The sequence below is a fragment of the Pinus tabuliformis genome, chromosome Q, assembly GCF_031772625.1.
Source record: "Pinus tabuliformis cultivar Carrire ecotype Pingquan chromosome Q, CPIR1, whole genome shotgun sequence".
NCBI classification, from domain to species: domain Eukaryota; kingdom Viridiplantae; phylum Streptophyta; class Pinopsida; order Pinales; family Pinaceae; genus Pinus; species Pinus tabuliformis.
This window is the reverse complement of record NC_142296.1, coordinates 798,797,786-798,941,964: the sequence shown is the minus strand read 5'-3', so window position 1 is coordinate 798,941,964 and position 144,179 is coordinate 798,797,786. Positions and strand designations below refer to the sequence as shown.

At 38.7% G+C, this 144,179-nt stretch overlaps 1 protein-coding gene across 1 annotated transcript; it reads left to right on the top strand.

Moving 5' to 3' along the window:
• Nucleotides 1-53,332: 53,332 nt before the first annotated feature.
• Nucleotides 53,333-110,826, top strand: LOC149221888 (root phototropism protein 2-like; the record flags this gene model as incomplete). Its single annotated transcript, XM_089387509.1, has 3 exons — nt 53,333-54,920; nt 55,342-55,463; nt 110,557-110,826. Coding segments are annotated over 3 exons (1,980 nt in total), but the record flags the coding sequence as incomplete, so codon positions are not given.
• Nucleotides 110,827-144,179: the final 33,353 nt, after the last annotated feature.

Here is a 144,179-nt window from a genome sequence, read left to right as displayed (position 1 = left end):
TCACGATCTTGAGTTGGCAGCTATCGTTTATGCAATGAATACGTGGAGACACTATCATCTTGGCAGGAGTTTTATTATTATGAGTGATCATAGTGGGCTGAGGTACTTGTTTGACCAACCTAATATGAATGCTAGTAAATCTAGATGGTTGGCTACTCTCAGTTAGTTTGACTTTGATATCAGGTACATTAAGAGAAAGGAGAATAGGGTTGCAGATGTTCTTAGTAGGAGAGTGCAGATGAATCACATTACAACAATGAGTTCTTATGGGATGGACTTGTAGGAGCGGATCTTGCAGGCAGGACAACATGATGAAAGGTATCAGTGGTTGAGGCACAAGTTACAACAACAAGGTGCAGGTAATAAGGATGAGGAGTATCATCTCACGATAAATGGCTTGGTCAAATTCAGGAACAAGATTAATGTACCAGATGACAGTGAGCTAAAGAATTTTAGCTTGAGGGAGTTTCATATCAAGACATATTCAGGTCACCCAGGATATCAGAATACATTGAAAATAATTAAGAAGTTCTGTCATTGGCTAAAATTGAAGAAAAATGTGGTTGATTTTGTTGCGAAATGTTTGGATTGTCAGCAGGTAAAAGCAGAGTGTAATCATCGAGGTGGTTTATTGCAGCCAATTTCGATTCTAGAGTGGAAATAGGAGGTCATTTCCATGGACTTTGTTATCCTCTACAATTTCCTAGGCTGACGAGGAGATCGAAAGAGGTAACCTCAAACCACTTTCAGCTCAATAGCTAGCCCTACTGAACCAGAGAGGGATCTCTCACAGTATTTATCAATGAATAGCTTTAAAGAACAAAGTTTTTAGGCTAGATATGCATGTTTGTTTGTGTATTTGTGAATTTAGGATTTTAAGGTTTGTTGGACTAGGGTTTAGAGCAAGTGATTAGGTCTAGGCTCCAGGAATGCAGAGACAAGTATAGAAAGGAGCTAGGTATCAGTGGGCTATGGTATACTTGAAATGTTGTCAATGTAGCATAGATTAGAGAGTTTTGAAGAGACTAATGAGCATATGAAAGTATGAATTCATTAGCTTTAGAAGAAAATAAACACAACTATGAATTCCACATAAACAGAGCTTGAAATCAAGAATCTTGTCTATATAACTGCAAGGAAATTCATAGAAAGAAGACAAATCATGTGAAGAAATATGATTTATCCATTAGAAACTGATAGAAAGAGTAAACAAACACCATAGACTCACTGAACTAGAGTTCCTGAAAAATAGCTGCAACTGCTCCTGTATTAGCTGAAGAGAACATAAGCATACAAGCCTCCTCCACAAAAGTCCAACCCCTCTCTCTGAATCATAAATGATACATTTAGACTCAATTGAACCATTCCCCACCTTCGAATTCCTAGGTAGTGGAACTGTTTCCAAGATTCTCTCAACCAACAGGTGAGAGTGAGAAGGTCAAATACAAACACTTCTTGTAGACTTTGTTTTGGATTTTGCTTCCTTAATGAGGCCTAATAAACCATAAAAACAACATATCATGTCTATTTATTCATGCTTACAACATGTAACCTCGAGCTAACTTCAATTACATCATGAATTTTGACTTTGACCAAGTCAAACTGAAAACTAGGAAATTACACAGTGAAATTTAAAATGTAAAACACAGAAATTTGCAGAAGTGCAACACTGAATTTGATCCCACTTTAAGGCGCCTTCCTGAGGTCCAAATGAAGATCTGAAAGGACAGTCAACTAGATTTTCAAGTCTAGTTTCCAGAGAATCTTGATTTTTTGAAAATTACCCATGGGAAGGTCTTCAAAAACGCATTCTCCCAAGGTGTCTCTAGAAGCGCAACACCTGTCAAAAAGAGAGACAGAATGTTGATTTTTGACACCTTTTTCCCCTTTTTCTCAAAATTTAGGCCCTCTCTGAGAAATATGATGAAATGGGTTTTGAGAGGATGCCATGATATTTCCAAAACTGCAAACCATTTGTCATTTGGATTCCTGAGGAAAAAGCGCAGTGCTTTGTGACTGGCCAATTTTCTGAATTAGGCACCAAAATAGCCAAAAAGCAAAAAATGCTCAGAATTCCTTCAAAATTGATGAGCTGAAAAATGATGCATGTCAAGCCCTCATGGATGCTTCAGCAAGCATATCTAAGTTATCCCTCTCATTTTTGTCCTTTAGGGTTTCCTTGAGCTTGTTTTCCAACTGTTTGAGCTTGACGTTGCATATCATGTTTCTGGTTTGATAGTGATGTGCCATGTGATTAAGTAGTTGTTTATCTATTTTGGCTTTGTCGAGAATCTTTTCCAATTGGTCATTGACCTTATCTAGCCAATAATATTTGTCCTCATTGATCTCCAAGGCAATTTTGTCCTCCATGTCTAGGTCTTCATCTAGCATATTGTGTTCTTTCTCCTCCTTCAATGCCTTCTTGAGTCCCTTGGTCCTTGGCCTCTTTTTCCTAACTTGTTTTTCAGTTTCCTCATGTTCATTAGGCTCCAACATTGCTTTACCTTTGCCTTCTTGCTGCAACACCTTGGATTGCTCTTTCTCCATGATGAGTTGTTTAGCCTTAAGTTGACTATTCTCTTGTTCAAGGAAGGAAATGACGAACCTTGCTCTTGCCATATTGTCCATGAGCTCTTTGATTTGAGAATCCTTCTCTTTGATAATCTGTTGCATGTTTGAAGGTTCATTTGTTGCTTCCAAGTCCACCAATTCAAAATCATGCTCAATTAGGTCTTCATCATGTACGTGTGATCCCTGTTTTGCTGATGTAGAAGGTTTGGCCCCTTTCTCACCATGAGAAGTAAACACAAGCCTTTTTCCTCTTTTGCAAATCCTAGTCACCTCAGGTCTAGGTGCTATAGGAATTTTCACTGATCTGCTTGAGGACCCAACCTCCATTTGTTGTGTTGGCATGTTTGAATGTTGGCCTGAAACATTGGATTCATTCCATTTCAAAGTTGTCTCCAAGAAAGAATCCCATGTCATGTTCTTCTCCGCAAGTTGATGGAGCACTATAGTCTTGATCAGACTATGATGAAAGAGACTAGGATAGTGTTCTTTGTTCTTCACCTGTACCTTCTCAGACATCTTGGCAAGGCTTCTTGATCCAGGTGGCTCTAGAGACACATAGGACAAAGAGGGCTTTTGAATGCTCGAAAATCAAATTGTTCAAAATGATTTTGACTCAGGACCAAAGCGTAGATCTCATCATCCTGGTCGCGGAGGTGTGAACAGTTTGTCAATCCGAGCTTGTATGAGGGAGAACGAGCCAATCAAAGTTTTGGTCAAAGTTGGGTTGTGGGCTAGGTTTAAGTGTCCTACAATTTGACCGACCCCGAGGTATGAAATCTAGCTCCCAAAATTAGTCGAAATTGCAGCCTCGTTAATTTGCCCAATACCCTTATTTTCTAAAGATTCGAAAAAAATGCCATATGTTAAATAAAAATTAAAAATATATATATATATATATAGATATATATAATGTGGTGGTGGGCCACCACCCCCAAAACCCACATAACAAAAAAGAAATCAATTTTTGGGCTAACGAGCCATCACCCTCGCCGGCCCTCCCGCAACCTTACACCATGTAACAACTATATGGCAGAAGCCCTCCATTTATCACGCAACAAATATAACACTATTATGGGGGTGGGCATGGGCCATCTCCAGTGGACCCGACCCACACCCCGAAGCCCTTAACATGACATATCACATATAATATGGGGTCGGCGAAGGTTGAACCCGCTCAGCCCAAGTGGGTGGTCCCAAAACTGAACAAGCCCCATTAATGCGGTACCATAGACCGGTACCACCAACCATGAACATAAACCAACGCAGCCATATGTTAATGCGTCGGCGTATGTTAGTGCGAGGGTTAAGGGGTGAGCGGCCCAATGCAGACCTGACCCCACTTAAAATTGCATTCCATTTAATCCAAAACAATAACATGCAAAAAAATGGAGGGGCGGGGTTTGACCACCGGACCCCTCATTAACCATTTTCCTAACTTACCAACCTGCCAAATGAACTTCTTGGAAAATCCACCCGAGAGTTTTTATATAAACCTCATTTTTCAATACACCAGGGGGCATGGAGGAACCAGGAGCGGGCACAGATTTTGAGACAAGAGGACGCTGTGCATGCAGTTCGAGGCAACATTTTGCAGGAGGGCCGAATTTTCACTTTGTCAGATTCTGACAAATTTTATATGGTTTCAGCACTTCTCGAAGCCATGAACGCAATGGCGCTATCTGTTTCTCCATCAAGGTTCTGCATTTTTCGGCCATTTTCAGTATGCAGATGGAACCATGATTGTTGCAGAAACAGGTAGTGGAACCATGATCCTTGAAATTTTCCTGAGGAGGTAATTTTTCTCCATGTCGGAATATAGTCAAGTTTATAGTCCTTTTTTACGGTTTTATGCAAGGATTGCAATGGCAAGTTCAGGTTCGCCTTTGGAGTTGCAAATTTCTAGTTCACCTATGGAGTAGAATCTTTAAGGAATCTAGGGGGAATCTAAAGATTCCTTGAGCCCCAGATTTCCAATTTCTCAAAATTCAGAATTTTGACAGTCGATTTTGCACTATTCGATGCCACAAATATGATGGTGCATTTAGATTTCTCATTTTCTCATTTCATTTTCCAACCACTTTTCTAAGTGCTAATGCAGGTGTCAACATTCATGTGCGAGTAGTCATTTTCATGCGATTGATGTCGTGAGATCGATGGTTCGAACAACTTCAGCAGTTTGACATCCGATTCTTCTGATGACCCTTGGTTGTGAGGTATATGTTGTGTTCATGTACTTCTTCTTTATGCATTGTGCTGCACAGATCCTTGTTGATGTTGATGAGGGATCTTGTTGATTACTTGCTTTCATGATTCCTACTTGATGTGACGTGGAATCGTCTATGTGATGTACTTGTTGTCATGATTCATCATGTTATGTTTTGAGATCCCTTTGTTGTATGTTGAGGGTGTTAGTGCCTAGATTTACCTTAGGCTGAAAAGGTAAGATACAGGGCCAACATCAAACCACGCTCAGCCTGGTAGCTAGCCCTACCAGGTCAGGAGAGGGCTCTCTCCGGGTCAATCTCAGCAAATTATGATTGATGAGGGTTTGAGATGACTGATAGAAATACTGATCTTAGGCTAGGTATATGTGTGAAATAATTTGATTGAATAAAATAATGTTTTTGTTGGCTCTAATGGAAAGGTAGATTTTGGGTGCGGGGAATGAGGCTCAGTCCTACAGAGATCTCAATGGGGCAAGGTAGGCAATTGTCTTTGGCACTTAAAATTGAATGAGATGGAAGGAATAGATAGGTGAGGTGTTGAAGAGGGCAAGAGAAATCATGGATCCTCCCCAAACAGTTGAAAACATCAAGAAACTAAAGCAAACTTCAAGTAGAGCACCGCAATTTCAATGGATTCTACTTACACTCTTGTTTGTTTAGTTCAGAAGAAACAAGATAGAGAATGGCATACATGACATATAATCAAATTCACAATTACAAAGAAAATCACTATACCAAGACAAATTGCCACATGATCCCAAAGAGTGCTACAAATGTTGGTCTCAATTCCTTAGCCAAAATGCTGATATGAGTGTACAATGAAGCTCAAGGGTTTCTCAAAAGTCCAACCATCTACCAAAATCCAACCCCTACACTATGAAATTCATAAAATATATACATTTTCTCATCCTTGTACTAAGGGATTGAGCTCAACCATTTTCTTCAAAATAGAATTAGTTACATTAAACTTGGGTCGAATTTTTGAAAATAGGTGTTGAAGATGAACTCGTATCTCCTAAACCATAGCACCTATTACAAAACTGAAAGAGGTTTTTGTATATAAGGTCATGCTGGAAAAAAAATCTCTCAAATTTGTGAAATTCGTTTCCAGTAGCTCGCAATCTGTTCCACAAAATCATCTCTAAAACAGAAAATCATTAAAAATTTAAATATGTGAAAATGAGCTGTAAATATCTCGTCACATATCCCAATCCATGACACCTGTGAATAAACCGAAAGATTTTTTTGTTATATGGCTTATGCATAACAAAAACCTCCTTGGGTTTTGAAAAATTACTTTCCATCTGTTGTAAAATGGCCCCGCACTAAAATGACTAAAACAGTAAAAAATATGAAAATTTTGCTTTGTTTTAATTTAGGCTCCAAATATCACTATATATCTCCCACATAGTAGCACCTGTGCATAAAATGAAGGAGGATTTTGTTATCTAGTATGTGATGAACAAAAACCTCTTTCAATTTTGAAAAATTCCTTACCATTATTTCAGAAACTGATTTTGTACTAAACTTGTCATTGTGTGCAGCAACTGACCCCAAAACATGCATAACCAAGAATCACTCATTCATTTCTTCTAATCCAGGAACCGGTTACGGGAGTGTGATATACCGTTGGAAAGATTTTTCCGAGCTTCTTCTTATGGACACACTTTTGACATGTTTTGTGTTGAACATCATGTGCAAAACATCTAACAAAACCAGACATAGTAAGAGCTCATGTTGATCCCTGGTGACAGGCTGCGAAGACTAGAACTAACAGAGGGGATACTCATGTTGTCATCATGCATGTTTGCATTGAGATCCCTTTTATGCCATTTTGGCGGGATGCTCATCATGCATGGGTTTGTGTCATACTGATAGGAGTCTTTTGACTGAGAGTTCCTGTAGTGGAACATCTCTTGGAGCCACTCCTGCATGAGGGCATTTTCCTTGTATGATAACGACATCACCTCTATGTACAACATCACTATTGATAGCACTTAATGCAGCGGCCTACACCATCTTGACACCAGGGCCTAGAGATGTAGTCCCTCCTGGACGAACTCCATTATCAATTTTACGTTGCTGATGAATGTCTTGTTCCTCTTCTTTACAACATGCAGATGTATTCAATTATGTTCTTTTAAAAATGAAATTTAACACATCACGAAAGTAAAAGGTCTTGGAAGGGTCCTTTGTCACACTCGGACCTGGATCAAGTGGTATCGGAGCAGTCTTTGCGTTGATGTGAATTGCAGCGTGAATAATGGAATATGCAGCAATAGAGGATGAAAAAACGATGTACGAGACCATGCTCAAAATTTCCAAAAGAGTGGAAATAATGTATGAAACTCTACAGAAAGAGACAGAGGAAAAGGAGTGATTGCAGCTTCAGTTGCAAGCCATGGAAGAGGCCCTGGAAGAACTGAAGCACAACAAACATAATCTTCAAACCGAGAACGTTGAATTGAAGATGTGTCTACATGAAGAGAAAGAGGAGAAACATTGTTTTCTACGACAGCTGCAAGCAAAGGACAAGGCCTTGGAAAAGCTGCAGCGTGACCCATGTGAGGTAAAAAGTAGTTCCCTGAGTTCATGTATGTGTCCTGATGATGATTTTGCTGTTTTTGAAAATCATACCACCAGAATTGGCTCTAAACTGTTGAAGAAAATGGGGTATGAGGGAAAAGGCTAGGGCATTAGTGGCCAAGGCATTGTCAACCCCATCAAAGTAGAATAATTACCCCATCAGGCAGGACTTGGGTATGTTAGAAAGGAAGTTGGGAAATGTGCCGAGACAACTAGCTAACCACCAACAACAGATGATGAGAAACACTCATCAGTTCTTTCCAAATCGACAGAGGAGGTAAAAGATGTTGATTTCCTTTCGGTTTCATCGTCACATAGTATGATTTTTATTGGAGATGTGGAGATCCCAATTACAGGGACAAACATGAGGCTTCTTACCAAGATGTGGCATGAGGAGGAAAAAGAACTTGATGTTAATAACCAAGGCATAACTCAACCATTGGAGGTTATGCGGATACCTCAATTTGTAGGTTCAAGATACACCAAAGGAGAATTCTCGAAGGCGTCAGATTCTTCTGAGACATCATCGAAATTGTCAAGGAAAGAGAATGATGGGAACACATCCCCATCATGCCATGGTAGCACCCATTGCAGGGAAAGAGTTGAGGCAAGCTCTCATCGCCATAATTACTCTAGAAGCAACAAGGAAAGGTATAACCACTTTCGACATGTGAATGTTCATTTCGATTATGATCATGTTGTTAAAGATGAACGTAAAACATGGGATCAAAAAACATGTACCTTTTGTGGATTACATAACCATACATTTTCTAAGTGTTGGAAAAGAATGGCAACACACACAAGGATGACGCGTGAAAGACCCCCTTAACAACAGGTAAAGAAACATGTTAAGCATATCTAGGGGAAGAAGATGTATTGCAGTCATTCTGATAGAAGTGGCCATCAAAGAGCCACTTGTTGGAGGCTCCATCCATAGCAACACCTTAAAGACAAAGCGTCAGTGCATGCACCAAGTGAAGTATTCGTTTGACAATCGAATGCGCCACAAGGAGACAACCCATTCACATTGATAAGTGAAAAATGGTTCCTAGATATGTTAGCGTTTCATGGTCGTTCTTTTGTAAATCATTTGTTGCATTTTAAAATGTAAAAGTGATGATGTGTTTCCATCACTTGTTCAACAACAATGATATTTGATATTATTTTGGGTTGCATGTTAAACTTTGAAAGTGATGTCATGTTTCCATCACTTGTCGAAAGCAAAAATAGTGTTGGACTTATCTTTCTAAATCATGTGTTGCAGTGATGATGTGTTTTCCATCACTTGTTGAAGCAACAATGATAGGTTGGCCTTGTTTTCGTTGTTGGGGTCTTACGTCCATCTTGATGTAAACTTGACCACTGAGTATGTGTTATAAACTTGTGGCAAGTGTGGGATGTTTGGGTCATTAGTTGGTCATGAAAGTCGAGCATGTAATTTGCAAAACAATGTACTATAGGTTGCAAAGGTAGCAAGTGTCGGCTTGTCGCTTAAGGCTCTGAAGAACAAAGGTCAAGGAGATGGAAGCGAGACTTTTTTAGGAGGCTTATGATGCAGACAAGGTAAAAAGAAGTTGCAGATTATTTTTCATGCTTTTGGAGGACCAAAAGCTCCTCATTGGGGAGGATTAATCTAGGTGGCTCCAGAGACACACAGGACAAAGAGGGCTTATGAACACTCGAAAATTAAAGTGTTCAGAATGATGTAAACCCAGGACAAGAGCGTAGATCTCATCGTCCTAATCACAAAGGTGCGAACGGTTTATCAATCCGAGCTCGTATGAGGAAGAACGAGCTAGTCAAAGTTTTAGTCAAAGTTGAGTTGTGGGCCAGGTTTAAGTGTCCTAAAATTTGACCAACCCTAAGGCATGATACCTAGCTCCCAAAATCAGTCAAAATTGTGGCCTCGTTAATTTGCCCAATATCCCTTATTTTCTAAAGATTCGAAAAAAAAATGCCATATGTTAAATAAAAATTTAAAATATATATATAATGTGGTGGCGGGCCACCACCCCCAAAAACCCACATAACAAAAAAGAAATCAATTTTTGGGATGAAAGGCCATCACCCTGGCTGGCCCTCCTGCAACATTACACCATGTAACAACTCTATGGCTGAAGCTCTCCATTTATCATGCACCAAATATAACACTATTATGGGGTGGGCACGCGCCACCTCCAGTGGACTTGACCCCCACCCCGAAACCCTTAACATGAAATAACACATATAATACGAGACCGACAGGGGTCAAACCCACCTGGCCCACTTGGCCGGCCCCCAAGCGGGTGTTCCCAAAACTGAACAAACCCCATTAATGTGGTACCATAGAATGGTACCACCAACCATGAACATAAACCAACGCAGCCATATGTTAATGTGTCGATGTATGTTAGCGTGGGGGTTAAGGGGAGGGCCACCCAATGCGGACCCGACCCCACTTAAAATTGTATTCTGTTTAATCCAAAACAATAACATGCAAAAAAATGGAGGGGCGGGGTTTGACCACCCGGCCCCTCCTCAACCATTTTCCTAACTTACCAACCTGTCAAACGAACTTCTTGGAAAATCCGCACAAGATTTTTTTATATAAACCTCATTTTTTAGTGCACCAGGGGGCATGGAGGAACCAGGACTAGGCACGGATTTCGAGACAAGAGGAGGCTGTGCACGCAGTTCGAGGCATCATTTTGTAGGAGGGCCGAATTTTCACTTTGTCAGATTTTGACAAATTTTATATGGTTTCAGCACTTCTCAATGCCACGAACGCAATGGAGCTATCTGTTTCTCCATCAGGGTTCTGCATTTTTTTTTACCATTTTCAGTATGCATGTGGAACCATGATAGCTGCAAAAATAGGGAGCGGAACCATGATCCTTGAAATTTTCCCGAGGAGGTAATTTTTCTCCATGTCGGAATATAGTCAAGTTTATAATCATTTTTCATGGTTTTCCACAGGGATCGCAATGGTGGGGTCATATTCTCCTTTGGAGTTACAGATTTCCAGTGCACCTATGGAATAGAATCTTTGAGGAATCTAGGGGGAATCTAAAGATTCCTTTAGCCCCAGATTTCCAATTTCTCAGAATTCAAAAATTTGACAGTCGATTTTGCACTATTCGACGCCACAAATTTGATAGTGCATTCAGATTTCTCATTTTCTCATTTCATTTTCCAGCCACTTTTCTAAGTGCTAGTGCAGGGGTCAACATTCATGTGTGAGCAGTCATTTTCATGCGATTGATGCCATGAGATCGATGGTATGAACAGCTTCAGCAGTTTGACATCCGCTTCTTCAAATGGCCCTTGGTTGTGAGGTAGATTTTGTGTTCATGTACTTCTTCTTTATGCATTGTGCTGCACAAATCCTTATTGATGTTGATGAGGGATCTTGTTGATTACTTGCTTTCATGATTCTTGCTTGATGTGACGCGGAATCGTCTATGTGATGTACTTGTTGTCATGATTCATCATGTTATGTTTTAAGATCCCTTTGTTGTATGTTGAGGGGATACTCATGTTTTCGTCATGCATGTTTGCATTGATATCCCTTTTATGCCATGTTGGCGGGATGCTCATCATGCATGAGTTTGTGTCATACTGATAGGAATCTTTTGACTGAGAGTTCCTATAGTGGAACATCTCTTGAAGCCACTCTTGTGTCATTTTCCTTATATGATAACGACATCACCTCTATGTACATCATCACTATTGACGACACTTAATGCAGTGGCCTACAACATCTTGACACTGGGGCCCAGAGACATAGTCCCTCCTGGTTGAACTCCGTTATCAATGACTTATGTTTTTATGTTGCTGATGAATGTCTTGTTCCTATTATTTATAGCATGCAGATGTATGCATTTATGTTCTTTTAAAAATGCAATTTAACACATCACGAAAGTAAAAGGTCTTGGAAGGGTCCTTTGTCACACCTGGACCTGGATCACTTCTACACAGATAGTTGCACATGTTGAGAGGTTTTTGAGCTGTAAAGTGCATTAGAAGCCAGATGTGATAGACATATAATCTAGAAAATCTTCCTTCACATATGAAAAATTTCATGACAACTTCCATCAATGGAGCATAATTCTCCAACAGATACCTAAAAGGTATGATATGTGTATGGGTTTCCCTGTATGGTGTTTTCAAGAACGACCTATAATGCATAAGATCTAAGTTCATGCCCTTAAACCAATATTCTCCATGGTCCGATATCCCTGTAGCAAATGAAATAGAAGCCACTGAAAATGTGAACTGAACCCCAGCAATAATGACACTTTCTCCTTTCAAATGAGTAGCAACCCAATCTGTCAACTATTCATGGAAACCTACTTCACATACCCTTTTACAAAAATCTAAACAATTCACATCTTCAAAATATTGCTTGATGAAGGGTGATGTATTAATTTCATTATAGTTAGTAGGTTCATATCTGAGAATTTTGTCTCCTTTATGATGTTTCTTCCTTTCTGTTGAAGAATCTCCTTCGATGATGACAAAAGCCCTAGCAGTAGGAAAATGAGAAAAAATAGTGAGGGATGAGTGAAAAATGAAATGGTGTATAGGTGGAGTGGAAATAATGGTAAGGGAAATTCTAGGAGGTGGATAGGGACTGTGAACAACTCATGAAACTGAAATGAGGTAAAATGAATGAAAGGAGTGCTTGTGAGAAATGAAAAACAGAGTTTCTAGGAAAACTTTCCAAATTGCTTAGGAATGAGCTAGGGTTTAGTTTTTGGTGAAGTAATTTGATGGTTTGTAGTTGTTTCAATGGTTCATAATGTATTTTAAACATGTGTAGAGGTGTAGGATGAAAGTTTTGCATGTTTAACATATGAAAACTAGACTAGCCATCATCAACCCTAGCTCATTTCACGATAATTTCACTAAAAATCCTAGATGAAGAAATCTTGTGCTTGAATCCATCTTGCTAAATGAAAAGGGTAAGTGAAGTGATGTACTTACATGTAGAGAAGTCTGGATTAGCAAGAAAGCAAATTGCAAGCTTCAATTTGAATTTGGGTAAGTTTTAGATGGTTTCGCGTTGCTCTGGCACAAGCGCAGCACAGTGTTTGGAAGCGTAGTGCCAAAGCTCAACGCAGTGTCCAAAAGTGCAGCGTCAGCCTCAAAAGCGCAATGCCTGCAATTGTTTGCTAAATTTTCCTAAAAACCTAAGTTTTTCTTGCCAATGGAGGAGAGATCTCGATGCACAAAGAGGAATAAAAGGCAAATGAAGTGAGTTTGGATATTTTTGGGTTTATATAGGTAAGTTAGTTTCCCTTTTGAAAAGAAAGGGGCCCCACAAACCTTTTAAAAAAAAATTGACTTTTCACCTTTAAGACTGAGTCACCTTAGAGAGCTGACACATGAGCTGCATTTTTACTTTTTGAACATTGAAACTTATTCTCCTGGAACCTTTGAAACTAAAATCATGAAGAACTTATGAAAATTCATCAGATTAATGTCAAAGAGTTGCTTGACATGATTTATTTAATGTTGTATTTACACATGATGATGATGGACCTTGAAACCCTAATGAATTAATGAAGACCTGAAACTGAATGGTTTGATGATGATGACTGATATAATGAAAATCTTCTTTTTATTATGACACCTTCATCTGAATGAGGTAGGTGACCAGCATGTGTGACTTTCCCAAAAGAATAAAATCATTCCTAGACCAACTACCTAGTGACCAATACTTTGTAAACCTAGTGACATGGTAAAATTTGACCTTGAGACTCCTGCTAGACTTGGTAAAAGTATATTTGATCACTGATGATAGGCAAACAAGACTGACACTAACAGACTTCATTACAAGTTTTTCGAGGACCTCAAGACAACATGATTTCGTCATGGTAGTGGTCAATAGGTTAAGTAAGGTAGCTCACTTCATTGCAATTAAGTCTACAAATTAAGTTAGTGAGGTAGCTCAGATTTTCATCAAGGAGATAGTAATGTTACATGGTGTTCCTAAGAAGATTGTATCTGACAGAGATGCCAATTTCACTTCCAGGTTTTGGAAGGAGTTGTTTGCAAGTTTGGGGAGAGATTGGATTTCATTACAACTTATCAATTGCAGACAGATGGACAGACAAAGAGGGTTAACTAGATTCTTTAGGACATGTTAAGGATGCATGTCATGCATCAACAAAGGAAGTAGGAAGAATATATTCTACCGGTTAAGTTTGCTTATAATAACGAGTATCAGGAGTCCTTGAAGATGAGTCCATTTGAGGCACTTTATGGGTGGATTGTAATACTCCTATCAACTGGAGTGATCCATTGAACTAGGTATTCATTGGACTGAATATGTTGGCAGAGATGGAACACAAAATGAAGGTTATCAAAAGGAATATAAGGCAACATAGGATAGATAAAAGGGTTATGCAGATCAACACAAAGAACTCAAGGAGTTTCAGGTTGGGGAGCATGTGTACTTGCACATCAAGCCCAAGAGGATCTCCTTGAGGATTAGGTCATGTGCCAAGTTAGCACCTCGATATTGCGTGCATTTTTAGATCTTTGAAAGGATTTGACCAATGGCCTACAAAATTGCACTACCTCTGACAATGAAATTCCATGATGTTTTCCATGTTTCATTTCTTAAGAAGTATGTATAGGATGTTGATCATGTGATTAACTGGTCTGTATTGTAGGTCGAACCAAAGGGAGAATTCTAGCCATAATAATAATGCACAATGCAACGAAAACAACTCATGCTTCAGAATAGAGCAATCGAGCAGGTTAAAGTGAAGTGGAAGCACTTTGGGCCCGATGAAGCTACATGTGAGATGATTGATCAGATGTGTGCTTTATATCCTTCATTATTTTTCGGTTCAAGCAAATGAGTTTTTGGTATTTGTATATGTATATATGGATGTTTTTGTAGATACCACAACGAGTTGTGTTATAAAGCTCCAATAGGTAGTATGATTGTCACGTTTGTTACGCTGGTCATGGTTTGCAATAGTTGTCATTACAAATATTACATTGAGCTATGTTATAAATCTCCATGGGTAGTATGTTTTGTTTTCAGCAGTTTGCTGGTCATAGGTGTCATAAAACACCGAGGACGGTGTTCCTCCAAGGGGGAGGGGTTTGTAATAGCCCCTGGTTGATTTTCCATGTAAATAAAATAAGACCAAGGTTATGGGACACGTATTCCATGCTAAATGTTGGTAAAAACATAGTGATGGGTATCGCCTGTGATTAATTTATGGCTATGGAAATTGGCAAAGGAAAAGTGGCAATAGTTGGAATTTTATTTATGAAAATAAAGGAAAATAGGAGAAAAGGAAGGTGAAGAGACATAGATTTGCATGAGAGGGAAATTGAAGGAAAAATGAAGGAAAGTGAAGAAAATAGAGGCCTCAATGATAAAAAGGCTTCTGAGGATCAATTGCTAGTTTTTTTTACAGTTTTTAGGTTGAGCTCGTATTTCATTTTCTCATTCTCTCATACTCTTGCACACTTGGATAATTCTTGGAGCATGCTTAGATCAATCTAGCATTCACTTGGATTGGAGAAAGAACGTAAAGAAAAGCATGCTCCAAGAATGCTCCCTCTCAAATAGGGAGAATTCCACCTGCCTCAATCACATGTACCCTATCATCAAATCATATCCAATCACAAGTATCTCATCATCATGTATTATTACTGTTCATCTCGATTCATCTCTTGCTTATTCCTGCTTATCTCTTGATTGTCCCTGCTCATATGATGAACCTTATCCAATCTAAAAGAAGAAGAATTTTACATTGGAGGGGAACTCAATCTACCATCCTCTATCCATCAGAGAGCCACTACTACCACCCGTAATCTCTACCAGGAGGGAGCCCAATGCTACCACCTAAGGAACATTAGCAGGGAGTTAAATATACGACCCACATCATCATCGGAGAGCATATCATTAGGGAGCACATCTCAACCTGGAACCACATCGAGGAGCACATATCAACCCATAATCTCATGGGGGATATAAACATCTATGACCCCATATCAATCGATATGTGATATAGAGGAACTACTACCCAAACCATCCTATTGCCTACCGATCTTCCCAAAAATGACCCTCAAGAGTCATGTGGTAGAACACCTGCATCATATCAGCTTGGGTTGTACACCCCAAGTACACTCTCAACCCATTGACTAGACAGGGAGTTGTATTCCCAACAAGCCCAACTTGTGGTATGATGCCAACTGGGGTATACTCTGCAAAGACCAAGATAGGGGAGAAACATCTCTATCCCTATGTGTGATAGATAGGGGTTATATTGTATTATACAAAGACCCCTCAACCCCAGGAACCCTTTATCTCAATTCCACACCTTGGGAGGTCAGACAGGGGGAAGCGTTGCCTTAGTGTTCTTGATCAGTGATGACCTCCATAGATAATGAACATATCATCGTGATCATATTCGGTAATCATCATGTCTCAATAAAAATTGTCTCATGTTCATACAGGACATCAAATAAAATATCATATTAGAACAAAAATATACATATCATAAAAAGGATACCATAGTCATCCTCCCTCTCAAGGAGGTGCCAACCAAAAGCCTAAGCTTGTCTTGTACAACAATATTGTCTTAATGAAGGTTTCTCAGACTCGGCTACAAGCAGGATTTTTTGAAAATTGGTTCCCACTCCTTATCATCGCAATGTATCCATGTCATATCCAAAACTTTCTCAAACGATTTTCCAAAGAACTTTTTCATCTTGCCTCATAGCTATCCATGCTAGTAACATCGTACTCAACCTCGGTCGTGCTACAAACCTCTCATCCAAAAAAATCATAGAAGATCTCATACTAAGGCATCACTCAAATGTGCTCATGTCACCAATAATGATCCTAATCATCATCAATACATCCAAGTAGTCACACATCACAAGAAGAATGTCTCAGACCAAAAATAGATCATCCCATGCAAATATCTCGAAGGGTGCTTGACAGAAACTCAATGTGTATGAAGCGGCTCAATCATGAATTCATTTAGGTTCAATGCACATAATATATATATATATATATATACAAACGGGTGATATATATAGATGGGTGTTCAAAACAAAACATCAATGCTTCAATCAACTCTCAGGTGCCAAGTCAATTTCAATAATATCTCTTCACAACTTCTTGAAATTTAATCGAAGTGTCCAAGGATTTGAATTTCCACTTTCCAAAAACTCTTCGATAGATTCGCAATATATATTTTCTTTTCCACACTTCAGAAATTGATTCATCATGTCATGATTCATTATTTCAAGCTTCAAAAGCTAACCACCTCTTATTTTGATTATCAGAGGCTCATTACCTGTCAAGAGTAGACCATCAGTATATAAAATCAAAATCAAAGTCATATCTTGGACCCTTTTGAAGTAGATGTTTGGATCGACACATCATCCTAGCTTCACTAGATAATTGTCAATGCGAACATATTAGGATTGGGGAACTCGCTTCATATAATGCTTTTTGCATTCATAACACTTTACCAAACCAACATGCTCAACCTTACATAAATCAATATTGTGTATTCAAATCAACTAAGTCATCTTTTAGATGCCAGATCAAAATCAATATTAAACTCATCAATATCACTGTAACAAATTCTTTCGACCAAGTTAAAAATAGAGCTGACATCCAATTATCAAGTGATGACTTTATCTATTATCATGCAAACAAGTTGTCATATACCAAGCAATATCAATCCAAACTTCATAAATTCATCCTCATGATCATAATATAAGTCACTAGATGCAAATACATACACCAAGAATAAGTCATGTAGGTTCCATCCATTTATTGTGAGATTACTTCATACTGAATCACAACTGTCAATACTTCAACCATTGAATCAAAGCTAATGATGTCAACACAAAATACCAATATAAGTCATTGAAAGTCACCATTCCCACATAGCATTATTTTTAATTCAAATCAAATCATTAGTCATCAAGTCAAATCCCAAATTTTATATCACAATGAGATCTATAGCCCAAACATATCTCAATCATCAAGTCGAACTTCTAAATCATTATCAAGCATCATGTCAGAATTCCAAATACTGCTTATCTATATCAATCAGCCAAATCTAGTCAAACCCTTGCAATTGTTATCAAATACCATCATACACAAGCCTCAATGGTTAAATCATAATGACATATTGATATGCATATCCCAGTCACCTGCAAACACAATTTTAGTCAACATATTCACATTATAGTAAGTCAAACATTCAAACTTCCCTGCTCATATAACTTTTTGTTGTCTGCTCCATGTCTGTAGGATTGACATCCTCCAGGGGTACTTTTAATTTTATGCACAAAACTTCACTCTTGTGTCCTATAGGTGTAATTGAACCCATATGCCTTCCTCCGAGTGGTTGGGAGGTTACAATCGCACCCTTGAGCTTCCGTCTGTGCGACTGAGGCTTAAAGTAAGGGAAAACTCTCTCTTCTTAGGTCAGAACTTTACTGTAGATCAACAATATCATATTTTTGTTTATTCATGCCCATAAATCGTACTTCAACAGTAAAGAATATAATAGGGGTAAGGATCTTATGGAGGGATTCTCCCTCTGAATGGGAAGCCACTTCAGTCATATTCATTCAAGTCATCAATATGTCTATAATATTGTTATGCATCAACAGAACTATTAGATCATAAAATCAGACTATATCACATATTCATCATGGTCATATATGTTAGCATCAAATACTTCACCATTACATCATGAAATTAATCTTTCATCAAGGGTTAGTGTAAAATAGCCAATAGGAGTATAATTCAAGAATCCTAATCACAACATTACTTCTTTCTCAATCAAGTCAGGGCATTCAATTTTACAATATGCCATAGTTACTAAGCACATCAAAACATGACCATGGTCAAAACAAATCCTAAATATCAGTCCCATTGTTATACTTCTATCATTATCGCTACCATGCTTTTCATAACATTATTAATAGTATCAAGTTACCATCTACTAGAATCAAGGTGCTAGCTTTTTTTATGGAATCAAGATATCCAAAATGATAGGTGTTAGCCAAACATAAAATATATCAAAGATCAATATTAAGCAGCTTCATAGAATCAAGAAATTCATCACATTTATGAAGTAAGATACTTGTTCAATACCAAGTGCACGATTTCATCATAAGAATCATGAATCCAAATCATTTTCATATGCATGAGACATTTGTGAAGGAGACATTCCCATCATACCTTAGGGCTTACCTTTCCATTCAATATTATAGCTTAAACATAACATTGAAACAATATACCATGCATACCTTGTAGTATTCCAATACCTCTGCACCTTATTTTACATAGGCAACTTGTAGTACTTTGTCACCTTTTCATCAGGTGGATCTTTACCTTTTCCAACAATAGTTTTTCTCTTCCTGCACTAGCCATCTTTCCTGCATTTCAGATGATCCTCAAGAAGGATCCACTTATCATATCTCATCAAGAAGTTAGAAGCATCCAAATACTCAAATATACATGCAGGAAGTATAAGTAATACAATAATCAAATCAATAAGTCTAAACAAAAGTAAAGACATAAAGGAGCATCATAAATTGAAAAGTACTTATCTTCAATGAGAGGTGATCATGTCCCTCTTGAACCAACCTTCAATATCTATCACTATCCATAGTCCACTTGGTGCCTTCAATATATATTCATCAACTTCATTAGAAACCAAGCCTAATAGAAACTAGCTTCATCAAATTTGTCATAAGTACTTGAGCATCTTCACATTGACCATGTTAGAATTTCTAGATTTCATATCTCATATCTTTTTCATAAACCAGGCTTTATCCATAATCCTAACCTCATAACATCCATCAAACCTTGATACACAAATTGCATAGGGTTTCCTTCAAACCCTAGAATTCTTTTAGGTCTCCTCCATCCTCTCTTGCTTCCATCAATGGTGTCATCATAGGGGTGATCTCGATGACTTTTCTTTAGCCCAACTCTGATACCATGGTAATTTTTCTTAGGGATATATTGTTCTTTGGTTTGATAATTGCATTTCTTTATTTACATATTAAATTCACCCCATAACATCATTACATTATTTATATTTACATCATTATTCAACAACATATGCAACTATGTAGAAATAATAATATCATCATCATTAATGCAACGAAACATAAATGAACAATAGAAGAAAAACATTCACACATAGAGACACCAGGATTGGTCGGAGACCAGGGAAAAACCCACTATGGGGAAAACCATTTCAAATTCTTCTTCTTATTAGATTGTCATTGAATCAAGGAAAATTTTATGGGCTAATATTCGCAAGTGGGTTAATTTTCCATGTTTTTTTTTCCAAAAACAAGATTCGCCAGTTTCTAGTATTTTCAAAAAGTTATTCACCCAAATTTTATGGTATACAATAATTTTATCTAAAAAATCACCAAAAGTTTATATAAAATATTACAAAATTACTATAGATCTAATTATTTAAAAAAAATATCCCCAAACATTTTGCAATTTGCATATAGGGACTAGTAACATTGGCCAATGCTTCTAAACTTTAAGATAAATTTCCATCCTTAAAATTTTCCCTGCATTGAATGATTCAGAAAAAGAGAGTATAGTGATCCATATCTTCATCCATACAACTATCCATCAAAAACAACTACACAATATCCATGAAATAAACCCAATAATGTTTATGCTCAAAATTCTGATTCTAATTCCTGTAATGAACTGTCCTTGTCTGCGGTCAACTGCCAAACACTGTGGTTACTGAACGAAGCATCATTAAAAGCTTAACTGAGGAAGGTTGAAGCATTGGTGCATCTCTTGATTTTTCAACAGAAATATTGAACCGTCCCTTGATGGCATCTTGGAGGAAATATTTTGATACCTCTCTAAAGTAATCTTAGATCTAACTTGAGAAGTTTTTCTCAAGAGATTTGAAGTCTACATTAGGGTTGCTCTACTTGTTGAATAAGGTCTTATCAAGAAGAAAATTTAGGTATGAAGTAAAGTCTATTGTAGTTTGGTATAATGCATTTTTAACTACAACAATATAGCTATTGGACATATCAATACTCGAGTAGATTTAAAATTGTTAATGGCTTGAAGAATCGTAGTGTTTGGAAGTCATTGTCCTTGGTACGGGAGCCTAAGAGTTTTGTTTTATTTTTATTATTAAGGGTCACAGGGTGGTACTAGGAAAGGAAGTTGTAGCTTCCTTCAGGAGGTTGTCGCCTCCTTCTAGTGGGAGCTAGTAAATCTTGGAGTTATAGCCCTTTCAGTTGTAGCTGGTAAACTGGAAGTTATAGCTTCCCTTGTAATATAAATATAATTGTTCATATAATTCATGTGTCCATTTGATGTGATGTTATTGGTTAATGTTTTGATATTGAAATACTGAGTCACCCCCCCTCAGTATTTCCAACAAAATTTATTCTCATTTGAAGTTTAAGAAATTAGATAATGCCACATAAGTAGGGGACTCCCATGTGGCATCCACATGTAATACTCAATGACACTAGGGCCCCTACATGTCACCCACATGACCATTACCAAGTCCTTGTGGCACTTTCCACATTAGTTCCGACAAGTGGATTTGACTGGGACCAACCCTTTATGTTATTACATGAATTTATGTTATATTTAGTTTTGAGTTTCCAAACATCAAAGTGGGTTTAACATGGGTGGACTACTGTTTTGGACCCTCGCCCATTAAGTCACGACGAACCAAGTGGGGCCTTGAGGTGAACATAGGCCATTGATTAGGCCCTTACAATGATCGTGTCGCGATGAGGAGGCACCTTTTTAATGTGGGACCCTCGATGGGAATCCCCACGTAAGACCCCCCTTCCACCCTTATCTCTCAGTGGACCATGGGTCCCCGAAGTGAACGAGGGTCATTAATCTAGCCATGCCCTGATCATGCTATACAAAGAAGGCCTCTCATTAACGAGGGCCTAGAGAGGTTGATCTGACATGTGGTGGTCGGTATCGTCAAGTAAAAACCCTGACAGACGAGAATATTTCAAGTAATTTACACTCCATCTACCACCACTAGTCCATCACTATTACCTTTAGAGGGATTCTAGGAGTTAAAAGAAGTGTCGATGAGTAGTGGGTGGTTGTTCGTTAATAGGTCTAACATAAGGAGTTTTTGTACAATAGATGCTACCACCACCCCACTGCCATTGTTTGTACCATGGTGTGATGCATATGTATTACATCAGCGAGTGCTGGGTGTTGGTAAGATTCTGCCTCACCTCACCTCTTCCATGTGGCATCCACATGGAACTACGATGTCATATTCGCATGTGGGCCCCCACTAGTCCAACTTCATGTTTTTGCAAGGATTTCATGTTACATCAGTTTATAGGGGAAATATGGTGTTTAAACATTGCATTAGATCTAACCATCCCCTTATCTTTGAATCCAATACTGAGAAGGAAGTTCGCCTAAATGTGAAATGGTATTAGGAAATAACCCCATGGCATATTCGTGTCAAGATCATGGGAACTTTTAGCTTGACCTCCCATATGCCCTGATGCAATAGATAAATATAGTCTGTATTAAATCCAACCCATTTATTAGGATCTACTAGCTTGATTGCCTAGATGCCCAGACACCAAATTTCTAAATACCAAGGCAAGTGTCTGAGAAAATACTTTCAGAGGCACTATGCTATATTAAGACAATGAAAATCTAGGATATTACATCTAATCATAGTTCTCATTTAAAACAATACGTATAAGTGTGAATAAACCCACAAGTTCATCACATCATTCATAAATTGAATATTGTCAGCATTAGGCAGAGATTCCTTGAAAAGATAACATATAACGTAGTCTACAATTCTTGGTTTGACAACATAATTTGACAATAGATAACATTCCATATAACTAAAGACATAACAAGTATTTGTATACTATGAACATACAGTGACTTCAGGTATTCTTTCATGAATCATACAAAACCATATATCAACCATTAACATAACATGCATAGTCATCATTCATAATTCACATATGCATAAATTGTTATACTTATTTGAGTTTTTTTAAGATGGATGACAACTAAAGGAGGGGCTTCCACTCTCCACCCAACCATAGGCCAACTACACTACAATCTCTCTTGTAGTTGGCCACCCCCAAGTAAGATCCATAGTCAAAGGGAATGCTTACATAGGTGCAATTCACACTAATGGCTTGGTCAAATGCTCGGAAAATGGATTCCACTATCTAGGTGGTTCATCAACTACTCCTTTGGAAGTAAGCATTAGAGTGACTCACTTACTCTTTGAGTTTCACATCATAGGGCTTCACCAAAATTTCATAGGGGTATATTGCTCAGTTCCAAAGGATTGAATCCATTGTGAAGGTGGTTCATCAACTAGTTAGCATGCACTTAGAAAACACTAAGTGGTTCATCAACTTAATTGCAAGCACGTAATGGTTCAATTAATCATTCCACAAGCACTTAGTGGTTCATAAACTAAGTAGCAAGAATTGAGTGGTTCGTCAACAACACAGTAACCATCAAAATTAGTATGATGTGACATCACAAGGATTGATTCCACGGTGACGATGGTTCATCGGCTAATTAGAAATCACTTAGTAATCACTAAGTGGTTCATTGGTCTAACTGCAAGCACCCAATGGTTGAATCTAGAGCTTGATTCCATGATGAGGGTGGATCATTAGCTAATTAGCAAGTTGTTAGTGAGCATTACATGGTTCATCAGTCTAACTACAAGAACCCATTGGTTGAATCTAGGGATTGATTCCATGATGAGGGTGGTTCATCAGCTACTTAGCAAGCACTCAGCAGGCACTAATTGGTTCATCAGTCTAACTGAAAGCAACTAGTGGTGTTATTTAGAGATTGATTCCACTATGAGGGTGCTTCATTAGCTAGTTAGCAAGCACTTAGTAGGAACCAAGTGGTTCATCAGTGTAACTGCAAGCACCCATTGGTGTTATCCAGGGATTGATTCCACGATGAGGGTGCTTCATCAACCACATGGCAAGCACTAAGTATTCAATATGCTTCATAGCTCCACATAGTCTTTAAGAAGCCTTGAAGTCTTCAACCCTCTAAGAGATATGAATTCCCATGCTCCAAATGTTTTAAACAATGAATTGTTGATAAAATAAATTCCAATTGATTAGTTAAACCCCAATTTCCCTCCTACTATGTGTATACATAATATTTACTATACATCCCATGGCTCAGTTGAGAGAGTACCACCTCCATTGTTTGGTGTGTTTCTGATCCAGGTGGATCTCCAAACACTAGTGGCATGGAAAAGGCTCAAAATTCAAAGTGGTGGAAATATGATTTACTTGACATCAAATCGAAGTGCTCGTCGCCCTGATTCCAACGATGTGAACGACACTCCAATCCGAGTCCGGATGAAGGAGATAGAAGCAATCAAAGTTGGGTTGGCTTTTGTTGACTGGGTAGGATTAACAAAGACACAATTTAGACTTTTTCGGTAGATAGAATCCAGCCAACTCCGTTCAAATTCCGGGCAAAATTGTCGCCTGGTTAAAATGACTCCTTTGGTCAAAATCTGAATTTTCAAAAAGGGTTGGGTTGTTTTATTTAACAAAAAAAAAATTATAAAAAAAGGGTGGCGGACCACCAACCCCGCCACCCCAAACTGTATTAAGCAATGATTAGTGGAGGGGCAGGCCACTACCCCTGTCCCCTCCCACGGAACCAACAACTTAAATAAGAGGGGTGGGCAACCATGACTTGGCCACCCCACAACCCACATAACAGATCATATTAATATAGTGGGGGGCGTGGGCTCTCAACCCCGTCATCTCTCCACATCACCCTATCATCAAAGGAGGTAGCAAAAATGTGGGGAGCGGGCCACCAAGTACGGTGGACCTGTCCCCCAAACATAAACTATTTTATATTTCATGGATAAAAGGGGAGGGACGGGATTTGATCCCCCGACCCCTCCTCAACAACTCTCCAAATTTACCACTGTGCCACAACTGATTGTTGTGTAATCTGCCCACCGTTTATTATTTAAACGCAGTTTATCAGTGCACCCAGGTAGAGGAGGCAGTGCACTTAGTTCGAGGCAGATTTTTGCAGGAGGGCCAAATTTTCACTTTGTCAGATTTTAACAATTTTTATATGGTTTCAGCATTTCTCGACGCCACGAACGCAATGGCATTGTCTGTTTCTCCATTAGAGTTCTGCATTTTCAGCCATTTTTCAGTATGGAGGTATAAAACTCCTTTTTTGTAACTGATTCTTGTACTCTTCTTTCTCATGCCACTTAATGAATGAAGGCCTCCCCATTGATCGAGTAGAGCCCGGAGATGTAGTCAAGTCGGACGAACTCTATTATCAAGTCTTGTTGTCTTCTTTCATGCTTTATGCGTTTCTCCTCTTCTCTCATGTGCACATTAAATTTCTATGTTTAAGCTACAATTTATGCATGTAATTCTTTAATAAATCTACAAGCAAAAGATCTTGGATCAAGTGGTATCAGAGCAGGTCTTTTTAGATGTGAATTGCATGTTTATATGCTAACAAGAAATAAGCTTCGAAGAGGCGAAGGGAAACTAAAGTCTTTCGATCCCGAAGTGGGGCGTGCACATCGAAAGAGAAACATGGCAGGTGAAGAGGCTAGTCATGAAGAGGAGCGCAACTTCCACAAAACCTTCTATACAATGGCAAAAAATGTCGGTTAGTTGCTTTCAAGGCTGGAGAAAGTAGAAGAGAGAAATCTAGAAGAATAAGGTTCAGTGGATGGAAATGGTGGAGAAGAACCCCCTCCTTCTTCTTCCACGAGTGAAATTTCTTCTTCCTCTCATCACCATCATCATAGAAATTCAAGGGATGCATCTAAGAAACCTTTCTTTAAATTAGATGTCAAATTTGATCTTCCTGTGTTTAACGGTGAAAGTAATGCAGAAAAGCTTAATAATTGGATTAGGCAGATTGAAATCTACTGCAGGATTCAGCAGATCGAAGAGGACAAAGCAAAGATTCAGCTGGCCTCTCTTCAGCTGAGTAGCACCGCTCTCATTTGGTGGGAGAGCAAATTGCGAAGTAGTAAGAGCGTGGCTAATCTTCTTTCCTTGTGGCCTAGTTTCATTTTTGCATTAAAGGAACAATTTTATCCCTTGGGTTATAAACAAAAAGCCGTAATGGATTGGAAATACCTAAGGCAAGGCAGAGGTCAGGATGTTCAAAGCTTTACATAGGAATTTAGAAAACAGGGACTTAATTTGGGCATTGCACTTGACTCACCTGAAGTAGTAACTAAGTATATTGGATCATTACATAGTTACCTTAGACATTCATTATTATTGTTTGAACAAACTACTATTGACTCGGCCAGTGTAAAGGTCATCCATCTTGAGAACAAGGAAAAAAATGAAAGAGATGATCATTTCAAGAAACCATCTTTCAAACCTCCAAATGGCAAACACAAAGTGAAAGAAAAAGGAAAGGAGAAGAGGACGACATCAACCAAGAAAGATGAAGGAGAAAGACCTTATTGTACTAACTGCAAAAAGGAAGGTCATGACGACAATCATTGTTGGAAACTTACCCGGAAAAGAGACCAAAGAAGTATGGAAGAAAAGGCAAGCAGAAGATAGTGGCAACTGTGCAACAAGACCTTGGATCCGATTCAGGAGATGAAGCATTGATCACATCAGCAGGAACAAAAGGTACTCTTACACCTCATGTTAATTCTGAATCACATGAAGGCACTAGTTCAATATATGAGTCTCTTCCTAATGAACGAAAGAGAGTTGAGCTATTTCATATTAGAGTTATCATAAATCATACAAAATTGGAAACTCTATTTGATATCGGATCCCAAGCAAACTTAATTTCAGAGTCCTTGGTAAAGAAGCTAGGCTTAGAAACCAAACCACATCTAAAACCTTACCCACTTGGATGGGTACATGATAAAGCAAAACTTAATGTAACTAAGCAGTGGAAGGTTAAATTTGTGATTGCTTCTAAGTTAGTGGATGAGGTAAAGCTTGATGTGATACCATTGGATATCCGTGGCATGGTGTTAGGGAGTCCATATCTATATGATAGAAAGGAAATCTTCTTCTGTCATGAAAACAAATACCAAATCACAAAAGATGGGGTAGAATATATTGTAAGGGCTCATCAAACTAAAATCAATGCTAGCCTTGTAAGTACAAGACAAATGAAGAGGTTGGTGAATTCTAGCAAGGGTTGCATGCTTATGGTTGTAAGGGGTAAAGATGCAGAATTATCCGATTCTTTCCAGGGTTGTGATCATGTGCATAAAAAGGAATTATGTGAATTAATTTCTAACTATGATGAGATGTTTCAGGAACCAAGGGGATTACCTACGAAGAGGCAAATCCAACATGAGATCCATTTGCAACATGACGCTCCTTTACCAAATATTGGCATGTACAAGATGTCGACCATTAAGATGGAAAATATCAAAAAGTAGGTGCAGGAACTATTGAACCAAGGGGTCATCAGACCGAGCACTTCTCCATGTGGCTCACTGATTGTCTTAGTGCCGAAGAAAGATGGCACATGGAGGATGTGCATGGATTATCGAGCACTAAACAAAATCACAGTGAAAAATCGTTACCCTCTTCCCCACATTTATGACTTACTAGATCAATTAAAGAATGCTATCTATTTCACCGAATTGGATTTGCGTAGTGGCTATCACCATGTCTGAATTGCAGAGAAGGATGTGTGGAAAACTGCCTTCAAGACCAAACAGGGGTTGTTCGAATGGATGGTGATGCCATTCGGACTTTGCAACTCTCTAGCCACTTTCATGAGGGTCATGAATGATCTCTTTAGGCCTTTCATTGATGAATTTGTTTTTGTATATCTAGATGATATTCTTATCTTTAGTAAAAGTTGGAATGAACATGTATGCCATGTGAAGAAAGTGCTTGATGTATTGAAAAGAGAAAAACTCTATGTAAATTTGTCAAAGTGTGAGTTTGGGAAAACCTCTTTGGTTTACTTAGGTCATATTATTGGTCATGGTCAGCAAAAAATTGATCCTTCTAAAGTTGAAGCAATTGTAAATTGGCCTAAGCCTACTAGTGTAACCGAGGTTCGCAACTTTTTAGGTGTAGTATAGTATTGGAGGAGATTTATTGCCAATTTCTCTATTATTGCATCACCTTTACACACATTGATAAGTGTAAAGCAAGTCTTTCAATGGGGAGGAAAGCAACAAAAGTCCTTCGAAACATTGAAAGAAAATATCAGCACCGCACCGGTCTTGGCCTTACCAGATCTCCAACAGCCATTCGAGATTGGGACATATGCCAACGGATATGCCATGGGAGCTGTACTGATGCAAAAAAAAAAAGCCGATATGTTACCATTCACAGAAGTTCTCTCAGGCTGTGATAAACTATCCCACTTATGAGAAGGAATTATATACCCTCATCTAGAGTGTGAAAAAGTGGAAACACTACCTGATCGGCAAGGAGACCATCATCCATACAGATCATCAACCCTTGCAGTATCTTCAGTCACAAACCAAGTTGCAGCAATCTCGTCATTTCAGGTGGATGGGTTTTCTTCAGCAGTTTCATCTGGTAATAAAGTATAAGAAGGGCACTAGCAACAAAGTGGCCGATATGCTATCTCGCCCTCCTATTTCTACTTCTGTTATTTTGCATAATGCTTCGTTATCTTTTGAAAGTTATGCTGAACAATATGCTAACAATGATGACTTTAAGGAGATTTATGCAAAACTAACCCATGGTTCACAAGTGGACAACTATCACTTGCAGGGGAAACTATTGTATCACCTTGGAAAATTGTGCATACCCACAGGAGAAAGGGTACATGTAATCCAGGAGGCCCACGCCTCCCTTGTGTCTAGTCATTTTGGTATTGAAAAAACTTTGTGTCATGTACAAAGATTTTGTTTTTGGCCTCATATGAAGAACATTGTGACTCACTATGTAAAGGGATGTGTGATGTGTTCTGTTTCAAAGCCCTCTAATAGAAAACTCGGGCTCTACACACCACTCCCTATTCTGAGTCGTCCATGGGAAAGTGTGTCGATGGATTTTGTAGGAGGTTTGCCTTTGTCTAGAAAAAGTCACGACTATTTGTATGTCGTCATTGACCGTTTTAGTAAGATGTGTATTTTAATGCCTTGTAAAAAGCAGATCACTGTAGAGCAGATTGCTTATCTTTTCTTTCAGCATGTTTGGGTCCATTTTGGGTTGCCCACATCGATTGTGTCAGATTGGGACTCTCGCTTTCTCGGAGAGTTTTGGACCAACTTGTGGAAGATGATGGACACCAAGTTGAAAAGAAGCATGACATTTCATCCACAGACTGACGGACAGACAGAGGTTGTCAACCGCACCATGGTACACTTGTTGCAAGGCTATTGTGGGAAACATCCTAAGTTGTGGGATGAGCATCTTCCATATGTGCAACATTCCTACAATTGAGCAGTGCACTCATCTACGCATCATTCACCATTTGAGACATGTTTTGGCTACCTGCCAAAAGACCCTTTTGATATGGTCTTTGGAAGGGAAGATGACTCCAGTGGACGTGATGATAGGGACAAAGCGCAATAGTTCATTTAGTGGATCCAGTTGATTCACCAAGCAGTATAGGAGCAGTTGGAGAAAAGTCAAGCCTGGTACAAGGCTCGACATGACAAACACCGAGTTGACCATCAATTTCAAGTGGGCGACAAAGTGTGGTTCCATATCAGCAAGGATAGGATGAAGGGAGAAGGGAAGAAGTTGCAACCAATCCAGTGTGGTCCATTCACCATCTTAGAGAAGATTGGAAACAATGACTTCTATCTCGATTTTCCGATATATATGCAAATGTACTCCATAGTGAATGTGGAAAACTTAAAGCTGTATGAGCCACCATTAATTATGACATCATCCTTGACAAAGGAACCAGGGCTTCACGATGGGGAGATGTGGAATACCTTCGAGTTGTTTCAAGGGGATGCACCCTAGGAAGGCAAAATGGCTGGAAAAATAAAGAGTGAGGGAACAATTCCCTCACTTGCCAATTGACTGATAAGGCTTTTGGCAGTCCAAAAGCTCCTCAATGGGGAGGATTGATTCAGGTGGATCTCCAGACATCAGTGGCATGGAAAGGCTCAAAATTCAAAGTGGCGAAAAGATAATTAACTTGACATTAGATCGAAGTTCTCATCGCCCTGGTTCTAACGGTGCGAATGGCACTCTAATCTGAGTCCAGGTGAAGGAGATAGAGGCAATCGAAGTTGGGTTGACTTTTGCTCACTGGGCAGAATTAACAAAGACACAATTTGGACTTTTCCGGCCAACTTCGGCCAGATTTCGGGCGAAATTGTTGCCTGGTTAAAATGACTCCTTCGGTCAAAATCTGAATTTTCAAAAAGGGCCTGGTTGTTTTATTTAACAAAAAAAATTATAAAAAAAGGGTGACAGGCCACCAACCCTACCACCCTAAACCGTATTAAGCAATGATTAGTGGAGGGGTGGGCCACTACCCCCAGCCCCTCCCACAAAACCAACAACTTAAATAAGAGGGGTGGGCGGCCATGACCTCGCCACCCCACAACCCACATAACAGAGCATATTAATATAGTGGGGGGCGCGGGCTATCAACCCCGTCGCCCCTCCACATCACCCTATCATCAAAGGCGGCAACAGAAATGGGGGGAGCGGGCCACCAAGTATGGTGGACCTGCCCCCCAAACATAAACTATTTATATTTCATGGATAAAAGGGGAGGGGCAAGATTTGATCCCTCGACCCCTCCTCAACAACTCTCCAAATTTACCACTGCGCTACAACTGATTGTTGTGTAATCCGCCCATCGTTTATTATTTAAACGCAGTTTATCAGTGCGCCTAGGGAGAGGAGGCAGTGCACAAAGTTCGAGGCAAATTTTTGCAGGAGGGCCGAATTTTCACTTTGTCAGATTTTGACAAATTTTGTACAGTTTCAGCATTTCTCGATGCCATGAACGCAATGGCGTTGTCGATTTCTCCATCAGAGTTCTACATTTTTCGACCATTTTTCAGTATGGAGGTATAAAACTCCTTTTTTGTAACTGATGTTTGTACTCTTCTTTCTTATGCCACTTAATGAATGAAGGCCTCCCCATTGATTGAGCAGGGCCCAGAGACATAGTCCAAGTCGGATGAACTCCATTATCAAGTCTTGTTGTCTTCTTTCATGCTTTATGTGTTTCTCCTCTTCTCTCATGTGCACATTAAATTTCTATGTTTAAGCTACAAATTATGCATGTAATTCTTTAATACATCTATAAGCAAAAGATCTTGGATCAATTCCCTCCCGAGCATGTTTCTTGGCTCTTCCCCTACTATTTTTATCCCATATTGTTTTGAGCTTGTATATCAAATCATGCATTGCTTGCTTCATAACTAAACTTAATATTAAGAAGTTGAGGATATACAATCCTCTACGTACTCACATACTTTTATCCCATATTGGTTTTTACTTGGATTTAAATTTTTCGTGAATACATTATTATTTCCTAGACGTCCCATGGTTTATTTTATTTATTTTAATTTTAAATTACTTCATTTTTAAAATTTTATTATTGTTTTTTTAGTATTTTTTTATTTATTTATTTAGATATTTTTAGACATTTGACATTCAAGCATTTCTTATTTAGCAAGGTTTAAGTTTTCTCAGAGGAATTGGAACTCAGATATATTGTTATTTCCCATATTACATTTTATATTATTCGAATACATTTTCACCCAAATCTACATTTATTTAAAAAAAATTGATTTACTTTTGTTTTTTAATTAATTTTTATGTTGTATCTAGATTCAAATTATTCTGTGGTTTATTTTTATATCCACAAACATTTCATATCCACGGATTATACAGATATTGTGACACCCCTGGTACATTTCCACTTATTTTTGTAATGTAATGATGTAAGGGCATGAAGTGTGGGACCATAGATCCATGATCTAATAGGGAAGAGGAAAGATAAACCCAAGTGGGGTTAGCTAGCACCTTAAATTAATTTTATGGTGCAAATAATGAGAAAAAGAAGAGGAATATTCCAAGAGGAACATGAAGGGACCCATGAGGAAATGACAAAAAGGAAAATGAATAGTAATGTGGGGGTGGTACCTCTTCTTGGTGGAACTCATGAGTAAATCTAGAAAGAGCTATGAGATGAGGGAATGGGATTCCCTAAAAGAGAAAGTTGTGAACATAAGAGAAATATGATGAAAAGGAAATAGAATGAGTGCTTGCCAAGGGACTAGCTGAGAAACAACTTAGGGTGATTGCTAGGGATGATAAACCACATGCAAAAGGGTGTTTGTTGTAGGCTGATAAACCACTCATTGAGTGCTTGACACAACTGATAAACCACCTATGGTGCTTGCTGGGGGTTGATAAAACACTCCTAGAGTACTTGACCTCGTTGATAAACCACCCATCACTGTGAATTATGTTGTGCTTGACTAGCTGATAAACCACCCACTGTTATATGTATTTCCTATCCTTTGTATAATAAAGATGGCTTCTTACTAAAGTTGTTGAAAGGAAAATTCCCTTAGATCATGGATCTGACTCAGGGGTGATTATTTTAAGTAATTATGGCTACAATAGGTCTATGGTTGGGTGGAAAATTGAAGTGCCACCTTCAGTTTTCCCTATTTCTGAATTGTAAATGAAATGCTCTGAGTTGAGAACTATGGAATTGAATAAATTCTATGTGAATGTATGTAACTCTAAATAACATTGCATAGTAGTATGACATTGATGCATGAGTGTTATTGACTAAACTCTTGATTATTTTCTGTTTATGTTTATGAACTTATGTCATGCAACTGTAAGTTAAATACCCGAGACTTTCTTTATTTTGTTTAAAGAAGGTACTCTAAGTTTGATGTGTGGATAAATGACTAGAATATCAACAAGGGATGTCCCCTTTCCTGTGTGGAATTGAGAGGTTGAGTCCTTGGATAAACCTTCCCAATATTTGGGTGGTATTTTTGTTCCTTCTTAGCATGCAACTGGTCTACATGACCTGAGTACGAAGGAGACAAATAGATCTGTTAAATGCACTTGTAGGCTAAGCCTATATGTTTGCATTTTGGCCATTATGCCCTAATTTATGAATTGAAAGATGAGGAGAGATGGCGATATATATATATATATATATGTGTGTGTGTGTGTGTGTGTGTGTGTTGTGTGTGTGTGTGACATGCTTAGTTGGGCCAGGTCAATGGGAAAGCTCAAAAGGGATAGCTTGGCCAAGCCACCAAAATATGTTCCATCTCCAGAGGCTTGGGCAACGACTCTATATATACAGATTTATATCAATACCTGTTGAACGTGTGGGAGTGGAAAAAACCTTGGGTTTGGAGGAATTTAGGCTTGAGCCTCATACACCCATGTGCTTGGGTGCGATGACCTAAGGCAAGAGCGATGTGATTAGACCTACTGATCTCCTCATTGAATTTGCACCATTGGATGACCTTGGAGGTATGGTACCCCAAAGGTTTTAAGTGGAGAATAGGAGGAAAGATTCATGATTTAATTACTCTTGGGACGACATGGCCTAAAGGACCCCAAGAACTTAGTACTTAACACCTATCGATGAGCCATTGGGAAAAGGATATGATGGGGTATGGTACGTCACCTCAGAGATTTAGGAAGGAGGCTTGTGCTCAAACTTCAAGGAACTCTTTATCCTGAGACAAAGAAGTTTGAAAAAAAAGAAGTTTAACAGAGGGGTCTTCATCCTACTCCCTAGACAATGACACTTTTTTTTTAGCACCTAGTGAAAACCTTTGGGATTAAACTCCCGAGGTGATGTGGCTTTATAGGATGAGGGACCTACGCCGCATAATGTAATACTGCGAGAGAAAACGATGGTGGGACTGTCCACGTAATCTCGGTGATGTCAGAGCAAGGTACCCCAAATCTTTTTGGATGAGTGCAAAGGAGAACTACCAAAATTAAACTACCAGGGTGATGTGGAAGCTGAGAAAGGGCCTACACCAGGCTGCATGAAGATTATAGGAGAAATAAGAAAGTGGGACCATCCACATGACCCTGGTGGTGTCATAGGGGGAATACCCCATACCTAAGTTTTGAATGTGCGCAGAGAGAAATCCTTGAGTTTTTACTTCTGAGGTGAGGTGGCAGTAGAGGGGCTCACTTGCTCCACATTATATATTTATATATTTAATAAAGGGAGGACTATAATGTATGTGGTTACATACATACATACATGCATGCATACACACACACATGTATATATATATATATATATATATATAAGCACAATGCCATAACCTTTGGGGGGGCCATCCATATTATATTATTATGCCCACCTGCTCCACGTTATATATTTATATATTTAATGAAGGGATGACTATAATGTATGTGATTACACACACAATATATATATATATATATGACCACAGGGTCATATCCTTTGGGGGGCCATCCATATTATATTATTATTACCATAAATGGGTCAACAACTGACCTATGGGCTATGACTTGGATGCCCATGTAGGTGTTGTGACATATTATTGGCATGAAGACTCACTAAAAAATTTGGTCCTACCTCTCACTCGTTATTTGTTCTCATCACATATCTCATCCATGCATCAAAATCAATTGTCTTTTTCTCTTTTACAATTTGTATTTGGGTGTTCTCATCCTCATTGTGTTTGGGATTTGATCGGAAGAGATCTCACTATATACTTCGCATCATATTGGAGGTGCATTTGGGTTCTTTTTGGCCTATATCATATAAGGAATGTTAATAACATAATCTTGGTGATTCCAATTTTGGAAGAGAATCATTGTTTTGATACAGTTATCGCACTATGGATCCATCCTTTCCAGGGTTTTAAATTACACCAACAAAATCCATTGAGTGTTAGTCATAATAATGAAAGAGTTTTGTCATGAATATAAGGTAGATATGCTAATGGCGATGAGGAGATGGATCAATGAAACTCCTCACTTCAGCGCTCTTCTCGAGGCTGGTTTTTGTTTGTAGTGGAGGACCCATGTTGGGTTAACTTCTTAATTTGGGCATGCACATGTCAAAAGGTGAGTGAAAAGAAATATGATACTAGTGTACCAATCAATCTGAACCAACCAACTAGACTGAGCGCGACTTTTGCAGCACACATTAGTGTTGGATGTCCTTTCATTGCAAACTACCAGACTTCCAGTGTGAAAGGTCAGAAAGGTCACACATTAGTGTTGGATGTCCTTTCATTGCGAACTACCAGACTTCCAGTGTGAAAGGTCAGAAAGGTTGTGATCAATAGTTGTGACATTGTGAATAATATGGACTTGACAAGATGGGTCGTAATCAGTGTTCAAAATTGAACATGTCAAAGCCCTTCAAAAGGCCTCTAGCACATCACAAAAATAGGCAACAAAATTTACTAGTAAAAAAAAAAAAAAAATTTGAGTTTTACCGGGTTTAAAAAAAATGAATAATATTATGAAATGTCTTAAGAATGATTGTCAACCGGCGGAACATTTTTTAAAATTCCAATTTTATTTATTACAATTTACCATTACCATTTACCAATTTACCGAAGTCTGACTTGTCACCAACCATCAAGTTACACGTATAGACTTTGCCAAGGGTACACGGACCGTGGTAACGCCACAAGTGAGTAGTGACTAGACAAGGACTCTGGGTTGTTTCCAGAATTAGAGGTTGTTGCAGAATTGAAAATAGCAGAGCAGCTGTGTAAGTATGGTATATATGCATACATTGGGAAGCAGCCATGGAAATTGATACAAATTATACATTTCCTAAGATGAATGTCAAAGTAGGAGAAGCACTATGGCGTAGAAAATTGTTAGGAGACCACTGATGTGTTGTGGAGTCTGATGACATCGAGTCACCTGACCAGTTCAGTCACCGATGCATTTGGTGTAGTTACTTTGGGTCTCCTTTGCTTGGCCTATGTTTTGTATTCTGTATCGATGATTCAGACCGTCTTGATCTTGTTCCAAATACTGTGCGTTCTGGGTGAATTGCTCAAGATGTTTTTGTTCAAAACCCATTGGTTCTGCATTCATTGAGCTCCAAATGGCAGGAAAATGTATGTAAATTTCATTTAGTCGCCTCTCTGGGTTTTACAGAGCCATGGTTTTTTCTTACCCTTTATTTTCTGGTAAGCAGATTTCTTCGCCATGAGGCAAACATAAAGGTGTTTACATTTGTGCTCCTTCTGGTGCCTGCCAGCCATCATTGCAGAAGCCTGCATTAATGTGGTCAGCCCCAACATTGAGATTCTGAAACAGGGCTATTTTGGCAATGAAGGAAAGATACCCAAGTACTTCACTGCAACCAATTCTATTTCTATTGTGATGGATTTTCCCTTGGAACCTGCATAGGAAGCAGGCCATATTGTAAGTTGGGTGTAGCAAAGGATGAGTGATCAAGCTGAACCGAATCAACAGTGAGGGGCATATTTTCTTGGTATGGACTGCACTGTGACTGGTTAGGCGGGTGGGCGCTGTACACGATAGCCCTGAGCACCATAAATGGTGGGAAATTGTGTGTGGCCATTTAAATCTATAGGGAGTCAGTCTATATCCAAAAACCAAGCTGTCTCCTCTGCTGCAATTTCAGAATTTGAAAGGCACCACTTCCTGTTAGGTTGATTGGAGTTCCCATAGTATCTCGATAGGAATTTTTGTTCACGGATTGATGGGTTGAGGATTCCACTATGAATTGGGTCGACGAGCCAACGGATTGATGGGTTTAGGGTTCCACTATGAATTGGGTCAACGAGCCACCCGAGCATTGTAAAAAGCTACACATTTCTGATTACAAGCTCTTTGTCTGATCACAGTTGAGGTTGTAGTCAAAAGTTGAGGTTAGGATGAAATTAATTCAAAGGGAGAAGAGCAAGAAATGTTGAGGGTGTCGAGAAGAGACGGGTGAGGAGAATGAAAACACAAGACCTAAACTAGATGCAAACAACGCTTTGCTTCGAGATAAAAGAGAGGATAATTATGAGGCAAAACCTAGAATAATGGCAAACAATTTTGAAACAAAACCCAAACAAACTGTTTTGAAGAATTCAAAGGGTGGAAATAGTAGATGAGAAAAGCAGAAGATGTGGAGTTAAGAGAATATTCCGCAGGGAAATCCTCCCGACGGATATCTATATTGTTCCTATAAGTGCTTAATCAAGAAATAAACCCGTGATAATCATAAAACCATGCAAGCCCAGAACTTCACATCCCTTGTCTACATGGAATTGATCAACGCAATTATGATGTCACATGCCAGATTCCATTTATAATAAATTCTCTCACTCTAAATAGGAGAGTGGCACCGCACATCCCTTTGAGTCATTTCTAGATGGGGTTGTTATTAGGGACTACAAATTCAAACATACAACGAAAACCTAATGTTGGCAATTAAATGTCGTAGTGCTCAATTTATTGAAACACGAATTGTAAAACCCAATAAGATACAACAAGTAAAACTATTATTATAATATGATCTTTGCTAAAATACCAACCTAGATTCATCTTAACTCTGGAGTTTTTAGAGCTCTCAATATATTGAGTTTAGTATGAATTGTTGTGGGAATTCATAGAAATTTGGAGCTTAATCATTGTGTTGAGGTTCTTGTAGTTTTTCTAAGGGATTTGGTTTGGTAATGGATAATATGAGATTGCACGAGATGGATCAAGATTGAAGATTTGCACTAGAATGAGCCTGTCTGTTATTTGTTTTGGTATAAATCTGAAGGTTCTTATAGGTTTTCCTAGCCATAATAGTATGAGATTTTATGTAAATGATTCTGAGAATTCATGAGATTCAAGATGTATCAAAGATTTGAAGATTTTCATTTGATTGTGAAGCAGTTTCTGATCAAGTCCTAAATCAATTGAGTTTTATTTGGTTATGTGCTATATTGAAGAATATCTATATTGATCCAAACATGGGGTTTAATTCATCGGTAGACCACCTTGACATGCTCCCATATTCCCTTTTGCTGCTTATATTCAACAAATTTGGTGATATTAAGGCCTTGGGACGATGTTGTGCAGTTTCAAAGAAGTTCTCTAATATAGTCCCCCAAGTATAGACTGTGGTAGTTAAGGTGGACTATGTTATATCCAGTGAAGAAACCAACTTTAACAACAGTGGTAAAAATAAGGGGATATGGAGCTATTTAATGAGAATAATGATGGGTACTAGGTAGCATTATTAGGCCATGGTAGGCATTACAACATGTTTTGGACCCGAAGAAATCCATGGTTGCAGAGGTTTCCCATCATTCTCCTGGTGAGGTGTTAAAGAATTTCAAGGAAGTGTAGAATCAAAGGATTGAATTGCTTGGTGGGGAACTTGGCATTGATCAACATAATACATAATACTCAACACACCCTTTGATCTTTTAAATATTTCACCATAAATGGGAAGATAATTTACTATTGTCAATTGAAATGCTTTTTTTTTTATGCTTTTCATTATAGAAAGATGACTTGAATATATGACTTTCTAATTGAAATTAAAACCGGCCATTCAAATTTGATCAGTGGTCATAATACACGGGTAAAGATCATTTGTAATAATTGTTCAAATTGAGCTACTTGCAAAGATGAATTTGGTCGCTTTTGTATGGTGTCATATGATACAAATTATAGTGTAAATGTGCCATTAACATTGCGGAAAGCTATTTCTAGTTTTTGTTTTGCTACTCCATGGCATTTTGACTTGCCATAGCTAAATGTGGTCAACGCATGTTTGATTGTCATGTATGACAAGGAATTCATCGTGGCAACTATTTATGAAGTTATATTCCCTATTGTTTTCAATCGTGGATATTGGTGCTTAAAGATTGACGGATGCAATGAAATTGCGCAACCCCTCTGTTGTGCGAACTTTAACAGAAGGGGGAGTCCACTATTGATTGTTTTGACGAAACTGCTTTGGGTTTCGTGGCAACATAGTGTCAATAGCGGGGCCCATTAAACCAGATACAGCCGATCCCCCCAATGTTCTGCTTATGGTTTCTACTATACCTCTATATATCAACAATATAGGATTGAGTCTGTTACATGGATGACAAGTGACAATACATTTGTTATGTAGATGCTTTGTTAACATTGCTGTTTCCACTAGAGGTGAACAATTGTCAGTTTTCACTTTCGTTGAAGCTCCATGGTGCCATATCCTTACCATACTCAGGATGTTAAACGAAACGCAATTCCGCTCATTAACAATGCTCAAGTCAATAATGCAAAATTAGTGAAGGAACAAAAGCAAGTGAGGTAGAATTTGTAGAATCTGAGTGATGAGTGTTAATGGAGGATTGCCAAAATTTCAGCTAGAAGATTATGCAGGAAGTCAACGTATTGTTCAAGAAGACCGATGACTACATTGCGTGCTTGAAAATGCAAGTGCATTTGTTGCAGGTTTAAATTCATAATCTTTTATACGGATTATGATTGAATTAATCCAACATACCAACCTTACAGAAGATCCATGAAGGAAATAGATTTGTTGGTTGGAATTTAAGGAGATGAAACACCTGATTCATAATACATGATCAACCAATAATAAAGGGGCCACCATTGTTTGTAATTTCTAAAAAAAAATGGAATTACCTTTTGTGGATAATGTGCCTAATAAAATAGTCAAATTAAAAAATGTTTGGAGATGAAATTGTTATCCTATCTGGCACAAGACATGGCCAGGAACTGCATGATTCGAAGATGAATGAGGTTGTATACGAAATGCTAAAGAGTTTTACCATGTGAAAAGTGACAGAGCATTAGGAGGCAGGGGAAATTGAGTTTTTTCTTTTTTCTTGAATTCTTGTAGCAGGATTTCCTGTCTTGAAGAAAGGGAATTAATCTTCTAGCATTTTGGGATGCCAAGTACAAACCCTCGACCATCATCCTCGGAATAGTGTCAATTAGCATTGCTGCAGTCTTTGGGTTTATTCAATAGTGTCAATTAGCAGGATTTCCTGTCATCATTGTGGTTATGCAGTTTTTGGTGACAAAGCACCAAAAAACCTATTGACAGGGTTTTTACAATCATTTTGTATGATTGACATTGCTTGCCTTGCCAATGTCATCTACTTCGTTGGTGCATATCAAGTTTATAGACAGTTATTGTTTGCATTTCTTGAAGGGCACTCACCTTGACAATCCACATGGCATCTCCATTACTCCCACAAGCACCCAATATCTCCTGTACAAGGATCTAAATCAAGTGATAATATCTGCAGAGTCAAAGGCAACACGTAAAGCTTTCAAATTGGAAAGGGATGAGCGTTTATCACAGTTTGTAGCAACATTGAACGAGGAGAATGTGTGACATAATCCTTTTTTAAATTACAAACCTGAAAATTCTGGGTATTATGCACTGCTGTTAAATATCTATGTTGCAATTAGCAGGCTATAAAAAAGGTAATAACAAAGAAAAAGATTGGAAAAGCTTGAAGGGGCACTTTCCTCGAAAAACTTGCCATGCAGAGTTATATTTTACTTGGAAGGACCTTTAGTTGGTCTTGATCTTCTGAATTGACATAATTCATATTTGGTCTGATATTATCATAAAGGATGAGTTCGATAGCAGGACATAATCTGGGATAAGTGGGAAACATAAGTCTGAACCCAAATTTTAATATGGGACTAAATGATTGGTTTCCAAATTCATGTAATTCAATTTATTCTTTATGTACCAAGGATTCCATAATAGAATCTGTAATATCCTGTTTCAGAGATTTTCCCCTTTACCCCAGTAAACTCCAACCAAATACGCACAAATAATATAATAATTAGGAAGCTCAAAATGATAAAAATAACAGTGGTGTAACATATAATAATATAAACATGAAATATAAGCAGATACTCGAGATGCAGAGAGAAATGCTAAGCCATTTTATTATATTGAGTAATAGAATGAGTACGGGAGGTGATCAGAAAGATGGCACCTCGACTTGCACAAGGCAAGTGAAAAAATACACTTAGAATAGCAAAGGAATGACCTCTCTCTGAACTGCATCCAAGCTGCTGGAGAACTGCCGTGCTGCTGTTGTTGCTGGAAATCAAATGAGGATTTGGGGCTGTTCCCCTCTTCAGAAAATTCTGAAACTCTGGAATTGGATTCTACTCAAGAAACCCAGAAAAACCTAGAAAGCTTTTCTGAAATGGACGACCCCCGAAAATCGCCCCCTTGAGGACCCATGCAATCCCTCAAGGCTCTGCGCTGCTACTGAAATAATACCCACAACAACTCTGCCTGAAACTCAGCCAAAATCCTCCAATATGCAAGGGCTGATCCCCTGCTCAACCTCCCAGCACAAATCCCCCTGCAAAACCTCTGTTGACACCTAATCCGAAACGGATGGGTGAACTGGACAGTCATCTAGAAGATGAACTGATCCGTTGTATTTATGTATATAAATATAAGTTAGCTAATGAATAATATCATCAATTTTCTCTCCCGCTCATTCTGGAGTTACCCTGGCCTGACATGGTATCAGAGCACAGGTCCCAGTCCCTAAAATAGCTGTAACTCCTGCCTCTGCGCCCTCTGTCTTGACACTGCGCTCTTTGCCCTGCTGAATGTGCATTTTTTGTTATTGAATGCATAGAAGCATAAGCGTTGTTACACCCTTTTTTTGGTGCCTTCGTGCAGGAATACCTGACACTGTCAACGCTGCCCCTCTCTGCGCTTGAATACCTGACACTGCCAACGCTGCCCCTCCATGAATGTATCGGTTATGTTTTTGAGAGCTCCCTTGCGCATTTCAGATGAGAACGATTGACCTTCTCACAGGTTCGATTAAAACTCTTTGAAGTGATACTGAATGTATCGGTTATACCTGAAGTGATACCCTTAATGCACTGCAGATTGATGGTTCTCTCATCCCTTTTTTTATCACGAGATGTTGGTTCTCTTACCCTTATTGCTGACAGTGTTCTATGTTATATTGTAAAGCTTTTCTGCCGCTTTGCACAGATGTATAGCTTCAGGTGCTCAGTGAGTGGTAAATGATATCTTTGAATTTATATCTTCATCTGTTTTGTGGAGAGTATGTTTCTATGGTTAATTGTAAAGCTTTGATAAATACCGCTTTGCACAGTTGTATCGCTTCAGCTTGATAAATACCGCAGTCCAGTCCCCAAGTTGCTCATCCGGAGGCCTATCTTTGGGCATAATGGTGAAGCGCTTAGCGTGAATGGCGCAGAGATATTCAGCTCGCCCGCCGAATCAGAAGCAAGAAGGCTTGATTTATTGAATCTGAATTCATTCATTTTTTTGTGCCGGTGTTTTACATTGTTTTTACATTGTCGGAGCCCTCAAAACTCCCGTCCAGACAAAGGAGCAACCTGTCAATATACCACTGCTGCAGAAAGAGATCTAGACAGGATAACACAGATGGTTCAACGGTAAATTCAACTGTCAAGTATATTTGCTATGAAATTCCCATGCCTGCCTGATGCATTCCCGTCTGCGGATGTATGGATGATGCATCTCATTTTTTATTTGGCTTCTTCTCATAGACATTCTTCTTCTCATAGACATTCTTCGGCTTCTCATCATCACTCGCAGTTCAAGGCATCGAGTATTGATCTCTGCATATGTAATCTTTGATTACCTTGGTAATCAAAATTTGAAAAGGTCATTTATTGCTTTCCATGACATTGCTCGGAGATGGAATGTGAAGTATTAGAGGATTTAAATAGGCAGTTGCACAGTTTTTTATAATGCTGTATTGAAGCATAAAGTGTAGGCAGTTGCACAGTTTTTTATAAGGCTGTATTGAAGCATAAAGTGATATAATATTTCAATGAAATTCTGATGCCTTCTGTCACACATTAGAGGGATTTGTAAAAAAAAAAAAAAAAATATAGTGCATAAGGCTGTAAGGAAGTTTTCTTTTTTCAAGCAGAAATATTTTTTTACAGAATGCATTCAATCATTTCTATGGTCGGAATAGTTCTCACTGGCAAGGAGAACTATTCTGAATGGTCCCGGATGGTAAAACACACCCTCATCTACAATGAGTTGTGGAAAGGAGTGTGTGTCGGAGAAGAAGACAAAGACCCAGTGCAGCCTACATCAGACAAAGAACTCGCCATTTGGGAAAACAAGAACAGCAAAGCCTATGCATTGATCACAACATCTGTAAATGAGGAAGTAAGTCGTCATATTTCATCCTATTCCACTGCCTTTGAAGCTTTACAAAAGCTGAAAGAACTCTATGATACACATTCTGCACTTGAAGTTGTTCAGCTCATGATTAAACTTTTCACTCTTGAACTGAAAAATAATGATCCTCTTGCTCTTGCATCTGAAATAAAGTCTATAATGCATGATATTAAATCCACTAAGGTTGAGCTGGATATCTCTCTTATTGCCTTTCTCAAAGCACTCTATCCTACCTACTCCAATTATCTTGAGTCTTTACAAGCAAATGGAAATCTTAAAGATATAACCTTTGACTCTCTTGTGAAAAAGTTTGCTGAAAGAGAGAAAGCCTTTGGAAAGAAAACAGTCCCTGAATCTTCTGAAGAGACTGTTTGCCTTGCTCATAAAGAAAAGCATCCTGCTCAAGATTCTACAAGAGGAAGAGGTGGACGAAGAGGAAGAGGAAGATACTTCAGAGGCAGGGGGGGCAGACATCCTCAAGCAAAAAAGGCAGATCTGCATTGCATTCGCTGCAAACGAAATGGATCACATGATGCTTCTACATGCAAGCTACCATGGGACAAAGTTGAGCAGAGAAGAAATCAGCAGAAAGGTAAAACTAATGACACAGACAAAGGTAAAGCACCTGAATCCGCTCACTATATTGAGGCACAATGTAACATTGGAGTAAATGAAGATTTGTTTAATGCTTCACTTGCTTCTTCGAAAAATGACTGGTTGCTTGATTCAGGAGCAACCTGTCATATGACTCATAGGAAAGATTTTTTTGAAGATTTCACTGATAATGTTGATGGAGCAATATACTTTGCAGATCAGTCAAAAATCAAGCCATCAGGGCTTGGCACAATCAGGCTTAAACTGCCTGGTCTTCCAGACTTTCTTCTGGATCATGTTCTATATCTCCCACAGCTCAAGAGAAACTTGCTGTCCCTGGTCCACATCCGCCAGCAAGGTCACTCCATTCATATGTTTGATGGAAAGCTTGAGGTAAGAAAGGCATCTGACCATTCACTTGTCATGAGGGGTATAGAAGAAGAAAGACTTCTTAAACTGCAAGGAACCTCTGCTCATGCACAACATTTTTCATATATTTCTCATCATGAAGAAGGTACACTTCCATCAAGTTTATTATGGCATGCTAGATTTGGACATTTAAACTATGATAGTCTCCGCTTGTTGAATAAAAATGGTGTTGCTGGTTTGCCTACAATTCCTAGAAAACATAAACAATGTGATGCTTGCATTCTAGGAAAGCATAGCAAACAATCTTTTCATGATTCACATTCAAGAGCACATAGGAAGCTTGAACTTATTCATTCAGATTTATGTGGTCCAATGCCTGTTCCTTCTGCAAATGGAAATAAATATACCATGACATTTATTGATGATTACACCAGAATGTGTTGGGTTTACTTATTGAAGAACAAATCTGATGCTTTTCAAACATTCAAGAATTTTCATAAGTGGATTGAAAATGATGCACAATCTCATATTGGGTCTATTCGCACTGATAAAGGAAAAGAATATACATCAAATGAATTTGAACACTATCTTCGCCAACATGGGATTAAACATCAAACAACTGTGCCTTATAATCCTCAACAGAATGGTGTAGCTGAAAGAATGAACAGAACAATTTTGAATATGGTACGATCCATGCTTTTCTTCAAAAATGTAAAGACAATGTTTTGGGCTGATGCTGTTCTATGTGCTGCATATATAAAGAATAGATGTCCATCTAGTGCTATAAGAAACAAGACTCCTTATGAATTATGGTATGGACATGTTCCTTCGGTAAAACATCTCAGGATTTTTGGTTCCACCTGTTATGCTTTAATACCAAAGGTACATAGAAACAAACTTGGTGCTAGAAGTCGTAAGTGTATCTTCCTGGGGTATTCAAACACATCTAAAGCATACCGCCTCTATGATGAAGTAAATAAAAAGTTTGTTTTATCTAGAGATGTCATTTTTCTTGAATCATCCAAATCTGACAGTGTTGTTGAGCGGCAACTTGATCACTTGGATAAATTCACAAAACCGAAATCATTTCAAGAGTTTGATAATCAGATTCCACATCTTGAAGGGGATATTCCTATACTAGATCAACATGTGGAATCTTCTTCTGAAGAACAATCTCCCCTGCATGACACTCCAACAACGGATGATGCTTTAAGTGATGTCATTGATAGAATTGGGAGACTCAATCTTGATTCAGACCCAACTCAATCAACAGAGCAGCCTGGACCATCTCAGAAAGGTCCCCCAAAATGGCTGACAAAGACACTTGAAAGTGTTCATCCTGATGAAATTGGAAAAACAGGAACCAGAAATACAAACCGACAAAATGGAGGTGATGTAGATAACTCTAATTCACCTGTTGATATGGATGTTACTTATGATTGTGAATTGAACTTGTCTACAGATTTTGAACCAACTTCCTTCAAAGAAGCTGCTTCTCATGATGAATGGAAAGAAGCGATGCAGAAGGAGTATGATGCCCTCATAAAGAATGGCACTTGGAAGCTGGTTGATCCTCCATTTGGAACCAAACCAATTGGCTGCAAGTGGGTCTACAAGAACAAATACAAAGCTGATGGCTCACTTGACAAGCACAAAGCTAGGCTTGTGGCAAAAGGTTTTGCACAGAAGGAAGGGGTCGATTATGAGGAAACTTTTGCTCCGACAGCAAAATGGGCCACCATCCGGACACTCTTTGCACTAGCTGCTCAAAACGGTTGGAAAGTCCATCAAATGGATGTAAAAACTGCATTCTTGAATGGAGATCTAAAAGAGAATGTTTTTATGTCCCAGCCTGAAGGATTTGCTATGAAAGGACATGAACACAAAGTATGCAAACTTGTGAAGTCCTTGTATGGCCTCAAACAAGCACCACGAGCCTGGTATGAAAAACTAACTGAGCATCTTCTGAAACTCAACTTCAATCATTTTGATCTTGATGATGCAACTTTATTTGTCAAGAAAGTTGGCAAAACAGTTGTATATCTTGTGGTATATGTAGATGATCATTTAATGACAGGGAACAATGAAAGCTATATTGCATCCATAAAGAAAGAATTAGGAAATTTTTTTGAAATGACTGATTTGGGCTATGTTCATTACTATCTTGGCATTGAAGTAACCCAACATCCAAAGTCCATATTTCTTTCTCAAAAGAAATACATTGGAGATTTGTTAAACAGATTTGGCATGACAGAGTGCAATCCCCTTTGTACTCCAATGGAACAAAACTTGAAGCTCACATCTATTGAAGGAAAGGAATTTGAGGATGCAACAAAGTATAGACAACTTGTAGGAAGTCTCATCTACCTCACTACTATCAGACCAGACATTTCATTTGCTGTTGGAATCCTCTCCAGGTTTATGCAAAAGCCTTATGAGGGACATTGGTCTGCTGCAAAAAGAGTTCTAAGGTACTTGAAGGGAACTCAAGACCTTGGAATCAAGTATACACAGGTGGACGACTTCAACTTGATTGGATACTCTGATTCAGACTTCGATGGAGACAAAGAAACTGGGGTATCTACTTCATGATATGCTATGAGTCTTGGATCAGGAGCTGTCTCCTGGAGATCACGCAAACAATCAGTACCAGCAGATTCCACAACAGAAGCAGAATATGTGGCAGCAGCTGAAGCAACGAAAGAAATTGTGTGGCTCAGGAAAATTCTTGAAGATTTGCAGGTAAAACAAATACAATCAACTCCACTCATGATTGATAACACATCTGCAATAAAGTTGGCCAAGAACCCAAAGTTCCATGATCGTACTAAGCACATCAATACTAAATATCATCTGATCCGACATCATGTTGAGGCCAAAACAATCCATCTCCGTCATTGTTCCACAAACGAGCAAATTGCAGACATCTTCACCAAAGCGCTTGGAAGAGAAAAGCTTGAAAGATTCAGAACGATGCTTGGACTTACCAACATCCCTTCAGATTAAGGGGGGGAATGTTGACACCTAATCCGAAACGGATGGGTGAACTGGACAGTCATCTAGAAGATGAACCGATCCGTTGTATTTATGTATATAAATATAAGTTAGCTAATGAATAATATCATCAATTTTCTCTCCCGCTCATTCTGGAGTTACCCTGGCCTGACAACCTCGATCCAAAACTCCTGCCAGACAGAACTGCATCATCCCTCTCAAGTCTGCGCAGTCATCCAAGATGCTCATCCCACCTGCCAAAATGCTGATGAAACTACTGCAAAAACACTGATGGAAATACCTTGCCTGAGCAGGCACTCGAAGTCCCTCGGGGCTAAGGGTGAGATCTCCGAACGGAGACACTCAATGCACTAAACAGTGTTGCAGACTAGCTAAACAGCCAGCGTGCTCTAAGTCGAAATGACTAGCTCAAATGCACATAATCGAATGCCAAAATGAGGAGGCTCCTCTCTCCTTTATAGCGTTGGCCTCTCTCAATTCCAAGGCTTACCTCCTCCAACGTAGCTTTCCCCTTGCCCCGTGTTTCTCACCATCTGCGCAATCACTCCAAGTGTCTACGTGGGCCCCTCCTCTACGTGGTTCTTTGGCCCCCCTTGGCTCACCTTTTAAGTTACAACGTTGTGCTATGAGGGAGTGTCTTTATTCATGAAGTGAGTATGTCCCCCTCACCTTTTTATTTATAAATAGCTATAGAAGGCAAAATTGAGCAAAATCGAATATTCCAATTAGCCATGGCTAATTAGGAATATTACAGTCTCCCCTAGCAAAATGTTGCTTGTCCTCAAGCAACTGAAGTGATGGATGCTGCAAGATCTTCTCACTCTCCCAAGTGGCATCCTCATCCAGTAAATTCTTCCACCTCACGAAGAATTCTCGGACTGTCCTGCGCTGCAGCCGCCTCTCCCTGGTATCAATAATAGCCTCTACCTGCAACACCAAATGCCCCTCATCATCCGTGGGTGGTAGCTCATCTGTCACTGTCACATGCTGCCCCAATGCCTTCTTCAGGCATGATACATGAAAAATGTTATGAATCTTGCTGCCTTGGGGCAACTCCAACTCATATGCAACCTGTCCAATTCTGCGTATCACCTTGTATGGCCCATAAAAGCGGGGCTTGAGCTTCTTAGCCCCCTTCTACTTCAGTGACGACTGTCGGTATGGCTATAATCGTAGGTAGACCAGGTCTCCTACCTCAAACTGTCTCTCCACCCGACCCCTGTCAGCATACAGCTTCTGCTGGTTTTGCGCTGTAGCCATATTATCTTTGAGAGCTCGGAGAATATCCTGACTCTCTTGGATCCAAATCTTGGCTCTCGGAGCCTTACTAGCACCAAACATCACGTCAGCAAAAGATAAAGGATGATATCTGTACAAAGCATAGAATGGTGACATACCGATGGACATGTGATTTTTAGTGTTGTAGCAGTACTCCCCCAGATGCAGCCACTTCAACGATGCTCTGTGCTGCCCACTGACATAGTTACGCAAGTAGCCCTCCAGCGACTTGTTAACTATCTCTGTCTGCCCGTCCGTCTGTGGGTGATAACTGGTACTTGGTCTCAACTCCGTTCCCACCAACCGGAAAAGCTCCTGCCAAAACCCGCCCATGAAACGTCTATCCCTGTCACTGATGATGGTCTTAGGAAGACCATGTAGCCTGAAGACCTCTCTGAAGAATAGCTCGACCACCTGTGCTGCTGTGTAGTGTGCGGATATGGCGAAAAAATGTGCGTACTTTGTTAGTCGATCAATGACGACAAAGATACAATCCTTGCCCTGTACCATGGGCAACCCTGTGATGAAGTCTATCGAAATACTCTCCCATTTCCCTTCCGGAATAGGAAGAGGCTGCAATAGTCCTGCGGGTTGGCTGATCTCCCCCTTGTTCCTCTGGCACATGTCGCACTCCCGGACATGCTGGAGTACGTCCTCCTTGAGGCCCTTCCATGAGAACCTCTCTCTAATGGCCCTGTAGGTTTTGGTAAACCCCTGATGGCCTGCCAATGGTGAATCATGTGATGCCTGAAGTATCTTCTTCTTGAGCTGAGATCTCTCAGTCAAGAAGATCCGGTCCCTGTAGTAGATGATCTCATCGACCACCCTGTACCTGTCATCCGCCACCTACCCATCCAGAACCTCACATGCAAATCTGTCCTTGGAGTACTCTACTAAGAGTCGAGCCCTCCAGTCTGCGTCCAAGCTCATAAGAGACAACGTGGTTGGTCTACGTGAAAGGGCATCCGCTACCACGTTGTTCTTACCCTTGACATACTCAATGTCAAAGTCATATGCTTGGATCTTACTGATCCACTTCTGTTGCCTCTCCTATAGTTGCTTCTGCTCTAAAAGGAACCTGAGGCTGTTGTGATCAGTCTTCACCCTGAACCTGTTACCCACTAGATACTGCCGGAACTTGGCCAATGCATGCATGATGGCCAGCATCTGGCTCTCAAAGGCTATAGGGTGACCTCCCTGCATCAATACTGTGCCGATCCCCTCTCTCGACGCATCACACTCCAAAACAAATGGCTGTGAAAAATCTGGCAATACAAGCACTGGGCAGCTACTCATTACCTCCTTGAGCCTGTCAAAGGCTCGCTGCGCTGTATCCGACCAACTGAATGCCCCCTTCCTCGTCAAATCTGTCAAGGGTGCAACAAGCTGTGAGAAACTCTTGACGAACTTTCGGTAGTAAGTACAAATACCAATGAATCCCCGAAGTTCCGTCACGTTCCTCGGCTCCGGCCAATCTCTGATGGCCCTAATCTTCTCCTCGTGGACTCTCACTCCGTCCACCCCTATGATGTGTCCCAAGTACAACATCTCCGTCAATCCAAACTCACACTTGGAGAGCTTGGCATAGAACTGCTGCTCCTCCAAGATGTGCAACACTGTCTCAACGTGCTGGAGATGCTCCTCCCAAGTCCTGTTGTAAATGAGTATATCATCAAAGAATACCAACATAAACTTCCTCAAGTGACTGCGGAAGATGTGATTCATGCAAGACTGGAATGTAGCTGGGGCATTGGTTAGCCCGAAGGGCATCACCAAAAACTCAAAGCGCCCATAGTGACACATGAAGGCGGTCTTGGGAATGTCATGTTCCTTCACGCGAATCTAATGGTACCCAGATCTCAAATTAATTTTTGAGAAGAACCGAGCTCCTCTCAACTCATCCATCAACTCATCGATCCTGGGTATGGGGTACCTGTTCTTCAGGGTCTTCTTGTTCAGGGCCGTGTAGCCAATGCACATCCTCAATGTGTCGTCCTTCTTCTTCACCAACACCCCGGAAGAAGCAAAAGGACTCGTGCTCGGCCGAATGTACCCAAGAGCCAACAACTCCTGAATGGCCCGCTCAATCTCATCCCGATAGGCCTTGGGATGCCTATAGGGGGTAGTAATCATTGCCTGTATGCCCTGCTCAAGCTCAATGGTGTGCTAAAACCCCTGGTCCGGTGGCTGTTCTGGCGGAATCTCCCCAAATACTATGGCATACCGGTCAAGGATGGACTATATCTCTGGGTGCACTGTCTGCCCTGTAGTCCTTGCCTCTGATGCACATAGCTCCATTGCCCACTTTTCCTCTTCCTTCCGGAAGACTGCCTCCATCCGATGAGCCGAAACAGTCTGAGGCGAATATGTGTGTTGTCCCCGTATCTTCTCATGCCTCCCTGTCTTCTCATCATCCCACTACATCTCTAGGGTCTTCCAATCTGTCGTGACCTTCCCTAGAGTGATAAGCCACTGAACACCCAATATCATGTTGGTGTCCGGAATATCGACCACGAAAAAGTGGTCAGTCAGTGTGTAGGTGCTCATCGTCACTGGTAACTCTGGAACATAACGAGTACACACCATGGTCTGATATCTTGGGACCAAAACTGAAAAGCCATCGAAGCTCTCTGTCTGTATACCTCTCCGCTCAACCATCTGTGCATCGATGAAGTTGTGGGTTGCCCCACTGTCAACCAAAACTGATACCCACTGGCCATGTACTATCCCCCGTACGCGGAGTGTCAAATACCTGGGAACTCCTCACAATGTTGCAAGGGCCCCTCCGGTAGGTGCAAACGCTGCACCACTTGCTGCTGGTGGTGGAGGTGGCAAACGATCTTGCGCGACATGACTACCTCCCGCCTCCACATCATCCTGCTCATCCTCTTCCCCGCTGCTCTCGGAGAAGACCTCAATAAAATGTGCTTTGCAAGTAGCACATCTATGTCCCGGTGCCCACGGCTCCTGATAGGTGAAGCACAACTGCTTCTTCTTCAACTCCCTCCTAGCATCATCATCAATCTGTACTCGTCCTGGATTCCCCTTCGGAGGCGGAATCCTCACATCCTTCCCCTTAGGCTGAAAAGCCTGTCGCTGGGGGTAAGGTGTCCGGGTCCTGGGTAAGACATCCTGTAAGTCCCGGGTCCTGCTAATAGCATCCTAAAGGGTGGTTGGTCTAGCAGATCTGACTAGACCCCGAAGTGGCTCTGCTAACCCCTCAACATACATGTAGATCCTTCGTGCCGCAGATAGATCTGGCACCATCACTGAAACCCTCAAGAAATCTGAAATGTAGGTCTCTGGGCTCCCAGTTTGTTTGAGCCTCGTTAGCTCCACAAAGTGTTGTTCCAGATCCCTCCGGTCAAACCTCTCCATCAATCTCCTAGTGAACTCGGCATATGTCGTCACTGTGGAGTGTCTGAGTGTAACCATCCCATGGAACCACCAATCCTGGGCCTCACCATCCAAATGTAATGTCGCCACCTTAATGGCCTCCATTTTCGACATCTGGTTAAGTTGGAAGTAAATGTTCAGCTTCTCCTCCCAAGACTTTGCCGAACTGTTTGATGAACCATCAAACATAGGCAAGTGGAATCTACTAGCTGCACGGTGGGTGTCACCATCATGATAATGCCGGTACCCTTTGTGATGGTCGCAGGGTCTACTATCCTGCTGGAGCTAAACAAAGTCTCTGAATGAGAGAGCCTCCCTGAACTCTTGCCCATAGACCTGGTATTCTGCAAAATAATCGCCCATATGACCGGGCTCTGCCTCCTGCTGGGCTTCGGCCCCCGTGTCTTCTCCTAAGAAAGTGGGCATGGCAGAGCGTGTAGGGGCTTGTGAGGCCACCTGCTGAGTAGTATCACACTGCTCTGGCAAATGGTGGGATGCACTCGACCCCTCACCAACCTGGAAAACCCGTGGGCTCTCACGTTGTCTAGCCTCTACTGCGGTGAATCTCTGCCCCATCACCTCAATCTGCCTTGACAGATCCTGTACTGATTTGAGGAGCATTTCCGCAAATCTCTTCCCGTCCTCATCTGCCATTGGATCCTCCTGCTCTGCGTCCACCACAGGCTCCTTCTGATCTGCGTACACCACAAGCTCCTCCTGTTCTGCGTCCACCACCGGAACGCAGTCTCCCTCTTCGTAAGTGTTCTCCAACCTATGCCCAGTGTCTCTGTATCTCCTGTTAGACTTAGTCTTGTCAGTCTTCTGTTAGAGTCGAATTCACCAAGGTTCATTTCTCGACATTTGCAGTCATCAAATACCAGTTTGGTCAAAAAGGGTCATTTTAATCCTTGAGTCCAGGGTTTTGTCTCCAGAAGTGTGAAATAATGCCTGCGGACTAGAGGAAGGTTCAGTGAGTTTCTATTGCAAGATGGTTATCGTCAATAATGCGAGATTGATTCTTCTTCAAAACCCTGTTTTGAAGAAGAAATCATCAAATGTGTTTTTGTAATAAATATGTAACATGTCAAAATGTTTCAAATTCTACAATGGCAGCCCTGTTTCATTTTTTTTAGCAGTGCCACCATCCCTGCAAGCAGACAAAGAAAAGCCATCATTCAAGCTCAGAAATCAGCAAGGAAACCAAAGACAAAATTATATTAGAAAATGGGAAAAGTGTCAAGATCAAAACACAAGAAAATGGGTTATTAAGAAAACAAAGATCAAAATAATTTCTATATGAGATTCCTCCAAGTTTATTAACCCATTTGTATCAAGAGTTATTGGGAAAATCTCAGAGAAAAGTTAAGTTTCAAATTGAAGAGCAAAACTGGTGATTTTTCAGACCAAGACGGTGTTTATGAGTCTGCGCGGCGCATAGGAAGAAGGCGCGGCGCACATGGGCCGCGCGACGCATGGGGTGCTCCTCCGCAGTGTGAAATTAACACTGGCGCGGCGCACTCACCAGGCGCGACGCATTGGGCTGGTGCGCGGCGCACAGGCCTGAAACAATTTTTTTTTACCACTTCTCACTCAAATTTCGCCTCCTATGTTTTGATGTGCAATCTTTAAATTGCTTGTTGGGTTCGTTTGGAAAGAAGAGGAGGATTTATAATGTCAAAAATGTCAACTCAGTTTCAAAATCCACTATGGACAGCAGCGATTTCGGCCTTTTCGATCAGCTGTTGCGCAAACATAGTTACAACACCAGCAGTATCATGGAATGACAAGGACTGTATCTCCCGAAACTGCTGCTGCATCAAACAGTTGCGCATCTCAATAGGTAGGATTGGTTGATCAAAATTTTCTAGAGCCTTTTTACAGTACTGGTTGAAGAAGCTAGATGATCCACTGTCTCCTGATGTACATACGTCGTCCAGTATTGTTGAATGGACATCTGGGCTCCTCTATGGGAAAGGTGTGGGAATTGTGGCACATTGGACACTGAATATGGAGCGATTCATATAGAGTTGGTTCCTGAGTGCCCCCCACGCTCTGTAGCATATATACTTGATCCACTACAATTACACCATTAGTGCAGGAAGAGTCTCCAGAAGGTCAACGGTTGAGTTATGTGCAGATTAGCATCGACAATAGTAACTCTGTAGCAGCTATTAAATTTCTGTTAAAGAATGAGAACACAGCAACATGGTTCAAAGACGGTGAGAAAGACTTCAAGGTTCTTCTTGCAGAAGCTATACCAAAAAGTTTTTATGACCCCAGCAATGGTGCAGGTTTAAAAGTGTGGCCAGGAATCCTTGATTGGATGTCAGGCATGTTCCTCAAGTCCAAGGAGTCCCCACCACAAACTCTACAAAATGGAAGTGAGATTGAAGATGCCAATACCAGCAATCAAATTGGTGACGGTGTTTGTAAAGAGTACAAGCTTTCAAAGGAAAATGTACTTAAGAATGTTCTAAGAGTTTCTGTTCAGAAAATTACTGAAGAAAAACTAAATTTGGTGTCTTTTGACACTGACCCTCCTGGTGATGTTGTGCTCCATTGGGGAGTGTGTAAAGATGATTCTAAAAGATGGGAAATTCTTCATCAGGGTGAACATCCCTCTGATACCATTGTATTTAGAAGGAGAAGCCAAGATAAAGCAAGTAATGCCTCTGAAGTCGCGAAGGAGCAGAGGATTCTGCTAGAGACCATTATCAGTCTACTACCCAGTGAGCGAAACACCACGTCTGTATCATTTCTTTGCAGTTTGCTGCGTTCTGCTATCTATTTGGAGAGCAAGGAAGACTGCAGGATGGATTTAGAATGCAAGATTGCTTACCAATTGGACCAGGCAACAGAAGACGATCTGCTTACAATATCTTCTATTAATAGCGCTGGGGCCATCTCTAATCTGGATAGTATCTTTAGAATTGTTATGAGTTTTCTAGAGGTGGAGAAGCGAAATGGGTTTTCAGATGAGTCGGATGGTTATTGCTCCCCTTCCGTCTCTAAGGTGTGCGGGACCATGGATGGGTACTTGGCGGCTATAGCTCCTGCTGAGAATTTTAGCGTTGAGAATTTCATTGCTATGCCCAAATTGATGCCGAAAGTAGCCCGGGATTTGGATGACGGGTTGTACCGTGCAATCGACATTTACTTAAAGGCCCATCCTTCCTTAGACGAGCTAGAACGTGAGAAGGTCTGCAGCGTAATGGATTCTCATAGACTCTCACAAGAAGCACGAGCTCATGCATCTGAGAACAAACGCCTCCCCGTGAATCTCATAGTCCAAGTGTTGTTCTATGATAAACTCCAGACTCGCAGTATTACTGCCAATCCCGATGATAATTTGAATCATCATGGGCAAGCAGATGCTCAGCAATGCCCATCACCCAAACCTCTGGCTGTCACTGATGCAAACGTTGCTGCTCTGTGGAAGCAGAATGAAGAGTTAAAGACAGAAGTGGCAAGAATGAAAAATTATATGAGAGATCTCCACAATAACCAACAGCAACAGCAACAGAAGAAGACTTCATCTTCCTTCTTCTCTTCTGTCAGCAAAAAGCTTCGGAAATTCAATCCATTTGCTCGCAATTCTTCCAAAGACTCCAGTAACCTCTTTGATGCAGATGATGCTTCACAAAAGTTACCCACAAGAAGAAGAAGATACTCCATTTGTACGAATTTCCAAACATAGCTTCACATGTTTCCTTCAATTGCTTTTGTGGATTGTGTGTATTGGTGTGGATGAAAAACACATCGTGGAGACCCTAATACGATTGTTGGAAACCCATAGAACTGAGTTGAAATCTTGGGAAGATGCAATAGAGGCACTACAGACCTGATTTCTCCCAGCCCATGGGGTTTCACCATCAGATGATAATCCAGGCTCAGATGCCCTGTCTCTGTGGTTCAGGGAGAGAACTATAAGCGACTCAGATTAACAGCATGCATCTACCTTTTGACATGAAGATCGCCGAGCAGCTGATTAATGTACATCAAATATGTAAAACAGAGGGACGCCTTTTCCTGGCCTATTTTTCCCCTTTTTTGGGTAGAAACAGTGGTTGAAGTATATTACTTTATGGATTTTTTCAGATTGGAAGCAGCGTGTGTCAATACAGTGTACATATTTTATCCAGAATGAAAGCATGATTAAAGTGCTTATGATGGTCATGAAAAAGCTTCAGTTTGGAAATGGGTTCCTGTTGATGAACCTGGTAAGCAAGCTGCCAAGCGGATTATTGTGCTGGAGTAGTAAGAGTGAAACTCACACCAGACATACAAAGATATGGAATTGAAGAAATATCAGTGCTTTAATGGACTGTGTTGGATATGGAAAATGTCGGCTGTGGGGGAAACTTCGGATCCTTGGTCTTAGAACAGCTTTGAAAATACTTTTCTCAGAGGATAACGGTAGTGGAAGACTTGAGATGAATGAATGGCCCCAATACAGAAAATATGACAGAGTTACTTTTTGATCGCATGTTATGTGATATACCTTGCAGTGGAAATGGAACCATTCGTAAGACATCTAATATCTGGAAAGAACGGAATGCGCTGGTAATCAAACAGTGGTGACACAAGTAAATGTCTTCAAACTGAAAACACGTGTTGAGCTTGGTAAATTGCAGCTGGGATTGTTCAGGTGAAATCTTATTTAAAGACCAGTTTTATTAAAAATTGGTTTCATTCAAACGGAAAGCGAAGGTGAAAGGTCAAAGTCCAAAAGCCAAATTTAGAACAAATAATATCTACCCCAGCAGAGAAATGGGATTCGATTTCCTATTTTTGGACTTTAGTTATGATTCAAAGGGTCTACAGTTACAGTGTATGCCTTTCCAAATGGTCATCAGAGATTTCAAATGGAATAATGTAACGTTGTTCTGTCGCCAGCACAGATGGACAACTCTTTTCCTATCTTCTTCGATTGGTGTTCCAGCTCCCTATTTTTTATCGATTTGTTTTCCCACCAATGAAGTTTATTTATGGTATGAAAAATCATTTGTGGAGGGTTCTGAGTTCTGGCAAACAGCGGGAGAGCTGTGAAGGAAAACTTCACTGTATAGTTTTTGACAGGGATTTAATGAAAAGATACAGCTCTGACTCTTGAGATTCTTGTGGTGTGAATTCAGCATTTGTCTTTTCCTTTGTTTCATATGTAGCTTGTTATGTTTCCATTTCATTTCATAATCATTTCTAAATGAATACTTTTAAGTGAGAAAGGCAGAATCCAGTTTGCTGCTCTGCCTTGGGAAGGTATTCATGTTTTGTGTTTTCTTCTGTTTGATAAGGATTCATCTATTGCCCTTGTCAACCTCTCAGCGTTCTTTTCATTCCATATAATTTCAAAATTGAATGCTAAATTTATTGCCTGCCTTGCCTCCTAAGATAATCTGTGTCTCGGATTTAATTTCCCTGCTCATGCTATTCTCGATCCCACGCTGCCCAGAAAACCCAATCATTTATCAAAATACCCTTTCTTATCTATTTACTAGCCTAAAATCAGTTCCCATTTTAAGTCATCTCACACCCTATTGCTCATTTTATCGAGATTGACTGGAGAGAGCCCTCTCCTGCCCTCGTAGGGCTAGCTACGAGGCTGAGCTTGGTTTGATGTTGCCTTGAGTTTTGCCTTCTTCAGCCTGAGGCAGATTCGAGCGCTAACGCACATAGCGGGAGAGTTGTGAAGGAAAACTTCACTGTACAGTTTTTGACAGGGATTTAATGAAAAGATACAGCTCTGACTCCTGAGATTCTTGTGGTGTGAATTCAGCATTTGTCTTTTCCTTTGTTTCATATGTAGCTTGTTATGTTTCCATTTCATTTCATAATCATTTCTAAATGAATACTTTTAAGTGAGAAAGGCAGAATCCAGTTTGCTGCTCTGCCTTGGGAAGGTATTCATGTTTTGTGTTTTCTTCTGTTTGATAAGGATTCATCTATTGCCCTTGTCAACCTCTCAGCGTTCTTTTCATTCCATATAATTTCAAAATTGAATGCTAAATTTATTGCTTGCCTTGCCTCCTAAGATAATCTGTGTCTCGGATTTAATTTCCCTGCTCATGCTATTCTCGATCCCACGCTGCCCAGAAAACCCAGTCATTTATCAAAATACCCTTTCTTATCTATTTACTAGCCTAAAATCAGTTCCCATTTTAAGTCATCTCACACCCTATTGCTCATTTTATCGAGATTGACTGGAGAGAGCCCTCTCCTGCCCTCGTAGGGCTAGCTACGAGGCAGAGCTTGGTTTGACGTTGCCTCGAGTTTTGCCTTCTTCAGCCTGAGGCAGATTTGAGCGCTAACATCTCCTACCTCTGTAACAAATATAGGGCTTTTCCCCCGGTGTCATAGATTACTAGCTCCACAGGCTGAGCCAGATCTATGCTCTGATACCACTGTAATATCCCGTTTCAGAGATTTTCCCCTTTACCTCAGTAAACTCCAACCAAATACGCACAAATAATATAATAACCGGGAAGCTCAAAATGATAAAAATAACAGTGGTGTAACATATAATAATATAAGCATGAAATATACTCAAAAGATGCAAAGAGAAATGCTAAGCCATTTTATTATACTGAGTAATAGAATGAGTACAGGAGGTGATCAGAAAGATGGCACCTCAACTTGCACAAGGCAAGTGAAGAAATACACTAAGAATAACAAAGGAATGGCCTCTCTCTGAATTGCGTCCAAGCTGCTGGAGAACTGCCGTGCTGCTGCTGCTACTGGAAATCAAATGAGGATTTGGGGTTGTTCCCCTCCTCAGAAAATTCTGAAACTCTGGAATTGGATTCTACTCAAAAAACCCAGAAAGATTTTCTGAAATGGCCGACCCCCGAAAATCACCCCCTTGAGGACCCACGCAATCTCTCAAGGCTCTGCGCTGCTACTAAAATAATACCCACGACAACTCTGCCAAAATCCTCCAATATGCAAGGGCTGATCCCCTGCTCAACCTCCCAGCACAAATCCCCCTGCAAAACCTCAATCCAAAACTCCTGCCAGACAGAACTGCGTCATCCCTCTCAAGACTGCGCAGTCATCCAAGATGCTCAATCCACCTGGCGAAATGCTGATGAAATTACTGCAAAAACACTGATGGAAATACCTTGCTTGAGCAAGCACTCGAAGTCCATCGGGGCTAAGGGTGAGATCTCCGAACGGAGACACTCAATGCACTAAACAGTGTTGCAGACTAGCTAAACAGCCAGCGTGCTCTAAGTTGAAGTGACTAGCTCAAATGCACATAATCGAATGCCAAAATGAGGAGGCTCCTCTCTCCTTTATAGTGTTGGCCTCTCTCGATCCCAAGGCTTACCTCCTCCAATGTAGCTTTCCCCTTGCCACGTGTTTCTCACCATCTGCGCAGTCACTCCAAGTGTCTACGTGGGCCCCTCCTCTACGTGGTTCTTTGGCCCCCCTTGGTTCACCTTTTAAGTTACAACGTTGTGCTATTAGGGAGTGTCTTTATTCATGAAGTGAGTATGTCCCCCTCACCTTTTTATTTATAAATAGCTATAGAAGGCAAAATTGAGCAAAATCGAATATTCCAATTAGCCATGGCTAATTAGGAATATTACAAAATCAATGCTACATTCTCTTATATCCAATCGATCAAATTATTGGCAAGGATTAGAACAAGATATCGAATAGGGCATCCACATTGTGTTGGGCTAAAGATGCAACTTCTGGTAGTGAAGGAAATAATGTTCTACCAATACTGAAAGACATGTCTTCAAAAGTATTTCGTGTTTTGTTGTTGAATGAGAGACCAGCAAAGAAGTTTCACACCAAGGTTTTCTTGGTTCAAAGCATTGGAATCATATTATATTCTAATTTTTATACATTGTAGTTCTTGTTTCTATTGTATTTGCACTGAAAGTGAATAACTCATTCCATCATGATCACTCAACAATTATTGTTTCTATATTTTTAACACCGATTAGACATAAGACACTAGTTAATGAAGTTGCCTATAGTTACAAACCTAATGGCACTACAAAATTGGAAGATCGAGTAATGGTCGAAGAATTGAGAAGGAAGGTGTACAACATCCGCTTCTATTTATAAGACAGATCATTCATGGGTAGGGGATTTAACTCCTAGCAGTTACAGGATTAAGGGAGGTCATTTCAGATTTAAAGGTAGAAGATCAACATAATTCCAGATTTCCAATAATTGAAGATCATCAATTTCAAGCCATAAATTGTGCAAATTTATTTTCGACTCAAATGCAAAAAGTAGATCATCTAATGCTTGCTTGCAATTTTCAAAGGTGATTCACGGTGGCAATCAAATGATATAGGTGGTATACTTGACCCTGTTTTAAAGGGTAGTTCATAGCTTTTCGGAGGACAATGGTTAATATCCATATTTAAGAAGAGAAAGATCAACTAGTCAAGAATTGAATGAACAGTTCCATGCCATTCAAAGGCACTTGAAAGACACAGGTGGCAGAGTATTCAACCCTCAAAGATTCTAATCCAGATTTTAAAGGAACAGAATCAACGATTAATGGAGCATCTCCAGATTTCATACAATTATGTTAAGATTTATTTTATTTTTATTTTATTGTTAGAATTTTGTTCCTGAAAGCTTGTAACAACTTCAGGATTATGTTTTTCTATATATTCTTTCATTTTGATTAAAAAATGGTTGGCCTTTGGGAACTCAAAGATTTTGTACTTTTTGTAAAGCCTAATATTTTCAGTTATGGTTTTAATTTATGACAGACTTTGTTCTCTGTATAAGTGCTTTCCTGTGTGTTCATCATCTTTTCCTTCATACAGTTTGAAGTTGTGCGGATTCTAAAGAGAGGCTAGGCTAAGTATCAACGTCCCTTAGTTCCCCCGCAGAGTTATGTTCTTTATTAAGCAATCTAAATAAATTGTCTATTTATGTTAGTTCTTCTACATCTGAAAATTGATGCCTTCTATATGATTGCAATCTGTGCTATTGTTGAGCTATTGAAAGTATTTCTTGACACTTTCTAATATTATTAGTTGGCTTATATATTCAGCAGAATGAGTATTACTGTTAGCTGATAGCTTCTTTAGTCTTCTTTCCTTATCTTTAAAGTTGTCATTTTTGTGTCATGGTTAGATGCTGGCATTTAGATTGGACTCTCTAAAAGAGAGGGATTTATTTGTTTAAGCAGGGATTTGAACCCCTAAGCAACCACCTCTAAAAACCCCTAAATTTGGCCAATGTGCTTAAAAGACTACTGTTCATTGCCACGACAATCATAAGCCTCGTAACATTTGAGGGAGCCCCCTCTGGTTCAAAGGCCAGCTTGAGCCTAAAGTAGGGTGAGTTGATTTTTTAACACGATTTCCACCAAAAATCATCTTCGAGAAATAAATACAACATTTGACACCATTGCTGGGGAAGAGAGTACTGAAGAGATTTTTCCCTGGAAAAACAATAGTTGATTGATCAACTATTGTTTGGTGAATAAGGATTAGACATTTGATATAAGCTACATCTCATTCACCTGGCGGCTCGACTTTGTTTTGCTTGGCGACTCCATGGGTTGCAAATTCCACTGGTTCAAGGTGTCAGAAGTATTCGTTGTTGTGTTAGCTCAAGGCTTAGTAATAATTACACTCATCAGCATATTTTTCTTCCTCTCAACAGTGATAACAAATCTCTGTTAGCTCAAGGCTCAGTAATAATTACACTCATCAGCATATTTTTCTTCCTCTCAACAATGATAACAAATCTCGATATATACAGAGGATAGTTTCAGAGTTCTTCAATGACGTGTGTTTCAGTAGCTTACTGATTTGCAGCTGTAAGTATAAATTGTCTATGGAATTTGAGTTTCATATTGTATATTCTTTTTATCTTTTTCGCTGGCAGCATGCAAGGTGGTCTGTCAGATAATCCACTCCTCACTTGGTTACACTGGAAGTTTGATTACACTTAATAGGGCATAGTTTCAGTTGATTACAGTAGGAGTGTGTGATTGAATAAGATTGTTGTTAGCATTTGGTGTGCAGTAGATCAGTTGGTTTTTGGTTTGCTTCAACATACAAAGAAATTGCAATTGCTTCAATTCGCATTGTGTGGATTGTATAGTATAAATAGAATGGGTTCCAGGATATTTGAAAATGGTAGAATTCATTCATGGGGATTGGTATGATTCCATGCCCAAAGGATTAAAGATACCTAGTCTACTGTTCTTTGCATCCCAAAGGGGAAAGTAGTCCCTAGGTGGAACCTATGTTGTAACAAATTTTTGACATGAAGACCCACTAAAAGTTTTAGTCCTACCTCTCTCTTTCGTCATTTTGTTTTCAACGAACGTCTCATTCCTGCATCAGAATCTATTGCATTTTTCTCTTTTACAATTTTTATTTGGGTGTTCTCATCCTCATGGTGATTAGGATTTGATCAGAAGAGATCTCACTATATTCCTTGCATCATAGTTGAGGTGCATTGAAGATCTTTTGGGCTTGTATCATATAACGAATGTTAATATCATATCTTGGTGATTCCAATTTTAGAAGAGAATCATTGTTTTGATGCACCTATAGCACTATGGGTCCATCCTTTCTAGGGTTTTAAATTACACCAACAAAAGCCACTGAGTGTTAGTCATAACAATGAAAGAGTTTTGTCATGAATTTAAGGAGGATATGCTAATAACAATGAGGAGATGGATCAGTAAATGGATGTGTAAATATGAAACTCCTCACTACAGTGCTTTTCCCGAGACTGGTTTTTGTTTGTAGTGGAAGACCTATGTTGGGTTAATTTCCTAATTTGGGCATACACATGTCTAAAGGGTAGCCTAGAGAAATATGATATTAGTGTACCAATCAATTTGAACCAACTAAACCGAACGTGGTTTCTGCAACACACATTAGCGTTGGATGTCCTTCTTTTATTGCAAACTGCCAACCTTCCCTTTCTCCAGTGTGAAAGGTCAGAAAGGCTCCAATGAATAGTTGCAACGTTGTGAATAATATGGCTTTGACAAGATGGTCGTAAGGCATTGATAAAGATTATTTCTGATAATTGTTCAAATTGAGCTACTTGCAAAGATGAGTTTGGTTGCTTTTGTAACGTGCTGTATGATACAAACTATACTGTAAATTTGCAATTAACATTGTGGGAAGCTATTTTTAGTTTGTTTTTTAGCTGTCCATGGTGTTTTGATTTGCTAGAGCTAAATTTGGTCCAAGTATGTTTGATTGTCATGTATGCCAAGGAATTCATTGTGGCAATTATTTATCAAGTTATATTCCCTATTGTTTTCAATGGTAGGTATTGGTGCTTAAAGATTGATAGATGCAGTGAAATTGTGTGACCCCCGTTATCCAAAGTTTAACAAAAGAAGGGGGGTCCGCTATTGATTGTTTTGACAAAACTGCTTTGGGTTACGTGGCAACATAGGGTAATAGTGTGGGCCCCTTGCATAAACCAGATATATCAAGTACCCTCCTCGCTATTTCGCTTATGGTTTCTACTATACCTCTATATAGAGACAATGTAGGATTGAGTCTGTTCCATGGATGGCGAGTGACAATACATTTGTTATGTGGATGCTTTATTGTCATTGATGTTCCCACGGGAGGGGCACAATTGTCAGTTTTCACTTTCGTTGAATCTCCATGGTGTCATATCTATAGGAATAAAGTTTTAAAAGAACAAGTGGCATTGCTACAGGAAGCTCTCCTGATAGGGAAGACAAAATGGCAACGCATGAAGGCGGATGTGCAAAACATAAAGAAATCTGTAGTGGAAAGTACAGAAGTGGTGAATGTGAAATCATCCCAGGATAAAGGGAAAATGATTGCCCAAATAAACAACCATAAAGTGAAAGCAAGAGAAGAAACGAAAGGAGATTCCACCAAAGTTTCCAAAACTTGGGCTCAAGTTATTAGCAATTCTGCTAATAAGGAAGGAGAAACAAATATTCAGGTTGACAACATGCAAGATAGTGAAGGCAAGGAAAGACAAAATAGGGCAGCAAACATAATTATTAAAGGGGTGAAAGACTATGGGAAAAATGAATGTACTCTTGACCTTGCAAGAGACTTCTTGAAAGACAAGTTGCTATGGCAAGGACAAATATGCCAAGCATGGAGGGTGGGTAAGTTTAACGGGTAGAGGTCTAGGCCCATAAAAGTCATTATGCCTAGCTTGCGTGATAAATATATCATTCTAAGCAAGAAACATCTCTTGAGGGGTTTTCGTTTTTTCCTAGAAGAAGATTTAACTGTAAAACAACAGGAGGAAAGAAGGGAGGAAATTTTAAAGGTTAGGGCAGTAAGAGATGAAGGCAAGAGAGCATGGATTTTTGAAGGCAAAGCTATGATAGCGCGATTTGGACCTCCTTCCAAAACAGAGCATCAAGATGGTAATAAAGAAGAGGCAACAAACTATTCAACTGGAAATTAGAAAGCAAGGTCAATATGGGAAAGTAGGGATGAAGACTCAAATGTGAGTCTTGCATGTCAAAATAAATAGCAATCAAGCCATACCCAGGTTTCCATAAGATTAGTTTGTTGGAACTGCAGAGGTTACCCATGGAGACGAGGACCTGGGTTAGGGCCTATTACGGAAGATAGAGACATAATTTACCTCATAGAAACACACGAGCATGAAGGGTGCAAGACACCTCTGTTTGAAGGATACTGGAAGATGGCAGTGTGGAACAAGACAACAGGGAATGGCAAAGGGCACGGGGTATCATGGTTTTAGTAAGGGAGAAAGAAGGTCGTCTCATGCAGTTAGAAAAAGAAGACTCAAATAAGCAATTCATTTGGTTTAAAATATAAGAAAATGGAAACCACATTAGAATTGCAGCATGCTATTTTGCACTGCAGGTTTCAAAAATCTACAAAGTTGGAGGGCTTGACCACACAGATCCATTTGCAGCCTTAAAAGCGGATATTGCAACATATTCACAGCTAAGTGAATTCCTTATAGTGGTTGATTTCAATGCTAGGACTGCAAGTGAGCAAGCTATCATTCTTTGTTGTAAAGATGATTGTGACCCTATTTGGCTTACAAAAGAAAGTAATCATCAGTGGGAAAGAATTTCAGAGGACAAGGGCTGCGATCTCTTTGGTGAACAATTGCTTACTTTATGTGGGGCCTTTGATATAGTCATTTGCAATGGCTTGACTAGATGGGAAAAGTCCGGTAATTTCACTTGCAATACTTACAATGGAGCAAGTGTGGTAGATTATGTAATTTTCTCGCATGGTTTGTGTGAGAAAATGGAGGAAGTTTTGATTGGAGATCAGCTGCGGGACTTGAAATTAGATCACAAGGCAATTCATTTATGTTTCTCTTGGATTGGAAAGAAACAATTAGAGTCAAAAATTCAGCATGCCCAACAAAATCCCCCACAGTGCAGAATTTTTTGACCCCAGAAAATTGTAATACCTTCAAAATGACGCTAGAGAGGCTCTTCGAGAAGGAGAAAATGACAATTCACAACCTTCATAGTCATGGATTAACACATTTAATTCAATGCACACTTGCAAAGTGCAAAAGAGCAGAAATTAAGAAGTCCGATACAAATTGCTTTCCGGTTAATGCTTGGTTTGACGGGGAATGCAAAAAGGCAAGGAGAATGTGTAAAGAGTCAAACAAGGATAACATAAAGCTCAAAGCTTACAAGCATTTATTAAGCAAGAAAAAGGCCGATTTCATGGTTTCAAGGAGGGAAGAACTAATCTTCGTTGGGAAAAATAATCCCAAATTATTTTGGAAGGAGCTCCAACTGTAAAAGATACAAATTGGAAATAATATTATAGCTTCTAAATGGTTTGACTATGAAAGTCAACTCTATGAGCAGGTTCCCAAGGTTGACCCTCCCCCCTTGGTCAACATTGATACTGAACTCTTCATGGTACAAGAGGTGGAGATGGGTATCAAGAAGTTGGGTGTTGGAAAATCAATAGTCTTAGTCGAACTCCAAGCAGAATATCTAAAGTGGGGCTCAAAGATTCTTGCACCTCACATTACAAAAATCTTCAACAACATCATACAACAAGGGCTCCCCACAGATTGGACAACTAGTCTAGCAATACCTCTTTTCAAGAGCGGTGACGTCAATAATCCCTCCAATTATAGGACCATCATGATAAACCCTTTGTTTGCAAAGCTATTGGAAAGCATGCTAGAAAACAAAATTAGCAAGTGGGCAGAAGAAAGAGATAAGCGTGCTAAAGGGAAAGCAGGTTTTAGACCTAAACATTCCGCAGTTGATCATTGTATAACTTTAAGGCACATCATTGAAAAAGTTTGGGAGTAAAAGAAAGAAGCCTTTTGTTGCTCTGTTGATTTCAGAAAAGCGTTTGACTCTGTTCCTAGGGATAAGCTTTGACACAGAATGGAGGAACTTGGGGTTCCTAAACATTTGAGAGCAGCGGTGCATAGGCTGTATGAAGAGGTGAAAGTCAAAATTAGAACTTCAGTAGGCATTTCTGAAAGTTTTAGAAGCGATATCGGGGTCAAGCAAGGTTGTCCACTTTCTCATACCATTTTTGGTTTATATATCGACAAGCTTGAGGAGTGGTTAAATTCATAAGGGGGTGATGGTATCTATTTGGGCAAGTTTGTTATAAGGCTTCTTTTGTATGCAGATGACCTTATTCTGATTGCTAAATCGGCTTTTGGTTTGCAAGAGCACTTACTATCCCTTGAGCATTTTTGTAGAAGTGTGGGGATACAAGTCAATATCAGCAAACGAAAGTAGTGGTCTTCTCTAAGAAAAGAAAACATAACCAACATAAGTTCTACTTTGAAGGAAACATTCTGGAAGAAGTTGCGGATTACAAATACCTTGGAATTGACTTCAACAAAAATCTAAGTTGGAATGGTTGTAGAAAGAAAAGAACTTTGGGGGGTTGGAAAGCATTTTATGCTTTTCAAAATAAGTGTAGAGAGGCAGAGTTATGGGACTGGAAAACCACTCAAACTCTTTTTGGGTTTCTAGTGATTCCGATGATTCTCTATGGTTGTGAACTATGGGCCAGCAGTACATCCGACATGCAGTGGAGACAAATTGAGAAAATTCAGAAGCGTTTGATTACAAACAAATTTAAGATTAAAAGTGCAGTTCCTTATGATATCTTGTTAAGTGAAACATGGACTGCTCCTATTGAAGCAATTGCTATGGTGCGAGTCATAAGATATTTAAAAAAAATTGAGCAAATGGAAGAAGGTAGATAGCCTAAGGTTGTCTTTAATGGTAGATTGTGCAAGTGCAAAAACACTTGGATGTAGCAAAATAACAAATGGTTTAGTAAATGGGGTATTTGTTTGAACACGTATCCCATAAACAACAAAGAGATAAAAGGTTTTTTAATGGAAAAGTTCCACAAGCGTACTTGGGATAAGGAGCTAGGAAGAAAGAAAAATTACTATATTGAAGTGTTTAATCCCACTCATAGTCAACAACCAAAAGTATACATAGAGATCAATATCTCTTGGAGAGCCAAAATTCTTATTGCTCAGTTAAGGACTAATTCTCATCAACTCCATTGTGAAACAGGGCGCTGGAAAAGGCAAAGGAAGTCTGGGAGGAAAGAGCATGCATTTTTTGTTCTTCCGGAAAAGTGGAAACAGAAAAACATTTCATTTTAGAATGTGAGGCCTTAAAAGAAAACAAAGAAACTTATGCAGATATGCTGATAGCTAGCTCTTAGGATAATCTATTTAGCGAGGGGTTTGTCGAGAAGCCGGGACCATTTATTTTGAAGCTTTACAGAAAAAGGACCGAATACATCAAGCAGATGAAAAAACAATCTGTCCCATAGGCTATCTTTAGCCTTGTGGATGTTAAAATAATTTCTTTCTTTCTTTCTTTCTATCCTTACCATACTCAGGATGCTAAACGAAATGTAATTCCTCTCATTAACAATGCCCAAGTTAATGATAATGCGAAATTAGTGAAGGAACAAAAGCATTTGAGGTAGAATTTGTAGACTTCAAGTGATGAGTGTTAATGGAGGATTGCCAAAATTTCCGTTGGAAGATTATGCAGGAAGTCTACATACTGTTCAAGAAGACTATTGACTACATTGCGTGCTTGAAAATGCAAGTGTGTTTATTGCAGGTTTAAACTCAAAATATTTTACGCAGATTATGATTGTATGAATCCAACATACCAACCTTACAAAAGATCCATGAAGGAAATATATTTGTTGTTTGGAATTTGAGGAGATGAAACAACAAATTCATAATGCATGATCAACGAGGAATAAAGTGGCCACTAGTGTTTGTAATTACAAAAAATAATTACCTTTTGTGGATGTTGTGCTTAATAAAATAGTCGAATTCAAAAATGTCTGGAGATGAAATTGATATACTATCTGGTGGAGGACATGGCCAAGAACTGCATTATTTGAAGATGAATGAGGTTGTATACGAAATGCTAAAGATTTTTGCCATGTGAAAAGTGACAGAGCAGTTGGAGGCAAGGGAAATTGAGGGTTTTATGAAATACTTGCAGCAGGATTTCTTGTCATCATTGTGGTTACGTAGTTTTTGGTGACAACGCACCAAAAAACCTATTAACAAGGTTTTTATGATCCCTTTGAATGATTGACATTGCTTGTGTTGTCAATGTCAGTTACTTCATTGGTGCATATCAAGTTTATAGCCAATTATTGTTTGTATTTCTTGAAGGGCTCTCACCTTGACATTCCACAAGGCATCTCCATTATTCCCACAGGCACTCAATATACCCTTGCATAGAGATCTAGTTCACGTGATAATATCTGCAAAGTAAAAGGAAACATGTAAATTTTTCAAATTGGAAAAGGATGAGCGTTTATCATAGTTTGTAGCAACATTGAGCTAGGTGAATGTGTGTCATAAAAGAAGTTTAACAGAGGGGTCTTCAACCTGTTTCTAGACCCTAACACTTTTGTTTTGAGTGCCTAGTGAAAACCTCTAGGATTAAACTTCCGGGGGTGATGTGGCTTTATAGGAGGAGGGACCCGCACTGTATAATGTAATACTACGAGAGAAAGAGATGGCGGGATTGTCCACCTAATCTCGACGATGTCAGAGCAAGGTACCCCAGATAGTTTTGGAAATGAGAACTTCCGGGAAATGAAATGAAATGATATTTTAACATCCACAAGACTAAAAATAGTCTATGAGACTATTAGTGCCCTGCTTTTCGTCTTTGCAATTCAATCATTTTCTTGTTCAAATTGATGATGAGTTGGCCCAACTTTCCAATAATTCCCTCACTAAAAAGACAATGCCAAGAAACCGATGCTAGCATATTCCCATTACTTTCTCTGATGTCTTTGAATGCATCACATTCCAAAATGAAATGTTTTTTCGATTCCATTGCCCCAGACGTGAAAAGTTTACACACCCGTTCTTCCCAAGCTTCTTTAGGCCTTTTCCATCGTCTTGTTTCACACTGAAGTTGATGCGAGTTGGTTATTAATTGAGCAATAAGAAGCTTTGCCCTCCACGGAATGCTAGCTCCAATGAACTCTTTTAGTTGTAGATCACACGTAGGGTTGAATTCCTCAATGTAGTACTTTTTTTTCTACCCAACTCTTTTCCCCATACCCGTTTATGAACTTCTCCATAACAAAATCCTTTAGCTCCTTGTTATTTGTGGGACAGACATTGAGATAGATAGTCCATTTTTGCATCCATATGTAGTTTTGTTTCATCCATGTTGTCTTTTTTTCGCTCATGCCTTCATTGAAGATAACAATAGGCCATCTACTTACTCCCATTTGCTCAATTCTTTTTAGATATCTTATGAGCCGCGCCATAGCAATTGCTTCGATGGGAGTAGCTCCTATTTCATTGAACATTATCTCAAAAGATACCTTTTTTTTTTTGAACTTGCTCATGATCAAGAGTTTTTGGATTTTCTCAATTTGTTTCCATTTTGAGACGGGGTGCTGCTAACCCACAATTCACACCCATATAGCATCACTGGACAAACTAGGAGTCCAAAAAACGTTTTAGTCGTTTTCCAATCCTATAACTCTGCCTCTCTACATCTGTTTTGAAGAACATATAATGCTTTCCACCCTCCTAAAATTCTCTTCTTTTTGCAGTCCTTCCAATTAAGTTTTTTGTTGAAATCAATCTCGAGGTACTTGTACTCATTTACTTCTTCAAGAATGTTGCCTTCAAAGAAGAACGTATGTTGGCTTTGCTTCCTTTTATTAGAGAAAATCATTATTTTGGTCTTGCTAGTATTGACTTGCATCCCCACTTCTCTACAAAAATTCTCAAGGGCATACAGGTGCATTTGCAATCCATGGGTCGATTTAGAAATCAATACAAGATCATCCACATATAAAAGAAGCTTTATCACAAACTTCCCCAACCGAAAACAATCTCCACCTTGCAGATTTATCCACTCTTCTAGTTCATCAATATATAAGCCAAAAAGAGTAGGAGATGGAGGGCAACCTTGCTTGACTCCAATGTCACTTCTAAAGCTTTTTGAAATATCTGTTGAGGTTCTAATTTTGACTTTCATTATTCATAAAGCCTATGGACATCGGCTCTATAATGCAAAGGAATTTCAAGTTCTTCCATTCTACGCCATAGCTTATCTCTAGGGACTGTGTCAAATGCCTTTTTAAAGTCAACAAAGCAGCATAATGCTTCTTCTTTGTCTTCCCAAACCTTTTCAACAATGTGTCTCAACGTGATACCATGATCCACTGTAGAATGCTTCGGCCTAAAACCCGCTTGTCCTCTTACCCTCTTTTCTTTTACTTTTGCCCACATACTGATTCTATTTTCTACCATGTTGTTGAAAAGCTTTGCAATAATGGTTCTATAATTGGAGTGATTATTAATGTATCCACTTTTAAAAAGGGGTATTGCTAGGCTAGATGTCAAGTCCCTTGGGAATCCTTGCTGAATGATGTTGTTAAATATTTCCATGATGTGCGGTGCAAGAGTATTCATTCCTCATTTTAGATATGTTGTCGCACAGATTGACACGACAATGCTCAGACCAGGGGCTGTCACTCTGATCCCCGATCTCTCCGTTTAAGCCTGTCTCCCGCGGCTAAGGGGGGTAGACCCTATGAGGTGATGAAGACCAACTGTCGACCAGTTGAGTTGGGAGACACGAAGAAACAAGCACTAAATTGATTTTGTTAAGTTTAATAGACCAGTGCCTCGCGGATTTAATGATTAAACGATTAATTATCAGATGCTGCAGAAATAGAAACCATGTAGAGCAACCATTCAAACAAAAATTAATTTTTATCAAATGCGAGAAAATGCTTAAATGATACTCCAGCAACTGAAATTTCGAAAGATAAAGTGCTTTGAAAAATCACGTAAAATATTAACCAGGGATCACATTCACGCAGTTAATCCTCAGATGAACATTGAATCATATTAAACACCAATTGACCTTCACGATCATCGATTGACCCCGCCTTTCCAGCAGCTGGGTCCGTCCAGATTCATCGTCAAAAGTAGAATATAATAACATAAGCTTTTCAGATTTTCCAAATTGGGGTTTATGGGGTATCTCCAGTATCACTGTGTTTATCGTATGACTGTCTTTAGATTTTATTTTTCTCTCTTTCAGCAGTGATGACGTGCAGTCATGTAGCACTGCCATATAAAAGATACAAGATTCTTAAAATTCATTCCAAGGAGTCATCGACATTAAAAAAGACAGAATCTCTCTTTTTGATGTTGATACCACCCTGAAATGAACGTAATTTATGTGTATCCACACAAAACGAGTCAAAGCTGTCTTTTGGTTATTCTTTAATATAGAAGTTCTGTCACAGAACAGGACTTGGTTCATATACCCACCCAATGTTACTTGGGAGCGGGAGCGACCATTTTCAGAAGCTCCCGGTTTGGGAGCGAATCCCGGAGCGATTTTTTAAAAATATATATATTTTTTATATTTTTTAATTTTTGATACATATATGTCAACAAAAACATGTAGAATGATGAATTAGATATAAAAAACATAAAAAAGCATAGATTGAACCATATAACAACAATCATCTAGAAGTTATAATCTTCATCAACCACGTCCGCAAGTTAGTAACATAGTAACATACAACATATTGAGTCTCATGATTCATCAATCTTAAAGTTTCAAGCTTTCAAAATTCAATATATAACATTTATCATCATTGATCACCAAAGTTGTACTTGTAAGCTAAGTGTAACCATTACAACAAATAATATCTAACATGAAATGAAATGTTATAAAATGAAATGAAATGAAACAACTTTCAACTTTCATGAAGCATCATATTCATAATTCATTACTAATGAGTTATAATTGCCAACTTCAAACTTAAATTGTCATATATTGTTTAAAAAAATATCATAATAAATATGAAAGAGTCAATAGTTATAAAAGCTACTAGAAACTAGAAAAGAGAAGTAAATCTATTATCTATTTCTTATGCTTGGGCCTCTTGCCACCACGAGAAATGTCTAATTTTTTAGTCTTGTTGCAAAATCAGGATCTTTGTCATTAATATCACCTTCCAAGCATTAATATCCAGAGGTATCTTTGTCATTACCTTTGTATCTGTATAGGGATCTTTGTCATTAATATCACCCTCTAAGCATTAACATAAGATAGAAAAAGCATAGCATGTCAAGTCAAGATTTTGTTTGAGTGATGCGTACATTTTTAGAAGGGTCATGATAGAGGAGTTCGACAACCAATGTCACTAACATCAAGGTACATAGAGGGATTGGTACTCTTGATTAAATATGAGTTCCATACCCTAATACATGACAAAATTCAATGGAAACATTGCAATCCCCCAATCCTGAAATCCTGAAAAATTGATAAGTCTGCTGGATTTTGAATGAAATCTAAAATTCTACTTTCTCCATATGAAATCCAATGAGGACGAAACCACTCTCAAACATCCTGAGTCATTTCATGGTAATGTTAAAAATTTAAGTAAAAGGATGAAAATGAAAATTAAAGAAAATGTCACTTTTACTTTAAGAATTTAACATTACCATGAATAGCATATCAATACTAGGGCCTAGACTTGATCATTAAGTTGCCCCACTCAAAAACTATTTGTTTCTTTCAAAAAAAATTGCATTTCGAACATTACTACAAAAAAAAGAAATGCAAAAAAGGCAAAACGCTCCCGAAAAGGCAGGGAGCGAAATTTTTTCGCTCCCAAGCTCCCGAGCGATTTCCGCGCTCCCGACCCGCTCCCGAGTCGCGGGAGCGCGGATCGGGAGCGGGAGGGGGGGGGGGGCGCTCCCCCGCAACACTGTACCCACCCATCCAAATCAAAAACAAAAATATAAGTCACTATGTTGTTAGAAAACAAATACTACTTGAGAATTCCAGTTGGCTTCTTCAAACTCATAAATATGCTTATCTTTCAGCACCAGCTCTTAATAGTAGCTATGCCCATAAAAAAAAAATAAAAAATAAAAAAAAAATAAAAAAAAAATGTCAAAAAAAAAAAAAAAAAAAAAAGAAGAAGAGACAAACTGTTCAAGAAAGAGAATTCAATTTAACTGAACCCCACATACATCGACTATGTTTAATCGTACATGTTCATCCATGATATCATTGGCTTTAAGATATGACAAATATCCATTCGTGACCAAGAATACTTTTGACAGCATTTACCTTATGATGCCATTGCACCAATCTCAGTTACACCACTGCTGCACCTTCACTGAAATCATCCTGTTGTACCCTCATTGAGGTCACCATTGTTGTACCTTTATTGAGATCATAACAATGTGGTCTTTATGATAGCTACACCGAGATAGGGATTAGGACCTTGTCTTCATAAGAGAACAAGATCATGACTGCTATTTTCACCAAGATCTTGACTGTGTCTAGAATGCCAAAATATATAGCTGTGAGGTCACAATCATGCCGAGATTGTGACTGTGTAATGCTAAGAGTGCCATATACTTAATTAAATTAAGTTTAACAATTAAATTAAGTATGCATAATGGTAGTCTTTAAAAACCATATGTTATAATAGTGGTCCATGTTTTAATCCAAACCCTTGTAAGTTATTCGGGGTATGGATACAGATGACCCCTTAAATGTTACAGTCAGGTTGAGGTATGACCGTTATGTTACCGATGTACATTGTAAACGAAAAGCTAACATTTTCGTTTTTGATGTCATTAGGTAAATAAACTTTGGATGTCTTACCTTAGGGACTAATAACCATACCCTTCTGCATTATTCATTTTCATTTTTAGAAAACCCTGCATTAGGACAAGGAGGTCGCGTGGCCACCCTCCTTGACCTCGGTACCAGTAAGATCCGCCTAGCGGGTAAAAATAGCAAAACTATACCCGTTTTTAAATGTGATGTTGCAAAGAAATTGGTGTGTTAAAATTCGGTTATCCACCTCAGATTTTTTTTTTATATATATACATTTTATTTGTGCTCAGGAACCCTTACGATGGTAAAAACGTATGAGCGACGACGACGTGACCAGGCAGCATCATCACCATTAATGCCGCCACCGTCACCATCGCCATCCCCCTCACCCTCGTCACCACCAAGGCAACCGTCAACATCAAACGCTCCAACGCCAGAGTTGACTGTGATAATGAAATCTTTGGAGGCCTTGTTGGAGACATTAAAGGAATCAACTAAGGCTAAAAACAAAGAGGAATTTCAGCATGTAGCCACCAGTTCAGCGGAACCACATAATTTGGAGCCCAGAGGATCGAGAGAAGACATCTCAAGAGAGCTTCAGAAAATTAGACTCCCAGAATTTTCAGGAGGTCGAGCTGGTGAACGCGCTGAGGCATGGTTGGAGGGGATGAACCGGTGCTTTAGGTTAAGAGAATATTCGCCTTCAGCAAAAACAAAAATTGCCGTGTTTCAACTAAAGGAAAGTGCCCTGATTTGGTGGGGAAACCTGGAAAAGCAGCTACACCTTACATCAGACAACGTTCCTTGGGATCTGTTTGAGGAAAGGTTCCGCGCGAAGTATTTACCTCCATATTTTCAACAGCAGCAAGCCAGAGCCTTTCATACACTAATTCAGGGAAGTAAAACGGTGGAAGAGTACGAAATAAGGTTTATGGAGCTGGTAAAATACATTCCCTACTTGGACTCTGATGAACGTCAAGCTGAACGCTTCATATTTGGGTTAAACCCTCGCATCAGAGCCCTGGTAAGTATGTGGAAACCATCATCGGTAGCCGAGGCAGTCGAATGTAGCCGTTATGCAGAAGAACACCTTGGAATCAAAAAGGATATAGGGCCAGCAGGGCCTTTACAATCAGGACTTCCAGGGAAGGCTCCCCGGAACTTTTTCAGAGGAGGTAGCTCGAGGCCACCTTACGGTAACAGGTATACCCCAAGTATGGGGACAAGAGTTCCCATGGCGGTAAACACTATAGCTGCAGAATCGTCCAGCACCAGACCATGGGCATCGCGAGGGACTACCGGTAGAGGAAGGGGTGCGAGAGGAACCAACATGGGAGGACGCGGCTCGTTCTCTAGAAACTCACCCCTTAATTCAAGAGGATCAGCGCAACTCAATTGTTGGGGATGTGGGGGGCCGCATTTCCAGCGTAACTGCCCAGAAGCGTCATCGGACATATTGCAAAGCACTGGGAGGGAGCCGATATCAGCCAAGCGAAGTAATCATAGAATTCATGCAGTAGTCAACCACGACCAAGCAGCCCATCAATCCACTGTAGTGGAATCTTCAGGTATGATCAATGTTGTAAAACTCAAAATCTTATTTGATACTGGTGCCACAGATAGTTTCATTTCGTCATATGCATTAAACAAATGTGGGCTGGCAGCTCGTAGACAAAATGATTTCCACCAAGTGGAAATGGCCTCAGGAGAACTCCAAACCGTAGGCTTGAGTGTGGATCAATGCAAAATTGACCTAGGGGTTTGTTCGACTAAACTAAAAGTCTACGTCACCGCCCTGGGGACGTATGATCTTATCATAGGTATGGATTGGCTGGAAGCTCACCAAGCGTGGGTAGATTGTTATGGAAAAAGGATTTTGGGCTTAAATGATGAGGGAGAAGTAATCCAAATTCAAGGGATCAAGTGAGAAATTTCCTTACGCTACATTTCGGCAATGCAGGTGAAGCGATGTTTAAGAAAGGGTTGTCAGGCTTATGCAATTCACGAAGTAAGCCAGGAAAAGGGACCATCCTTAGAACAATATCCGGTGCTAGCCGAGTTCCCGGATGTATTTCCAAAAGAACTACCTGGATTACCCCCGGTAAGAGAATTGGATCTCACTATTGAATTAAAGCCAGGTACCCAGCCGATCTCTAAAACGCCTTATAGAATGACAGCTCCAGAACTTCAGGAATTGCAAATCCAATTGAAGGAACTACTCGATATAGGGCTTATTCGACCCAGTACCTCACCTTGGGGCGCTCCTGTAATTTTTGTGAAGAAGAAAGATGGATCCTTAAGATTATGCATAGACTATCGGGACTTGAATCGAGCTACAGTAAAGAATCAATACCCTATGCCGCGGATCGATGATCTTTTCGATCAAATGAAAGGAGCTTCTGTCTTTTCAAAAATTGATCTTCGATCAGGATATCATCAGCTAAGGATTTCTGAAAATGATATCTCTAAGACAGCATTCCGGACACGTTTTGGGCACTATGAATTTACTGTGGTACCATTTGGGTTAACAAATGCGCCAGCTGTATTCATGAATCTTATGAACAGTGTTTTCCGTCAGTATCTTGATAAATTTGTACAAGTCTTTTTAGATGATATTCTCATCTATTCCAAGAATGAAGAAGAGCATAAGGAGCATTTGCGGTTAGTATTGTCCTGCCTTAGAGAACGTCAGTTATATGGAAAACTGTCCAAGTGTTCCTTCTTTCAGGAAAAGATTCATTATTTGGGTCACATTATATCCGGTGAAGGGATTTCAGTAGATCCGGAGAAGGTAAAAGCGGTCATGGATTGGCCAATACCGAAAAATGCACATGAGATACGAAGCTTTATGGGCTTAGCGGGTTATTACCGGAGATTTGTGGAAGGATTCTCCAAAATCGCGAAGCCAATCACAACCCTCCAGCGTAAAGGTGTTAAGTATGAGTGGACCGAGGAATGTAATAATGCATTCTCTGAACTCAAAAGACTACTCACCAGTGCACCAATCCTAAGAGTCCCTGATATGGGCAAGGACTTTACGGTATGTACGGATGCATCCAAGCAAGGGCTGGGTGCAGTGTTAATGCAGGACAGGGGAGTGATAGCTTATGCTTCCAGAAAACTAAAACCTCATGAAGAACTTTATGCTACTCACGATTTAGAATTGGCCGCTGTAATGCTAGCTTTAAAGATTTGGAGACACTATTTGGTGGGGCGAAAGTTCACACTTAAAAGCGACCATCAAAGTCTACAATATTTGTTCACCCAAAGAGACTTAAATGCTAGGCAAAGGCGATGGAGTGAATTCCTAAGTGAGTATGACTTCGGAATATCATATATTAAGGGAAAGGAAAATGTGGTAGCCGATGCCTTAAGCAGGAGACCCCGGATATTTTCTCTCATACCCATTAAAGTGGACTTAAGACAACGAGTGCTGGATCGTCTTACAAAAGACAGCTGGTATTTAAAGGTGAGGGCAAGTCTTGAGGGGATTAAGGCAAAAGAATCTAAGTTCGAGGGTTATGAATTAGAAAGCGATGGGATCTTGCGATTCCATGGAAGGATGTACATTCCTGATGATAAAGATCTTCGAGATACCATCCTCAGGGAAGCTCACAAAGCCGTATATTGTGCTCATCCTGGAGTAGGGAAAATGTATGCGGATACCAAGAAACTCTTCTTTTGGGCGGGCATGAAGCGGGATATCACTCAATTTGTTGCAAAATGTTTGGAATGTCAGCAGGTAAAGGCAGATCATTGTCACCCAGCGGGTCTCTTACAGCCCCACGACATTCCTATGTCTAAATGGGAGACCATTTCTATGGATTTTATCACTGGACTACCTCTTACTTCTCAAAGACACAATGCCATTCTGGTAGTGGTGGATAAATTAACAAAAAGCGCCCATTTTATTCCGGTAAAAGATACTTATGATGTTGCTGACGTGGCTCGAGTATTCATAAACGAAATTATCAGATATCATGGAGTACCTAAAAAGATTATATCCGATAGAGATTCGCGATTCACTTCCAGATTCTGGACGTGCATGCAGACAGCCTTAGGTACTCAGCTAAATTTAAGCACGGCTTACCATCCTGAGACTGATGGGCAAACTGAAAGAGTAAATCAAGTACTTGAAGACATGTTGCGGATGTATGTGATGGATCAGCAATCCCACTGGGAAAAGTATTTACCCTTGGTTGAATTCGCATACAACAACAGTTACCACAGTTCGATTGGGATGCCTCCATTTGAAGCTTTATATGGCAGACCGTGCAGAACACCATTAAGTTGGGACAGGTTAGAAGATCGAGTGATAATAGGGCCAGAATTAATCCATGAAATGGAAGCGCAGGTCAGACAGATTAGACAGCGATTAAAGGAAGCACAGGATAGACAAAAGAGTTATGCTGATGCTCATCGAACTGATAGAAGGTATGAAGTAGGGGACCAAGTCTTCGTCCGCATCAAACCAAATAAAAGTACTATTCGATTCGGGAAAGGGACAAAGTTGTCACCCCGATTTATAGGACCGTTTAAAATCATGGAAAGAGTTGGACCTGTTGCCTATCGTCTTGCCCTGCCACCTCACCTGCATAGAATTCATAATGTATTTCATGTTTCTGTATTAAGACATTATGTAGCTGATCTATCTCATAACATCCAGTGGAAAGAATTGCAGGTATCGGACGAGGGAGTCATAACGGTCGAACCGTTACGTATACTGGAACGTAGAGTTCGACAGCTGAGAAACCGCCTCGTGGACCAAGTTAAGGTCCAGTGGGACAAGTATAGTCCCGGATCAGCGACTTGGGAGAATACAGAGGACATATGTCAGAGATACCCTAGTTTATGTCCATTTTGAAGAACTTTACACTATGTTTAGTATATATATTTACTTCACCTCTGTCAGAAAACCAAAAAAAAAACATTTGAATGATTAGTGATAAACATGAAACTTTGCGGCATAATATGTGTTTACAATTCCTGCTGGTACGTGGATACCAAAATAATATGTGTTTAAAATTCCTGCTGGTACGTGGATACCAAAATAATATGTGTTTAATTCTTGCTGGTACATGGACACCAAAGCAATATATGTGATTATATTACTAAATTATAAATGTTGAAGTAAAGTTATGACCGTCAAATGATTTTACTTCCGGTAGGAATTGAAACAATATAAATCTGTTTTATTTTATGCATGTCAAGAAATGAACAACTGAAATAAAAGATAGGAAGTGAATACATCCTATAGAAAAGTCAGAATACATGCATAGAAAATAACAAAATTCTTTTATGCTATAGTATCATATGTAGATAATACATAAGTTGTTTCGAATATGCTGATGCACATTTCACAAATGCTGGGTAAGTGTAAGATTGCAGATAAACTTGCAGATAAACTATGATTGCAGATAATTGATCCAATTTTCGAGATGACCACGTGATGACAGAACTCAGATCAGTTAAAGCTCAAAGTGATTCTATGATAGGGAAGTAGCCCTGATACTACTGGAGGGGTGGAGGTGTTACCCACCGTTTATCCTCCGAATCCTGGAGTCATGGGAGGACTCTGCGAGTCACGCTCCCCTAGACGTGTGATGATGACTGCCGGATGCCTACTGGGAATCAGGTCGGTATAGTCGACGTTGTTACCTTTGTGTTATGTATGGTTAGGTCAGTAAATTGACGCCATGGCATACTCTAGTAGAGGACGGATAGGATGGGAGCAGAAGAGATTAGGAAGGATAGGATGAGTTTGAATAGCTTGGGAACCTGGATAGGAAAGGGCATGTCCGTTAAAACCTTGAACCTAAAGCTCTAACTTCGGGACGAAGTTTTCAGAAGGGGGAATGTATGTAACAACCCTGCTAAATTAACCCACTTTATAAAGTTTAAACTCTATAATAAAACCAACTATGTGGAAATTTAAAAACTATAAGTATGATAAGCTATATATATGATTTAAATTTAAAACATATATAAGAGTAAATTTTATAAAATATATAACTTAACCTTATAATATGTATATAAATATATTAATATTACAACACATGTAATTAAATTTTATAAAGTATGTATATATCTATCTCTAAATTGTATAAAGTAAAATATTATAAAGTATAAAATGCAACTTTATATGTAATGTTACAAAATACAAAAGAAACTTTATATATGGTTTATAAAATACAAAGGAAACTTTACGGAAGGTTTATATGTTATAAAATCTATAAATTGATTCATGTTAATAATATACAAAACCTACCTATGAGTCACCCCAGCCATTAAAAGAAGCGCGTCCGAACCAACTGAACATTGATTGCTAAACGCAGAAGTCAGTAGAAAATATCTGAGAAACTTGAATGCAAGGATGGCGGTGGCTGCAAGTGGGAGGGCGGCCACCGCCAGCCCAGGGGTTTAAATAGCAGGGTCTGAACCTGAAGGGGGGGGTGAAAAAAACCAGCGAATTATGGATTCAGGAGCAGAAAACCAAGAGAAGTAACCTTGCAGTGGAAGAGTCTTGAGTGATCTGAGTTCTGGGCACGGAGGGACAGAGAGCCTTTGTGGAGAGCTTCTCTGGATTGGGCAACCAGGTTGCTCTGTCTGGTAGGGTGGTATTGGCCATCTCTAAATTGAATCAAATCAATCAGCAGTTCAGAATTACCAGCTCAGCAGTGGAAACGGAAGTCAGCCAGCAGCTCAGGTAGGTACAGATTACAGTTTTATGCATTATTGATTTTCAAATTTTATGTGTATTATATGGTTGCTGTAAATTCGGAATTTGGGCACTACAGAGGGATCAATGCAAAGGTCGACAGGTAGCAGAAGGAATGCGTGAAGCAGGTTAAGAGAATGGACGAAACGAGGGAATGAAAGGCATGATGGATTCTATGACTGCGAAACAATGAATAGATGGAGCTCACGCGGATAGGGAAAGGGACGAAACTCTGAAAACGGAGGATGCTGCGTGTAGAAAAAGAGCAAAAGCCTGCATATGGAGCAGAGAGAGAAACTGGGTGCCTTATGATTGCATGAAGAATGTAGGCTCTGAGCTGCAGAAAAATGAGTAGCAGCGTGAGAAACTTTACCCAGCCTGCTAAATTTTTTTTCGAAAATTCTTGCAATAAAATTGAAACCCCGAGCAACATAGAAACTGAAACCGTTTAAACCCTTCCTGCTTCAGATTGCATAATGGGAACCCTGAAAATTTTCTTAAAACTTGTACCTGCAACCTGTAATGGCAAAAAATGGAACATCCAAAAATGATATGTGCATAAAACAAAAACTGAAAACCCTAAACCCAGCAAAAATTTTACAGTATTTACAAATTGAAAGCTCTTAAGAAGCCAGATTTATCAATAATCACAGTAATATTATCAGAATTTAATTTTAATGTAAAAAGTTTCAGAAAACCCTGCATGCATTCATAAAAAATATTTCGAATGATAAGCCCGGGATCAAGAACTGGCTGGGCTCTTTCAGAAAACACAACCCGGGAGTTGGCTGGTTCAGCCGAGAACTTCCCCTAACGCCCGGTAATTTGAAAAAAAGATTTCCTGCACAGCTTAAAATCAACCATTAACATAGAAGGAGAAAACAATAGTGAAACCCCGATCAAATGGAGATACCTGCCACTATATTTCAGAATCTAAACTATTATTCAAACCCCAAAGATAAGACAAGATACCTGTGCCTAGATCAATCTTCATTAAGCTATCATCAATGGCTGAAAATAAAATTATGCAGAAAAAAAAAAAGAACAATCTTACAGCGTTTTCAGAAGAGTAACACTAGCCAATTTTTTAACCCCAAAGTCTTTCTTTATTGGCACCAGAAAAAGTTTACAAGAGAGCTTCTTCAGCACAAGACTCCAAGATCGAATCTGATCTCAAATAACCCCTAGCACCCTATTTAAAGTAAAAAATCCCAACAGTTAGTTCGAGTGATCCATGTCAAAATGATCTCGACCGCTGATGAGGATCAAGATATCTATTAATCTCATCCGTCGAATTTTTAATGCATTAAAAAATTGAAATTCTGCATTTATTTACTCAAAATATTATTATTTTATTATTTTTTAAGTTTTTACTTTATTTTATTATTTATTATTTATGATTTATTATTTATTATTTATTATTTATTTATTATTTATTTTTTATTTTATTTATTTTTTATTTTTTATTTTTAAATTTTTTAATTTTTTTAATTTATTTTTAAATGGATCCTCGAACTTAGCCTTTGGAAAAATCACCTAGGACCTAGGACTTATGAGGGGATTAAAAAACATTTTCTAACCCTCAAGACACTTTACATCATGACTTTTACAACTTTACATCTCAAGGGGGAGAACCCATTTGACATAGACCCTCATAAACCACCCAGTTCTGCGACACAACTATAATCTAGCAGATTAACACACTAGGATTCTCCTAAGATTCTAATGACAAAATCCATTTCGGCTTTGGGGTTAGGCTGAAGGAAAACTCTGCCGATCATAGATCGGTGAGACAAAAAACCTTCCGGAACGTAGATTATCACTAGAAAATTAGGTCCACCTAGGCAATTTACATACATGACTCAACTCTGCTAAGATTATTTACAATCAAATATGCAGACTGGGTTTACAACATAAATTGATCAAGCTGTCGATGACTGTCAAATGACACGGACATGTCGATCAAGCGCTATCCTTTTTTTGCGAAGAAAAGGGGGTGTACTGCTTGGAAGTTGACACGTAGTGGTCAACAAGATACTTTGCTTGAAGCTCAACCAAGTCCTTTGCCTTTCATGTTTTCAGCTTCTTAATTCCAATCTCCACCTCCTGTAACGTGAAGAGCTTTGTAGTTGTGTTAATCCTGGAGGGAGGCTCCGCCTCTGATTCTTTCTCATAGAGTTGCTTTGCATATTCAAACCATTGTTGGGTTGTAATATTATTTTCGATTTGCTTCTTCCTTGGTTGAAGTTCCTGCCAGAAAAGCTTTGGGTTATTCTTGCTTAGATATATTAACTCTTCTCGCCTTGTTTGCATGAACTCATCTTTTTTCCTTTTTAGTATCTGCTTATATAACTTTACATTCATCTTCTCCTTGCCTGCCTTTTTCAAGGTTCTCCTTGCCATTTTGCATTCCTCATCAAACCAAACATTTACAGGAAAACAATTTGATTCTCATTTCCTATTTTTTGCTCTTTTGCACTTCTCAAGTGCACTTTGGATTATATTTGTTAACTCGTGACTCTTGAAACTTTTGAAACCAGTTTTCTCCTTCTGAATTAATCTCTTTGACATTCTCTTGACGATAATACATTTTTCTTGTGTTAGAAGAATTTTGCCGCTTGATAGTGATTGCCGAGAGCATTGGGTTTTTCTCCCATTCAGTCTTTCTTCTAGCCATGATAACTTTATATAAATTGGGTTATGGTTTGATTTTAAGTCCCAAATATGCTCTCCAATCTTGACTTCATCTATCTTTTCTATCAAGCTTTGTGAACATATCACATAGTCAACGACACTTGCCCCATTATATGTGTTGCAAGTGAAGTTCCCAGACCTTTTCCATCTATCTAGACCATTGCAAATAATTAAGTTGAAAGCCCCACATAGTGTAAGAAACTCCTCTTGAAAATGATTGCTAACTTTTTCATCTTCTGAACACCTCACCCATTGGGGATTCTCCTCTTCATTGAGCCAAATAGGATTGACATCCTCTTTACAACAAAGAATACTAGCTTGATGATTTGATGTTCTAACATTGAAATCTCCCACAAAAATAACTTCTCCCTATTGAGAGTACACGACAATATCTTGCTTTAAAGCTGCATATGGATCCTTGCTGTTTAGCCCCTTATTTTTGTAAATTTTTGAGACTTGAGGGGAAAATAACGTGCTGCAATTCTTATGTGATTCTCATTCTATGATATTTTGAACCATAAATATTGTTATTTGCATCTTCTTTAATTAACAGAATGTGACGACCTTCTTTTTCTTTCACTAAAACTAGTATTCCTCTATACCCTTTGTCGTTTTTTGCTACCTTGTTCCAAACTGCTAACTCCAAATAACTGTCAAACATGGGAGTTTTGCAACCATCATGGTCATGAGTTTCCGTGAGACAAATTATGTCTCTACCTTCCGCAATAGGCCCTAACCCAGGTCCCCTCCTCCAAGGGTGACCTTGACAATTCCAACAAACTAAACTTAGGTAGACTTGGGTAGGATTTGACTGCTATACAATTTGGCACATAAGACTCAAATTTGAGTCTTCAACCCTTTTCATCCATGTTTATCTTGTTGTTTTTCTCCCTATCATCGAATTCTCTTTTCTTTACTACCAGCTTGCTGCCCTGTTTTGCCCGGAGGCCCAAACACTGCAATAACTGCTTTACCATTGTACAACCATGCCCCTTTCCCTTCATTTCTTGCTGTTGTGATTTTCTCCAATTCTTCCCTTCTCTCCTCTTGTTGTTTGCGGTTTAAATTTTCATCTAGGAAGAAGTGTGAGCCTTTCAAGAGTTTCTTTTTGCCCAAGAGTTGGTGTCTGTCTTGCATGCTTGCCATGGTGACTTTTATGGGTCGAGCCCTCTCTTCACATATATTTCCCACCCTCCTTGCTCGGCAAACTTTCCCTTTCCAATGTAATTTCTCTTTCAGAAAGTCTCTTGTCAAATTGAGAGTACTTCCATTTTTCCCATAATCTCTTATTCCCCTGATAATAAAATTTGTTTCCCTGTCCTTTTTTTCTTTGTGTTCTCTTTCCTGTGCTCTACGAGCACTTGAATCTTCTTCTTCCTTTGTCCTCATGTAACCATTAGCGCCTTCATTTCTAACTTCGATTTATGTTGCATCGTCTTTCCTATTGTTCTTTTTTCCCTCTCTTTTGGAAGGTCTGTTTGCTGAGATATTTATGTATCTACTTGAGTTGCTTTAGCAATTATCACATCCTTGTTTGCTACTATTGATTCTTTTATGGTTTTCCACTTTGTCTTCATGATTTGTCATTCTTGTTTTCCTGTCTCTAGAGCCTCTTGTAACATTTTTACTTGTTCTTTTAAATTTCTATGACCTTCCATTAAACACCGATTTGCAACTGTGATCTTTGAAATTTAAACGATCCCTTTCCTGTTCTTTGGCTTCCAAAATCTCCAGCCTTGTCTTGGTCTTCATTAGTTCTTGGACATAAAGATCGGATGACCAAGTAAGAGGTGTAGATGTGGGACTGTAGATAGCCGATTCTTCTTTATTTTTGCTGCTCTTATTTATTTTCTTTCTCTGGAACCATTTTCTTCTTCTTTGTTCTCATTTACGGCGAGCAAGCCTATGCTTTAAAATGCCCCAATATTGCTTTGCATTTACCTAAATCTACTTTCTTGTTTTCTCTGTTGAAGCAATTTTGACTTGACCCAACTGATTTGTTTCCACAAAACCCTCATTCTCTCCAGCTTCTATGTCATAGTCTACCATTTTATGCTTGAGAATCACCCCTTGTTGAGAACCTTCATAACCACGCTCTCTCTAATTTCCGTATTCTGAGCAAATTTAACCTTCGCAAAAGTACCTTCACCAATGGTTCTTTCTTCTGATCTCATATTTTCCTACCTTGTTGATAATCGTCTTCCTCGACCTCATCATACTTCTAATCGAGCAAAACGGAACAAAGACTCAGCGAAACGGAAGTCTGCCACAGTTTCTTATGATTTGCCTCCGCTGGTGTCAGGTGACCGACACAACGAAACATAAGGATTTGGTGTATTTTTAACGTTCAAGCCTTGGCATAGTTTCAAAAATCCTTATATCTCACAGCTTCTAAGAAATGCTTGCACAAACCTTGTTCATATGTCTGGTTTCATTCACTCCTAATGGGTCCTCTGAGTTTGCCTTCCATTGCCCTTTTCGATCACCGTTGTCTGCTATTTGTTCAGAAAGTCCAGCTCGTCAGGTTACAATTACCTGGAAACTTGATCCGATATTGCCAAGCTGCTGCTCGTCCAATTTACTCAATCCTTTGCTACTGATCCATAAATGAAGGGAAGGCACGTCAAGCAGGTAAATAGATGCGCGAAAATCCAATTGAGCTTCATGTCTCCCTCATTCAGTCGACTGTCCGGTGTTTCAGCGCCTCGTAATTTTCCACGATGCTGTGGATCAGAGTTATTCCTTTCTGCTCCGCACATTCCAAGGATGCCAGTAGATTTGTATTTCTCCAGGATTAAACTCTTGGGGTGATGTGGCAGCTAAGAAAGGGTCTACGCCAAGCTGCTCAAAGATGATACGAGAAAGAAGGGGGAATACCAGAGCTTTTTGAATATGCGCAGAGGGAAATCCCCTGGGTTTTTACTTCTAAGGTGAGGTGGTAGTAGGGGGGCCCACCTGCTCCATATTATATATTTAATAAGGGGGGGACTGTAAAGTATGTGGTAACATACATATATACGTGCATTCAAGATCTTTTTGGCTTGCACCATATAATGAATGTTAATAGCATATTATCTTCGTGATTCCTCTTTGGGAAGAGAGTCATTGTTTTGATACACCTATTGCACTATGGATCCATTCTTTGAAGGGTTTTAAATTACACCGACAAAAGCCATTGAGTGTTAGTCATAATAATGAAAGAGTTTTGTCATGAATGTGAGGTAAATATGCTAATATCAATGAAGAGATGGATCAATAAATGGATGGATGGGTAAATATGAAAGGAAATAAATATAATAAATATACGGTAGGTATGTTATAGGGCATTAAATGAATGTCGTTGTATATGCCTGAACGATGAACATATATAACAACCCGGCTCTGATACCAATTTACGCAGGGGCTTCATTGAAGCTTGCAACAACAACACATCTGACTGGCCTTGCTGAGTCTCTTCTCTGTCTCTGCCACTTATTCTTCTTTACGTGAACCCATACACGAACCCATACATGACCTACTTAGGTATTTCACGCTCTGGCGACCTTCTTCACGGCTTCCCTCGCCTTTTTACGGTCTGGCGTCCCTTCTACCCTTTGGAGAACCTCTGGCGTACTTCAAGTAAGAATAACTTAGACAGATACTACCTCAACAGCTCATATGATAGACCAACAGTACTCAAATGCGGAACAAAATATCACTCTTTATTATTTCAAAATGGATATGGATTACAAAGATCTTTCCAGGATGTTCTTTCCTGAGATTGATTGTGTTTGCATTTATCAGACTTGGCTTCTCAATATATGAGATAGCTTACTGAAGGCTTATTGGCCAATACATAATCGCAGTCTTTGAACATATTAACACACATACACAGTGACTCCCTATTGATCTGGCCACTTAAGGTTCTTATCTGTGCCGAGCACATAGATATGCAGGCTCCTCAGATCACCTAAGACCTAGAGATCTTTCGTGATGTAAGCAGATCAGACAGGCGTCCGCAGTTGCAGAGCAGGAAAATTCTCTTGACTCCTAGATTTTCTAAAATCACACTCCAACCTCCGATCCCTTGAATGAGCCTTACCCCTTTCTTATATAGGAAAAGGAGGGGAAAAACATCCGACCATTGGGCAGACAAACTGAGTCCTTGTTATTCTTTCAGTCAGGGAGATGTGGCTCAAAGCGCACCAAAAGTCGGAGAAGTGCTCCGAGTCTCATCACTGAAGAATCTTTGTACATATTTACACTGTGGATGATTATAGCAAATCCCACGGAAAGTATAAACTTTACATAGTGGATGCTTTTTGAACAGTAAAGCCCACGAGAAAACTGGTCACATTTAGTCTTGTGACTAGACATCATATTACACAGTGGAAACTTTAAGGACAAGCCCACGAAAACCATTTATGAAGTGGGGACATCTAAGATTGTAATTCCTGGTAATCAGAATTTTATTGTACAAGTTTCCATCCCATGCTTTTGTGTATATTCTCCTGACTATCATGGGTTTATTTAATACTAATTGATGTTTTATTTTGGTCATGACGAGCCATTCATGATGTCTAGTCATATACTGGTGTAAAATTCCATGCTCTGAAAGCTGAAGGAGATCCTTGACAGTTGACGTGGAGTGTGAAAACATTCAAAAATATTCTTTTCAAAACAAATGTCGCACTGCATATGATAGTAGGATTCATAGCAAACAAGATCAATGGCTGTTTTGTTGATGCCGTAGTCATTCCACCAATCTTGCAACCATTCACATTGTTGGTTTCTCTGCATGGTTCCTGTTGATTCAAATTTTAATTTTGTAAAGTGGGTTTCATTTCTTCCATTAACATTTAAAATGTCCCACCATAATTTCTTATATCCTACAAAATCATAGATGGTGTCAGGAAAGATTAAATTTGGATCATTTTTGGGCCAAAGTGTAACATTATTTGTTGTGTTTGGCCAAAAAGTATTTCGGGTTCTATTTATACAGAAATATCTGTGATAGATCCTGTGTCTATCACCTCCTTCTGACCAGATCATGCTAATGTCATGGAAGTCATTAACCAATGATTCTTCTGCTTGGTGTGCTCTGCCATGCTTCTGGAGTAAACCATATCATGAATCCATTGGCTTCCTTTTGGAAAAACTCTTCTTTCAGGGACTAGGTGTAGAATATCCATGTGAGCTTGGAGATTGACATCTAGCACCTTGGTGTTTCGCAACTGCCATGTTGGTCTCCAGTTATCCTGATATTCTGACCAACTTTGACCTTCCTGGATAGATCTTAGAACTTCCTGTTGCTGGTTAGGATCCCATTCAGTAACAATTACCATGACTTGTTCTGGCTGTTGTATATATTCTCTATTGAGGAAATCAGGCAGACAATTTGAGGAGCCTTTTATATGTTCAACTTCAGAGTCGAAGTTGGCGAACAGAGCCTGCCATTTGGTAAACTTTGCTTCCCTTGGCTTCTTAATATCTTTTGTCAGCACTTTCTTTAGCGCAGAAGCATTTGTTCTTAATGCTTTATAGCTAATTATTTATTTTCAGCCAATATGAAACTCCTCACTTTATTGCTCTTCCCAAAGATGATTTTTGTTTGTAGTGGAGGAGCTATACTGGTTTAATTTCTTAATCTGGGTATGCACGTGTTTAAAGGTGAGCGCCGAGAAATATGATAGTAGTGTATGAATCAATCTGAACCAAACTAGACTGAACATGGCTTCTGCAACACACATTAGCGTTGGTACAGTGATGTGTGGTTTGACGGTAAGTCACATGGGCGAAGCCCGGGCAGACCGAAGTTCAAATCTCATTGAGTACAATGACTTGCTGTGGTGGCAGCTAGAGGGGCGGATTCCCCTTTCCCGTGAGTCTGCTCTTGCTAAAATCATAGGAACTTAGTATACCCGACTTGCAGGTGGTTGGTTATGCTCTTGGTGTTATAGTGGCAGCTATGAGGTTTGATCCTTGGTCTCCCATAGATTAGGCCTGGCAGTTACCGATTCACCATGTGGTTAAAAAAAAAAACACACACACACACATTAGCGTTGGATGTCCTTTTATTGCAAATTGCCAACCTTCCCTTTCTCCAGTGTGAAAGGTCAGAAAGGTTCCAATGAATAGTTGCAACATTGTGAATAATATGGCTTTGACAAGATGGGTCTTAATGCACAGGTAAAGATCATTTGTGATAATTGTTCAAATTGATCTACTTGCAAAGATGAATTTGGTCTCTTTTGTAATGTGCCATATGATACAAATTATAGTATAAATGTGCAGTTAACATTGCGGGAAGCTGTCTTTAGTTTGTGTTTTGCTGCTCCATGGTGTTCTCACTGTTGGGTATACGACCAAAGTCCCACATTGACTAGAAGTGGGGAGGATCATGGGTATATAAGGATGGACAAATATCTCCATTGGTATGAGGCCTTTTGGGGTAAAGCCCAAAAACAAATCCATGAGGGCTTAGGCCCAAAGTGGACAATATCATACCATTGTGGAGATATGTGGTGTCCAGAGTCCTAACAAGTGGTATCAGAGCCATGCCCCGAAGTTAGCCAAGTGGATGAATCCTCGGAATGCTGAACGAAGGTGGTGGGCCCCGGTAATATCACGATGGGATCCGTGGATGAGCTCGGTTAGACAGGTGGTGTGCTCCGGATTCTTCATGGACGTGTCCTGGTCCCAACACGGTGAAGAGGAGTTGACCTGGGATAGAGCAAGCTCTCGAGGCAGGTGGTGCTTCCATGTAAGGCGTGTGCTTCCAACGCATTGGAGCGGAGAATCCTGGTTGGTAGAGAGTGGACGGATGGATAATCGTTTGAGGGGAGGCTCGATGGTCCTTTGTTCGAGGGGAGGATTGTTGGGTATACGACCAAAGTCCCACATTGACTAGAAGTGGGGAGGATCATGGGTATATAAGGATGGACAAATATCTCCATTGGTATGAGGCCTTTTGGGGTAAAGCCCAAAAACAAATCCATGAGGGCTTAGGTCCAAAGTGGACAATATCATACCATTGTGGAGATATGTGGTGTCCAGAGTCCTAACACTCACTTGCTAGAGATAAATGTGGTCAAAATATGTTTGATTATCATGTATGACAAAGAATTCATTGTGGCAACTATTTATGAAGTTATATTACCTATTGTTTTGAACAGTGGGTATTGGCGCTTAAAGATTGACGGATGCATTGAAATTGTGCGACCCTCCAATGGTCCGAAGGTATGCTATTGATTGTTTTGATAAAACTACTTTCAGTTACGTGGCAACATAATGTCACTAGTGGGTTCCCCTTGCATTAAACCGGATACGATCAATACACCCCCCGGCCCCCCACTATTCCGCTTATGGTTTCTACTATACCTCTATATAGTGACAACGCGGGATTGAGTCTATTACATGGATGACGAGTGACACTACATTTGTTATGTGGATGCCTTGTTGTCATTGATGTTTCCACTGGAGGTGCACAATTTTTAGTTTCCACTTTCGTTGAAGCTCCATGATGTCATATCCTTACCATACTCAAGATGCTAAATGAAATGCAATTCCTCTCATTAACAATGCTTAAGTTAATGATATTGCAAAAATAGTGAAGGAAAAAAAGAAAGCGAGGTAGAATTTTTAGACTCTGAGTAATGAGTGTAAATGGAAGATTGCCAAAATTTCAGGTGGAAGATTTTGTGGGAAGTCAATGTATTTTTCAAGAACACTGCTGACTATATTGTGTGCTTGAAAATGCAAATGCATTTGTTGTAGGTTTAAACTCAGAATCTTTTACACAGATTATGATTGTGTTAATCCAACATACCAACCTTACAGAAGATCCATGAAGGAAATAGATTTGCTGCTTGGAATTTAAGGATATGAAACACCAGATTCATAATACATGATCAACCAAGAATAAAGGGGCCACTAGTGTTCGTAATTTCTAAAAAAAAAAATGGAATTACCTTTTGTGGCTCGTGTGCCTAACAAAATAGTCAAATTAAAAGAAGTACGGAGATGAAATTGCTATACTATCTGTTGCAGGGCATGGCCAGGAATTGCATGATTCGAAGATGAATGGGGCTGTATACGAAATGATAAAGAGTTTTTCCATGTGAAAAGTGACAGAGCATTTAGAGGAAGGGGAAATTTAGGTTTTTATCGAATAGTTGTAGAAGGATTTCCGGTCATCATTATGGTTATGTTATTTTTGGTGACAAAGCACCATAAAATCTGTTGATAGGGTTTTTACAGTCCCTTTGGATGATTGACATTGCTTGTGTTGCAAATGTCATCTACTTCATTGGTGGATATCAAGATTATAGCCAATTATTGTTTGCATTTCTTAAAGGGCGCTCACCTCGACATTCCAAATGGCATCTCCATTATTCCCACATGCACTCAATATCTCCTACGCAGGGATCTAATTCAGGTGATAATATATGCAAAGTCCAAGGATACACGTAAAGCTTGCAAATTGGAAAAGGATGAGCGTTTATCACAATTTATAGCAACATTGAGCCAGGAGAATGTGTGACAGAACACCTTTTTTAAATTACAAACCTGAAAATTCTGGATATTATGCATTGCTGTTAAATATCTATGTTGTAATTGATAGGTAGAATGTTATCAAAAGGGTAATAACAAAGAAAAAGATGGGAAAAGCTTGAAGGGGCATTTTCCTTGAAGAACTTGCCAATCAAAGTTATATTTTACTTGAAAGGACCTTTACTTTGTCTTCATCTTCTGAATTGACAAAATTCATATTTGGCCTGGAACTATCATAAAGGATGAGCTCAATAGTAGGATATAATCTGGTATAAGTGGGAAACATAAGCGTGAACCCTAATTTTAATAAGGGACTAAATGGATGGTTTCCCAATTCAGGTAATGCATCAATTTATTCTTTCTGTACTAAGAATTCCATAATAGAATAAGGCTACATGCTCTTATATCTAATCGAACAAATTATTGGCAAGGCTTAGAACAAGATATCGAATAGGGCATCCACATTGTGTTGGGATAGAGATGTAGCTTCTGGCAGCGAAGGAAAGAATACTCTACCAATACTGAAAGGAAACGTCTTCAAAGTATTGCATGTTTTGTTGGTTAATGAGAGACAAGAAAATAAGTTTAACACCAAGGTTTTCTTGTTTCAAAGCATTGGAATCAGATTATATTCTAATTCTTATGCATTATAGTTCTTATTTATGTTGTATTTGCGCTGACAATGAATAACTCATTCCATCACAATCACTCAACAATTATTGTTTCTATATTTTTAACACGATTAGATATAAGACACTAGTTAATGAAGCTGCCTATAGTTACAAACCTAAAGTCACTACAAAATTGGAAGATCGAATAATGGTCGAAGGATTGAGAAGGAAGGTGTACAACATCCACTTCTACTTATGAGACAGAGCATTCTGAGGCAGGGGATTTAACTCCTAGCAACTACAAGATTTAAAGGTAGAAGATCAACATAATTCCAAATTTCTAGTAATTGAAGATCATCATTTAAAACTCAACCTAGATTTTAAGCCATAAATTGTGCAAATTTATTTTGGACTCGAATGCATAAAGCAGATCATATAAAACTTGCTTGCAATTTTCAAAGGTGATTCATAGTGAAGTGGCAATTAAATGACATAGCTGGTAGAGTTGACCCTGTTTTAAAGGGAAGTTCACAACCTTTCAAAGGATATCGGTTAATATCCAGATTTAAGAAGAGAAAGATCAGTATGTCAAGATTTGAATGAGCATTTCTAGGCAATTTAAAAGCACTTGAAAGATACAGGTGGCAGAGTATTCAACCCTCAAATATTTTAATCCAGATTTTAAAGGAACAAAATCAACGTTTAATGGAGAATCTATTTTATTTTTAGTTTATTGTTAGAATTTTATTCCTCAAAGCTTGTAACAATTTCATGATTATGTTTTTATATATATTCTTTCATTTTGATTAAAAAAGTGTTGGCTTTTGGGAACTCGAAGACTTAAATTTTTTGTAAATCCTGATACTTTCAGAGTTTAATAAAAGGTTTATGGTTTTAATTTATGACAAACTTTGTGTCTATGTAAGTGCTTTCTTGTGTGTTTATCATCTTTTCCTTTATACAATTTGAAGTTGTGCGGATCCTAAGGAGAGGTTAGGCTGAGTATCAACCTCTGTTAGTTCCCCTGACAAAGTTATAATTTTTCACTGAGCAAGCTAAATAAACTTTCTGTTTATGTTAGTTGTTCTACATCTAAAGATTGTTGCCTTTTGTATGATTGCAATCTGTGATATTGTTGAGCTGTTGAAAGTATTTCTTCACGCTTTTTAATATTATTAGCTGGCTTATATATTCAAAATGACTATTATTGTTAGTTTATATCTTCTTTAGTCTTCTTTTCTCATCCTTAAAGTTGTCATTGTTGTTGGGTGTGGAGTCTGATTATCTTTTTGATTCAGAGGTCTCAACCGCATTGGATCCCAGTTCCTAAACGGGGTGGCAACGCCACCCGTATGATAGCCATCAGGGGGGATGACTACTTATAATGAGCCCCCCTTGGTGGGGGTTTGGGGGCAACACCCCCAAAGCTAAAAATAGTTGAAAAATGCCTTGTATAATATTGTAATTTCGTAGTAAATATGGAGTGTTCATTAGGAAGATGATTTAATGGTAAAAGTTATGTTAATTTAAGGTTTTTAGCCCTAGAAGGCAACCCTTAGTTTATATGAGGGAATTGTATTGTGATTGTGTATTATTATTCTAAGTGAGAGAGAAATGAGGTTGTGTGAGAGCGAAGAGGAAATTACAATGGATCTGTTGTAGGTTGTATCTCATCATTTTGCTGGATAATATAAAAGGAAGGACTGGTTGTTTCTCCGTGGACGTAGCCCAAATTGGGTGAATCACATATATCTGTGTCTCTCTTGTTTTATTTGTTTCTGCAATATTTTATGTATTTCATTGTTTCGTTAATTAATTTCTAACAACTGGTATTAGAGTAGAAGGTTTATTTGGCTGATAAACTCACACGAAAGAAGGGTTCTTGGTTTGAGTGGAAGCAATGGCAAAAGATGGTAGGTTTAGGGTTGAGAAATTTAACAGCCAAAATTACCAATTGTGAAAGATGCAGATGGAAGATTATCTATATAAGAAAGATCTATACCTACCATTGAACGGAAAATCAAAGAATCCGACAAGTGTGACAAATGAAGAATGGGATCTTCTCGACAGAAAGGCACTAGGAACAATACGATTGTGTCTGGAAACATTAATGGCATTCAAGATTTCAAAGGAAATGACAATAGAAGGTTTAATGACGACATTGGCCAAACTATATGAAAAACCCTTAGCCTCAAATAAGGTATTTTTTATGAAGCGTCTATTTAATTTGAAGATATCAGAAGGTGGAACTGTTGCTAATCATTTAAATGGATTTAACACGGCTACTAGTAAGTTAAAGTTATGTAGGGGTAAATTTTGATGATGAAGTTATGATACGAATTTAAACAAGAACGCAACAAACTATAGAGATAACCATAAATACAGAGATGCAATAGAAATAACACTTCCTTTGATTAATATCAAATAATGAAATATGCTTACAAACAATATGGAAATGAGACTAGCTTGGTGATGGTAGCTTATCTCTAAGAAGAGATATGGTGGTTACATGCATCTGAACTGCGTTACAATGAGGCTTAAGGGCCTTTTTATGATTGAACAATAAGAACAAACCCTAAACAACCAAAACCCTAACTCGAGGACATGTAACACCAAGAGTTTATGGGTCCCATTGGGGTTAGTTGCGCAGCCAACTTCCCGGGGTCGTGACTTGGTCATATTATCTCCATTTGACGCGCATGATATCCTATTGGAAAGATCTCTTCGAGGACTATGACGAAAACAAATGATTGAAAACAAGTCGTTGGCAGTAAATTGCCAAAAAAACGTAGTTTAGGGCCTCAAAATGGCTCCGGAAGTTTAGGGCCCGAAAAAATGCTAAAAATAGTAAATTGTGCTACAATTAAGGAAAATTAAAATTGAAAGAAACAATGGTGGGGGTCCAAGTGGAATTGGTAGGTGGCCAACACTATCCACTTGGATCAAGTTAGGGCTCTATTATTTATGTGCTCATTGTCAGAAAGTTGGAATGGCTTAGTTATGGCTATTAGTAACTCTGTCTCTGGATCTAGTACTTTAAAGTTTGATGATGTTGTTGCTGCCATCCTTAGCGAAAAAATGTGATAGAAAACCTTTGGTGAGACATCAGGTAATGCTTTGACTGCAGAGACTAGGCGAAGAGAAATGGAAAGAAGGAGCCCAAGAAATCGTAGTAAGTCAAGAAAAGGCATATCCAAATCCAGATTAGGGATAATATGCTAGAAATGCGGGAAGAAAGGACACTTGAAGAAAGATTGCAAATCTTAAAAGGGAAAAGAAGGAGATGGACAACAAAGAACAATCATGGAGGGAATGTGATAGGTGATGTGTTGCAAGATGCTTTGAATCTTTCATTAGATAATATTATTGATGCCTGGGTGGTAGATTCAGGGGCCTCATTTCATGCCACACCTGATAGGAAACATTTTCATGACTATGTTCAATGAGATTTTGGATAGGTTCATTTGGGTGATGATAAACCCTATAAAATCATTGGAATGAGTAAGATTTTTATAAATCAACAAAATGGAAACCAATGGCTATTGAAGGAGGTAAGACATGTTCCATATATGAAGAAAGATATAATTTCAATGGGGCAATTAGGTGGTGAAGGATGAGTAACTACATTCATAGACAAAACTTGGAAGGTCACTAAAGGAGCCCTGATAATAACAGAAGGAGAAAAGGTTGGTACGTTGTATTTATGTAATGGCATTTCTATTTCTGTTAATGAATTAACCTGCACAAGAGTAGATACACCATTGTGTCATTATAAGCTGGACACATGAGTGAGAAGGGGATACATATTCTTCACTCAAGAAATTTGTTGCTAGGTTTGAAGCATGTTGATTTGGATTTTTGTGAAAATTGTGTTTATGAAAAGCAGAAGAGAGTCAAATTTATCAGAGTTGGGAAAGAAAAGAAGAGTGAAAAATTAGAGCCTATACATATAGATGTATGGGGACCTGCTCAGGTATTGTCTCTTGGTGGTTCTTGCTATTATGTTATTTTTATTGATGATGCAACTAGGAAAACTTGGATTTATTGTATTAGGAATAAATATGATTTATTTGATACTTTCAAGAAATGGAAGTCTTTGGTTGAGAATGAGACAAGAAAGAAATTGAAGTGTCTCAGATCAAACAATGGAGGTGAATACTGCAGCAAAGAGTTTGATAACTGCTGTTCAGAGCATGGAATTTGCAGAGAGAAGATAATTCTAGGAACACCACAGGAAAGTGGTGTGTCAGAAAGGATGAACAAGATAATCATGGAGCGTGTAAGGTGCATGAGATTGCATGCAGGATTTCCCTTACAATTTTAGGTAGATGTTGTAGATACTGTTGTTTATTTAATAAATAGAGTGCCTTCAAGTTCCTTGGATGGTGGTATTCCAGAGGAGGCATGGACAGGTAAAAAGGTAAACTACCCATTTTTAAATACTTTCGGTTGTGAAGCATTCGTCCACATTAATAAAGAAAATAGCACAAAGCTTTAGGCAAAATCAAAGAAATGTATTTTTATTGGATATGGTGTTAATGATTTTGGTTATCACTTATATGGCTATGAAAATCACAAAATCATTAGGAGAAGAGATGTCATATTCAATGAAAAGGTCTTATATAAGGATCAGATGTAGGAAAAGAAATAGGAAAAGGAAAACAAAGAATACACAATGCTTGATGAGATCAAAGAAAAAGTAAAGGTGCCTGAAAATTATAATGATCAATAGCCACAACAACAATAACAACAGCAACAACAACAACAGACACCTCAAACACATGAAAGTGGTGTTAGAAGATCTATCAGGATAAGTAGTGTAGAAAATCTGTGATAGGTTAACCCGATAATGCAATATAAATCAAAGCAGAATACTATAACCTACTTCTACTATCAATTTGTGGAAGCTTAAAAATCGAGCTGAACAATATAACCAGAAGAAGAAGAACCAATGGCACAATACACATGAAAATACTTTGGGGAAAGTCTTAGATAAAAACCCCACACTATTGTATTATCATACATGGTGGAAATACATAGGAATTATACAAAGCCTTAGCTCTCACCGCTAGCCAAATTTTAGTACAATCCTCACAAATGCTCATAGGCAATCTTGGCTTCCCTCCAGCCTTCCTCTCTACCTTCCAAGCTCCTATTTCCTTGCGCTGTTCCTTGTGGATGATTAGCCTTCACAACTGCGCAATCCTTAAGGATGAATCCTTGACTGCATGCATGAGCTTTCTCCATGAGAAAACACATGCAACTGATAGTACACTATCCTTGAACATTAATCTCAACTGGGTCTTTCTCATAATAGACATGCATGAGTTTCTGATGAGGGAATCTTCAATTAACTGGAGTAGCACTAGTTGAGTGCATTAATGCATCAACTGACTGTTAACTCACTATTAGTTCCTCAAACAATTTGGAACTAATTTAACTGGACTTAACTCAGTAAACTGAGTTAACTAATTACAACTCAAATATAACTCAATGTTATCTCCTTAATTTAAGGGATAACTCTTGCATGACTTCAGAAAGACTTCTAACTTGAATTTTTCCAACTAATTAATTTAAAATAAATAAATTAATTATTTCCAAGTAGCTGTTAAGATTAAATTCGATTTTAATTCACAATTTAATTCAAGGACAAATTAAATTGGAATATTCTTGTTGCCATATTTCAACACTCCCTCTCAACAAGAAATGGATTATCTGCCACCCCGATCCTGTCTCTATCGAACTCGAATTTACACTTTGATAATGCCTTTGTCAAAATGTCAGCATCTTGCTCCTCTGTCGAAATATACTGCAGCAACATGATCCTCCTCGCTACATAGTCTCTGAGATGATGATACCGGATGTCGATGTGCTTGGACCTATCATGAAATATTGGATTCTTGGAGAGTTTGATACAACTCTGATTATCACAATAGATCACAGTTGGATCCATTTTCTGATCAAACAAACCAACTAGGATTTTCCGCATCCAGATGGCCTCACATGCTGCCTGAATTGCAACCATGTATTCTGCCTCTACCGAGTTTGTGCAACCGACCTCTGTTTCTTGCTATACCAAAAAACTTCCGCTAACCCAAGGTTGAAAATCCCTCATGATGTGCTCTTTTGATCTGATGGACTCCTTGCCCAATCTGCATCAGTGAAGCCTTGTAGCTTCACTCCCACTGTTTGTCTGTACCATAATCCATACTGAGATGTGCCTCTGAGGTATCTCAATACATGCTTTTTCGCCTTCCAAAACATCTTGGTAGGCTGAACCATCGCTTGACTTAGCTGGTTCACCGCATAGCACAAATCTGGTCATGTGTTCATTAAGTACAACAGTGAACCCACAAGTTTCTTGTACACAGTAGCCTCTACCACGTCTTTTGAAGTAGCAACTTCCTTCCTCCAGTTACCTGCTAGAGGAGTCTGCATGGGCTTGCACTTCTCCATGTGGAATCTCCTAAGTATCTCATTGGCATACTTGCCCTGAGACACAAACAACTCCCCATCCTTCTGCCACACTTCCATGCCAAGGAAGTAATGCATGAGACCCATGTCTTTCATCTCGAATTCTCTTGCAAGGTCCTCCTTGCAAAACATGATCCACTGATCATCACCAATCAATATGAGATCATCAACATAAAATACGATGATCGACAACTTACCTTTCACCACGATGTGGTATAGGTTTGCATCCGCTTCACTCTTTGTGAATCCCAACCCGATGAAGTAGTTGTCTATCTTGGTGTACCAAGCACGAGGTGCTTGCTTCAGCCCGTACAACGCTCTCTTGGGTCGGCACACATGCGACTCACAATCGAAGGTCTCAAAACCTTCCGGCTGCTCTATGTACACCTCTTCCTCAATCTGGCCATTGAGGAATGCAGTCTTCACATCCATCTGATGGATCTTCTAACCCATCTGCGCCGATAGTGCCAACATAGATCTAATAGATGAGTACCTTGCGACAGGAGCAAAAGTCTCATCATAGTCAATCCCCTCGACCTGTGAAAAGCCACAGGCAACAAATCTTGCCTTATGCTTCTCCACACTACCATCAACAACTTGCTTTACCTTGTAAATCCAACGAGAATTCACAACTAACTTGTTCTCCAGTCTTGGAACCACGTCCCAAACACTGTTATGAACTGTGGAGTCATACTCCTCCACCATAGCATCAACCCAAATCGGCTGCTGCACTGCTTCCTCAAAGGAAGATGGCTCGGTCTCAACACATTCCCCAGCAAGGGTCATGTATCTAGTGTATCTCTCAGGTGACCTCCTCTATCTGCGCTGAGAAGATGGTGCTCCCACATTCTCTCTCGCATCCTCCAATAATCTGTCAGCTTATTTTGTGCGCTTCCGTCCATCTCTGGAAGACTCTGGTTGAGTGGATGTCTACACTCCTCGAACCTTTGCATGCGGCTGCTCCGCATCAGTCTGAGGCTCCTCCTCCTTAGGAACCAACAGTTCCTCCACAGCCTGTAGTTGGAGCTCCCTCTCAAGGGAAACTCGCATGGCCTTCTGCTTATCAAACTTGAGATTTCTGTGAATCACTGTCCTCCGACTGGTAGGCAAGTACACCCGATAGTTGTGAGGTGTATCAGTGTACCCCACAAATATCCCCAACTCTACTGTCGGCTCAAGCTTCTTCTGTGCATCCTTTGTCACATGGCAATATACCGATGAGCCAAAGATCCTGAAGTGACCCACATTTGGTCTCTTACGGGAGAAAGCTTCCTCTGGTGTCTTCATCCCAAGTATGCGATGTGGGCTTATATTCTGCAAATAGACCACTGTGTTGCATGCCTCAGCCCACAAGTGAAGTGGTAGGCCTTGGTCATGCAGCTTTGCCCATGCTGCCCCTAAAATAGTTCTGTTCTTTCTCTCGGCCACCCCATTCTGCTGTGGGTTATGAAGTGCCGTCAACTCTCATTTAATTCCTTCCACTGCACAGAAGTCCTTAAACTCTTGAGAGACATATTCTCCACCGTTGTCACTTCTCAGTTCCTTGATCTTCTTCCCTGACTCTTTCTCGACCAAAGATTTGAACTCACAAAACTTTGTGAAAGTTTGGTCCTTCTTGAACTCACAAAACTTTGTCAAAGTTTGGTCCTTATTCTACATGAAATAAATCCAACATTTACGAGAATAGTCATCAATGAAAATCACATAATACCTTTGCTTCGCTGTGGATTCTGTCGAGAATGGTCCACACAAATCAGTATGAACTCGCTCTAAGATAGCCTCTGCTTGACTGTCTCGATCATGAAAGGAAGACTTGGTGTACTTTCCCAAGGTACAACCTTTGCATGTGTCAACTTGCTCAAGTTTACCTTTGGGAAGTCTTGTAGATATCTGCTGCATTATCTTCAAAGCCCCATGATGTAAATGGCCCAATCGCCTTTGCCACAACTCGCCAATGTCTTGGCTTTGCACCAATTATGCTTTCATACTCAATGCTGCACAATCATCTACCTTTAGTTTATAGAGATTCTTCACCCGAATCCCTATCCTCTTGGTTTGACCCGTGGCTATGTGTCTTAGGAATTCCTTTCCTTTACTGAAGACAACATTGTAGCCTTTGTCCTCCAACATCGCGACCGATACCAAGTTCTTCTTCAGTCCAGCCACATACATCACATCTGTCAAGATGAGAGGAGCTCCATGCTCCCTCTGAAAAGCAATTGTGCCCACTCCTGAAACACTATACCTTCCGTCGTCACCCATCTCTATGCGCATCTTGAGGTCTTTCTCCTCCAAGGCACTGAATAAATTTTTATCACTGATCATGTGGAATGAGGCTCCACTGTCAATATACTAGACATAGCCCATCATTGATGACACCATGCATGCGATGAGGGTAAAGTCCATTTCGAACTGAGAGGCTAATGCCTCACCTTCCGATCCTTTCGAGGATCCCTCCTTGGACTTCTTCGATGGGAAATTAGTCGCATAATGTCCCATCTTGTGACAATTAAAGCATCTTACTTTAGCATGTCACCCTTCTTCCCTCCATGAGAAGAATTCAATTTGAAATGGGAAGCCTTCCCCTTCCCTTTCCTTGCCTTACTTGCTAAGGCCAGATTTTCTTCATCATCATTCTTGGATGAAGAACCATCTCGTGGGCTCCTCCCGATCTTCTCTTGCATAAGATCCGACCACAGTCGTTCCTAATCTGGCAGTTTCTCCTTTCCATTCACAGAGTCCTGGTAGCTAATCCAACTCTTTGGAAGGCCAAGGAGAGCGAGGCTCACCATATCATCATCGACAGTAGTTATTCCCACACTGCCAAGCTCATCTCTACAGGTGGTGAGCTTGTTCAAATATGTGGAAATAGTATCATCCTTCTCCATCTTGATTCTTCGAAGCTTATCCTTGAGCACCAATTTCCTCTGGTCGCTACTGTTTTGGTAGAGGTCCTTCAATGTCTTCCACATTGAAAATGGAGTATCTTTCCCATGGAGACTCGAGACAATATGGTCTCGAACTCCCTCAAGGATGATCTGTCTCGCCTTCGCCACACACTTCTTCCACTCAGCCAACTCTTGTGCATTAGTTGAAGCTGGTTTTGGGATTTCTTGATTAATGAATTCCTTCAAGCCATTGTCTTCTAATATAACTGCCATTCTATCTTTCCATGCTATGTAATTCGAGTTACCTTCCAAGGCATACTCGAGTATCAAGCCATAGAATGCCATTGGCCAACCTTGAAGTATGATATGAATTCGATTTGCACCTGTAACCCCGAACTTCAAACTTCGAATTCTCTTCTTAGTATACTGTTCACAACTCTAATACCATGTAGAAAATATGTGATAGGTTAACCCGATAATGCAATATAAATCAAAGCAAAATACTATAACCTACTTCTAATATCAATTTGCGGAAGCTTAAAGATCGAGTTGAACAATATAACCGGAAGAAGAAGAATCAATGGCACAATACACATGAAAATACTTTGGGGAAAGTCTCAGATAAAAACCCCACACTATTGTATTATCATACATGGTGGAAATACATAAGAATTATACAAAGCCTTAGCTCTCACAACTAGCCAGTTCTCAGTACAATCCTCATAGACGTTCACAGGAAATCTTGGCTTCTCTTTAGCCTTCCTCTCTGCCCTCCAAGCTCCTATTTCCTTACGATGTTCCTTGTGGATGATTAGCCTTCAAAACTGCGCAATCCTCAAGGATGAATCCTTGACTAGATGTATGAGTTTTCTCCATGAGAAAACACATGCAACTAATAGTATACTATCCTTGAACATTAATCTCAGCTGGGTCTTTTTCAGAATAGACATGCATGAGTTTCTGATGAGGGAATCTTCAGTTAACTGGAGTAGCACTAGTTGAGTGCATTAATGCATCAACTGATTGTTAACTCACTATTAGTTCCTCAAACAGTTTGGAACTAATTTAACTGGACTTAACTTAGTAAACTGAGCTAGCTAATTAAAACTCAAATATAACTCAATCTTAATAAATTAATTATTTCCAAGTAGCTGTTAAGACTAAATTCGATTTTAATTCACAATTTAATTCAAGGACAAATTAAATTTTAATATTCTTGTTGCCATATTTCAATAGATCCCCTGAACAATACTCTCATTCATTATATTATATATTGTTCATTGATTTTGGTGAACTAGAAAGATATGAAGAAGCAATGTAGGTAGAAACCAAGAAGAAGTGGGAGCAATCCATGGAAGAAGAGATGGATTCCTTGATGCATAACTAGAATTGGGACTTAGCAAGTTTCCTACACGTAAAACAACATTGTAGAATAAATGGGTTTACAGGTTGAAGGAAGAAGATGGAGGAAAACAAAGGTATAAGGCTAGACTTTTGGTGAAGGGGTTTGCACAAAAGAAAGGTATAGACTTTGATGAATTTTTTTCTCCTGTTGTTATAATGACTTCAATTATAACTATTTTAATTCTAGTGGCAACAAAAGATTTGCATCTTCAATAGTTAGATGTAAAGACAACTTTTCTCCATGGGGATTTTGAGGAAGAAATATATATGCAACAACCATAAGGGTTTGAGGTCAAAGGGAAGGAGAGATTAGTGTGAAAATTGAAGAAGAGCTTGTATGGCTTAAAACAAGCTCCAAGACAGTGGTATCTAAAATTTGACATGTTTATGTCTGAAAAAGGTTATACTAGATGTCACTCTGACCATTATGTTTATCTTAAAAAGAAAAATGATGGCAACAATATTATATTGATATTTTATGTAGATGACATGCTTGTTGTAGGGTCTAACATGCACGAAATAAATGTGCTTAAAAGAAAATTGGCAAATTCATTTGCAATGAAGGATTTGGGTGCTGCAAAACAAATCCTTAGTATGAGAATAACTAGAGACAGGTAAAATCACAAATTAACATTGTCTCAGAGTGAGTACATAGAAAAGGTGTTGGAAATATTTAATATGCAAAATGCAAAACTAGTTAGTACACCTTTGGCTAGCCATTTCAAACTAAGGAGATGTGTCTCAAGACCTAGGAAGAGATGGATTATATGTGTAATATGCATATGCAGTTGGAAGTTTAATGTATGCATTGGTCTGCACAATGCCTGATATTACACATGCAGTGGGAGTTGTAAGCAGTCATATGTACAATCTAGGAAAAGAGCATCAGATGACATTGAAGTGGATTCTCAAGTATTTGAGAGGTACAACAAATAAAGCATTATGCTTTGATGGTTCAAACATTGCTCTACATGGATATGTTGATGTAGATATGGCAGGTGATAGAGATAACATGAGGAGCACCACAGGGTATGATTTATCATAGGTGGAACAGTTGTCAGTTGGGTTTCAAAATTACAAAACATTGTTTCACTTTCAACAACAAAAGCACAGTATGTTGTCGCTACAAAGGTTAGTAAAGAAATGATTTGGTTACAAAGGTTTATGGATGAACTGGGATAGAAGTAGGATATGGGAAGGTTATATAGTGACATCCAGAGTTCCATTCATCTTGCAAAGAACTCAATTTTTCATTCCAATATTAGACATATACAACACAAGTACCATTTCATACGGTCAGTGTTGGAAGATGGACAATTAAAGCTGGAAAAGCTACACACTAGCCAGAATCGAGCATATATGTTAACAAAATTCGTAAATAGAGAGAGACTAAGATTCTTCTCAGTTTCAATTGGTCTTCAAGTATGATGGTGAAGATGAGAAACAACCATGTCCAAGTGGAGCCAATCTCTAGCAAGTGAAGTAACAATGGATTTTATATAATCAGTCTCCAAGTGCAAGATTGTTGGATGTGGAGCTTGATTATATTCTTGATTCAAAGGTCTTAGTTGCGTTGGACCCTAGTTCCTAAATGGGGCGGTAACGTTGCATGTATGATAACTGTCAGGGGGGTCTAGGGGGGGTCGACGACTACTTTTAATGAGCCACCCCCTCGACGAGGGTTCGGGGATAGTGCCCTCGAAGCAAAAAATAGATGAAAAATTACCTTGTAAAATATTGTAATTTCATAGTCAATCTGGGTCGTTCATTAGGCTGATGATCTAATGGTGGAAGTTATGTTAAGTTAGGGTTTTTTCCCTAGAAGGAAACCCTAAGTTTATATGAGGAAAATATATTTTGGCTGTGTATTATTATTTTAAGCAAGAGAGAGAGAGGAGGTTGTGTGGGAGAGAAGAGGAAATTATAATAGATCTGTTGTAGGTTGTATCTCTTCATTTTCCTGGATAATATAAAAGGAAGAATTGGTTATTTCTCCGTAGATGTAGCCCAAATTAGGTGAACCACATATATATGTGTCTCTCATGTTTTATGCATTTTCGTATTTGTGTTTCCGCAATATTTTATGTATTTCATTGCTTTGTTAATTAATTTCTAACAATTATTCTTTCATGGTTAGATGTTGACACTTATATTAGGCTCTCTAAAAGAGAGAAATTTATTTGTTTAAGCAGGGATTTTAAACCCTAAGAAACAACCTTTGAAAACCCCTAAATTTGGCAAATGTGCTTAAAAGGCTACTGTTCATTGCCATGAATAATGATAAGCCTCATAACATTTTAGGGAGCCTCCTCTGGTTCAAGGGCCAACTTGAGCCTAAAGTAGGGGGAGTTGATTTCTTGGCACCATTGTCGGAGAATTGAGTAACGAAGAGATTTTTCCCTTGAAGAATAAAAATTGATTAGATCTATCGTTTGATGTTGAACAAGGATTATGAATTTGATATCGACTACATATCATTCACCTAGTGGATACACTTTATTTCGCTTGGCGATTCCATGGGTTGCAAATTCCACTCGTTCAAGAAGCCAAAAGTATTTGTTGTTGTGTTAGCTCAAGGATCAGTAATGATTACACTGAAAAGTATATTTTTCTTCCTCTCAATAGTGATAAAAGATCTCAGCTATCTACAAATAATGGTTTCAGAGTTCTTCAACGATGTGTGTTTTAATAGCTTACTGATTTGCAACTGTAAGTATAAACTGTCTATGGAATTTGAGTTTCTTATTGTATATTATTTTCATCTTTTCAATTGCATGCAAGGTGTTATGTCAGATAATCCACTCCTCACTTGGTTACACTAGAAGTTTGATTACACTTAACAAGGTAGAGTTTTAGTTGATTAGAGTGTTAGTGTGTGATTGAATAAGATTGTTGCGAGCATTTGGTGTGAAATAGTTCAGTTGGTTTTTGATTTGCTTCAACATACAAAGAAATTGCAATTGCTTTAGTTCACATTGTGTGGATTATATAGTATGAATATAATAAGTTCCATGATATTTAAAAATGGTAGAATTCATTGATGGGGATTGGTATGACTCCATTTCCAAAGGAATAAATATACCTGGTCTACTGTTCTTTGCATCCCAAAGGGGGAAGTAGTCCCCAGTTGGAGCATATGTTGTAACAAATTCTTTACTTAAAGACCCACTAAAAATTTTGGTCCTACCTCTCTCTCTATCTCGTCATTTTTTCTTATCGCATATCTCATCCCTGCATCAAAATCTATTGTCCTTTTTTCTTTTACAATTTCTATTTGGGTGTTGTCATCCTCATGGTGTTTGGGATTTGATTGGAAGAGATTTCACTATATTCCTTTTAACATAGTTAAAGTGCATTCAGGATTCTTTTGCCCTGTATCATATAACAAATGTTAATGGCATATCTTGGTGATTCCACTTTTGGAAGAGAATCATTATTTTGATACACCTATCATACTTTGGGTCCATCCTTTCCATGGATTTAAATTACACCAAAAAAATCCATTGAGTGTTAGTAATAACAATGAAAGAGTTTTGTCGTGAATGTAAGGCAAATATGCTAATAGAAATGAGGAGATGGATTAGTAAATGGATTGGTAAATATGAATTCCTCACTTCAGTGCTCTTCTTGATACTAATTTTTTTTAGTAGAGGACTTATGTTGGGTTAATTTCTTAATTTGGGCATGCACGTATCTAAAGGTGAGCATAGATAAATATGATACTAGTGTACCAAGCAGTTTGAACCAGCTAGACTGAACTGGCTTCTACAACGCGCATTACCATTGGATGTCATTATTTTGTTGCAAACTGCCAACCTTCCCTTTCTTGAGTGTGGAAGGTCAGAAAATTTCCAATGAACAGTTGCAACATTGTGAATAGTATGGCTTTGATACGATGGGTCGTAATGCACAGGTAAAGAAAATTTGTGATAATGGTTCAAATTGAGCTACTTGCAAAGATGAATTTCATCACTTTTGCAATGTGCCATATGATACAAATTATAGTGTAGATTTGCAATTAACATTGTGAGAAGCTATTTTTAGTTTGTGTTTTGTTACTCCATGGTGTTCTGACTTGCTAGAGATAAATATGGTCAAAGTATGTTTGATTGTCATGTATGACAAGGAATTCGTTGTCGCAACTATTTATGAAATTACATTCCCTATTTTTTTCAACGGTGGGTATTGGCGCTTAAAGATTGATGGATGCAGTGAAATTGCGCGACCCCTCGGTTATCCAAAGTTTAACAAAAGGGGGGGGTTTTCTTCTATTGATTGTTTTGAAAAAATTGCGTAGGGTTACATGGAAATATAGGGTCAATAGCATGGGTCCCTTGCATTAAACTAGATATATTAATTACGCTCCACGCTATTCCGCTTATGGTTTCTACGATACCTCTATACAGTGACAACACTAAATAAGCTATTTTTTTATGTTAGTTCTTCTGCATCTGAAGATTGTTTCCTTTTGTATGATTGCAATTTGTGCTATTGTTGAGTTGTTGAAAGTATTTCTTCATGCTTTTTAATCTTATTAGTTGGCTTATATATTCAGAATGAGTATGACTGTTAGCTGATATCTTCTTTAGTCTTCTTTCCTCATCTTTAAAGTTGTCATTATTCTGTCATGGTTAGATACTGGCACTTACATTGGGTTCTCTGAAAGAGAGGGCTTTATTTGTTTAAGCAAGGATTTGAAACCCTAAGTAACCACCTCGAAAAACCCCTAAATTTGTCTAATGTGCTTAAAAGGCTATTGTTCATTGCCATGAATAGTTATAATCCTCGTAACATCTAAGGGAGATCCCTCTTGTTCAAGGGCCAACTTGAGCCTAAATTAGGGTGAGTTGATTTCTTGACACAGTTTCTAGCCAAAATATATCTTCAAGAAATAGATACAATAGTGGGTATCGCATGGAGGCCATGTAGGTGCCACTTGTCGGGCTAGAATGACTTGGTAAAAGTTAATGGGCCAAATATTTGAAGGCTCCTATGTTTTGATCCGAAGGTCGGATCAAGATGGAATTTAAACTATTGGAAAGGTCTCAAAGAGATGAGTGAAATGGTATTGTGTGTTAGAGTCAGTATTTGCATACTGCCATCAGTGATCAAAACTCCTCTTTTATATCATATTAGGGTCCCATTCTGAAATTTTTGTCATTCCACCTAGCTCCTCATTCAAAAATTTACTCACTGATGTTAGCCCTATGTCAAAAGCCCTACTCTCCCTCAAAAATAAATATTTGCTGGCCCACCTTCTTGTGTCTTACTGAGCATACATTGATCATAAAATCTCATTTCATTGTGTTTTGTGTCAGTGAAGTCCACATGGAGTTTGGTTATTCAAAGTCTCATTAGGTCACTAGGTTTCATTCTTTCAAGGTCTCATTAGGTCACTAGGTTTCATTCTTTCAAGGTCCAATAATACTCCATTTCACTGCATAAAGCTAGCAAAAAGTATGAGAGTGAGAAAATAATATCCTTTTTTGTATTTAAAGAGGATTGGCAAACATGTAACTATGCTTGTCCAAATTCTAATTTTCTTTCCAAGTATTAGTTCTATTTCAGATTGTAATTTTATTCTAAAAAACAGAGATGTAATATTTTTTATAATTTATGTAATTTTATGTTCATTATATGTAATAAGTTACTATTCCTAAGCTGTCAAATCAAAGAACTATGTGCCAACTTTATCCAAGCGAATTCAAATGTGAAGAGTGCCAACACTCCATGCATCATCAACCTGCAAAGAAGAAAATCAGAGTGTAAAGGAAAATTAGCAAGCATTTCAAAAAGCAGAAGTGAAACATTAGAAAGTGGGTTTTAAAGCTAAAGATCAAATTCTCTTAAGTATAAAGGCCTTCCTAGCATCTAACTCAACTCCATTTACATCTTATCATTTCTTGAACAAACCCCAAGAGACCATTTTTCACAATTCTAGGCGAAATCAGCAAAACAGAGCAAGCGTTGCGCGTTCTCTTCAGGTGATGCACACTTGCCTAGCACTTCTCACTTGCCAAGGGAACTGCGCGTTCCCTTCAGGTGCTGCGCGCTTGCCAGAGGCGCTACACACTTACCACAGGCGCTACGCGTTTGTCCATGAAAGCTAGAATTGCCTGCTCAGCTCCACCAAAGTTGTATTTGACCTCCCACAAGTAAGTAACAACTAAAGTTTACATGTTTCTTCCTCCTAAAATCATTCTCATGGTGTTTTGAAATTTTTTTGAATATTTGGTGTTGTTTTCACATCTAAACCCTAGTATCTCCCTAAAAACTACCCTTGCACTCTCAATTCCTAAATTTTAACTCCCCTACACATTCATACACCCCCTACACCTTCATTCCCTTTCCCTAAACCCTTTTATCCCAAATACTCTCTAAACCTTTGTGCCAAAACTCTAAGTCCTAGGTGCTACAACTACCTAGGCTCCCAAATCCCCTACATTGAAAAAAATTTCCCCATCCCAAAAATCTATCATATTAATACCCCGTATCCTCCTCCATTACATACATCCCTTCACCCATCTCCTTCATATTTCCCTTCCCCATTCCCTACTCCCCAAAAACCACATTCCAACAACATTATACCTCCCTAGGATTTGATATTAAACACTATGGCAGAAGAGGAATATAAGCCATACAATGAGGATGAAGAAACAGAGGGAGAAGAAATAGAGGTAAAGAAAACACACAAAGGACGCAGAATACTCAGTTTTGAGCCAACAAATCTCAGGGAACTCTTGGCATCTCCTATGGTTGTGACATCCTTCAAATATCTAGGCTGTTATGATTTCTATGAGCAAATTCACGTAGTCCAACACCATCTTGTGTTGACTAGACTCTTCATATTCAAACTCTAAGACAACCAAGTCACTTTAGTAGGTGTCACTTTTACTTTATCTACTGCCATTATATCAGCTGCCACCAGAATCCCAGATGTTGGGGAGAAATGGTTTAAACAAGGTGAGTTGGAGAGACATTATTATGAGCCTTTCATAAAACCAAGGTACCAAAATGAAATAAAGGGTTATTTTCCTTTTTCTCACCTACTAGACAGATATGCTCCAATGATGAAAATTATCATGAAATACTTTTCATGTGAAGGTAGATTTTCTCAGCTTTATTCCTATCACATCCGGCTTTTAATGCATTTCACTAGGGTAAAAATGCTCAATATACCCTACTATCTTTTCCAGAGAATTGATAAGATGGCCTATATTGTCCAGAAAAGGGAGTATGAACATCAAATGAAGAGTCTCTTTCATTATTCCCTCATTAAAATCATAGTCCTTTATCATCTCAAAGAGCTCAACATTGCATGGAGTACCTTCATAGCCAATCCATATTCACTGATTGGCTATCCCTTCATCATCTCATCCTTCCACCTCCATTCCTCCATCTCAGCCCATAGACCATTCATCATCATCTGATCATTCACCCTCACCATCACCTCCATCATCACCATTTCATGAGCATATTCATTTGCCAAACAGAGACGAAATCAAAGAGCAGGAGTAGATTGAATAGGTTGAGGTCATCAACCCTAAAGGAGCTGATTTGGGCACTTTGACACACACTTATCAGAGAGGACATATGCAGGTGTTTGCCCCACAGATTGTGGGAGGGGCCTTGCCTTCTTCATCAGCAAAGCAGGTACAAAAGGGAAAGGAAAATATGACAGAGCCAAAGATTTAGCATGAGGAGGAGGACCTCCATGAGATAGAGTAGGATTTTGACTTGGTTGACGTAGGTGAGTATGATGACAGTGAGAGCACCAACATTGTCATCAAGGAAAAATATGCACACATCAGGGAGCTCCAGATCAACCTAGAGAGGTCAAAATACATCATTTCATATTATGAGCAGGAGAATGAGCAGCTTCAGGCCAAACATGATGTCATGGAGATTCAACTCATCAAGGGAAAGAGGGAAGCAATGAAAGCCAAGGCATTGCTTGATGAGGCCTATGACAGGTATGGTGATCCTGAAGAAGATCAAGAACCTAGAAAAAATCCTAGAACTAGAGGGCTGAAAAGAGCTCTAGAACAAGAGAAACAAAAGGAGGCTGAGCTTGCTAATGAGCTCACATGGAATGAGCAATTTGCCATCTTAATCAATGAGAATCGGGAGCATTGACTTGATAATGCCAGTCATCATTTAGAGAAGCTCCTAACCAAAGCAAATCAGAAAAATGAAATTTAGAAGAAGATGGCAAAACACTATGCCAATAGAGAAAGGAATGCAAGGGCAAAACTCAAAGCTGCAAAGGCAAAAATTGAAGCCCTAACTCACCAAAAACAGAAGGAGAAGCTTGACATACTTGCGAAGGCTTCACTCCAATCCTAATTACACCAAACATTAGTTCCTTGACCAATTTTGAAGCCTCTTGGCACATTTTTAGAAAATATATCTTTTTTTGTGTTTTTTAGGCAATTTAAATATCAACTGCATGGTCAAACGCGCAACGCCCTAGGTGTTGCACACTTTTTTGGGACACTTTTTGGATAAATGGAAACCACCAATGGGTGCAAAAGGACCAATACATCTAAGAAAAGCATGTTTCTAGCCTTGGTTTGCAAAACTGGCAGGTGAAAAGTGAAAAAAACTAGCAAAATATCATGTTTCTGCCCTCTTTTTTTGCTAGGCGCTGCGCACTTGAACAGTCTTAGGAGAATGAAGTTTTGTAGGTTCAAATCAAGCCCATTTTGAAAACTAAAGGAATATTTGGAAACTAGACATGATAAGCTTTCCAATGAGCTATCCTACACTCAATTTGTACACCAAGAAGGCAGTGAACAGTTGGTTTGAAGATGGCGCTATGCAATTGACACTGTGAGGGCGTACTTGACAGAAAGATGGCGCAATTCACTGATTTTTCACTGTTTTTCTCCAGATTTGATTTTCATCTATGGAAATAAAATTTTTACTGATGCAATTTGTATTATAAATGTAGTTATGGTATTTTACTATTACCTAGGGGTAAATACATTAGGTTAATGAACTTCATCAAGTCAAATGAATTAGTTTCAATGTAATTAGGGATGAGTCACTTCGACCACCCTACACTCTAGCTATCAGTTTAGATTTTGGTGGAATTTATCCTCTTCTCATGGATTCGACCCCTGAGGTTGGGAGGAGTTTGTTTTGATGTCTATATCTTCCCTTTCTTTACTCTTTTCAGAGGTTGGACTCAGTTGGATGTTGTACTAGTGATCAGAGACACTATTGTATCAGATTTTGGCCAATTTTAATAGATGCATTGCAACTATTTCTTTGGGATACATGTGATATGAATGTTTCACATTGTTTATTCTTGTGATCATCTGTATGAATTTTTTGTATGCTCATAAACCATTTCATGTCTATTATATGGTAATTTTCAAGTTGATAGGCAGAATACATGTTTTCTCATGCTCTGTTTTGGGAAAGTTATCATAATTTGTCCATTTTTCTTCAGTTTAGGAAGAATACATCTCATATGCTCTTCCTAACTCCTCATTAGTCTTAAACCATCTCACCAAATCACATTTTAAGTGCTAAGCCTCCTGCCTACCTTGCCCCTTTGAATGTCTGCAATCATATCTGATTTGCCCTAACCTAGCCTCTTTGACCTAATACCCTCATCCAACAATAACCCCACCAAATCAAATCAAAACAACCTTTGCACTTTATACCTATCCTAAGACCCTAATCCATCCAACCCTCCTGGTTGCGATTCTTTGGAGAGAGCCCTCTCCGGCCTGGTAGGGCTAGCTACCAATTCAAAAGATTGTTCTGTGGTTACCTCAGCTGGACTCTTCCTTAGCCTTGGAAATCTCGAGGAGTGATAACATACTGTGCCGTTGTCAGGGATCGAAAGATTAATTTTACCTGGGTGTATAACAAGTTTTCGTTGGAATTTGGTCCTATGGATGATAGGACTAAGTTTCAAAAAGGTTGATTCCATAATTGCAGTGTCAAGATTGTAGCGCTGGCTCCGAGGAGACAAATAAGATTAAATTCCATATCTTGACACAGCTGATTCAATCGAAGATATTCAGAGCTTGTTCTAAAAACGAAGAAGTTTACAGATCACAAGTTCAATCAAACTTCATTCCATTAGTAAGCTCTTGATCGTTACCTGTTAAAATTTTCTATTGAAAGGAATTCCTTGGTGGTGAAGTTTGAAGCTTTCTTTGTTCCGCTCAAGTCTGAAATCTTTTACCTTACATAGTCTTTGACCCTGTTAAGATTCTAGCTCCAAAAAGATATACCATGTCAAAACCTGACCCGAACCCTCCTTCTCTTGTTGATGATCTTGAAAGATTGTTAAGAAAACCTAAAGTCCCTTTCCCCGAGACTGAAATCACAAAATTGGAAAGGATCACTTCCTTGCTAGATCAGATACTGAGTATTGAGGATATTCTTTTTGATATTAAATTCAAGCTATGCCTATTTCGTTCGAAGTCTAAGTCTTGTCTTATAGAGATAGTGTTTGATCCCATAAAGTTTGATTCATACTTACCCGCCTCAAAATATTTGTTTAATCAACCTTCTGCTACATCTCAGTCTTCAAAACTTGAGCACGAGGTTTGGTCTAATTTTGAGAAACTCCAAAGCCTAGCTGATCAATTACAAATTACTGTAGAAAAATCCTATATCCAGTATCAGCTTGAAAGCTTATCTTCTTCCATACCCTCTACTGCACCTCTAAAAACAACTGTATTCGCACCTCATCTTCATCCCAGCCAACTCAACCCATTGTAATCCCCGTATGCCCTCCCCCAGTAGTCATGGCGAGATTTGCTCCCTTACAATTACCTGGTCAGTTGGCAGCTTTGCCTCAGACCTATGGCCAGAGACTTCCTCTTTTTGATGGCAGCCCAGGAATCACAACACAACAACATATTGACAAGATGGCTGATTTCATTGATTTAGAGGAAGTTGATGAAGATGATGCCAAAATGAGACTAATGGCTCAAAGTTTTTTTGGAGATGTGAAAAAATGGTTCTGTGGTTTGGCAGCTCGCTCCATTGATACTCCTCAGAGGCTAAATGAGTTGTTCTTATCCAGGTGGCAGGAAAAGAAGAATCCATTGCAGATCTTGGTGGAATACAATACATTGAAAAGGAATCCTAATGAGATGGTTCAGGAGTTTACTATAAGGTTCAATAAGATCTACAATTCCATTCCAGATAACATGAAACCTCCACCTGATTTGGCACTTCAACATTATCTGGATGCCTTTGATCGAGAAATGGCTTATCAACTAAGGGAAATAGATCCCGCCACTCTGGAAGAAATGCAGAATAACGCAATGAGTGTGGAAGAAAACTTGATGATTAAAAAATCTTAGTTGAAACATGAAAAACCAGAGAAGAAAGTAACCATCAAAGAAGAACCCTCTTCTTCCACCAATCTTAAACTAGACTCTTTGATCAGAACCATGGAGAGGATGGTTGACTAAATGATAAATTCGGATAGACAACAGGAGCCACAAGTTAGGAATCCGAATTTCAGAAACTAGCAGCAACCTCAGTACAAGATAAAACAAAGAGAGCAGAAAGCTCCCAAGGCATCAACATCTCAGCAGCAAATTCAGACACCCTTGCAGTAAAATTATGCTCAAGGAGAATCAGAGGATGAAACATACCCAATTGTCGAAGAAAACTACTTATTTAGGGAAGATTACCATCCCATTTTCTTGAAAATGAGAAGTATGTTGAGAAGACGGAGGAACCTAAAGATGAATAATACATACTAGCGAATGACTATGCATTGGAAACGCAAACAGATGATTATCAAAGAGGATACTTGAATGCACTTAGCTCTCAGCAGAAGCAATATTCCTTGAGAAACAGGGATGTCCCAATCACTCCCATTCAGAAAAGGACATTGCAACAGAAGGATACCCAATCGAAGACAAATCCTCAAGGTAATCAAAGTAAAGGTAAAGAGTTGGTAGCAGCTAGCCAAAACAAAGTAAATCAGCCGTCTACAAGTAATCCAAACAAGGACCATGACAGTCAAAAGAAGGATCAGACATCAAAAGATCTGCTCGAGAAAAGAGACATAAGCCAAAGAGAGATAGATACATCTAACTCATTCAATTTATAAATTGAAATTTCAAAGTTGAAAGTGTCAATCCCTCTTACTGAACTAGTAAAAAATAGCCATTACAAGTCTGATATAGTTAAAATGCTGAAAATTGACCCTATGTTCGACATGGTTAATGTTGAAGATGGCCAACCTGAATTAATTTTTGCTCAGCCATAGATGGTTAGTTAGAAGATAGTGAGGTTCCTCCATTTTACCCCAGTTTAAGAATCCACCAATACATTCTTCATAACTCCATGCTTGATTCCGTAGCCTCCCATAATTTAATGCCCAAGGCCATCATGGAAAAGTTGGGTCTAGATATAACTCGTGAATACCATGACTTGTATTCTTTTGATTCCAGTAAGGTCCGTTGTCTTGGTCTAATAAAAGATTTGGTAGTATCCCTCGACCAAATCTCGACAAAGAATGTCTTAATGGATGTGATAGTAGCTGATATACCACCATGGTTTGGTATGTTATTGTCAAGGTCTTCGGGAGTGAAACTAAGAGGCACACTGCAGTTAGACTTCTCCTATGCCACCATCCTGGTTTTTGGGCAATTGAGGAAATTGTACCGAGAAACCAAAATGAAATTCATGATAACTAGCAAGGAGAGGCTGAATAATCATCCTATAAATGTTGTACATACAAATTTATAATGATAGTTGATTGAATGATGTAGATAGTCAGTTTGTGGAAATAAAAGATGTACCAGAGATTTCGAATTGTATAAGGACAATTTTAGATCAAGAAAAAGAAAAGCTGCCAAGTTCATCAGAATAGCCATTGGACAAGGCAGAGAAAGGCTTAGAACAACAATCAGAGAAGGTAATGGAAAATTCAGAACAACCTGAAGAGAAAGTTTAGAAAGTTGACCCAAAGCAGAGACCAGATTTACAACCCTTGGAAGAGGAGCATGGTCTTTGGACCATGGAATTTGATGGTGCTCTTGGGAAAGATGGGGCAGGCATTGGCATTTGGATCCGAAGTCCACATCATCAGCAAGGTGAGGTCCCTCAGAATGTTATATTATGCTCATACAAGTTAGCTTTTGATTGCACTAACAATGAGGCGGAGTACGAAGTGCTGATCACGGGCTTAAAGATCTTGAAAAGATTGGGTGCATAAAGAATTTCTGTGTATGGTGATTCAGAACTTGTGATCAAGCAAGTTAAAGGTGAATATCAAGCTCACCATCCGTGGATGAGACAATATAGAAATGTTGTTTTAGATATTTTGAGAATGTTTCCAGAATATACACTTTCAGTTGTACCAAGGAGTCAGAATCTTATGGTAGATTCTTTGGCTACAACTGCAAGCAATTTCAAAATCCCCATCTTTTCAAACAAGAAATTTGAGATTCATGTAAAGCATCGGCCCTCTGTTCCTAACAACTTGCGATATTGGCAAGTATTCTGGGATGACAAGCAGGTAAATAACTTTCTCCAGAGTGAAGGAGAGTTTGAGAATTGTTCCATGGATGAAGTTTACGACAAGGATGATCAAGTCATCGAGGCAACCCAAGTTGATATACTACAATTGAAGGGAAACAATATTCCGAAAGGTCTTGTACCTTTGGAAGACTTGTTTGATCAGGATGATGTAGCAAGGAAGCCTACATTGGTTCCTACGAAGAAAGGTGTCGAAGATGTGAACATCGGAACAATAGAAAAACCAAAAATGATCACGCTGTCCAAATCATTATCTCCCGAGGTAAAATAAAAATATATTCATTTATTGTCTGAATTTTTTGATGTTCTCACGGGGGATTATGTAGACTTAAAGGAGTATGACAAGAAAATAATTCAACATACCATCCTAATCAAACCGGATCAAAAGCCGTTTAGACAAAAGCTAAGAAGGATTAGCCCAAGGTTGCTACCATCCATAAAGAAAGAACTTAACAGACTTTTCAAGGCGACCGTCATTGTTCCCATCAGATTTTCTGATTGGATATCAAATCTAGTCTTGACGAGAAAGAAGACCAGAGAAATTAGGCTCTGTGTAGACTTCAAAAACTTAAACAAAGTATCTCTGAAAGATAATTATCCGCTTCTCAAAATGGACCATATCCTTCAGAGAGTTGTTTGCGCTACCCGGATGTCACTACTGGATGGCTATCCCGGTTACAATTAGATTTTAGTGCATGAGGATGATTAGGACAAGACAACATTTACCACACCTTGGGGCACATTCAAATATGAAAAAATGCCATTTGGTCTCAAAAATGCAGGGGCCACTTTTCAGCGTGCCATGTACATAGTCTTTGCCAATGAAAAAAATGTTTTCTTGGTTGTATATTTAGATGATGTAACAATATTTTCACATTCAGATGATGAACATTTGCATCATTTAAGAGTTATTTTTCAGAGATGTAGAAATTTCAGGATCTCTCTCAATCCAAAGAAAAGTTTGTTTGCTATGGAGGAAGGCAAACTTCTCGGCCACATCATCTCAAAGGATGGCATCCGGATAGATCCTTTACAGGTAGAAGCTATTCAGAAAATTGATTTCCCTCGCAGCAAGAAAGAAATCCAAGCATTCAATGGTAATATGAATTACGTAGAATTATTCCTAATTTGGCTGAACATCTTAAAGAGATGGCAAATATGTTGAAAAAAGATAATGATGTAAAGTGGTCCGAAGAAGCCCGCAAGTCCTTTCATGCAGTAAAACTTGCCTTGACCACTACCCCTGTTTTAATCAGTCCCAATTACTCCCTTGATTTCATAATATTCTCTTTTGCTTTTGAGCATACCATGGTAGCAGTATTGATGCAGAAAAAGGATAAAACCAAGCTGCCAATAGCATTTTTCAGTCACAATATTAAGGATGCAACCCTTAAGTACAACATCATAGAGAAACAAGCTTTGGCTTTGGTAAAGGCAGTGAAATATTTAGAGTTTACATTTTACATTCGCATACTCTTGCTTATGTGCCTAATGGAGTAGTAAAAGAAGTTCTTGTGCAGAATGACCCAGAAGGTAGAAGAGGTAGATGGATAACAACATTATTAGAGTATCATCTTGAGATCAAGCCTACCAAGCTGATCAAGGGTCAAGGCTTAGCCAAACTCATGGCTGAGTCAAATCTCCATGTTCTAGATATCAACCTTGTAGCATAATTGTTTGACAATCAAGAAGAAGTAGATCTCATTCAAGTATTTGATATCTTTCTATCATCTCCATGATATTTTGATATTATTTATGTTTTGCAACATCTAAATCCCCTTCCAAGCATGTCTAAAGCTAAGAGGAGGTCATTGAAGCTGAAGGCTTCTAAATATTGTATTATTGACAACACACTTTTTTGGAAGGATCCTGGAGGTGTGTTGTTGAACTATTTGACCAAAGATGAGTCTAAAGAAGTAATAAATGGCTTCCACAAAGGAGATTTGTGGGGGTCACTTGTACTGGAATACCACGACCAACAAAGTACTGAGAGCAGGTTACTATTGGCCTACAATTTTCATAGATATCTACAAGGTAATGATGAGTTGTCACGAGTGCCAAGTTTTCCAAGGTAAAAGAAAACTTCTTCCTTTGCCTCTATAACCTATATCAGTTCATGCACCTTTTCAACAGTGGGGCCTAGATTTCATAGGCGAGATTAACCCATCATCATCCGCACAACACAAGTGGATATTGACAGCTACAAACTACTTTACTAAGTGGATCAAAGCGATTCCAACCAGGAAAGCAACAGATTCAGTTATCATTTAGTTTTTAGAAACTAATATCTTGTCTTGTTTTGGTTGTCCTAATAAGATCATCACAGACAACGCAACAACATTCAAGTCTAAAAAGATGACTGAGTTTTGTGACAAATATAACATTAAGTTGGGACATTCTACAACATACTATTCGCAAGGAAATGGTTTGGCAGAATCCTCCAATAAATCCTTAATCAACATTGTCAAGAAAATGTTGGAGGCCAACAAAAAGAATTGGCACAAAAAGCTGACCAATGCATTGTGGGGAGATCGGATGAGTAGTAAGAAATATCTTGGACTTTCTCCTTTTCAAATTGTGTATGTAGTAGATATTTTTTTTCCTTCATCATTAGCAGTCCCGGTCATGAAATTGTTACAAGAAGCAGGAAGTGAAGAGAATGATATACAACGCTAGATCAATCAAATGATTCACCTACAACAGACACAGGATGAGGTATTTCAGAACACCTCTAAGCTGCATGAGAGGATAAAGAAAATCTATGACCGAAAAACAAAGGAGGATGATTATAAAATTGGAGATGTGGTGCTTCGTTGGGATTCCAGAAACGAAGACAAGGGTAAACATGGTAAAGTTGAAAATTTGTGGAAGGGCCCTTATCAGATTTCAACTTTTTGAGGGAAAATGATTTCTTGTTGGATGATATGAATGGAGAACCATGCTTAGGAGGACTAGTCAATGGTAGGCTCCTTAAGCACTATCTTTTTTGAAATGTCTCGGTTTCATTGTACATAACAGTTTAATTTTCTGCAAGTCTGAAGTGGAGAATCACTGGAGTTTGGAGCCCGAAGTGAAGGCCATGGAGCTTCACTGATTTTCTGCCATTTTCAATGTTCAGTCATCAGTTAAGTAAGTCAGTTTTGAGTCAGTTTGTGTTATTTGAGTTGTCAGAATTCATTCATGCATTTCAGTTTAAGTTTTTGACCGTATTGGCCCACATGGTTAGGCACTTGGTCTACGGTGTTCTTGATACCTCCAAGGAGCTTACATCCCCAAATAAGGCCGATGTTAGAGTCAGTATTTGCATATTGCCATTAGTGATGAAAAATCATCTTTTATATCATATTAGGGTCCCATTCTGAAATTTTTGTCATTCCACCTAGCTCCTCATTCAAAAATTTACTCACTGATGTTAGCCCTATGTCAAAAGCCCAACTCTCCCTCAAAAATAAATATTTGTTGGCCCACCTTCTTGTGTCTTACTGAGCATACATTGATCATAAAATCTCATTTCATCATGTTTTGTGTCAGTCAAGTCCACATGGAGTTTGGTCATTCAAGGTCCCATTAGGTCACTAGGTTTCATTCTTTCAAGATCCAATAATACTCCATTTCACTGCATAAAGCTAGCAAAAAGTATGAGAGTGAGAAAAATAATATCCTTTTTTGCATTTAAAGAGGATTGACAAACATGTAACTATGCTTGTCCAAGTTCTAATTTTCCTTCCTAGTATTAGTTCTATTTCAGATTGTAATTTTATTTTAAAAAACAAAGATGTAATATTTTTTATAATATATGTAATTTTATGTTCATTATATGTAATAAGTTACTATTCCTAAGCTATCAACTCAAAGAACTATGTGCCAACTTCATCCAAGAAAATTCAAATGTGAAGAGTGCCAAAACTCCATCCATCATCAACCTGCAAAGAAGAAAATTAAAGTGTAAAGAGAAATTAGCAAGCATTTCAAAAAGCAGAAGTGAAACATTAGAAAGTGGGTTTTAAAGCTAAAGATCAAATTCACTTTAGTATAAAGGCCTTCCTAGCATCTAACTCAAATCGATTTGCCTAATGCGATATGAATATGGAAAATGATTTACACAAATATGAATATCGTAGAAACCTAAAATCTGAGATACTCTTATCATTTCTTGAGCAAACTCCAAGAGACTATTTTTCACAATTCTAGGTGAAATTAACAAAACAGAGCAAGTGTTGCGCGTTCTCTTTAGGCGCTCCGCACTTTCTCGACGTTGCTCATTCCCTTTAGGTGTTGTGCGCTTGCCAGAGGTGCTATGCAGTTACCATAGGCGCTACGCATTTGTCTAGGAAAGCTAGAATCGCCTCCTCAGCTCCACCAAAGTTGTATTTGACCTCCCACAAGTAAGTAACAACTGAAGATTACATGTTTCTTCCTCCTAAAATCATTCTCATGGTGTTTTGAAAGTTTGTTGAAGATTTGGTGTTATTTTCACATCTAAACCCTAGTATCTCCCTAAAAACTACCCTTGCACTCTCAATTCCTAAATTTTAACTCCCCTACACTTTCATACACCCCCTACACCTTCATTCCCTTTCCCTAAACCCTTTTATCCCAAATACTCTCTAAACCTTTGTGCCAAAACCCTAAGTCCTAGGTGCTACAACTACCTAGGCTCCCAAATCCCCTACATTGCAAACAATTTCCCCATCCCAAAAATATATCATATTAATACCCCATATCCTCCTCCATTACATACATCCCTCCACCCATATCCTTCATATTTCCCTTCCCCATTCCATACTCCCAAAAAACCACATTCCAAGAACCTTATACCTCCCTAGGGTTTGATATTAAAACACTATGGCAGAAGAGGAATATAAGCCATACAGTGAGGAAGAAGAAACAAAGGGAGAAGAAACAGAGGTCAAGAAAAAACACAAAGGAGGCAGAATACTCAGATTTGAGCCAATAGATCTCAGGGAACTTTTAGCAGCTTCTATGGCTGTGACATCCTTCAAATATCTAGGTCGTTATGATTTCTGTGAGCAAATTCAGGCAGTCCAACGCCATTGACTAGACTCTTCATATCCAAACTCCAAGACAACCAAGTCCTACTGCCATTATATCAGCTACCACCGGAATCACAGATGTTGGGGAGAAATGGTTTAAACAAGTTGAGTTGGAGAGACATTTTTATGAGCCTTTCATAAAATCAAGGTACCGAAATGAAATAAACGGTTATTTTCCTTTTTCTCACCTACTAGACAGATATGATCCAATGATGAAAATTATCATGAAATACTTTTCATGTGAGGGTAGATTTTCTCAGCTTTATTCCTATCACATCTGGCTTTTAATGCATTTCACTAGGGTAAAATGATCAACATACCCTACTATCTTTTTCGGAGCATTGATAAGATGGCCTATATTGTCCAAAAAAGGGAGTATGAACATCAAATTAAAAGTCTCTTTCATCATTCCCTTATTAAAATCATAGTCCTTTATCATCTCAAAAAGCTCAACATTGCATGGAGTACCTTCATAGCTAATCCCATATTCACTAATTCATCTATTCAGAATGTTCAAAGTATCTCTTCATCATCTCATCCTTCCACCTCCATTCCTCCATCTCAGCCCATAGATTATTCATCATCATCTGATCAGTCACCCTCACCATCAACTTCATCAACAAAGATGAAATCAGAGAGCAGGGACAGATTGAACAAGTTGAGGTCATCAAGCCTAAAGGGGCTAATTTGGGCACTTTGACACACACTTATTAGAGAGGCCATAGGCAGGTGTTTTCCCCATAGATTATGGGAGGGGCCTTTCCTTCTTCATCAGCAAAGCAGGTACAAAAGGGCAAGGAAAAGATGACAAAGACAAAGATTCAGCATGAGGAGCAGGACCTCCATGAGATAGAGCAAGATTTTGACTTGGTTGACCTAGGTGAGCATGATGAGAGTGAGAGCACCAACATTTTCATTAAGGAAAAATATGCACTCATCAAGGAGCTCCAGATCAACCTAGAGAGGTAAAAATACATCATTTCATATTATGAGTAGGAGAATGAGAAGCTTCAAGCCAAACATGATGTCATGGAGATTCAGCTCATCAAGGCAAAGAGGGAAGCAATGAAAGCTAAGGCATTGCTTGATGAGGCCTATGATAGGTATGGTGAACCTGAAGAAGAGCAAGAACCTAGAAAAATACCTAGAACTAGAGGGCTGAAAAGAGCTCTAGAACTAGAGAAACAAAAGGAGGATGAGCTTGCTAATGAGCTCACATGGAATGAGAAATTTGCCATCTTAATCAACGAGAACCGGGAGCATTGGATTGATAAGGTCAATAATGATTTAGAGAAGCTCCTAGACAAAGAATATTAGCAAAATGAAATTCAGATGAAGATGGCAAAACACTATGCCAACAAAGAAAGGAATGCAAGGGCAAATTCAAAGTTGCAAAGGCAAAAATTCAAGCCCTAAATCAAAAAAAAGAGAAGGAGAAGATTGAAATACTTGCGGAGGCTTCAACCCAAGCCTAGCTACACCAAACATCAGTTCCTTGACCAATGTTGAAGCCTCTTGGCACAGTTTAGCAAATATATATTTTATGTGTTTTTTAAGCAATTTAAATATCAACTGCATGGTCAAATGTGCAGCGCCCAGGCGTTGTGCACTTTTTTCGGACACTTTTTGGAGAAATGGAAACCACCAATGGATGCAAAAGGACCAATATATCTAAGAAAACTATGTTTGCAGCCTTGGTTTGCAAAACTGGCAGGTGAAAAGGGAAAAAAACTAGAAAAAAAATCATGTTTCTGCCCTCTTTTTCAGCTAGGTGTTGTGCACTTGACCAGTCTTGGGAGAATGAAGTTTTGGAGGGCCAAATTAAGCCCATTTTGAAAAGTAAAGGCAGATTTGGAAACTAGACAGGATAAGATTTCCAATGAGCTATTCTGGGCTCAATTTGGACACCAGGAAGGCAGTCAAAATTTGGTTTGATGATGGCGCTGCGCACTTGACATTGTGAGGGCACACTTGATAGAAAGATGGTGCACTTGACCAGTTGATTGATTTTTCACTGTTTTTCTCCATATTTGATTTTCATCTATGGAAATCAACTTTTTATTGATGTAATTTGTATTGTAAATGTAATTATGGTATTTTACTATTACCTAGGGGTAAATACATTAGGTTAATGAACTTCATCAAGTCAAATGAATCAATTTCAATGTAATTAGGGATGAGTCATTTTGACCACCCTACACTCTAGCTATCAGTTTATATTTTGGTGGAATTTCTCCTCTTCTCATGGATTCGATCTCTGAGGTTGGGAGGAGTTTGTTTTGATGTCTATATCTTCCCTTTCTTTACTCTTTTCAGAGGTTGGACTCAGTGGGATGTTGTACTAGTGGTCAGAGACACTATTGTATCAGATTTTGGCCAGTTTTAATAGATGAGTTGCAGCTATTTCTTTGGGATACATGTGGTATGAATGTTTAACATTGTTTCTTCTTGTGATCATCTGTATGAATGTTTTGTATGCTCATAAACCATTTCATGTCTATTATATGGTAGTTTTCAAGTTGATAGGCAGAATACATGTTTTCTCATGCTCTGTTTTGGGAAAGTTATCATAATTTGTCCATTTTTCTTCAGTTTAGGAAGAATACATCTCATATGCTCTTCTTAACTCCTCATCAGTCTTAAACCATCTCACCAAATCACTTTTTAAGTGCTAAGCCTCCTGCCTATCTTGCCCCTTTGAATGTCTGCAATCATATCTGATTTGCCCTAACCTAGCCTCTTTGACCTAATACCCTCATCCAGCAATAACCCCACCAAATCAAATCAAAACAACCTCTACACTTTATACCTATCCTAAAACCCTAATCCATCCAGCCCTCCTAGCGGAGATTCTTTGGAGAGAGCCCTCTCCGGCCTGGTAGGGCTAGCTACCAAGTCAAAAGATTGGTCCATGGTTACCTCAGCTAGACTCTTCCTCAACCTTGGAGATCCAAAGGAGTGATATAATTGTGCATTTTATGTTTTGAAGAATTTTAAAAAGGTCAAATATTTAGACCCATCTCTATAAATAGAACCTTGGAGGTCATGTCAGCATAGTAACTGCCTCCTTCTACCCTTAGACGAGGCTAGGGATAGAAGCGGGTGTGTTATAAATATATTTCAGAATGCATTTTATCTTGGATTGATTTTGACCTAGATACATTTTATTCTCCTATTTTGTGTGGGAATCCAGGAATCTGGAGGTTTCAATTTTGTGAACATTGTTGTTTCTTTTGTATATCCAGTTTTACCTACATACTTTTTACTCAAAATTTTAGGATCATGGATATGCACAAGGGTGTGCAAAATATTAGCATGGGCTCCACATACCATATCTTCCACAACTTCTTTTACTACTCATAATGGGAGGCAGTAACAATATAAACACATCTATATTGCTTACTCAATACATGTGGGGTTGTTAGTGTCAGTGTCTGCATACTTCCATCAAGGATCAAATTTGCTCTTTGCATTTTCATTTTAGGGGTCCCATACTGAAATTTTTACATCATTTCATTAGGTCATGTCAAACTGATCCATTGATGGTTGTCTTCTCTTCAGAAAATCTAATTTCTCCCTCATAAAGTATATTTGCTGACCCATCTTCAGATTATATTCAGTCATGGTTTCATGGTCAAAATGCAATTATGTTTTTATTAGGTCTTAGGGTTTCATTTCCAAGGTCAAGGGCATGATTTAAAGGTGTAAATAAAAGGCAGAAAGGGGATGAGGATGATAAATAAATCAAGAGTGATGGCTAGTAAGTCATAGTCGCTATATAATTATCTTTTTAACTAATGTAATTTTCACCTCAAAAAACATGTTTTTGAGGTGAAAACAAAGTATTTTGAGTTAATTTGTATTTCTTATGTAATTTTAAGTCACTTTATGTGATAGATGATCTCGGCTGCACCAATGCATCTCTCCTTGCTACAAGACAAAGAAACACTGCAAAAATCAATTCAAATTGAGCATCATCCACCTAAAAAGGAACAAAGAAGAAAAGGCATTAAAAACAGATATTAGAAAGTGGGTTTTTTAAGTGAAAAATAAAAATATACTCCTATATAAGGTGTCACATTTCATTTTCAAGTTCATCATTCTCATTTGGCAAAGGAGTCAAAAAGTGAAGAAAAGAGGAGAAGTTGAGTGAGTTTTGGGCCAAGGAGAAGTGGCGCGGCGCTTCTGGAGTTTGGTGCTATGTGTTTCGGGCAGTGGAGGTGGTGCTGCGTGTTCACGGGGTGGCGTTGTACGTACAAGATGAGCACTGCGTGTAGGGCATTTTCGGTAGTGCAAAACAACACTGCGCTGCGCGTTCAGGAGGGCGTTGCACGTTGAGCAACAAGGACCAAAAAAGCCTCCAACTTCATAAAAACTTCCAAAATCACCCTTTCATCCCTCAAACAAGTAACTGCCCTCACTATACCTCATCATTGATTTGCAATTGAAGTGTTTGAAGGTAATTTACATTCGCAAATGTGAAACCCTAGATTCTCCCTCAATTACTCCCTAGAAACCGTAATCCCCATTATTTCTCCCACCATCTATTACTAAAGCCCTGAAACTCTCCCCTATATCACTCCATAAAATTTTATACCCCCTCATCCTTCATCCCACAAGCTATACTTCAAAAAAGGACCCAAGCACCTACCCCTCATTTTCATGATTCATACCCTCCACTTCATTTTCTAGCCCACCAAAATACCTTACAAGGTCATATCCCATTCCCTCACTCCTAAATCACTCTTACTCACTCCCTTCAACCCTTTTCTAGGAGTGCAGAATGTCAAAATTTGCAAACATGGACAAAGAAGACAGGACTATGAGGAGGAGGAAAACACTGGCCGTGACAGTTCGACAGATAAACCTCGGCATTAGAGAAAACCACACAAGGGAGGCAAAATTATCAGGGAAGAGCCATCAAACCTCAGAGAATTGCAAGCCTCTCAGTTGGCTGTCACTTGTTTCAGACATCTAGGGTGCTATGAGTTTTGTGAGCAGGTAGAGAGAGTTCAACACCACCCTGAGCTCACTAGGCTTTTTGTAGCCAATCTTTAAGATAACAAGGTGACTCTTGCTGGGGTGACATTTACAGTTTCACCTTCCATTATTGCGGATGCAACCAGGATTCCAAATGTAGGGGAGAAGTGGTACAAGGCACAGGACCTGGATGAACACTATTATGAGCCTTATATCAAACCTAGGTACAGAAATGAGGCAAAAAGGCTTTTTCCTTTCAAATTTATTGAAGAAAAGTATGCCCCCATGATGAAAATCATCATGAAATATTTCACTTGTGAGGGCAGATTTTCTAGATTGTACACCTATCACATTAGGCTTCTCATGCATTTTACTAGGGTGAGGATGTTAAACCTCCCTTATTTCTTGTTCAGGAATATTGAGAAGATGGCCCACTTTGTGCAGAAAAAGCCATACCCTCAGCAGATGAGTAGTATTTATCATTATTCCCTGGTTAAGATGATTGTGCTTCATCATCTTAGCTGCCTCAACATCTCCTAGGAGACATTTATTGCTCGTGACACCTTCAGGGGTCCTCAAATTCCTCCACCAGTGTCCCAAGAATCAGGAGGACCTTCTAGCAATGCTTAGGTGAAGACAGATGAGAAGGCCAAAGAGACTAGAGCTACTGAGGTACCTGGGACCTACATGACATACTAGAGGGGCACAAGAAAATTGTTTGCAGCTAATAGGAAAGTGTTTGCTCCACTTGGTGTGGAAGGGACCTTGCCTTCTTCATCCACTCATAGGAAAATGCTTTCTCCACAGGATGTGGAAGGGGCTTTGCCTTCTTCATCAAAACAACAGGGACATGTGAAACATCTGCACAAAGGGAAAGAAAAGATGCCGGAGGAAAGTTTTGATGATGAGGAGGAAGAGAGAGACTTTGATTTGACAGAGCATGATGAGCCAAAGCAACATTATGCTCATCATGGCATGGAAACAATTGACTTAGAGGCTCAGGATGAAGAAACAATAAAGTACATCATCATACAGGAAAATGAGGCTCAAGTCTAAGCATTGATGGACAATTTGGAGAGAGCCAAGTATGTCATCACATATCTGGAACAAGAGAACAAGCAATTGAGTGACAAACAGGTCCTCATGGAGCTGGAACTTCTCAAGATAAAAAGACAAGGTGACAAGGGTGAATCAGCTATGCAAAAGGAAGAGGCACCGGTCACTTTGAATCCTATTGAGAAGGAAATTGAGGATGATAGAGAGATTTTTCTTGAAAGAGTCAATTTGCACCTAAAGAATCTGTTGCAGAAGGCCAATAGGGACAACTAGATGATTAGGCACATGGCCTACCACTATAGGACTCAAAACAAAATTTGCAACATGAGGGTCAAACAGATGAAAGCTAGGCTAAGGCGGGCTCTAAAGGACAAAAAAGAGGAGGATAGGCTTAGGTTTCTTGTTGAAGCTTCCTTATCTCATCAAGATGCTTGATGATGGTGCTGCTCACCAATTTTGGTCAGGTTTGGAGGAGATTTTGTTTTTTGCAAATTTTGGAAATTGCACACACAGAAAATCTTGCTCAAAGGGCACCCAATGGAAAAATGGCTTGCATTTTTGGATTCAGAGTGATGAGTACAGGCACCATATGTATTTTCTAAGTTTTTGGGGCAGAACTGGTCCACCAAAAAGTAAAAAAACACCTTAAAAATGACCTTTCGGCCACTTTTTGGAAACATAGAAGCAGTCTTGGAACAATCAAATTTTGAGGGGTCAAATGAGCTTCAAATGAATACATTCCAGGTGTTTTTGAAAGTAGACTTGAAGATATTGCCAAGGAGCTATCATGAGCTCAATTTGGATGCCAGGAAGACCTCCAAAAGGGACTTGAAAGTGGCGCTGTGCATTGGGCAAATTTTGCACAGGATGGCTATTTTTCTGCGTTTTGACTGTGTTCATGGATTTTATCTCATGAAGGATGGTTTACTATTGTAAATTATGACTTGGCTTGTAAATATGATGGACAATTAGTAGTAGATGGTAGATTCATTAGATTAAAAGTCAATTTCAGCTCAAATGAATTAGTTTTTTCACTTTTAGAGGCAAGTTGTTAAGATGCCTATATTCCAGTTTCTTGTTTAGTGTTGGTTAGATTAGCTCATCATCTTAGGGATTCGACCCCTGAGGATGGTAGGAGGTTGAAACAATGTATATATCTTCTTCTTCTTTCTCATTGTAAAGGGTTGGACTCAGTTGGATGCTTATGCCTTGATTGTACATCATTTTGTAGCAGTTTAGCAGGAGATTAATAAAAATTGTAGCTATTTCTTTAGGATCCATGTGGTATGGAGTTTAGTTCAGTTTCTTCTCTTGTGATCACATGTTAATGTGTTTTGTGCACTTCATTAATCATTTCATTGCTTCTAAGTGAATGTTTTCAAGTTGATAGGTAGAATTCGTAACATCACTGCTCTGCTTTGAGGAAATATTCACCATTATATGTTTTCTATAGTCTATGAAGGATCCATGGTAATCACATGCTCTTCCTAGCTCCTCACCAGCCTTAAAACACTTCACCCGCCAAGCCCTAGAGTGCTAAACCTTATGACTACCTTGCCCCATTGAACACCCTGCAATTTTGACCTAATTCCCTAGCCCTGACTGTCCAGTTCCTCGTGATCTAGCAAAACCCCTTCAAATCAAATCAAACCTTGTGCTACTATACCTAGCCTAATATCCTTTTCCTGATCCAGTCATCTTGGCTGAGATCCTTACGGAGAGAGCCCTCTCCCGGCCTAGTAGGGCTAGCTACTTGGCTAAGCGTGGTTTGTGGTTACTCTGGCATTGCCTTCCTTCAGCATGAGGTTCAATCCAGGTGATAACATAGTGGCGACCATACTGGGGAATCAAAAGATTAATCACCCCGGTAATATCTTTCATTTGAATTCTTAAGCTTGTGGATAATGAGTTTTAGAATTTACTAGGCTGAATTGGAAAGTTGTAAAGCAATATATAAAATTTCAAAATTGAGGATACTGGCTTCGCGAAAGTACAGATCCAATCCAGATACGAATCCTCCAACCATTGTCAATGATCCTCACAAAATTGGGCAGAAATCTAAGAAATCTATAGAGAAATTCATTGTAGGAGAAGAACAATCAAGTGAAGTTTTCATTCCTCGTGTTCATTCACTCCTGGAAAGGTTAGACACTTTGTAAGATATTGAGTTTGATGTTCATTTTGAGCAAAGTCTATTTCGCAGTAAATCTTTGAGTTGGATTGATCAAATAGTTGTTGATTCCTCTATATCTCTATATCTCTTGAATACCCCGTTGAAGATTTGTTTACACAAAGTAAATCAGGGTCACAGCTTATTCATGCTCTCGATCAGTTGCAAAACCTTTCTTCAAACGTAGACACTTGGGTGAAAAATAGGCCATCTTTTAATTTTCAAAATAGCTCCTTTACATCTACTACAACTCAAACAATTCCTTACCCACTGCTTTCATCTTTACATATTGTTCATACTACTCCAGCTGTTGTTAATTTCCCTTTGAATATACCGAGTACCCCAATCCTTGCTTTAAATCCACCTCCCCCACCTCAAATTATGGCTGCTCAGTATGCACCCCTTGTTTTACCTCAGAATCTTGGTGCCATGCCTGCTGATTATCAAACCAAAATACCTTTCTTTGATGCCACTCAAACCATTACAACTCAGCAACATGTATATAAAATGAATGATTTCTTTGACCTCCATGAATTAGAAATCGAAGATGTGACGATGAGGTCGTTTTTACAAAGCTTTGGAGGTGAAGTTTAGAAATGGTTTAGAGTCTTACCAGTAGCTTCTATCACCATTTTACCAATCCTCCATTGGCAGTGCCTGGATCGATGGGAGGTGAAGAAGAATCCACTTCAGATTTTGTCCGAATATGAGAACATCAAAAGAAATGTTGGCGAGAGTGTGCAAGACTATTGTGTGACGTTTAATGCAGTATACAATGCTATTCCTCCAAACATTAAACCACCAGAGGGATTGGCTTTCCTCAAGTTTCCAAACGGTTTCAATACTGATATGGCATATCAGTTGTGGGAACGTGATCCTACAACACTAGAAGACATGAAAAAGAATGCTGTGAGCGTAGAAGCAAACTTGTTGGCCAAAAGAGCAAGAATGAGATTCGAGAAAAGAGTGACCATGAAATAAGAAGCATCTGCTTCAGATGTAAAGATGGATACACTGATTCGAATAGTGGAAAGGATGGTTGACCGGTTATCCATCACAGATAGACTTGAACCTCAAATCTGGAATCCAAATTTTAGAGGACAGCAGCAGCCCCAATTCCGAATCAAGCAGAGAGAACAAAAAGCACCAGAGCAACCAGCACAACAACAATAGCAGATCAGAACTCCCTTACAACAGAATTATGTTCAAGGAATGGAAGAAGAAGATGAGGATGATCCGGTAATTGAAACAAATCACTTTTTCACTATTGATGGTATGCCTATATTTCTGACCGAAGATGAAGAATACGCAGAAGTTCCAGACATTCAAAGGGATGAGGATTACATCTTAGCAAATGATGTGGTTTTGGAGGTTGAATCTGATGATTATTAGCGTGGTTATATGAATGCTTTGACTACACAGCAGAGGCAATACTCTTTAAGGAGCAGATATGTACCGGTCAATCCCATTCAGAAAAGAAAGGATGTGCAATAAAAGAATGATTCCTCAAACATTCAGAAGAAAGGCAAAGAGCTTGCTGATCCAAATCCCAGCAAGGTACCATCAACAAGTGCCGCTGCAAATGAGAAGAACAATCAACAAAAAGACAATGCAACGAAAGAGCAAACAGATAAGAGGGACATTGGTGTCAAAGAGGTAGAGAATGTTTCATCCTTCAATTTAGAAAGTGAAATTGCTAAATTAAAAGTGTCCATTCCTTTGACTGAGCTTGTTAAGAATAGCAACTATAAACACCATGTATCTAGAATATTGCAAATAGATCCTTTGTCTGACATGGTGAATGAAGAGGATGATCATCCTGAACTCATTTTTGGTCCATCCATAGAAGGTCAGCTTGAAGATAGCGAAGTCCTCCCGTTTTATCTGAGTCTTAGACTACATGAATATATTCTCCATAATGCCATGTTAGATTCCGGAGCTTCCATAATTTGATGCCCAAAGCCATTTTGGAAAAGTTGGGCCTGGATATCACCCGGAATGTCATGATTTGTACTCATTTGATTCTGGTAGAGTTTGTTGCATTGGTCTCATCAAAGATTTGGTGGTTTCTTTAGATCAAATCCCAACCAAAAATGTCTTGATGGACGTGGTAGTTGCTTATATACCACCACGATTTGGTATGCTCTTATCTAGATCGTGGGGAGATAAACTCAAAGGAACTTTACAACTTGACTTCTCTTATGATACAATCCCTATTTTCGGTCAATTGAGGAAGTTGTACCGGGAAAGAAAATGAAGTATATGGTCTCTAGTAAAGAGAAGCCTGTGAATCATCTGATAAATGATGTACATACTGATTTAGAGTCTTTTTTTTTGTACTTTGATAGTGGATTGAATGATGTAGATATTTAGCTTGTAGAAGTAGATGATGTACCATAAATTTTCGAGAATTTTAGAGCAGTTCTTAATCAAGAAAAAGAAAAAATAACAATTTCTTCTGAGCAGCTTACACAACAGCAAAAAGATCAATGAAGAGCAGAAAGATGAAGTAATCAATGAAGGTAAGGTTGAGAAAGAAACAGAATTCTAGCATCTAGAAGATGAAGCCGACCTTTGGAGCATGGACTTCGATGGTGCTGTGGGTAAAGACAGTGCTGGTATTGGAATTTGGATTCGAAGCCCTACTTTCCAGCCTGCCAAAGTCCTAAGTAATGTTAGAGTATGTTCCTACAAGTTAGATTTTGATTGCTCTAATATTGAAGTGGAGTATGAGGCGTTGATTATAGGTCTAAATTTTTTGAAGAAACTGGGCGCGAAAAGGATTTCTGTTTATGGTGATTCAGAGCTGGTGATTAATCAAGTAAAAGGAGAATATCAAGCAAAGCATACACAGATGAAAGCCTACAGAAATGTAGTTCTAGATATTTTAAAGATGTTTCTGGAATACACCTTGACAGCGGTACCCCGAAGTCGAAACATCATTGCAGATTCACTCGCATTTGCAGCCAACAATTTGAAGATTCCAATGAATTCTAGTAATAAATTTGAAATTCATGTCAAACATAGGCCTACTGTCCCTGATAATTTGAGGTATTGGCAAGTTTTTTGGGATGACAATGAAATTAATGCCTTTTTGCAGAATGAAGGAAAGTTTAAGAATGCTTTCATTGATGATGTTTGTGATTCTGATGAACAAGATATTGAGGTAAATCAGATGGAGGTTTTACAGCTAAAGGATAATATTATTCCTAGAGGTCTCATACCTTTAGAGGAGCTCTTTGATCAGGATGATGTGGCGAGAAAACTGACCTTGGTACCTATGGACAAAGGATTTGAAGATGCAAATCTTGGAACAGCTGACTAGCCCAACCTTGTAAAGTTAAACATTGGCCCTCGAAAAAAAGGATAAGTATGTTAAGTTACTTTCTAAATTTTTTGATGTTTTTGCGTGGGATTATTCAGATTTGAAAGTGTATGACAAGAATATCATTCAGCATACTATTCCTATCAAGCCGGATCAAAAACATTTTAGACAAAAGTTGAGAAGAATCAATCCAAAGCTGCTGCCATCCATCGAGAAAGAGGTAAATAGATTGTTTAAAGCTGGCATCATTGTTCTAATTAGATTTTTTGATTGGTATTCAAATTTGGTCCCGGTACGAAAGAAGACTGTAGAGATAAGGTTGTGCATAGATTTCCGAAACCTCAACAAAGTGTCCTTAAAGGATAATTACCCTCTTCCTAAGATGGACCATATTCTGCAAAGAGTAGTTGGAGCATCACGGATGTCACTACTAGATGGCTACTCAGGCTATAATTAGATCTTGGTGCATGAAAGAGACCAAGACAAAACTGCCTTCACAACACCATGGGGAACTTTTCAGTATGCCAAGATGCCATTTGGGTTGAAGAATGCCGGAGCCACTTTTCAGCGAGCGATGGACATAGCTTTTGCTAATGAGAAGGATGTTTTCTTGGTAGTCTCTTTAGATGATTTGACAATATTTTCTGGTTCTCATGATGAGCATTTGCACCACTTAAGGATTGTTTTTCAAAAATGTAGGAAGTTCGGTATTTCTATAAACCCGAAAAAGAGTCTTTTTGCCATGAAAGAAGGTAAAATCCTTGGTCATATAATTTCTAAAGATGGTATTCACATTGATCCTTCAAGGGTGGAGGCAATCCAGTAAATAGACTTTCCGCGCAACAAAAAGGAGATTCAAGCTTTCATTGGTAAGATGAATTTATTACGCAGATTTATACCAATATTGGCTGAGAATTTACGTGAATTAACTAATATGTTGAAGAAGGATAACACTGTGAGATGGACCGAGGATGCCATGAAATCGTTCAACTTGGTAAAGTTTGCTTTGACCACAGCGCCAGTTTTGATCAGTCCTGATTATACTCATGATTTTATTATATTTTCATTTGCGTCTGAGCACACTATGGCTGCGGTGTTGATGCAAAGGAGGGATCAGGTGGAGCAACTCATTGCTTTTTTCAGTAGGACTATTAAAGATGTTGCCTTGCGTTACAATATCATTGAAAAACAAGCTCTGGCTCTTATAAAAGCATTGAAGGATTTCAGAGTATACATTCCGCATTCACATACCATATCATATGTTCCTAACGCAGCCGTCAAGGATGTTCTCATGCAAACTGATACAGAGGGAAGAAGAAGTAAGTGGATAACAATAATGTTGGAGTATGATCTTGAGATTAAGCCTACCAAACTAATCAAAGGACAAGGCTTGGCAAAACTAATGGTTGAATCAAATTTGCACGCTCTAGACATAAATCTCATTGCAGCAATGTCAGATGATGAAGATGGTGGCTCACTCATTCACGTATCAGAAATGTTTCTCAAATCACCTTGGTATTCTGATATAGTTTATGCTCTCCAGCATCTTTCGTCACCTCCTGGAATGTCAAGAAGTAAAGGTAGATCACTAAAACTAAATTATGCAAAATTCTGCATTTTAAATAGTGCTCTCTATTGGAAATATTCGGGAGGGGTTCTTCTTAATTGTTTGGTTGAAGATGAAGCTCAACAGGTAATGAATGATTTTCATAGAGGTGATTGTGGGGGTCATTTTTTTTGGAAAGCAACAACTAACAAAGTGTTGAGAGCAGGATATTATTGGCCAACTTTTTTTTTCAGATTTATATAAGACATTTATGAGTTGCCATGAATGCCAAGTTTTTCAAGTAAAAAGGAAGTTGCTTCCTCTTCCTCTGAAGCCAGTTGAAGTAAATGCACCTTTCGAGCAGTGGGGACTTGATTTCATAGGAGAAATCCATCCTACATCATTAGCACAACATAGATGGATTTTGACAACTACCGATTACTTCACCAAGTGGATTGAGGTCATTCTGACAAGGCAAGCTACGGACACGGTAATTATCCAGTTTTTAGAATCTAATATATTGTCTCGTTTTGGTTGCCCTCACAAGATTATAATAGATAATGCAACAACATTTAAGTCAAAGAGGGTGGTCGAGTTTTGCAACAAGTACAATATTACATTGGGTCACTCCACGACATACTACCCACAGGGCAATGGATTGGCTGAGTCATCAAATAAATCCTTGGTGAACATTATTAAGAAAATGTTGGAGGCAAACAAGAAGAATTGGCATTGAAAGCTTGTTAATGCCTTGTGGGCCGACAGAGTGAGAAACAAGAAATCAATAGGTATATCACCTTTTGAGTTGGTTTATGGTACTGTTACGGTATTTCCAACATCACTTGCAGTGCCGGTCATGAGATTATTACAGGAAGCCGACAACGAAGAGGATGATATTCAACGCAAAATTAATCAAATGATTCACTTTCAGCAAACAAGGGAAAAGGTTTCCCAAAACACTTTCCGGTTGCAAGAGAAGATAAAGAAAATTTATGACCGCAAAACCAAGGCAGAGAATTTTCAGCTGGAAGATTCAGTGCTGCGATGGGATGCACGAAATGAAGAAAAAGGAAAGCATGGTAAGTTTGACAATCTATGGAAAGGATCGTATAAAGTCTCAGCCTATCAGGGAAAGAATGCATTTTTGTTAAAGAAAATGGATGGTCAAGAGTGTTCAGGAGGACCAGTGAATGGTAGGCTCCTGAAACACTACTACTTTTGATGTTGTTCCCTGAAGTTGCTTCACCGTCATTGTATATACTGGTTTACTTTTCCTTGCAAGATTTCAAGTACACTGTCATTTGAGCTTGGGGCCCGAAGTGAAGGCTATAAATCTTGAATGATTTGTGTCGAGTTTGGTTGATTTGGTTTATAGTCAAGTTTAGAGTTGGTTGTGAGTCAGTTTTCAGTTTGTATTGAGTCATTTTTCTTTAAAATTGTAAAAAAAAGGAGGTTTTTTTGTTTTGCTTTAGTTTTATGTTTGTTTGACCGTATTGGCCCAATCAGCTAGGCACTTGGTCTACGGTGTTCTTGACACCTCCAAGGAGCTTCCATCCCCAATAAGGCCAATGTTAGTGTCAGTATCTGCATACTTCCATCAGGGATCAAATTTTCTCTTTGCATTTTCATTTTAGGGGTCCCATACTGAAATTTTTACATCATTTCATTAGGTCATGTCAAACTGATCCACTGATGGTTGTCTTCTCTTCAGAAAATCTAATTTCTCCCTCATAAAGTATACTTGCTGACCCATCTTCAGGTTGTCTTTAGTCATGGTTTCATGGTCAAAATGCAATCATGTTTTCATTAGGTCATAGGGCATGTTTTCATTAGGTCTTAGGGTTTCATTTCCAAGGTCAAGGGCATGATTTAAAGGTGTAAATAAAAGGCAGCAAGGGGATGAGGATGATAAATAAATCAAGAGTGATGGCTAGTAAGTCATAGTCACTATATAATTATTTTTTTAACTAATGTAATTTTCACCTCAAAAAACATGTTTTTGAGGTGAAAACAGAGTATTTTGAGTTAATTTGTATTTCTTATGTTATTTTAAGTCACTTTATGTAATAAATGATCCCGGCTGCACCAATGCATCTCTCTTTGCTACAAGACAAAGAAACACTGCAAAAATCAGTTCAAATTGAGCATCGTCCACCTGAAAAGGAACAAAGAAGAAAAGGTATTAAAAACAAAGATTTGAAAAATGTCAAGAAACATTAGAAAGTGGGTTTTTCTAGTGAAAAATCAAAATATACTCCTATATAAGGTGTCACATTTCATTTTCAAGTTCATCATTCTCATTTGGGAAAGGAGTCAAAAAGTGAAGAAAAGAGGAGAAGTTGAGTGAGTTTTGGGCCAAGGAGAAGTGGCGCTGCGCTTCTGGAGTTTGGCACTGCACATTTCAGGCAATGGAGGTGGCACTGCGTGTTCAGGGGGTGGCGCTACGTGTACAAGTTGAGCGTTGTGTGTAGGGCGTTTTTGGCAGTGCAAAATAACACTGCACTGCACGTTCAGGAGGGCATTGCGCGTTGAGCAACAAGGACCAAAAAAGCCTCCAGCTTCATAAAAACTTTCAAAATCACCCTATCATCTGTCAAACAAGTAAGTGCCCTCACTATACCTCATCATTGATTTGCAATTGAAGTGTTTGAAGGTAATTTACATTGGCAAATGTGAAACCCTAGATTCTCCCTCAATTACACCCTAGAAACCCTAATCTCCATTATTTCTCCCACCATCTATTACTAAAGCCCTGAAACTCTCCCCTATATCACTCCATAACATTTTATACCCCCTCATCCTTCATCCCACAAGCTATACTTCAAAAAATGACCCAAGCCGCTCCCCCTCATTTTCATGATTCATACCCTCCCCTTCATTTTCTAGCCCACCAAAATACCTCACAAGGTCATCTCCCATTCCCTCACTCCTAAATCACTCTTACTCACTCCCTTCATCCCTTTTCTAGGAGTGCACAACCTCAAAATTTGCAAACATGGACAAAGAAGACAGAAACTATGAGAAGGAAAACATTGGCAGTGACAGTTCGATAGATAAACCTCTGCATCAGAGAAAACCACACAAGGGAGGCAGAATTATCAAGGAAGAGCCATCAAACCTCAGATAATTGCAGGCCTCTTAGTTGGCTGTCACTTGTTTCAGACATCTAGGGTGCTATGAGTTCTGTGAGCAGGTAGAGAGAGTTCAACACCACCCTGAGCTCACCAGGATTTTTGTAGCCAATCTTCAGGATAACAAGGTGACTCTTGCTGGGGTGACATTTACAGTTTCACCTTCCATTATTGCGGATGCAACTAGAATTCCAAATGTAGGGCAAAAGTGGTACAAGGCACAGGGCCTGGATGAACACTATTATGAGCCTTATATCAAACCCATGTACAGAAATGAGGCAAAAAGGCCTTTTCCTTTCAGATTTCTTGAAGACAAGTATGCCCCCATGATGAAAATCATCATGAAATATTTCACTTGTGAGGGCATATTTTCCAGACTGTACACCTATCACATCAGGCTTCTCATGCATTTTACCAGGGTGAGGATGTTAAACCTCCCTTATTTCTTGTTCAGGAATATTGAGAAGATGGCCCACTTTGTGCAAAAAAAGATATACCGTCAGCAGATGAGTAGTCTTTATCATTATTCCCTGATCAAGATGATTGCGCTTCATCATCTTAGTCTCCTCAACATTTCCTGGGAGACATTTATTGCTCATGATATCTTCAAGGGTCCTGAAATTCCTCCACCAGTGTCGCAAGAACTAGGAGGACCTTCTAGCAGTGCTCTGGTGAAGACAGATGAGAAGGCCAAAGAGACTAGAGCTACTGAGGTGCCCGGGACCTACATGACATACCAGAGGGGCACAAGAATTTTTTTTGCAGCTGATAGGCAAGTGTTTGCTCCACTTGGTGTGGAAGGGACCTTGCCTTCTTCATCCACTCATAGGCAACTGCTTGCTCCACAGGATGTGGAAGGGGCTTTTCCTTCTTCATCAACATAGCAGGAACAGGTGCAATATCCACACAAAGGGAAAGAAAAGATGCCGGAGGAAAGTTTTGATGATGAGGAGGAAGAGAGAGACTTTGAAGTTTGATTTGACAGAGCATGATGAGCCGAAGCAACGTTATACTCATCATGGCATGGAAACAATTGATTTAGAGGCTCAAGATGAAGAAACAATAAAGGACATCATCAAACAGGAAATGGAGGCTCAAGTCCAAGCATTGATGGAAAATTAGGAGAGAGCCAAGTTTGTCATCACATATATGGAACAAGAGAACAAGCAGTTGAGTGACAAGGAGGTCCTCATGGAGCTGGAACTTCTCAAGATAAAATGACAAGGTGACAAGGGTGAATCAACTACGCAAAAGGAAGAGGCATTGATCACTTTGAATCGTATTGAGAAGGAAATTGAGGGTGATAGAAAGATTTGGTTTGAAAGAGTCAATTTGCACCTAGAGAAGCTGTTGCAGAAGGCCAATAGGGACAACTAGATGATCAGGCACATGGCCTACCACTACAGGACCCAAAACAAAATTTGCAATATGAGGGTCAAACAGATGAAAGCTAGGCTAAGACGGGCTCTAAAGGGAAAAAAAGAGGAGGATAGGCTTAGGTTTCTTGCTGAAGCTTCCTTGGCTCATCAAGATGCTTGATGATGGTGCTGCTCCCGAATTTTGGTCAGGTTTGGAGGAGATTTTGTTTTTTGCAAATTTTGGAAATTGCACACACAGAAAATCTGGCTCAATGCGCAACGTCACCGGCGCTGCACTTTTTCTAGGGGCACCCAATGGACAAATGACTTGTGTTTTTGGATTCAAAGCGATGAGTACATGCACCCTATGGATTTTCTAAGTTTTTGGGGCAGAACTGGTCCACCAAAAAGTCAAAAAACACCCTAAAATGACCTTTCTGCCACTTTTTGGACACACAAAAGCAGTCTTGGGAGAATCAACTTTTGAGGCGTCAAATGAGCTTCAAATGAAGACATTCTAGGTGTTTTGGAAAGTATACTTGAAGAGCTTTCCAATGAGATATCATGAGTTCAATTTAGATGCCGAGAAGGCCTCCAAAAGGGACCTAAAAGTGGCGCTGCATGTTGGACCAGTGGCGCTGCGCGTAGGGCAAATTTTGCACAGGACGGCTATTTTTTTGTGTTTTGATTGTTTTCATGGATTTTATCTCATGAAGGATGTTTTACTATTGTAAATGATGACTTGGCTTGTAAATATTATGGATAATTCGTAGTAGAGGGTAGATTCATTAGATTAAAAGTCAATTTGAGCTCAAATGAATAAATTTTTTCACTTTTAGAGGCAAGTTGTTAAGATGCCTATATTCCAGTTTCTTGTTCAGTGTTGGTTAGATTAGCTCTTCATCTTAGGGATTCGACCTCTGAGGATGGGAGGAGGTTGAAACAATGTCTATATCTTCTTATTCTTTCTCATTGTAAAGGGTTGGACTCCGCTGGATGCTTATGCCTTGATTGTACATCATTTTGTAGCAGTTTAGGAGGAGATTAATAAAAATTGCAGCTATTTCTTTAGGATCCATGTGGTATGGAGTTTAGTTCAGTTTCTTCTCTTGTGATCATATGTTAATATGTTTTGTGTACTTCATTAATCATTTCATTGCTTCTAAGTGAATGTTTTCAAGTTGATAGGCATAATTCATAACATCACTGCTCTACTTTGGGAAAATATTCACCATTATATGTTTTCTACAGTCTAGGAAGGATCCATGGTAATCACATACTCTTCCTAGCTCCTCACTAGTCTTAAAACACCTCACTCGTCAAGCCCTAGAGTGCTAAACCTTATGCCTACCTTGCCCCATTGAACAACTTGCAATTTTGACCTAATTCCCTAGCCCTGACTGTCCAACTCCTCCTGATCCAACAAAACCCCTTCAAATCAAATCAAACCTTGTGCTACTATACCTAGCCTAATATCCTTTTCCTGATCTAGTCATCTTGGCTAAGATCCTTATGGAGAGAGCCCTCTCCTGGCCTAGTAGGGCTAGCTACTTGGTTAAGCATGGTTTGTGGTTACCTTGGCATTGTCTTCCTTCAGCTTGAGGTTCAATCCAGGTGATAACAGGGGTAATGAATTGATCTTGTAGATCAACAATCAATATTAACCAACAAATTAAATCAATAACTATTGAGTTCTCTTTTCCGGTGGCCACTTCTTGAGTTTCAGAAGGCCAAATTGAGTAAGAAATGGGTATTTGGAAAGATAAGAGTATGAGGAACATGTTGGATTTTTTTATTGTAATATTTATAGTAGACATTATTGAAAAAAATGAAAGAAATTGGTCCACGATATGATTTTTCATATTTTATTATTTTTTATAAAGTTAAGTATCTTCATTTATTATTAATTTTATTTTTGGATTTATTATTGTACAAGAGTGGATTAAAATGATAAATAAGTAATTTTCAAGAAAAAAGAAAAGAGATCAAATCTTAATAGTCTAGGAAAAGATCAAGCAGAGAAAAAAGTAGTGAAAAGAGAAGATTAAATTTTCAGTTTTAACTTAAGAAAATGTTCTTAGAAGTTAACAATTTTTAATATTTAGAAATCCATTTGAGGAAAATAGGAAGAATATATATATATATATATATATATATATATATATAAATTTTTATTTTTCTCTATTTTTATAGAACTATTTTCAATGAGGAAGGGGTTGAGAATCATTGTAATAAATCAAATTGATATTTTCTATCAGACGTTGTGCATAATAATTTAAGACCCAAGAGCTTTTGAAAAATCACTTTTGTATGAATGGAGTGTCTATGATATATTTATATATATCCATTCATACTTATACATTGCTACAAAATTTGAATTTAACAATTTGTTTCCTTTCATGAATGTTAGAGTATTTATTTTGTTTTTTTAATCAAAATATGTATGTAGTTTTCTCAATTTATTTAAGTTTTCTGATTATTTATGAGTTTTTAAATTTATTATGTTATATTTGATATTCTTATTATTAAATATTTTTTCTCAATTGAGATAGATTAATTAGTTTATTTTCTGTAAATTAGATTAAAATTGCATGCAAATACCTCATAAAATACAAAAAGAAAATACAGATTTTTAAGCTCTCTCATCAGAGTGAAACCTTTTATTTGGTTGATTGAGCCCACGTTTCAATTGGAAAAAGCTATTATCTTTAAATAGTTGCATAACTCTTAAAGATCTGCAATTGGGTAGCTTTTCCCCCTCACTATTAGTTAAGGGAATTTCCCAAACCTCAATAGGTATTAGAATTAGGCAGGTAATTTGTTTTTTCTTAGAATAATTAAATTGTTATTAATTTAGGTCATATATTTCCCTTTAGGCATAGTTTTTATTGCTTTTCTTTTAGTTTAGTTTAGTATAGGAAATGAGGATTACATATCCCTGAGTACCACCAACCCAAATGAATAAATGCCTAATTAGGGCCTTGATAGGGTGGTATCTCTCTTCTTTTTAGGTAGAAAATTTCCACATATCAACAATTTGACGCTAGGAGGGCAGATTGGCAAGTTAAACCTGTGGAGCTATTCACTTTAATGATTTTTTATTGTTAAATTACTCCTTTTAAAAACTCTATTTGGAGATGTGTTAATGGATGTGTATCATGTACTACTCCTTTAAAGATATTAAAACTCTTTTCAAAAAATAAATTTGATGGTGAGGGTGAAATGTTTCTATGAGAACATGCTTTTCAATTTATTCGAAATTGTATTTCTAACAATATGGTTCATGCAGGTGTCATTTGTAGGTTGTTTTCTCTTACTTTCAAAGGTAAGGTAAAACGTTGGTGTATGCTGCCTTTACTCATACATTGGAACTTTTTGTAAGTGACATACATGTTTTTCAAGGTTATGATTCCAATGAATTGCATTTAGAATTGGAAAATTTATGCAGGTATGAAGGTGAGTTTGTGGAACATTTTCTTCATAGATTTAGATTAGTTTGTTTTAAATTTTATCTTAATGCTAAACCTTTTGATGCAAACTTAAAGGAATAGTTTCATTACCTTTTCTCTCTTCCATGCATACAATTATAGAATAGTGAGGATGAACATAAATATCATTCTTTTCAAAATATGCATGCTATAGTAGATATTAGGGATGATTCTTTTGAGTTTACTAATAATATTGGGGATGTTGTTCAATCACACAGTCTAGAACATTTTAATACTCAATATTAGGGATGTAAAGATGTATCCAATGAAATTAATCCTACTCTTCAAATTATTTCAAGTTGCAATGAACTTATTGTTTGTTCTTTATGTTTTGAAGGGAGTAATGAAGAATTAAAATTAATAACTCAAATGTTAGACCCTAATAGTAACAAAGGAATACTTAATTATATCTATTGTGAGGGCCATTTTTCATTATATTTCGGCATGTTTGTTGATTGTAATTCATATAACAGTAACTCTTTTCATTTAGTAGTTCCTTCACATACAAATCCATTTTTAGACGATAAGGAAACTATTATGGATTAGAGTAATTATGAATTTTATGTTAACCATGTTTAGGATGATGAAATAATAATTAGTAATTCTATGAATATTTTTTATAAATCACATGCATGTATATTTAGTCACTACTACATATAGGAATAAATTTTGACGAAATAGTACACCGATATGGATAAAATTGGTCGTACGACCAAAAATTATAAGAATAATGTCAAATTTTTTATTTTTATTCTTCTAATCTACTTGTGTTTGTTGATATTTTGATGAACCATCTCCACATTGCTGTAAGTACAACAATATTATTGGTTCGTCGCAAGACCGATGAAAAGACGCTTTTTTGACTAATCACTTCTATACATTGAGTTATTCAAGTTGTTGGTCACTTTTTGACTAGTCAACCATGACTTGGCCAACAAATGTTGGAATTCTGATGATACATAAATTTATAAATATGATTCAAGAGATGTTGCGACATTTTCGCTATAACTACAATGGTTCTAAAAGGTTATAAGGTCTTCTTGTTGAGTGAAAAGCATATTTAATTTTATATATATCAATTGCATTACAAAATATAATAGGTCTTGTACACCACTCAATTTTATAACATAATCATTGCTTAATTTTTTGTGGGGAAGAATGTCAAGAACATTAGTAGGTGGGAAAAAAAATCAAGGGGATAATGTGAGATGTTATTTCCCTTGTGCTAAATGTGGGGGCTTACATGCCATTAAATTTTTAAAAGAAATAGAAAAAAGACATTGTAGGACACATGGGCACATTAAAGGGGGACCGAAGGAATATCATCTATTGGTAAACTATATATTCATTATATATTGTCTGTATATAAATCATATTTGTAAAGTGTTATATTTTTATAATATTTGTTATGTATACTAATTTAGCATGATTGTTTGTAATTATAAAGTTAAGCTGGCCCCATAGGTGTATGAATGCACCAAGTAGTAGTAGAAATGGTGTTGTACAAGATGAGGAACATGGAGCGAATATTGAAGATTGAGTTAATGATCCTATGGAAGAAGATGATAGTAATAACATAGTTCAAGATGATGGGACAAATGAATTGATCCAAGACTTATTCACTTGACCGATCAATGCTTAGGATGAGGAAAATGAGGGTATTTTTGATGTACCTCTACTAGAAAAGGGAATGACACTACTTTATGAAGGCTGAAGAGCAATATTCTCCCTGCTACATTATTGTTAGTGAACTTAGAGGTTTTGAATGGTTTGTCAAATACTTGAATGGCACAAATCCTAAGGTATGTAATATGTTTCATCACATATTATACATTAAGTTTGATTTATTTC